Source organism: Cupressus sempervirens, chromosome 9, assembly GCF_028749045.1.
Source record: "Cupressus sempervirens isolate cs-2001-9-10 chromosome 9, ASM2874904v1, whole genome shotgun sequence".
Taxonomy (NCBI): Eukaryota; Viridiplantae; Streptophyta; class Pinopsida; order Cupressales; family Cupressaceae; genus Cupressus; species Cupressus sempervirens.
The window spans coordinates 780,643,633-780,787,811 of NC_143126.1; the positions used below are offsets into that span (position 1 = coordinate 780,643,633).

Below are 144,179 nucleotides of genomic sequence, written 5' to 3' on the forward strand. Positions count from 1 at the left end.
GGCCTTATTTTTTATAGGAAAAACAAGTATTTGGAAGATCTTCGTATATAATTTCTTGTTCCCTTTTTCCAAGTTTTGAAATTAGTTCCACCTTTTTAGGAAGGTTACTCAAGTTTTCCAATTTCACATATAATCTTGCACTCTGAAGTTTAGATTTCAAAGCCATAGCAATATCCATTGCAATTAGTTCCCCAAAGGAACCAGCTATTCCCTTAAAAATATCCTATGCTAGAATTCCAAAGGAAGGCCAGGAAGTCTAACCCAGATTGGGGTAGTTAAGAAGAAGGCATCAAATAAGTGCATGTTTGGTTCCCATTTTTTTTATAGTGAGAGTGTTTTTACCAAATGACCATGGCCCTCCACAAAGGACCATCTTCATATCTTCCTTGTAGTTAAAAATGAATGAAAGAAAACCATTCATCATAGGAGCTATATTAACTTGACCATGGATAATCCATTTCTATTTTATCATATTTTTCAAACTATCTATATATAGTCTAGCCCCTATAAATTTTTCAACTAGAGTACATTCGATAGATGAGACAAAGAAATCAATAATCGGGTCTGGAATAAAGATTTGAAACTCACCTTTATCCTAGCAAGATTTTGATGTGACTAGAGGGAAAGATGATTTTCCTCTAGGTTTCCTTCCAAATAGAGGAGACCATGCCCTTTGATCTCCTAACCCTTTCGGTGGGTTCTCTGCTTTCCTATCTTTGGTCTCCTCCACAAGTTCCTATCTAGGCAAATGATTTGCAAGTGAAGGATCCAAAGGGATTTTCCCAACCCCACATCCTATGGAGCTAGAACTCATGAAATAGTCATGTGCCACTGTAGACTTTGCCAAAAATTTTGCATTTCGATCTCTTGTCCCTCCCGCAAGATTTCCCCCTTCCAATTTCCTAGCTAACAGAGCGCTAGCCAATTCAAAAATGCTTAGATCCATCTAGTCATCACTGTGTTATGTTGGATTGAAATATATTCAAGTTACAAGGTAGAAGATTAATGTTATCACTAAGTGTAACATGTTCTTAATGTGGTCCTATAATAATTAACTAAGAAGGTGTAACTGCTGACTCAAGGAATTGTTTTATGGATTCAATATAAAGGAAGGATGTTTTCCTTTATCATGAAGGAGGAATATGTGAGATCTATGAATGATTGTAAGTAGCACAAAGAGTGGAAGGAAAAGTTGAGCAAAGCAGAGTGAAGGTGAAGGAAATCTCATTGCCAAGGTTTTATTGTGTGATCTGAAGTTAGATACTTGGATCTGAGGTTTGTGACCTAGTCTACAAGGTCTAAAAATGATTGGTCTAATTGACAAGATAGAGGAAATAAGTTAAAATTCATTACATACAATTATTTTTCAAGGAATAGTTGAGAGATCAGTTGGATAGTGAGTTCAGTGATCTTGCTCTAGAAGCTATTTGGATAGTACATCCTTCTATCTTCTACAACTCCTAACAGGGTTGGCACAACTCCTAATAGGATTGAAATATTCTAACAAGGATTCAAAGTCTCCTAACAAGGACTCATATTTACTAAATGTTGTAGTAGACTCCTAATAGGGTCCATCCTCTAATAAGGAATATTATATTAGTACATCATCTTGTGGGCATCATTCCCACTGGGGTTTTCCCTCTTATTAAGGGCTTCCCTAGTTAACATATCTAGTATAATTTTCTATGTGCATCATGTTATGGTTTTTTTTTACTTTGGTTGAATGGATAAGATTGCTTAAGTTTGATAAATATTTTAATTATTGGATAATTGATTCACACCCCCCCCCCCCCAGTTATCTTAGCGAACTATTGTTTCTAACAATTGGTATTAGAGTGTCAGGTCCTTGAAGATAAAGTTTAATAGATTTGGGGGATTAGTGGTGAGTTATTTTAGAAAATATAGTCCTGAGTCTGATGGAGGAAATTTTGACACCCAAAAGATGGAGCTTCTAATTGGTGAGAGATCAAAATTATGTACAAATTTGAGCATTGAGTTTTTGGATAGAAGCACAAAAAAGGACAGATCCATATCCAAAGAAGACATGAAGATCAAGGAAGGTATTAATCTGCTTATGAAAAGAGAACAAAAAAGTATGGAAATTTTTTCTTCTTAGACATGTAATGAGTTTGGTCATTTTTCATCTACATGCCCTAAGAGAATAAGAAAAATTAGAAAGAGTTCACTTTCTGATGAAGATGAAGAATTTAAAGTAGGCATGGAAAGATTCTTGAATGATTATGATGGTAAGAGTGAATTGAAAGAGGAAGTATTAGAAGAGATAGCTTTGGTAACTATTATTCATGAAAATTTTGGTACTAAAGAGAAGATGGTAGATTATAATTCTGATGAAGAAGAGGATAACTCTGGAATTGTTAGACAAAATGATGAAGTATTCTTTGAGACTAACAATGATTTACAAAATGAAGGAGATCAAAGACATGAACAAATCTCAAAAATTTCAAAAAATCCAAGAGTTCAGATAACAACTCCTACTTTAGGTAAGAATATGACAAAGAATCATCCACCCAAGAAGATCATCAAAAGTAGATACAAAGGAGTGATGACACGAAGTAGAATCAATGAAGACATATGTTTGATATCTCAAGTTGAACCTAAGAATGTAGATGAAGCATGCAAAGATGACTATTGGAAACAAGCTATGAAAGAGGAATTGGATCAGATAGTAAAGAATGAGACATGGGAATTGGTCATCAAACTAGCAGACAAGAATGTGATAGGAACTAAATTGGTATTCAGAAAAAAGATGAATGAACAAGGCTAAGTTGTAAGGAACAAGGAAAAATTGGTATGTAAAGGTTACTTCTGGCAAGAAGAAATATACTATGATGAAATCTATGCTCCTATGGAAAGAATAGAAGTGATAAGGTTATTCTTACCATATGTAGGATATAAGATATTCAAAGTGTATCAAATGGATGTCAAGTTAGCATTTCTAAATAGAGAACTTCAAGAAGAGGTGTACATAGAGTAGCCTAAAGGTTATCCTTTGACAGATGACAAGGACATAGTATGCAAACTGAAGAAAGCATTATATGGCTTGAAGTGAGCACCCAGAACCTGGTATGCAAGGTTGGACAAGCATTTGACAAAGCTTGGATATAGCAAATGAATGGCAAATAGTAATCTCTATTAGAAATAGGTTGATAATAGATTGATGATTTTGTTAATATTTGTTGATGATATCATATTTGGAGAAAATGATGATGAAATTAACAAGTTTTCAAAAGAAATGAAGAAGGAATTTGAAATGAGCATGATAGGAGAGATGAAATATTTTCTAGAATTACAAATTGTGCAGGACAAAGAATGAATCTTTATTTCTCAGACTAAGTATTTGAAAGATTTACTAAAAAAGTTTGGTTTATAAATTTGTAAACCCATTGGAACACCTATGGTAACTAGACACACATTATCTACAAAGGATTAGACACCTACTATTGAGTAGAAGAAGTACATATCTATGATCAGAAGCTTGCAATATCTGACTCACACAAGGCTAGATATAGCAAATGCAATTGGAATTGTCACAAGATTCCAAGCTGATCCCAAAGAAGCACATTATCCAACAATCAAAAGAATATTTAGATACCTAAAAGGAACACTAGAGTTCAGATTGTGGTATGATAGATCTAATGATTTCATTTTATATGCTTATATTGATGATGATTGGGCAGGCAATATGGATGATAGAAAGAGCACCAGTGGTGGAGCCTTCTTTCTTGGACAAAGATTGGTTTCTTGGCTAAGCAAGAAGCGAGATTGTACCTCACAAAGTATAGTGGAAGCAAAATGTGTTGTAGTAGCAAGCAATTGTAATCAAATTGTTTGGATGAAGAAGATGCTAAAGGATATAAGGATAGAATTTAGTAAACCTGTTGTCATACATTGTGACAACACAAGAACAATAAATATGTCTAAGAATCTAGTGTTGCATTCTAAGACTACGCACATTTCTATCAAGTATCACCTGTTGAGAGAAAAATTTGCAAAAAAGGAAATTAGATTGGAGCATGTGAGCACTAAAGAGAATATTGTAGATATCCTCACTAAGCCTCTTCCCAAAGAGACTTTTGAGTAATTGCAAAGTATGTTAGGGATTATGCCCCTTCCAACATTAGAGTAGATGATGCAAGGGTGCATCAATCTAGTGTAATAGAGCACTATTGTTTGTTTGGATTGAATGTTGATGCTTCCTATATGGGGGAGTATCTGTGATGGATAAAGTTATCTAGGACTCTTGTTGGATGTTTTTTTTAAACAGTGTCTTTGGACACTTGAGTTAGAAATAGTTGTTGCAAAGATTGTTGGTTATTGAAACCTTTGAAATTGATGTCAATGGGGGAGAATTTTAGCATGAAAAATAGGTTGTAGAAGTATAGCATGGAGAAAAAAGTTTCATGTAAAGCACATTGAGGTATATCAATGGAGGAGAATGATTGATGAAGAGGATTTGAAAAGAAAGATTAATAGCCTTTTGCAGTTGGTATTTATGGAACTAGATGTTTTTCATCTATGTTGCCATTAATGTCAAAGGGGGAGATTGTTGGAATCATGAATGTTGATGATATTCCTATGGGGGAGTATTGTAGAAACATGATCAGATCATTATCATGATGATTTGTTACATTCATGACTGTGTTTGTCACTGATGTCAACACAATAGTTTTCTATGGTATCTAATAGAAGAACAGTGGAAAAATCAAGTTGGTACAGACAAATTGTTGAGTACAGTTAGTAACAAGGTTAAAGGGAGATTATACTAAGTGTCTAATATATGCAGCTAACCTCAAAAGTACAAGATATTAAGTCTGGAAGAAGTTATGCAAGTTTTGGTGGATTGTTTTGAGATAGAGTTTATAGAAGCATGTTTTGGTAAACTTATTATATCTCTTAACAGAGTTTTTATTATGAGAAGTCAAAGTTGAAGATGTGAAGAAGACATGTTGGAGATGGCATGGCTAAGCTCACTCATCATAATGTTACATGTATAGAAAGATATTCAAGTAACAAGGTAGAAGATTAATGTTATCACTAAACGTAACGTGTTCTTAATGTGGTCCTATGATAATTGATTGAGAAGGTGTAACAGCTGACTCAAGGAATTATTTTATGGATTTGATATAAAGGAAGGATATTCTCCTTTATCATGAAGGGGGAATATGTGAGATGTATGAATGATTGTAAGAAGCACAAAGAGAAAAATGTGAAGTTGAGAAGAGAAGAGCAAAGGTGAAGGAAATTGCATTGCTAAGTTTTTATTATGTAATCTAAAGTTGGATACTTGGATTTGAGGTTTGTAACCTAGTCTGCAAGGTCTGACAATAATTGGTCTAGTTGACAGGACAAAGGAAAGAAGTTAAAGCTTAGTACATACAATTATTCTACAAGGAATAGTCGAGAGATCTGTTGGATAGTGAGTTCATTGATCTTGCTCCAAAATTTGTTTGTACAATGGGTCCTTCTATCTTCTACAACTCCTAATAGGGCTGGAATCTTCTAACAAGGATTCAAAGTTTCCTAACAAGGACTCATATGTACTAAATGTTGTAATAGACTCTTAACAGGGTACATCATCTTTATATTTATTTATATTTATATTAGTACATCATCTTGTAGGCATCATTCCCACTGGGGTTTGCCCTCTAGTCAAGGGTTTCCCTAGTTAAGATATCTAGTGTAATTATCTATCTACATCTTGTTATGGTTGTTGTTTACTTTGGTTGAATGGATAAGATTGTTTAAGGTTGATAAATGTTTTAATTATTGGATAATTGATTCAACCCCACTCCCCTCTCAATTATCTTGGTGGACTATTATTTCTAACACATTGCCTAAGGATTCTCATGAATACCTAAGAGGTAAACTAGGGTTGATTCACCTAGACAAGGCTACTTAAGCTAATATGGAGCTCTATATAAAATGTGTTGATCAACATATCTTATAAGTTGATGCAAAAAATCCTACTTAAGGAGTTTCCTAAATTAGTTGTGAATGAAGAAGGACAAAATTTTGTATAAGTCATAAGCAAATGGTACAGGAAAATTCAGTACTAACATGAAGATATCTACATAATCAAGATGCATGAGATAGATAAAATATCTTTGGCATTGTTATCAAAGAGGGAGAATGTTGAAGTAGTTAACTATGTAGTGATCAAAAAGATGGAGATTATATCAAGAGACAATAAGAAAGGGAGAGATTTTGCAAAGAAGGAGAATGTATACAGATGAATTTGATTGATTTCATGATCTGATATGATAGAGGGATCTTATGGTTTTCAAATCTAAACTGCATGGATGAGAATCAAAATGAAACTTAAAGAAAGAGATTGTTGGACACAGAGATAAGAATCAAAATGAAAGTAAGGATATTAATGAAGATATGATACTAAACATAGAGGGATTTTTCTTGATGTGGTACATGTTTTGAATTGCATGGTAATTAGAGGTGTTCTCATAAATGCCAAAGAGGGAGATTGTTGGAAACTACAATTGGAATAATTGTTATGCTATCATTGATGTCAAAACTTATTGGTGAGATAGCCTTCTATCTAATTTGAGTGTCATATCTAGATGATTGATGAAGAGCATTTGAAAAGTTGGACATAACAATAGCACCTAGAGGAAAGGTTGAGTTATGAGAAGAAACTACAATAGACACTTTATTAGTTAGACTTTGACAAGATGTAGTGATTCTTAAACATTATACAAGTGAAGAAGATAGTTGCATTGAAGCCTTGAAGAAGTGATCAAATATTGACCAAATGCAAAGGCTTGACTGAGCAACAGAACAGAAGATTAAGGAACTTTCAATATATGTCAAGTGATGCTAGTATCGATCGAGCCCTGGTATAAGCCAAGCATGAGTAATGTTAACCGAGCATTAGTATTGACCAAGTGTCATTATATGTGTTGAATAGAATGTTAGTAGGAAGAGAGTAACCTAGTGATGACCAAGTGTCAGAACATAGTGTTGGCTGAGGGACAACATTCTAATAGTTTATGAGAAAATCATGATTTCTAGTCAACAGAGTTGATTTCTTGGAATATGGAAATTGTGTTGAAGATAAGGATGGATGACCTAGAACATTTAAATCAATGGAAACCATGTTTGCACATCTCTATGTAAGGATTCAAGGAGAATTTTGGAGAAGTTGCTAGAATAGAAAGGAGGATACAAAATGTTGGAAGAATTCGATGAATTTGACCTAACCCTAAGATATATGGTGGTGTTTAAGTAGAAAAATGTCATTTTTACCTATTTAAGGAGGTGGAAGGGATAACTTTAGAGTAATCTGAGGTTAGTAGAGTTGGTAAAGACCTAATTAAGGTTGGAGTAGTTTTTTATGCTATTGATTGGCAAATTTAAGCAGAAGGCTGACAAAAGTTGTGAATAGGTGAAGAGTGATTTCTTGAAGGATTTCCAAGTAGATCTGAGATAGAGATGACAATGAAGGCTAGTCAGTGGATCAGTATGTGAGCCAAACTATAATTTGTGTTTGTCAGATCAAAGCTTGATGTTACTTTGTAACCATTGTATCAATATTGAAATCCTTTAATCAAGGTTGACCTAATAGTCATGTGTAAATCCATTAATCAAGCTAGCATTCTAATGGAATGTTCTAAAGTCCTCTAACAAGGACACTCCTATCAGGGTGATTAAATCCTTCAACAAGGTCACATTTAATCGTGTGTGTTGTAAATTTTAACAAGGTCGACTCCTAACAAAGCTCACTTTAGATGAGTGAAAGATTGGTGACATGTTTCTGGTGGTTCTTACCAAATTGGACTTCCACATTAAATTCTAATATCAAACTTGTATGGATGTTATATGTGATGATTTATTGTTAATGTTTACATTCTGCAAGTCTGTTATATTTAGGACAATGGACTGCTAGTTTATGTTACTAAAAGTAAACTATAGAGACCGAGTTAATGGATGTTAAGATCTATAGTTTTTTAAGTGTCTATTTGTTTAATTGGTACATTTAGACCTTGGATAACTAATTCACCCACCCCTCTTAGTTATTCCAAACATTCTAACACTATCTATTGTAAGCTTGTTAATAAAGTGTATTAAAATAACATGTCACCACCAATCTGGGATAAATAGCATACATGTTTCCTCAATCAAGACTCCATTAGCACATAGACAAGGTAACCCTACATTTTTTAGCCCCTAACATCAAATAAAAAGTGATCACGTCTCCAAAAATGTTTATCAATCGTAACTAAGCCACCATTTCATTGAAAACCTTGTGTTTAAAATGACTTCATGAAGCAACTTAATGAAGCGACTTGGTGAGATAAATTGAAGAGTTGACTTGGTTAGGTGACTTGGTGAGGAGACTTGGTGAGTTGACTTGTGGAGGTGACATGGTGAGGGAACTTGGGAAGTTGACTTGGAGAGGTGACTAGGTGAGACAACTTTGTGAGGTGAATTGGTGAGGTGACTTGGTGAGGCAAATCTATGAGGTAACTCGATGGGGAGACTTGGCGAGCTCACTTAGTGAGGTGAATTAGTGAAGCAACTTGGTGAGAAAACTTGAAGAGTAAACTTGGTCAGTTGACTTAGTGCGGTCACTCAGTGAGGCGACTTGGTGAGCCAAACTATTAAAGCGAATTGGTGAGCTAATTTAAAGAGCTCACTTGGTAAGTCGACTTGGTGACTCAATTTGGTGAGAAAACTTGGGGAGCCCAATTGGTGAGGCAAATTAGTGAGATGATATGGTGAGTAGAATTGAAGAGTTGAATTCATGAGCCAAACGAGAAAGCTAACTTGGTGAGAAGACTTAAACAGGTGGCCTAGTGAGGCGACTCAGTGAGACAACTTGGAAAGCCCACTTGATGAAGAAAATTCATGAGGCAAATTAGTAAGAAAAATTGAAGAGCCAACTTGGTGAGAAAACTTAAAGAGTCAACTTGGTGAGGTGACTTGGTAGGAAAACTTGGTGAGTTAACTTAATGAACCCCCTTGGTGAAGCAAATTTGTGAGGTGAATTAGTGAGAAAAGTTGAATAGTAAACTTGGTGAGGTGGCTTAAGGAATAAACTTGGTGAGAGGACTTCAAGAATTGACTTTTTGAGAGGACTTAAAGAATCAACTTGGTGAGGCAACTAGGTGAGATGACTCAGAAATGTTGGTGAGGTGAATTAGTGAGGCAACCTAGTGAGTGAACTTGAAGAGTCAATTTAGTGAGCTGACTTGGCACGATGACTTGGTGAGCCGACCTAGTGAACTAAATTGATTAATGGACTTAAAGAGTCTACTTGGTGAGGCAACTCAGTGGGGCAACTTGGCAAGGAAACTTGCTAAGAAAATTTAAAGAGTTGACTTGGTGAGCTGACTTGGTGAGTTGACCTAATGATGTAGAGGGCCTAGGGTCCTATCCAATAACCACTCCTAATTAAGGTTTTAACCTTGAATCATCCAATGATTTTTATTTTATTTTCTTACCACCAACCTAAGCGTCCAAGACTTCTCCAACTAACCTTCTAGGCATAGTTCATCTAGTGTAGATCTAATCTCCTTTCTAGGCACTAGTCCTACTCGTCCTTCTTTCACCTAGAAACCTAACCCTCACTTAGGATCTTGAACTTCCACTACCTTGGAGTCTATTGATGATGTAGATACCCTCCATAACCTTCCTGACCTCATTCAACCCTTTTGGTCACAAAAAAAACCCAAAGAAAGCTCAATTTCCTCACATGGGGTCAATTAAGCCTAATGGCTTCTAGGTCTAGTAACCCTATTTTGCTTCCATTCTCCAAATTCTTCTAAACAACCCCTAGAAAAAACATAGGAACCTAGTATTATCTCCTAGCATACCAAAATTCTAGATTTCAAAGCTTCAAGACACCCATAACCCTATTTTCTCTTAAGCCCTAGTTTCTAGCCTTTGTTTTAGGCCTCCAATCTAGTCAGCAATCAAAAAAATCCCAAGCTCTTCAAGATTAACATCAAACCTCCATTCCACTATAATATTCAAGTTGAAATCCTAGGACTTCTAGGAACTCCATTTGTTAGACCCATCATGATCATGGGTATGCTCTGCAACATCTTCTACAAAATAATCCAGGCTCACATACTCCTAGTAGTAAGCCTAGGGCATTACCTCATGGCTTGGAAACTAACCCTAAAAATGAATAAAAAAGAAAAAAAAATATGTACACAATCTAACCTATCACCCCGCCTAGTTTCATGCATTTTCCACCATGGGTAATTAGGTTAGAGACATTTTTATACGAATAACCCTCTAAAGGCAATGTTCAGGCCAATCAAAAAGAAAATGTTGTAACTTGACAACCTGATAACCTCAACAAAAAATTTAATATGGAAAAGAACTAGGAAAGAATAATCTATCAAAAACATAAACTTTTTCTACTGTGTCAATCCATATATTTTCGTACTACACCATAAAACCATGGAAAACTTATCAAAAATGTTTGTGCAGTAGTCTCACATGTGCATAAACTGATGGTGATTCTTCCAACCCTTCAAAATATTATCTACCATGCTCATATACCTAAGCATGGGTAGTTACAACCTCCAAAACTACTAATTGCAATTTCTTGCTAAATTTGCAAAAGTTGCTCAAGCAACTTTTGAGCAACTTTGCAACTTTTTCTTTTTGACCCTTTTGGTCAAACGGGTTCACCTAGAACCTTCCTAAGACCCTAAATAATACATCTATGACCTATTTAAACCATCCAATACCTTATTTTCCCATCCCCAATACTATTTGACCTATTGAGCAATGTTGGCTCAATGAGTAACTTGTGAGCAACCTAGGACCTAGCGAGCAACTTGGCTCTTACATTGGGATGAGTTGCACTCCAAGGACTCTTAAAATTTATTTAACATGCTCACACACATAACTAAACACTAATCACACCAAAAATAAAAATTAGGGAGGCTCTCTGCACCACACTCCCCTAGGATAAAGAACTCAAGTCCCTTGTGTTAGGAGGTCTTCAATGGTGACCCCATGCTTCAAAATGTCTGCTTCAATCTTCCAAGTGGCCTCAGCATTTTGTAGTCACTTCCATTTCACCAAGTAGGTCTTTTAGGTACCCTACCTAGTCTTCTTGATCACCTTAAAATCTACAATGATATCTAGTTGTAAAGGTTGGGGTGTTGCCAAATCTTGTACCCAGTCAACCCCTTCCAAATCTACAAGGGTGTGGTATTCAACATCAACATGAGTACCCCTATAGGGAAACAAGTCACACACATTGAAAATAGGTGATATGCCTAAGTCCAGAGGAAGTTCAACTTCATAGGTATTATTGCCATATTTGTATAGGATTTTCAGAGTTCCTGTCTTCTTCATCAATAAGTTGCTTGGATGTACTTTTGGTAGCCTCTCTTTCCTGAGATAGGCAAGTACTAGATCTCCCACTTTGAACTACAAGTCTCTCCTTGTTTTATCTGCCTTTTTCTTATACTTTTCCACTTGTCTTTGCAATATCTTCCTAACTTGCTCATGCATCTCCTTCATCTGCTCTGCAAATGACTCTCCCTGTGCACTCCTTTTGTCATGTAGGTTGAGATCCCTCAACTCTAATATCCCCCTAAGATGAGTCCCTTACACAATTTCAAATGGGCTCTTTCCAATTCTCCTATTTATGGAGTCATTATAAGAAAACTTTAATCTCATGATTGACCATGTTGCTTGGTCAAGCACCTCAATAGGTTGCCCAAAAATGTGTTCACTACCTCTATTTGTCCATCAAAATAGGGATGGTAAGCTGAAGAAAAGGACAAATTGGTTCCCAACATCTTCCAAAGGGTCCTCCAAAAATGTATTATGAATTTAGTATTCCTATTACTCACAATGTTGAGTGGAAAATCATGGATCCTCACTATATCCTTGAAGAACAAACCTATTATATGTGACGCATCATTCATTTTTTTGCATGGGATGAAGTGTGTCATCTTGTTGAAATGTTCTACAACCACAAACACATTGTCATTAGCTCTAGGTGCTTTCGGGAGTCCCAAAATAAAGTCCATACTCAAGCACTCCCATGGCCTTTATGGTATGGTGAGTGATTGTTTTAATCCTACATTAATACTATGTCCTTTAGCCCTTTGACACGCATGGCATTGCTCCAAAAACTTCCTTACATCAGTTTGCAATCTAGGCCAATGATAGTACCTAGAACCTTGCTCAAGTATTTTGTCTATCCCAGAATATCCTCCCAAGATGCCTTGATGTTTTTTCTTGATGATGTTCTCCCTCATTGAACATTGAGAAATGCACAATAGATGTCCCTTAAACAAAAAACCATCCTATAGCATATACTAAGTAAAATTAGTTTTAAAACCTTTTTGAAATTTCACACATACTTCAGAGGCTTCTTTGAAGTCTTTGTCCTACCTATAGAGGTCTCTTAGATCCTCCATCTCGACATTCTACATTTGGATCTTGTGTATGGATAGGAGTCTTCTACTCAAAGCATCAACAACCTTGTTACTCACACTTTTATTGTGTTTGATCACAAAGTTGAATGCCTACAAATATTCCACCCACTTGAGGTGTCTTTGATTTAGTTTCTCCTATGCATTCAAAAAGCTAAGGGCATGGTTGTCTGTATAAACCACAAATTATTTTGGAAGGAGGTAATGCCTTCATTTCTTCAAGGTGTGCACCATTGCATACAGCTCCAAATCATAGGTTGAGTATTTTTGTTTGGTCTCATTTAACTTCTCTAAAAAGAATGCCATTGGATGTCCTTCTTGGCTTAGTACTGCTCCAATGGTTAACTTACTAGTGTCACACTTCACCATAAATAACTAATTAAAATTGGGAAACCTAAGGTTAGGCAAATTTTTTATCCTCTTCTTCAACATTTCAAACCCCCTATCTATTGTATCTATCCATTTGAACTAGCAATTTAGCCCTCCTTTGATGGTGTTCAGTATAGGTGCACATATATGACTGGAACCTCTTACAAACTTCCTATAATAGGATTCCAACCCATGAAAACTTCTAATATCCCCTATACATTTGGGAGTTTTCAATTCTAATATAGGTTTTACTTTTTTAGGATTTATCTTGATACATCCATTGGCAACAACAAAACCAAGGTACACTAGTTCAGTTTTTAGGAACTTGCATTTTTCTTGATTAATCAGCAGCTTCTCCTAATTTAGCCTCCTCGATACCATCTCCAAGTGCTTCATATTCTCCTTTTTGGACCTACTAAAGATTAAAATGTCATACAAATACACAATAACAAACTTACCTATGAAATATGCTAACACCTCATTCATTATCTCATGAAGGTACTTGGGGCATTTGTTAAGCCAAAGGGAATTACTAGCCATTCATATAGCCCTTCATTTGTCTTGAAGGTTTTCTTCCATTCATCACCAGGCCTCACTCTAATTTGGTGATACCCTAACTTTAAATCTACCTTAGAGAAGTATCAAGAGCCTCCCAAATTATCTAGCAAATCCTCAATACTTTGCATAGGGAATCTATATCCGATGGTGATCTTATTGATTGCCCTAGAGTCTATACACATCCTCTATTTTCCATATTTCTTAGGTGCAAGTATTGTAGTGATTGCACAACGAATCAAACTTTTCCTTATGAGCCCTTTCTCCAACAAAACTCGAATCTGCTTTTCTATCTCTGCATTTTGGCTTGGTGTCATCTTGTAGGTTGCCTTATTAGGTAGGTTTTCCCCTGGTATTAGGTCTATTTGGTGGCTTACCTCCCTCATAGGGGGTAGTGTACTAGGTAACCCATTATCTACTATCTCATGGTATCTCTCTAATAACTGATGCACTTCTTAAGGAACTTAAATCTTCTCTTTGGTCTCTTCTCTAGGCCTTACCACTACTGCACAACACACACCCTTCTCCTTCTTCATAGCCTTTAGGGACTCCTTTCCACTTAACAACATCACACTTGACCCCACATGTTTCTCCTCTATAGGCTCAATCAAAGCGTCCATTTGAAATTTCTTACCTTCTTTTATTATCACATATCTATTATGCTCTCCATCATGTTATGGCCTTTACATCATATTTCCATGGATAGCCCAACAAGAGTTGGCATGCATCCATAGGCATTATGTCACCTAGGACCTTGTCCTTGTATTCCCCAATCTCAAAATCCACTAGGGCTTGTTCATCCACTGAGACCTGTTAACCCTTGCTGAACCATGACACCTTGTATGGTGTGGTGTAGGGTATTCTCCTAAGCTTCAACTTATCTTCCATTTCAGTTGAGACTATGTTTTAAGTGGAACCAAAATCCACAATCACTTTGCAAATCTTTCCATGTGACCTACAAGTAGTCCTAAATAAGGTCTTTCTCTGATGTGGTTCTACCACATTTGGAATCTTTAATAAAGTCCTTCTTAACATTAGGTTCTCACCATCTAGTACTGGCCCTACTTTAGAAATGGGTGATGTGACATTTTGAGTGTCATCTTCTTGCAGTAACTAGGTTCTCCTTTCTCCCATAGATGAAGAGGAATCCTTCTTATGACATATGCCCATAGTATGGCCCACTTGGTTCAAATTGTAACATCTTCCAGTAAAAATAGTATTGCCTCTTCGTTGTGACTGGAATTTTCCTCTAGGTGGTTCCCTTCCTCTAAATCCCCCTCTCTATGATGACCCCCTATATTGATTTTTTTCACTACCATCAGCAAATTGAGATTCATCAATCCTATTAGGACTTTTTCCTCTTCCAAAGCTACCTCTTCCTCTGAACCCTCTATTATTACCTCTTCCTCTTTGATATGACTCACTCTTCCTTTTAGTTTTGTCCTCTTCCCTCAATTCCATATGAAAGCATTTATGCATACTGTCAAGATCCATCATGGTGATCTCATCTTGGATCCCTTGTCTTAGGCCATTAAGTTACCTTTCTAGCTTTTCCACCTCTTCTTCTTTACTTCTAGCTCAACAACTCAATCAAACACTTCAGTATAGGCACTTATTGGCAGGTCTATGTGTCTTAGAGTTTGCACCTTTTGATACAATTGGATCTCATAATTAATGGGCTAGAACTATACCTTCATTTTGATTTTCATTCTCTCCCATGACACTTTCTTCTTTCTTGTTCCTACCCTTTCATCTTCCATCATGTTCCACCATACTAGTGTTGATTGCTTGAGTCTAGCTTTAGCATAGCTGACTCTCTTTTCTTCTTCTACCTCCTTGTAGTCAAACTGATTGTCTATGACTTCCAACCAATCTAGAAATTCCTCCCCATTCAAACTAGCACTATAATAAGGTATGTGCTCCATACTATCCTTATTAAGAGACTTAAAGGCATTCAAGAACACCTTTTCATCTTCATCCACCTTATTATCCTTACTATTAGATGTCTCCCCTGTGAGGCTTTCATCTTCCTCATCACTCTCATCTCCCCACTTTGTGATTATCTTCTTCCTCTTTGTGTCTACCTAATTGGCTTTGGCCAATAGATCCTTGACCAAATCCACTATGGCACCCTTTCTCATTTCCTTGGGTGGCATACTATCAGCTTCTTGGCTTCCTTCCTCATCTAACATAAACCAAACTGAAAGTAGGCTCTGATACCACTTTAATGCAGAGGACCTAGGGTCCTATCCAATAACCACTCCCAATTAAGGATTTAACCTTGAGTCATACAATGATTATTGTTTCTCGTCTTAGCACCAACCCAATCCTCCAAGACTTCTCCTCCAACTTACCTCCTAGGTATAATTGGTCTGGTGTAGACCTAATCTCCTTTCTAAGCACTAGTCCTGCTAGTCCTTCTTTCCCCTAGAACCCTAACCCTCCCTTAGGATTCTGTACTTCCACTATCTTGGAGTCTACTGATGATGTAGATACCCTCCATAACCTTTTTGACCTCATTCAACACTTCTGGTCACAACAAAACCTAAAGAAATCTTAATTTCTTCACATAGGGCCAATTACGCCTAATGGCTTCTAGGTCTAGTAACCCTATTTTTCTCCCATTCTCCAAATTCTTCTTCAAAACTCCAGGAAAAAACTACAAAATCTAGTAGCTATCTCCTAGTACACAAAGATTCTAGATTTTCAGAGCTTCAAGGCACCCATAACCCTATTTTCTCTTAAGCCCTAGTTTCTAGTCTTTGTTTTAGGCCTTCAATCTAGTCAGCAATCAAAAATCTTTGAAGCTCTTCAAGCCTCACATCAAACGTTGATTCTACTTGCATCTTCAAGCTGACATCCTAGGGATTCTAGGAAATCCATTTTTTAGACCCAACATGATCATGGGTGTGCTCTGCAACATCTTTTACAAAATAGTCCAGGCTTACATACTCATAGCAGTAAACCTAGGGCATCACCTCATGGCTTGGAAACTAACCCTAAAAATGTAGAACAAAGAAAAAACATTATGTACACAATCTAACTTATCACCCCCCCTACTTTCATGCATTTTCCACCATGGGTGATTAGGTTAGAGACATTTTTATTCAAATATCCCTGTGAAAGCAATGTTCAAGCCAGTCAACAAGAAAATGTTGTGACTTGAGAACTTGATAACTTCAAAACAAACTTGAATATGGAAAAGAACTAGGAAAGACTAATCTATGAAAACCATAGACTTTTTCTATTGTGTCAATCCATACATTGTTGTACTACACCATATATAAAACCATGGAAGACTACAAAAATGTCTATACACTAATCCCATGCATGCATAAATTGATGAAAATTCTTCCAACCCTTCAAAATATGATCTACCATGCTCATATACCTGAGCATGGGTAGTTACAACCTCCAAAACTACTAACTGCGAAAATTGCAAAAGTTGCTCAAGCAACTTTTGCTCTTTGGCCCCTTTGGTCAAATCCTTTCACCTAAAACCTTCCTAGGACCCTAGATAAGACACTTGGGACCCATTTAAACCATCCAATCCCTGTCTTTCCCATCCCCAATCCTATTTGATCTACTGAGAAACTTTTGGCTTAATAAGAAACTTGTGAGCATCCTAGGACCTGGTGAGCAACTTGGCTCTTGCACTCCAAGGAGTCTTGGAAATTATTTAACACACTCACACACCTAACTAACCCTTGATCACACCAAAAATAAAAATTAAGGAGGTGCCTTGCACCACCTAGTAGATCAACTTGGTAAGCAAACTTAAAGAGTTAACTTGGTGAGGAAACTTGGTGGGGCAACTTGGTGAGCAAGCTTGAAGAGTCAACTAGGTGAATCAACTTGGTGAGTATACTTGGAAAGGAAACCTAGTGAGCCGACTTAAAGAGCTGACTTGGTGAGGTGACTCGACAAGCTGACTTGGTGAGAGGACTTGGTGAGCCAACTTGATGAGCCAACTTGGTGAGGTGACTTTGTGAGTCAACTTGGTGAGAGGACATGGAGAATTGACTTGTTGTGGTGACTTGGAGAGCTGACTTGGTGAAAAGAGTTGAAGAATTGACTTGGTAGGAGACTAAACAAGCCCACTTGGTGAGGCAAATTGGTGAGAGAACTTAAAGAGTTGACTTGGTGAGCCAACTTGGTGAGTTTTACTAGCATATTGACTTGGTGAGTGGACTTAAAGATTTGACTCGATGAGGTGAATTGATGAAGTGACTTAATGAGGTGACTTTTTGAGGAAACTTATTGAAAAAAATTGGTAAAGTGACTTAGAGAGCTTATTTGAAGAGCTGACTTGGTTAGGAAATTTGGTGAGCCAATTTGGTGAGCCTACCTCACTAGTTGACTTGGCAAGCAGATGTGGTGAGCCAACTTGGGGAGCTAACTTGGTAAGGGAACTTGGTGAGATGACTTGGTGAGCCAAAGGTGACTTGGTGAGGCAACTTGATGAGCTAACTTAGTAAGAGGACTTGAAGAATTAACTTGGTGAGGTGACTTGGTCATACGATTTATGGGGTAACTTGGTGAACCTACTTGGTGATGTGACTTGGTGAACAAACTTGAAGAGTCGACTTGGTGAGCCAACTTGGTGAGAGGACTTGAAGAATTGACTTGGAAATTCAACTTGGTGATTCAATTTATAGAAGCAACTTGGTAAGATGATTTGAAGAGCTCACTTGGTGATTTGACTTGGTGAGCTCACTTGCTGAGGTGACTTAGTGTGTGATTTGAAGATTCAACTTGGAAAGTTGATCTCACGAGCTAATAAAAGTTAACTTAGCAAGGTGACTCACTAAGGCAACTTGGTGAGGCAACTTGGTGGAGAAACTTAGCAAGCCCACTTGGTGAGGAAAATTGGTGAGATGACTTGGTGAGTGAACTTGAAGAGTTGACTTGGTGATCTAACCTTGTGAGTTGACTTGGAGAGAAGACTTAAAGATTCATTGACTTGGTGAGGCAACTTAGTGGGACATAAAGCCAAGACAACTTAGCAAGCCCACTTGGTGAGGAAAATTAGTGAGGCAACTTGGTGAGAAAACTTGAATAGTCAACTTGGTGAGCCAACTTGGTGAGGTGACTACGTGAGCTGACTTGGTGAGACAACTTGTTGAGGCAACTTAGAAAGACAACTTGGCAAGCCCACTTAGCAAGCCCACTTGGTAAGGAAAATTAGTGAGATGACTTGGTGAATGAACTTGAAGAGTCAACTTGGTGAGCCGACTTGGTCAACTTCTTGGCTAGTCAACCTAGTCAGCCAACTTAGTGAGAAAACTTAAAGAATCGACTCAATGGGGTGACTCGATGAGGAAAATTGGTGGAGAGACTTAGTGAGCCACTCAGTGAGGCAACTTGGTGGAGAGACTTAGTGAGCCACTTGGTGAGGAAAATTGGAGAGGTGACTTGGTGAGTGAACTCAAAGATCCAACTTGGGGAGGCAACTCAGTGGACAACTTGGTGGGGTGACTTGAAGAGTCGACTTGGAAATTCAACTTAGAGAGCCCACTTGGTGAGGCGACTTGGTGAGTGAACTTGAAGAGTTGACTTGGTGAGTTGACTTGGGGAGCTAACCTAGTGAGTCAACTTGTTGAGTGGACTAAAATAGTCCACTTGGTAAGGCGACTCGACAAGGTGACCTAGTGGGGTGACATGGTGAGTTGACTTAGCGAGCCCATTTGGTGAGGCAACTTGGTGAGCTAACCTAGTGAGATAACTTGTCAAGCCAACTTGGTAAGAGGACTTGAAGAATCGACTTGGAGAGGTGATTTGATAAGGCAACTTGGTGGGATGACTTGGTGAGGCAACTTGGTGAGAAAAATTGAAGAGTCAACTTGGTGAGCAGACTTAAAGAGTCAACTTGGCAAGGTGGCTTGGTGAGGCAACTTGGTGAGCCCACTTGGTGAGGTGACTTGGTAAGTGAACTTGAAGATTTGACTTGGTAAGCCAAATTGGGCCTTGTGAGTCGACCTGGCAAGATGACTTGGTGAGAAAACTTGGTGAGTCAACTCAGTGAGGAGACTTGATGAAGAAACTTGGTGAGGAAATTTGATGGGGCAACTTAGTGAGGTGACTTGGCAAGCTGACTTTGTGAGAGGACTTGAAGAATTGACTTAGTGAAGTGATTTAATGAGGCAACTTGGTGGGTCAGCATAGAGACCCAACTTCGTGAGCTAACATAGCGAGCCTACTTGGTGAGCATACTTGGCGAGCATACTTAATGAGCCAACTTGGTTAAAGGACTTGAAGACTCAACTTGGGAAGGTGGCTTGGTAAGAAAAATTGGTGGGGCAACTTGGGAAGCTAACTTGGTGAGGAAAATTGGTGAGGTGACTTAGTGAGTGAACATGAAGAGTTAACTTGTTGAGCCAACTTGGTGATCGAACATAAAGAGTCCACTTGGTGAAGCAACTTGGTAAAACAACTTAGTGAGGTGATTTGGTGAGTGAACCTGAAGAGTCGACTTGGTGAGCCAACTTGGCAAGCTGACCTAGCGAGCTGACTTGTGAGCGGGCTTAAAGAGTTGACTTGGTGAGGGGACTTGATGAGGTAACTTGGTGAGGTAACTTGATGGGCTAACTTAGTGAAGTGACTTGGTGAGAAGACTTAAAGAATTGACTTTGTGAGGTGACTTGGTGAGTCCACTTGGTGAGACAAATTAGTGAAGGGACTTGGTGAGCAAACTTGAAGAGTCTACTTGGTGAGCCGACTTAGTGAGAGAACTTAAGGAGTTGACTTAGTGAGGAAACTCAGTGAGGTGACTTGGTGGGGCAACTTGGCTAGCCCACTTGCTAAGGTGAATTGGTGAGGTGAATTGGTGAGAAAAATTGAAGAGTTGACTTGGTGAGCCAACCTAGAAAGCTAACTTGGTGAGAAAACTTAAAGATTCAGCTCGGAAAGGTGACTCAATGAGGCAACTTGCTAATGCAACTTAGTGGGGCAACTTGGTGAGCCTACTTGGTCAAGCCACTTGGTGAGCAAACTTGAAGTGTCAACTTGGTGAGTTGACTTGTAAGAAAAATTAAAGAGCTAGCAACTTGGTGAGGCAACTTGATGAGGTGACTTAGTGACATGTCTTGGTGAGCCAACTTGGTGAGAGGACTTGAAGAATCAACTTGATGGGTGAATCGATGAGGAAACTTGGTGAACCGAATAGGGAGACCAATTGGTGAGGTGAATTAGTGAGGGAAATTGGTGAGAAGACTTCATGAGTTAACTTAGTGAGTTGACTTGGCAAGCTGACTTAGTGAGGGGACTTAAAGAGTCAACCTAGTTTGGCAACTTGATGAAGCAACTTGGTGAGGCGACTAGGTGAGGTGACTTAGTAAGGTGACTTGGTGAGGCAACTTGGTAAAGAAAATTGGTGAGTTGAAAAAATGAGGAAATACAATTTGAAGAGACAACTTGGTGAACTAATTTGAAGAGCAGACTTGGTACGGTGACTTGGTGAGACAAATTGGTGAGATGATTTGGTAAGTGAACTTGAAGAGTCAACTTGGTGACCTGACTTGGCGAGCTAACCTAGTGAATTGACTTGGTGAGAAGATTTAAAGAGTTGATTTGGTAAGGAGACTTGGTGGGGTGACTTGAAGAGCCCACTTGGTGAGGAAAATTAGAGGGGCGACTTGATGAGAAAACCTTAAGAGTCAATTGGTGAGCCAAGTTGGGGAGCCAACCTAGCAAGCTGACTTGGTGACTAGACTTAAAGAGTTGACTTGATGAGGTGACTTGGCGAATTGACTTGGGGATCCCACTTGGTGAGGCAAATTGCTGAAGTAACTTGGTGAGAAAACCTTAATAGTCAACTTGGTGAGACGACTATGTGATATAACTTGGTATGGAAACTTAGCAAGCTGACTTGGTGAGAGGAATTGAAGAATTGAGTTGGTGAGGTGACTTGGTAAGCTGAATTAGTGAGTGGACTTAGTGAGGAAACTTGGTGAATTGATTTGGTGACACAACTTGGTGAAGTAAATTGGTGACTAGATTAATATGGAAAACCTTGTTTAGGAAAAATCAAATAAAAGATTATATTTCAAGTATACACACACATGTTAGGGTAACATCATTTAAGGTCATTTTTATAAGTAATGTTCATTGCTTGATGATTCACTACTTGGAAGAAGGCTTGCTACCAAAGGGCTTTTTTTCCCAAATAAAGAATAATAAAGAAAAAAAGATCAACAATTTATTTATTCTCTTGATCTAAGAGCAGCCTTGGATCATTGGCAATCTTGCATCACCCAAACATATTTCCTCTTAGTTTTCTTCATGTTTCCTAGAATTAGTTATTTTGGCTGTGATTCTTCGAACTAGATCATCTATTGTTGCAAACCTTAGGATATAATTAGGACATCATTGTTTATTTGTATCTACGTTCACACTTTAATTAGATGCTTCCATCAAAGATATTTTAGATTCTTGTTTCCTTTTGTATGCCAAATAAAATTTTCAATCTCAAGAGGTTAATCCTTGAATAACAAAATTTAATAGCACATATCTCAATGTTTATTGGTTCTTAGTTGACATCCACCTTGGATCATTGTCCATTTTTATCAAATTGAGGAACATTCTTATGATTTGGGATTCGACCTATATTTTTTATATTATGTTTTCTTTCTAGTGATCATTTGTTATTGCAAACCTTAAAGTATAATCTGGACATCATTATTTATCTATTTCTAGGTTCACACCTTAATTGGATGCTTCCCAAAAGAGATATTTTGGATTCATGTATATTCTATATGTTCTTCATAGTTCTAATGGTCATTTGAATTTTATGATCTTGCAAGGTTTTTCCTCAAATGATGAAGCATAATTGTGCATATCTTGGTGTTCGTGGGTCCTTGGTCGACATTCGTCTTGGATCATTGTTCATATTTTATCAATTTGACATTGATTCTTATGATTTGGAACTAGACCTTTATTTCTATTATACATTTTCTTTTTCTTGGAAACTGTAATTATTTTGGGCAACCTAGATCTTTTGAAGGTTATAATTTAATGTGCCTTTGATCTTTGTTTAGTGTTAGTCATTTACAGTGATAAGAATAACCTCCCCAAGGTTAGATTTGGGTTCAGGATCTAAATTTCTCTTGTATATAGATATATTTAAGTCTTGAAAGTACTCTGCATGGTGGAGGATAATTTAATGTAAGTCTTTTATTATGTGATAACTCAAAGATCTATAATGGCATATTCATTATGTATTCTTGTGTTTGAATTTGTTATTTCTATTATGTTAACTCATGCTACATGGTTGGACCATCTCATTTTGGGGAAACTCTTGTCATGACTGTGACAAGTGGTATCAAATCATCATTGATGTTCCTATGTTAGTAGATTTGAGCTCCTAAGCTAGTGAAATCCTAGAAGTGTTAGTTGTGGGGTGGAAGATTGTAGATTTGGGCTATAATTGCATAGGAATCATGCAAGAGGGATACATAGAGGTCATTGGCTAGTTGGTGGCATGTTTTGGGTTATCTAGGAATTCTAAGGGTGAAAAAATCATCAATATGGAGGCAAGTTGTAAGTGTGGTTGATAGATTGTTGAGAAAAGGAAACTGGAACCTTGTAAATAGATTTCCAAAGTTGAGGTTTTGCATCTAGTGATTTGGGAAGATGTTTGCTAGAAGAATGAACCCTAGAAGGTTACAAAAATGATGGAAGACTTCAAGACTAAAATGAGGAATGAGATCATAAATGCATTAGCTAGAATATGAAGGAATCCTAAGATAGAGGATGAATATGATGATCCTTCCAAACATCTTGAAAATGTAGATGTTGAGATCATTTTAGATGAGGGAAGCTTGTTGAGGGTTACAAAATAAGTAGGTAAGGATCATAGGATAGATGTTTCTACATTCTCTAGTTTGTTGCATCTTTAAGATTTGACAAACTTGATGGGAGAATTAGAAGATTGTTTTGAGCTTGAGAATACCACAAATCCGCAGAGGGTTAAGTTACCATAGAGCAAGTTGGAGACCCATGTTCCCTTCTAGTGGAAAGAATTAAAGAAGAACATAGAAGTGAATGGTTAAATGAAAATCACTAGATGGGGGATGATGGTTGCTAGATTAAAAGCTAAATTTATATTTGAGGATTATGAACTAGAACTATTCAAGAAGTTACAACACTTCAACCAAGAGGACATGAGTGAATAAAACACTAAGGAGTTTGACATGATGACAATCAAATCTAAACACCAAGACCCATCAAGGGAAATGGTGGATAGATACATTAATGGTTTGAGATTCAACATTCAAGATGAGTTAAGTATGTTAAGGGATAGTACAGTTAGGATTTCTATTAGTATGCATTAAAGATGGAAGATAAGTTAAGAATGAAATAAAGTACTCCTAGAGAAAAGGAAAAGGAAAATGAGTGAAATTTGAAAAGAGGAGAAGACTATTGAGGAGGAACTTGATTAGAGAACACTTTGAAGAGGAATCGATAGCAAGGATTTCAAAGGTAATTGTTTCAAATGTGATGGCATAAAACATAGATATTTTAAATCTTCCAAGGGACTTAAAAAAGGCTCAAGTAAACATAATATAGTAGCACATGAGGGATCTTCGTGTCACCTCATGTTGCATGTTTGAACCATCTCCTTTGGGGACACTCTTGTCATGAGTATGTCAATTCTACAATTTCAATAAAATAATGTGAATACTATTGTAACTAGCAACAAGTAACTAAGAGGGAGGGTTGCTCCCAAAACACTTCACTTTAAATCCCTTTAAACCCTTAAAAAATGAGACCTTTTTTCACATTAACCTTATTTTTTATTCTTAGAAAGTAAATCCTATAAAAAAAATCAGTAAACATTAATTACCACATGACACATATTTTTATTGTGGAAACCCAAATAGGGAGGAAAACATAGAGGGGCTAATACCCACAATATTACTAATTCATTATTAAAAGTATAGTGTATTACAATATAAGGAATGCACTTGTATTCAAGTACACTACCTAGAGTACACTACTCAAGCCATTCTTGGACAAGCACTGTAAGGAAGTCACATTGACTTATGTTCACAATTCGGACTCCAATATGCTACACAAATGAACTATACAATAGCATCTCTCTATGCCTAGCTCAGTTCCATTGAAGTGTAGTCAGATCATTGCTACAATTCTTTCTGCCACAATCAAATAAGAAATTCAGCCTTCATTGGATCTACTAACAAACTCTAAAAAAAACCCTGGCATCTGCAACAAAAATATCCCTTTTGCAACACAGGAAATTTGCCTCAATCAATATATTTATCGAGAGTTAGGTCAGTAAAACCTAATCTTCAAGCATCCATCTCTTAGCACCAAAAACAATCATCGAGGTCTTTGTGTGCTTTCCAAACATATCTTAGATCCATCTCAAATACATTAAGATTGTAACCATAACCCTAAAACATTTTACCAATCTCAAAGGTCATTTTATAACCTTATTTTAGAATGTTTTCCTAGAATATTAAAAAAACTTATTCATATTCACTATACTTGATCACCTTGATCAAAGTAAATTAATGACTCATAAGAAAGATAATCCTTGATCATCCTAAGGTGTCACCAAGATCAAATGAACAATCAAATACACTACATTCATCAAATCTTCCAACATCTTCTGATAAACCATCAAGAACATTGTCGTCTCCACTAAAATACTAATAACCATCTTGTGGATTATAAAAATCACAAACCCCTTTAATGGTAGATATTTAAATGTTGTTAAAACATTTTCAATTATGCAACTATAGATCTTCTCATGTGTTCTTATTCAAACTCATAATCTACAACTCTGTCACACTATCAAACAATGAATAACAAGTCTTAATGAATAGGGCTTCTTTTGCCCCTTGCTCGGCTCTTGGGTCACCTCATTGTTCAAGGGGTAGGTCTTTTGCAGACGTGGCCGCCTTCAAAGCTGGCTTACATGACGCTCCCCCTCATGCAGTTTCATCTAAACCCCCTCTTGTGATGCCTATAAGTGCTTTAAAACCCATTTAGGTTTCTCTGGACCTAGATTTTGTTGAAGATATTTTTCATATGGTTGAAGAGCTTTCCTCTTTGGCTGCCATATTTCGCTTTCGAGGTTACTGGCCCTCTCTTGCTGATCTACATGTTTGGATCTCCAAGAACTAGATGCCACTTATAGATAATAATGTCCACATCTTCCCGTGTGCAAAAGGTTTTTTTATAGCTTAGTTTCAAAGTACCAGTGACAGGAAGATTATTTTGTGTCACAATAATTTTTCTTGGCTAGGCAGATTTCCACTTATGGCCAAACCGTGGCATATGGATTTTGATCCACTCATGGAATCCTTTAATAAGTTCCCTATCTGGGTCCGACTTCCTAATCTTCCGTTACATCTTTGGCAAGATTTGGTTTTTGAAACTATTGGAAATGTTATTGGCGATTTCTTATATGTGGATGTTGACACTTCGGATATTCTCCATTCGACCTATGCACGCTTTCTTGTTGACTTGGATGTTTCTAAGGGCCTTCCTGAGGCAATTTGATTGGATTCCCTGAGGGGTTCTTGGACACAATTGTTGGATTTTGAGGGTATCCCTTTTCATTGCAGGAATTGTCTCTGGACGAGTTGCATTGCTGCTCGTTGTGCTGCTGGGAGATCCAAATCTAGGCGACCACCTTCTTGGTGGTTAAGGGCCTCCTTTGAGCACTACACGGTAAAATAGCCCCGGGTTGCTCCTACGAATTCTGTGACTGAGGATTGCGTCCATTCTTGAGCTGGTGGTTGAGGTGGTTGCTTTGGTGGAATATTCCTTGGATGCTCCTGAAGATTTTGTGGCTGAGGATTGTGTTCATTCTAAGCCGGTGGTTGAGGTGGATGCTTTAGCCTCTTCCCCTGTTTCGGATGTTCCTCCTAGGGCCCAAAAGTTGTCTGATTCTCACAGGAAGTTTGCTACGACTTCTGCGTCCCTTGGGTTCCATGGGTCTTTGTCTTATGAGGATTGGGTTGCTGAGGCAGCGACGTTTGAGGATGGTTGGATTGCAGTTAAAAGGAAGAAGACTAAGTCTTCTGCTCCCCCTTTAGATATGATCCTTCGATCGCGAAAGGGAAACTTCAAATCAAAAGGAAAATCCCATGTTCCCTTATGCTGACTGGTTTTTTTGTGATGGTAAACTGGATGCATTTCTGGTTTGCTGGATACTAGATTGGGTGGTTTTTCAAGCTGCTTTGCTCCAGTCTATAAACTATCCAGGTTCCAATGTTTTTATGGTTGTTTTTTCTGGTCACATCTGTTGGTCACAAGTCCCTATAAAACCTAGTTTAGTTGTTTAGCTGGTTTCAGGTCCTTTTAAAAGTTGGTTGTGCTTAATGGTTTATCTTTCTCTTTGATGTAAAGGGTTTCGGGGCCTTTTCAAAACCTTCTTTTACCTTAATCTAAAACATCGTAACTTAATCGAATCACAATTTGAGCATCTAAAACTTGCATATACCATGTAAAGAAATATATATCAACCCATGAGTTGTATGACTCCTCATCTTCTATAACCTTTCTACACTGCTTATTTGACCATTCTATGTTACTATTAAAACTTCATAACAAACATTCATACTGTATGATAGACATGTAGACTATATAAATATACATCCAAACTTCATGAAAGAATGCATTGACATCAAATAATAGATATGTTGACATCAATGACAACACATTCAGCTCGCCAACTATATCCCCCTTTGGCACTAATGTCAACATGTGATGGGAAAAATAAGATGCAATGAGAAACCAACAATACTACCAACATTATCTAAAATACATTATTATCTTTTAGAGTCTCTCCTACTAAGTTACGATTCTACTCCCCCTTGGAATATGCTCTTCAATCTGATTATATAATCTTCTCCCCCTTAGATTTATATTGTTTTCTTTTTTTATGCTCTTTCTTATGTGCAAATATATAAGCATTCTCTTCCTTCTTTGATTCTCGTCAACTTTGATCCATTTGCTAGAACATATTTATCTCTTATCTTCTCACTTTCTGACTTGTTTTCAGCTTTTCTTTGATGTTTGATTCATTTTCTACTTCTTCTTTCGTTTCCTTATCAAGATCTTCTTTCCATTTTTGCACATCTTTGAAACACTTAACACATCCAACACCTTAAATCCTTTGTCAATAGTCATTGTCTCATCTCTGCAATTCCTTGTAGGTCTTCTTCGAATACACTTCTAGTTTGAATCCTTAATAACTACTCCCCATGAGTCGTAGGCCCCATATATTAATCTAGTTGCATAATATTTCTTTAAAGAACACTACATTGATGCAACCTCTTGTATCTTAGTTTTGATCAGGAGTGGTAATGACCCCTAACTTGCCTTTGAGATACTCAAAAGTGTCTTTAGGAATATTCTTTTTGGACTTGCTTCCATAATTGTCTCTTAGCCATTTTTAGATTTTTTTTCTTCTATTCTTGTTCTTCTTTCTCTTGGATTTGTTTCACCCCTTCTTTCATTTTCTCTTGTCATTTTTCTTCACTCCTCTCATCTTCAAGACAGTCCTCTTTGGATTCTCCTTCTTGCTTTGATTTGCTTCTTCACATTCTTGATCCTTCATTCTGAAATCTCTTTGTACATCATTTTGCTATTGTGGAACTTGGTAATTTGTTCAAATGCATGACATTTTACCTTATATGCACAACAATATTTTGTAATATGTCATCATCTCTCCTCATAGCATATGGGCATCCACTTATCATTATTTTGTAGTATCATCTAACCTTTTTGTATCATTGCATATGTTAGAGCTAAGAATATACCTATTGTTCTTAGAAAAAATGGCACTTCTTTCTATATGAATGGTTTTTCTTTCTGCTCTAGTGATTTTCTTTCCTACAATCTACAATTTTATGTCCATACTTTCCACAATAAAAACACTTTCCTCTAGATATATGAGATTGTATCATCTTACCAAGCTTTTCTCTATTCATGCTCTTCTTCTTTGTCTTGTTCTTTGACTTTTCTGATTCATACTTCCCTTTGATATTGTTATTTTTTCATCTTTTAACTTCATGTTTGTTTGTTCCTAACTTGTATCTTTCATCTTTCATTAATCTAACACCATTGATCTCATGAAATGTCATAAGTGTAGTTTCTCTGAGCATGAGTTTTTTGACGTGGTTATTTTTTTAACAATCTCTTCCTTGATAGTTGTGCTTCAATCTCATCATTTCAGCCAACCTCTAGTATTAGACAAAGTTGATTATTTTCAACTTGTAATAGCTTTCCTTCCATTGCTTCAACCTTGTGATCATCTTGACAACTTATATTATATTCTTAGGCTTAGTATGTGACGTTAAGCATATTTGATTGTGTGCAACCCTACTTCTTGTCTGAACTCCTTTTTTCCTACTGTTATTAATATTCCCTTCATTATAGTTCAATCTCACATATATTGGAATATTCTACCTTCTCTTAGGTTTATTAGTTTCTTCATCCTCTCCACTAAATTATGCATCATCTTATGCACTTACTATCAAGGTAGAACTTGTGTTATGAACTTGGTGTGGTTGTTCTTAATCAACACTAATCTTCTGATACCTAGTTTCATAGCATCTTGTCATATTCTCAAGAGTTTTATCTACATTAACATGTGTCATCTCTATCAACTTCTTTAATCTCCTTATATAGCACCTATAAGATTTTATTTGGGTATATTATTGAAGGAATATACCTTCATCACACCTTGCATCAAATTTACCTATATCCTTATCTCTATTCATATAAAATCTTCTACAAAAAAAAATTGAAATACTTGATAGTAGACACATAGCCATAGTAGATTTTATAGGGTGTCTCACTAATTCCATCTCTAATTTGTATGTGGTCAAACATGTAGAGTACAATACTCATAGCTTCTCTCCATTATATTTGTGGTGCATTCCTTTAAAGAATCGTGGTTCTTGTGCCTTTATAATTGTTTTGCTCGTGTACTTTGCAAAAGCATTATGTTGTAGAGTTCTAGGTGTAGACAATTGTCTTTGATTCTATGCAATTTACATAATTAGTGGAACTCACTTTATGTTAACTCTCTACCTCTGTCTGATCCCAGCTTCTTAATCTTTAGACATATCCCATTTTCAACCAATGCCTCGAAGGCCTTAAACCTATTAAAGGATCTAGACTTCTCCTTCAAAAAGGTTATCTGAACCATCTTTGACTAATCATCTATCAATAGCATGAAAATTATATCTCCTTGCAGACTTTTTGTTTTAGTGGAACCACCCAAATCAGTATAAACAAGATCAGGCAATCCATTGGAGTTCTCATTCTTAGAGTGAAAAGTAGACCTAGATTGTTTACCTAATATACATTCCTTGCAATAGCTTTTAGCAAACTTCTTCAACAAAAATAGAGGAAGTTGGACTTACAACAACTATATTGTCAAAACCCACATGAGACAATCTTTCATGTCATAACTTTCATCTATGTGAGGAATCAAACAAGTCCTCTGTCCAATATCCAAAAGAAATATTTTATCTTGGATCCTACAACAATCTCCCTTCCATAGTCATTCAATATCTTGCACATATCATCCTTGAAATGCAATGCATAGTCTTTATACATCAATTGACCAACACTTAGAAGATTATGTTTCAAACCTTCCACATACCAAATATCATAAATACTATTGTTGTTTTTTCCATCGAAAGTAATAGATCCACTACCTATGACTGTACCACCAAAGTTATCACTCATTTCACTTTGTCACCTTCATATTTCTCATAGCTTACAAATTTTCTCTTATTTCTAGTCATGTGATGAGGATATCTACTTTCAATCACCCATTTGTCTTCCTTCATAACTTGAGTGGTCAGAGCTTTCTCTTCAACTAACACCATTAGTAGATCTAGAAGTCATTACAATTAGAGATTTGGTTGAGCATGTAAGAGATTGTTGACTTGTGTTGGCATTAGTGTTTTCTCATTAATGTCGGCATACTATTTGTTGTTGCAAACAATGTATTGAGTAGTGTTCAATTTGGTGATATGATTCACTTGGATATAAATTGAAGATCTATAGTTCTCTCCATGTTGAAGCTTCTGAGATGTATGTGGTTGATTTTTGTCAACTTAAAGAAGGTTGCATGATAGTTTTGAGTAAGTTTTGGTCAAGTTGCTAGATATTGTTGTTACACTGTTACTGTGAGTAGAGGTTGAGTATTTGGTTCGATATGAGTTGGATTTGATGGTTCAAAGGTTGCAAAGATGGGATTATCATTGCGATCACAATTGATATTGTTCATGATTCAAATTACAAGCTATCTTTTGATATGTCAGAGTTCAGTAGTACAAGCTGCTTGATGATCAATGTTGAAGATGAGTTTGAATTTTGAGTGGTAATCGATGTAAAGGTTTTGGATGGTATTCATGTTTCTTGTTGGTATTCTTGGATCGTGTGATAATCATGGTGTTCATCCCCATTGATTGAGGAGATCATAATTGTTATTTTGGTAGTGTGGATGTTTCTTTGTTTAGGTTTTAGTCAACTTGATGGAGTAACGTGTTGTGATTCTTCTTGTTGCATTAGCGATGGTTTAGCATAATCACGATTGAAGATTTGGATCCCATCTAAGTCTTAACTAACTTGATTTTAATCAAATTGGTGTTTGAGCATATTGTTTATATTTTAACATAATAGGTCTTAGCTAACCTGGTGGGTGTTTATTCTTCGTAATTGATATAAATCAGAGAACATTTTGTAATTAAGTGTGGAATGATTGTGTAAGGATGGTGTGAGAACAAGAGAGAGGTGATGTAAATGTAATTGTACTTCATTCAAACTATATAGGAATAGGAGATGTTATTTGTCAGTTTAGTTGTAATAGTCTCTGATAGCCCTCATTTCATTGTGATAAAATTTTGCAAATTCATTGTGAAAATATTTTTAAATAGAGTTGTATTGTTAGGGTTTTGTGTTCCATTTATTTTCTTTTTCCAAAATAAACCCTAACCTAGTTTTTTCACCCTATCCCAGTGTTGAAAATCTTTCCCTAGTGAAATAATGTGATATCCTAAGATAATGTTTTCACCCTTGTCATGAAAATTTTCATTAAAATCCACAGTTAGTTTACCCTTACCCTTGGTTTTTATTTCAAGCAGGAGATATGTGCCATTTTCAAATGATGTGTTACGATCTTACGATCAAGGGTTTAGTTGTCTATTTGTAAGCTTAAAATATCCCTCTCTGGATGTTATGATTTAAGGGTTAGCGAAGGATCATAGGAATAAAATTTGAGTCTCCCGATCTTAAGATATGTTTTGTGTTCATAGTATCACAAGTGTTCAAGGTAGGTCTCCAATGTTATGGCTCCCTTTATGTCGTATCATCTTAAGTGTCTAATTAGAAAAGTTTTAAATTCATGTTTTGATGTTATGATACACAGTGTGTAGTGGGCTTGCAAAAGCATAAATGGAGGCTCATGATACTATGAAAGGCGGTGTTTGTAAGATTGCAAGGACCAAAAGTGCAAAGGTAATATGTTGAGTTGCGATCTTACAACAAAAGGACGATTGAGACATCATAAAGATTTTTCAGCAAGGCTACAAAGATACGAAATGTTTATGATCATAAGAGCAAAGCGGGAGGTGTTTGATGGCGTGATAAGGCAACGATCGTAATATTGTAAGGTAAAAATGATAAAGCAAGGTGGGGCCAAGCGCATCTGCACAAGTTTTAAGACACGTGGCAAATCATTGTGAAAATATTTTTAAACCAAGTTGTATTGTTAGGGTTTTGTGATCCATTTATTTTCTTTTTCCAAAATAAACCCTAACCTTGTTTTTTTGCCCTAGCCCAATGTTGAAAATCTTTCCCTAGTGAAATAATGTGATAGCCTAAGATAATGTTTTCACCCTTGTCATGAAAATTTTCATTAAAATCTGCAGTTAGTTAACCCTTACCCTTGGTTTCTATTTCAAGCGGGAGATATGTGCCATTTTCAAATTATGTGTTATGATCTTACAATCAAGGGTTTAGGTGTCTATTCGTAAGCTTAAAATATCCCTCTCCAAATGTTACGATTTAAGGGTTAGCGAAGGATCGTAGGAATAAAATTTGAGTCTCCCAATCTTAAGATATGTTTTGTGTTCGTAGTATCGCAAGTGTTCAAGGTGAGGTCTCTGATGTTACGGCTCCCTTTATGTCGTATCATCTTAAGTGTCTGATTAGAAAAGTTTTAAAGTCAAGTTCCGATGTTACAATACACAGTATGTCATGGGATTGCAAAAGCATAAATGGAGGCTCCCAATACTACAAAAGGTGGTGTTTGTAAGATTGCAAGGACAAAAAGTGAAAAGGTAATATGTTGAGTTACGATCTTATGACAGAAGGGCGGTAATGACATTGTAAAGATTTTTTAGCAAGGCTATAAAGATACAAAATGCTTATGATCGTAAGAGTAAAGCAAGAGGTGTTCGATGGCACAATAAGGCAATGATCATAAGATCGTAAGGTAAAAATGATAAAGCAAGGTGGGGCCAGGCGCACTTGCATAAGTTTTAAGACACGTGGAAAATTCATTGTGAAAATATTTTTAAACCGAGTTTTATTGTTAGGGTTTAGTGTTCCATTTATTTTCTTTTTCCAAAATAAACCCTAACCTAGTTTTTTCGCCCTAGCCCAGTGTTGAAAATCTTTCCCTAGTGAAATAATGTGATATCCTAAGATAATGTTTTCACCCTTGTCATGAAAATTTTCATTAAAATTTGCAGTAAGTTTACCCTTACCCTTGGTTTTTATTTCAAGCAAGAGATATGTTCCATTTTCAAATTATGTGTTACGATCTTATGATCAAGGGTTTAGGTGTCTATTCATAAGCTTAAAATATCCCTCTTTGGATGTTACGATTTATGGGTTAGCAAAGGATCGTAGGAATAAAATTTGAGTCTCTCGATCTTAAGATATGTTTTGTGTTCATAGTATCGCAAGTGTTCAAGGTGAGGTCTCTAATGTTATGGCTCCCTTTATGTCATATCATCTTAAGCGTATGATTAGAAAAGTTTTAAATTCAAGTTCCGATGTTACAATACGCAGTGTGTCGTCGGATTGCAAAAGCAGAAATGGAGGCTCACGATACTACGAAAGGTGGTGTTCGTAAGATCACAAGCACAAAAAGTGCAAAGGTAATATGTTGAGTTACGATCTTATGACAGAAGGGCGGTTGTGACATGGTAAAGATTTTTTAGCAAGGCTACAAAGATACAAAATGATTATGATCGTAAGAGCAAAGCGGGAGGTGTTCAATGGCACGATAAGGCAATGATCATAAGATCGTAAGGTAAAAATGATAAAGCAAGGTGGGGCCAAGCACACTTGCATAAGTTTTAAGACACGTGGCATGTTTTGTTCTCCAATGCTACAACAAGTTGTGAGTGTAAGATCTCAAGGGCAAATTCAAAGCTTTACAAAGCTACAAAGCAGTGATGTACAGTGAGATCATGAAGGTAAAAATTGATGCTTTTAATGCTACGATTAAAAAAAAGCATAATCGTCGACATGTGGTCATAGGTCAATGTTAGCTGCTAAAGGTAACCTCTGATGCTATGAAGTCAATTTTCTGACTATAGTCATAAGGTCGTAAGGAACAAAAATTAAAGGCACGATGTTATGCCAATGTTGTGCTCGTAACATTGTAAGGGTTTGAAGGGTAACTGTCGAAGCTACGAAATGGTCCATTAAGCCATGATCGTAAGATTGTAGGGCAAGTGAAGGCAAGATAAGATGCTATGCCAGTATGTATAAAACCATGTATCGCAAGATCATAAACCCTATTTTGACATGAAAAGGTGGACTTCTCTTTTCTGAGCTAGAACAATGACAAGAAACCCTGGCCAATGGAATTTGAGTAGAGTTCAAAAGTGCCTGAGTTGGAATAGTTATGTGAATGCTCCATCTGAGATGACAGACTACATTGAATTTAAAGCTCGAGCATGCAGAGAATCAATGCACAGAGAAGGTTGACGAGTGTACGCTCAGCATAAAACATTCCACAATCCAGTAATCCATTACCATTACAGAGATTGGAGATTTCGAAGTAGTTGTAGAGCTTTTAGTGCCAACAGATTATTATTTTCAAAACCATTTCCAGAAGTTTTGCAGTGTTCCCAATCAAATTCACAAGATGTTTGACAAGGAAGTAGAAGAAATCCAAGCTTCAGACATGGAAGTAGTGGAAGCTTCAGCTTCAAAGGGAGGAAAGACGCGGTAGAGGAAACCTAATTGGTTTGTTGAAGAATGGATATAGTTGTTCCTGAAATCCTCAAATGCCAATGTTGCGGATGATCATGTGTCTGTTTACCCATATGCTCTATGTAGAGATGCTACATGTCCTGGAGTTGCAAGTTATGAACTTTTTAGATATTTTTACAGCAACAGAGAAAAGAAGATCCATGTATGCAATCCATGGAAGAAGAACCTAGAAAACTTAATCTTTCTAGAGGTCTTTGTGGACATTGATTTGGTAAAGGCCCTAGTCAAAACATATAACCCAGCCACCAAGTAATTCCACAAAAGGGATGGAACTATCTTATGCACACTATATCGAGCCTCTTTGAAGCATTCAAATTGGACGATGTCATGAGTGAACCAATAGACTTGGTTGACCTATACAAAAAATTTGAGAAAAACACCAAAGCCTACACAAGGAAATCAATGTTGTAGCATATTCCCATGGGCCTAAAGTAGGTGGGTGATTACCCTAAGATGGAACTAACATGTATATGGTGTATATGTTGTCCACAAGGTAGTTGGTAAAGATGGAACTAACATTGTATATGGACCAGAATTTATCATTGTCAGAGATGTGCAAAACTCCTACCATGGTGGAGAATATGACTATGTTGAGTATATTCTGGCCAAAGTGGAGAAATGGAGAAATTCAGTTTTCACCATTACTCACTATTGATGCACATGATCCTGTATAAGAATGTAGAGTATATAAGCTTAGACTTTATTGATCACACATTTGATATCAATGGAGAGCTGCCAGTTCAACTATGGACACGGGTATGGGATACTTACTATCATTATTTTGATTTTGTCTCCTTTTTTAATAATTGCAATACTGTTATAATGAAAATGCTAGACCCAAGTTATTTTAGGGCACCAAAGGTTTTGAAGTGTCTTTTAAGACCAACCCTGCTCCCTGAAAACAAAAGATTGAACCATACTTGGGGAGTTATCTTCCTATTTCCTACCTTTTCCTTGATGAGGGTTTATGGTTATCCCCAACCCCCACATATTTTGCCAAAATTCATTCCCCCTAGATTGGCCATCATTGAATTCATGTGGCAGTTATTTATGGTTAACACAGAGCATCTTGAACCTAAAGTGCATAAAGGCACATTCTTATTTAGGTGTTTTAAGGTGGGGGACTTTTCAATTGGAAAAGAATCCATTGATCATATTCATTCTTTCCTCCACCATTACAATCTATCAACCGGTCCTTACAAGATGTATGATCTCGATAATTGGATAAGGACACCCTCAAAGAAATAAGAAACTATGTGTTGCCCAATACCAAAGAGTTGCCCCATGAAGACCTCATTCCCAGTATTGTTGTTGAGGGGGGGACAACTGATAAATTGTCCAAGTTTGATGATGTGCTGAGGGTAGAAAGGGAACTGAAGATATTAGATCCAAATTTCAAGGGGTTCTACCTAGACATCCCCTACCCACAAAGGATTAGAAAGATGGTGGTTGACTATGCAAAAATCATGGCACAAATGCCAAAGGAACCACTTGGGGAAGAAAGTGGGGTAAATCCTGATAGCCCTGAACCTAATGTGTCCTAGGAGTTGGAAGAAGATGAGCCTCCTAAGGCATCATGGATCACCAAATGGAATAAGAGGCAAAAGGTTGTCCATATCCCTGAAAAAGTTAAACAGAGGACATTGCAAATCTTGCCTGGTAGAAGTCAATACTTTGCTGACTTAAGACAAAGCTATATACAGGACAAAATCATTGTAGCTGAGAACATGTTGACTGACCTCGAGCTAGCAGCAACAAGGTTGGATGACAGGATCATCCAAGCCCAACAATTTATAGAAGATGACAAGTTCATAAAATGAGTTGAATTTAAGAGCTTCTTGTATAAAATTAAATAGAGTGAACTGGTGTGGAAGATGAAACCAAGTGAGTCAGATGAGCAGAAGCAAGAAACTAATTGAAAAGTTGTATGCCTATGATCCAAAAAGTGAAATCACGACTCTTGAGGAGGCAAGGGATCTAGTGCAAAGGAGTGGGATGCTACAAGTGCTTGGGTGGGATTTGGAACAAGCATTTATGCTTTGACCAAATCAAGAGACAAGAGAATGCCATCTCATATGAGGCATATGGTGCCAGTGGACTGTAGAGAGGATCCGGATTCAATATTGACACCAAGTCTCTAGCAGTATGGAGCATGGCTCCTACAACAAACAAGCCCAAATTGATGGATTTGCAGAGCGCAGAACAAGGCAACATGATAGTATGGACACTACAGGGTACCTTTGGTACAGAGATCTCCAAGGCCATTAAACATTTCTCATTTATGAATGAGGCAAAGGTAGAGGAGATAGAGAGAAGGTTAGATAAATCCTTTCATGATTACATTGATGTCAGGAAGCAGTATGAGGATAAGCTCAGGGAGAGCCATGTTTATAGAGAGAGAATTGAGGAGATTGAGGCTAAGGTCCAAGTGCTAGAAGCTGAAGTTGCATCTCTCAAAGAGCAACTATCCAATGCAGAGCATGGAGCCATTACATAACAGAACAAGGAACAGGATGGACAAATACAACCATCCAAGGTCACAATAGAGACCACAACACAAACTGATGAACTGGAGACAGAAGAAATAGAGCCCAAAAGGATGAGCATTGATGCTCCACCAACATAGCAAGGGGATGAGACAAAGATAATGGTCATTAGAAGTATGATTGGCCATAGAGTTGAAACTCTGAAGAGTGTATCACAATAGGCCCATACATTATATAATTCTTTGCAAAGTGTTGAGCAATTCTGCAATGAAGCATTCTCATGGCTATCACCCACATTTAATCTTTGGGGGGCATATACTCAATTCTTAGAGAGGCTTGTTATGTTGATGGCTAAAAAGCCAAATTTGTCTAATAAGATCATTACAGTGAAGGAGGGCATGGAAATGGCAAAGGAATTAATTGGTTTCTTAACTGGAAAACTACAAACAATACAAGGAAAGTTGAAAGTTCTATCTCAGGGAATTGAGCCCTGTATTCCACCAACTTTGGATAATAGCAATAAGTTTAGAGAATGGCAGGAATGGTCCGATTCATTCAGTGTAATATTAACTCAAGAGACTACAGTGACAATTTTTGCAAACAACATTGATGCCACATTCAATAATTTGATCGACTCCTTATTCAAAGCTGAAATAGATTTGAATAAATTTTTTAGTGGAGTTTAAAGCCATAACGGATGCCAGGTGGATTAAAGCCACAATGGACCTAGAAGAGGCTAAAACTAGAGAGTGGCCCACCAAAAGAGAGATCTATGTTTGGGAAGCGGTGGGAGAGATTGAGTCTCTACTGGCAAGAGGTAGTTGAGGTGTTACTTGTTGAAGACAGAAGAAGGCAAGGAATTAAAGTTAAACTTCAACAATAAATAGCCACCTGTTGAGTTTTCAACAACATCCTCTTTTTGGATCAAGCGTAGAGGGATGTCTTAATTATAACTTTTTGTACATGTCTTGTCTATTTTCTCTTCCATTAAGATTTTGACATGTGTCCTCCCATCTGAAGCTTGTTGCAATCCTTTATAAGGATTTCCAAAATGTGGAGTAGAGGATAGATTTTTCAATTTTATGTCATTTATAGTCTACCCAATTTTGTTTATTGCATGAATGTTGTCAATCTTGTAAACTTGAAGATATAGTGAATATGAATGATCTAGTTGTCAAGTTCTGAGTTATATTGTCAATCTATATCAGTATTGTATTCATTTTTCAAAGGAAAGTAATGCAAAAGGAAGTTTTGCATATTTGTGTACTCAGTTTCATCTCCTTTCTTGCATGTATGTGATCTTAAGATTGAAGTGAACAATGTTCTTTCAGTTTAATGCAATGTAGATAAATTGTATATATCTTACTGATTGCTTTTGGTTCAAAGAATTAACTGCTTTTAGTAAGTCATAGGGTTTTGGGTATATGAGAAGGATGTGATAAGAATGAGATTCAGAGTTCACTGTTGACAAATTTTATTGCAAGTCGCTTGAATAGGTCTAAAGTTGTTAGTTTTGACTCTATATAATTATGGATAAGGCACTGGTCAATTAATTTCAATTACAAGTTGATGGTTAATAGGGTTGCAAAATACATATATCAATCAAAAATCAATTTTCCATTTTCTTATTTGAAGAACTGAAGTTGTTGGTTTGACTTGTTTGTAATAGCTTTCCTTTCGGTTATAACTAACTATTGTAATCAAAAATTTCACTGCAAATCTAAGAAGCAATGGTGACCATTATCTACTATAAGGGACAAGTTTGAAAGGAGAAGTATAAGTGAGCAAGTGTTTGAATAGAGAATCAAATAACCTATGACATTCATAAGGTGCACCCGCCTTGGCCCTACAGAGCCTAGAGTGTAGATAGTTTAGTGTACTCTGTTGAAGTTGGTTCAGAGCTGAGATCAATCTTGTTGAATATAGGACCTAGCTAGTCCTTAGGTTTGTTTTCATTTTGTGCATCCTAATATTAGGTTTAGAGCAACCTAGTAGTCCCAAAAATACCAACAGCCTCCTTGTCCATCTTGTTGTAATTGATAAGAGATTAGTAAACCCAACTGAGGGCCAGATCTACAATTGTATTGTGAGCATTGTGATCTTGGCAGTGTCTGCAAATTAGGTTGTAAGCCTGTGGGTGTAAGTCAACTTTTTTTCTCCATTTTTATGCTTGTAACCAGGTAGTACTTTAGACAGAGCACGTCATCTTGTCGATTTGACTCCCACTGTGATTTTCCCTAACAAGTTCCCTGAAGAATGAATTAGTGTTCAAGTGTTGTGCGTTGTGGATCTTTCAAATGTGTATTGTGTTTGAGAGGTTTTGAATTTTAATTGTCACAGCTGATTCACACCTCATAGTATTATCAAACTAAAATCAAATCAAACATAGATGATATAAAGGCAATTTTATTTTAGCATGTTATCACAAGTAAAACTTTGAACATGTTTTCTCATCTACTTGTAATTTGGACATATCATTTAGTAATACATATTTGGGTTCATCCCTTCTAGATAAAACGTCAACAACAGCATTCTCCTTTAACTTTATAAATTGATCTCAAAGTCATATCCAAACATGTGTAACACATTTTTGGGGATCTTCAAATGACAACCTTTATTCAAAGAAGCATTTGAGACTGCTATGATCTATCTTTAAGTACCTTCCCATCAAATAAGGTTGCAATTGTTTGATTACACGCAAGATATGTTAGGAATGGAGGCAACCATTGCACATGGAATCTGAAATCAACTACAAATTTTGAACTTAATTCTTGAAATAGCATAAAAGTTTCAACTTATCTATGATGCTAAATCTGCCATTTTTAGCATGCTTAAACAAAAACCCTATATGAACTTAAAATCAATAATATAACCATATTAGGATTACCATAAGAGTACAACACAGAGGCACAAATCAATAATCATGAGAAACCATGGAACAAATTATCAAACACATAAAACATTGTTTATGAAAAAAAAATCACAAAGAATAAAGGTTTGTGCTTGTATTATCTTTATGAAATACATGTTGCATAGAATCCTTCCCTTATCCTATTTAGCCTTCAATTCAATAACTCTTGCATACAAAAAAGCTCTCTCGTGATGTCTCCATCTCAAGCCCTCAATATGTAAACTTGTGGAGTCCCAAAATACCAGTATAGAACATACCATGGGTCAAAAGAAGGTTTCAAAGTACCATGGTAAAAATTCCTACAACCCACTATTGAGATTTCCACTTACATGTTCCAAAATAGCATCATTATTGCACTTACAACTTTATGATAATTGTCATAAGATGCTCATACATGTTACAGAATATCATACCATTCATACACACCAACAATAGTTGATGCACTTACAATTACCATATACTACTAATTGATTCTTGGCATCCTATATTTAGTTGTAGTTAGTCTCATCATAATGTAAATAGTGACCACTACCCATAAATGATTTTGCCAGTGCAATATGTGTGCGCGTGTGTATGCGCCTTGTGTGCATGTGTATGTGTGCAGGGGTGTTTGTGTGTGCATACATGCGTATAAATATGTTTAAGTGTGTTTGTATATACACTTACAAGTATGTATATGTATATGTATATGCATATGCATAGGGGGGGGCGTTGAGTGTGTGTGCGCACACGTCATGTACATTACATATAGATGTATATGTACATTATGTGTGTGTGTGTGTTGGATGTATATGCATATACATCTATGCACACTGTGTGCACGTGTTCACACATGTGCGTGGTCTACACACACACACACACACACACACACACAAACTTTGGTTCTTTGCTCTACTCTATAGATATATATGTCTGTATATATGTATATACACATATATGTAAATACACGGGCACGCACACACATGATAGTTTGTACTAGGCTGGATATTGCCCAAACAATAGGAGTTTTGGATAACTATGTCTAACCCTAGTAAGCGGCATTAAGTTTTCAAAATACATTTCCCTCTCCAATGTAATCATCCAAACTAACAGAAAAACAATTGAGTTTCATATTGCATTTAGCTTGCTTCCTCGTATACAAATTCTCAAACTTGGGAGCTTCAATTACCTTTTAAAGCCATATGGTCTACTTCTACACTATCAAAGACCAACAAAAAATTCAAGTCAAATTGAAATAACCTGAAAGAGCTAAAAATATGCATTGATTCATAGAGTTTTCAGATTTAACTTGTGTTAACCAAAATGTTCATTTTGCCCCTGGTACAAAATCAAGTGGAAAGAGGGAACCCAATCGCTTTAAATGCCCAGCCTGTGTTTTTTTAATATTTTTCTGCACTTTCTAACTTTTACAAAAGCTTTTTCAATCTTAAGAAAAACATAAAATGTGAACATGAAACCTATCATTTCATTTTCTCATTCGAAGGTACATGTTTTCCTCTAAAGGGGGAGGAATGCAAAGGTGTCGAATACAATATGTAGGAACAGAAAACTAGCTTGTACAAAGAAGATTTATCAGTCAAAAGTAAGTTATTTGCAAAAATTCTTTCGTGTTTGAAGATTTTTAAAGAATTTTTCTATTTTTCCAGATAAGGATGTATTTAAAGGTGTCAATTTGTGAGGATTGCTTGGATTAATTGAATTTCTCAGAACTGGATTATATATCTAAAAGCTTCAATTGATCCAAGCAATCTTATAAATGAATGAACTTAAGCATGAAATGTCTTTTACTTGATCAACTCTTTAAATTGTTAATAGAATCATATATTAAAATAGATATATGAAGAGTTTGGGTATAGCTATCTATCTATATCTATTGATAACAAGATAGTCATTGATTGAAGAATTCCAAATTAATACTGTAACAGCCTTTAGAGCTGAGTCTTCTCATATTAGGCACGACACTCAAGACTGCCAAGAGGTGTACATGACCACCAACTCAGCCAATATTGGTGGAAGAAACCAAGTAAAATTTGAGTGGACAGGCATCAGAAGAGGATGACAAGGAGAGATCATTGTAGAAGGATTTCCTTCATGGCACATTATTAAAACCAAAAACATCTTATCAGTGCTATGAAACTCATTCAACAAGAATCTCTTCTTCTGTCATTACCTATCTTTCTTTCTTTCACACCAAGATGATTTTACTATTTTGGGTGTCTCTTCGAAGAGTTTACATGCTTCAAAAGGGAGGAAGGGAAAAGCTGTCAACAAGAGACTAGATCTCTCTCTCTTGTTGGCATGAGTATTATCTATTGTTTTTTATTAAGAATCAAACAGGTTTTGAAGGGACCTAAAACCTAACAACTGACTATTGTTATACCATTTTTCTATATCAGCAAATTAATTTTCTGCTCTCAGCTGCTATGCTCTTCAATTTTCCTCGCATAGAAGGGTTATATGTTCTACAACCTATTCATTCTTTCTAGAGAAACAAGCATGGCATCGTGCTCTGTAAATTGATTGTTGTTCCCTAAACCGCATTCACCATTGTGCTCTGCAAAACATTTATATGGTCTTACCACCTTCTCTTTCAACAATTGCTCAATTTTTGAGTTCTACAATCAAACCATTACATGTTTGTTACCATATAGCTTTTTTCTAGACAGAAGTTTGAATCAATCCTCAAGGATCCTAGCTCATTTGGTTGGCTTATAAATCTCTGATTTGAAACATCTTTGTCTTCCTTATCAAGTAGACAGATTGTTGATTGATCCATCACAGCTAAAACATTAAGCGTAGGAAATCATCTTGGTTATTTGATCAAGCAAGCTGATCCTTGCTCAATTTTAATTATATTATGAATACTTATCAAATGAAATATAAATGTCCGATTATGGATAGAAATATATATTGCATGAATCGTACCATCAATAGTCGATGCCCTTGATAGAATCTGCATATAGTAATTCTTAAGTCTGTCATCTCTAGACAATATCATTTGATTGAAACAGTATAAGAATAATGCAAAACAATGTCATCTATGGTCGGTGTCATTTGATTGAAGTATGTCATCATTAGTTAAAGACATTCGACTGAATCTGCAAAGTAATGTAAAATATGTCATTATCAGTCAATGTCTCTTTGATTGAATCTGTACATAATTAATGCACGATACTACAATCTTCACTAGTGGGAAAACAACAGTATGAGTGCCATAGGCAAATACATCCTCAAAAATCTGCTATTATTTCATGAGTCGTATGAATCAATATGAAACACTGGTTCAAACAATTAATAAGTATATATAATGAAGAAACCTAAGTGATTTGTAACTACTCTGCAGTCAAAGAATTCAGTACCATGCATGATAGGAAAAGACACTTGTCTCTATTCTATGTTTGCACTCTATTGGCACTTTTATTGAATCAAATATAAACTTCAAGGATTTAATCCAGAGCCATTGCTAAACTGTAACAAGACAGAGAGGAAAGAAAATTAAACGAAAACCAATAGATACAAGAAAGGTTAATCTATTACCATTCAATTTTAAATCTGATGAAGAGCAGCAGCTGTCTGTTGGGAGGGCTCATCCTCCAAGAGGTTGTTTCGACTGTTAAGATAGATTACTACTTAGCAGGTTACTTCTTAGGGGTCACCGTCCCTTGAAGTCAGAAGACCACTAATGTCAGCAGAGAATGCCAACTAGCCTGATGCTGGTTGTTAATACCAAGAGAGTCAATTGGACTACACAAGACAAGTACAGTGGTGAAATCTTGCAGCATAAGTTACTGCTAGCATATTTATAGCCCTTGACCAAGGTGGCACATTGCAAGATGCACATGACCATCAGATCATATGAACCAGAAATACATGACTAGTCAGAAGGGTCATACTAGTTAAGGAGGTACCTAGAATGTGTGACCAACCATGAATCATGTAAGTTCTAATTAACACTATGTTTGCACCTTTTGTGTAGGCGGGGCCACTTCCAATAGGAAGTTGAGAGAAGGACCGCTGGTCAATGGTTGAGAGGTAAAGCACCTGATAATGCTCTCCCTCTCTTAGTTATGCCAAGACTTATACATGATTTCCAGATCGGAAGAAAGAACAGTAATTCTCCTCTCTCTTGTTTAAGTATTCCTTGAAACGATAAAGTTGTTAGATCAGTTATTTGGTTGATATTCAAGTTCGTGTGAAAGCAGTAGAATCTGTTATTTACTTATATTCATTTTCATATGAAGGCAGTTACATTTGTTAAATGCTTAATCTTTCCGTTCATCTGGAAGTAGTAAATTTGTTATTGACTAGCATTTCACAGTCATGCGAAAAAGAATGCATTTCCATTCCAACCATAAATGGAAATTAGATTTTTATTTGCTAAATTACTGTATGTTACATCATTGCAATGTCCCCTACAACAGCAACATTTGTAAAGGTGGTTGTTTGTGAGGAGCGACAGATCCAGACATCATTTTCAAAATCATCATTGTATCCATAGAGATGATCAATGCTATGCCTATAAATATTGTACAAGTTGTAATGTACAATGCAAAATTGTATGGCAGAAAGCACTTTGTTTGAGGAAAGATACGAGCATGGTTTTTGTGTGAAACTAGAACTAAGCTGGCTGACCTGCTTGCTTGTGACACTGTTTTATAATACCCACTCTTTTTTGTGCTAAGTTTTCATTTAAATAAGCAATAACTTATTAATTTAATATTAAACTAAATTTATATATAAATGGAATTATTGATGAGAATTTTAATTAAGCTACTTGGGCCAACTCACACTAACCACCCTTGGGGCAAATTACCCGCAAGGCCAACTTGATCGAGTTTAATATTTATAGGGGATCGAATCAAGGTTTCTGGCATCAAAGTTCTATAGTGATTTGGCATCCAACGAATGCTCAGGATATTCAGACACAAACCTGCATCTAAGACTTGTGGTACTATGTAGCCCCTATCATTTTCAAACATTTTACTGTTTGTCATAGCACCATTATGCATCTTGCATCAGCTGCAATGTTTCTTACCTGAATCACATCACTACACAGGAGCAGTATATCAAGAGGGGCTAAGAAGGACACTGCGATTAATAGACCCAACAACACCTTGGAAGGAATCATACAGGACTGAACTCCAACTTTCACACAGAATTCAAGATCTAAAACTGAGCCAAGGGATGAGAATACATCCTATAGAGGTGAAGTCGATTCCTCCTTTGTTGTTGTCTAGCAACACAGCAAAGTGAGTTTATCAAGCAAGTAAGGAGAGCAAAACATTGTGTGAGTTAACATTAGCGACTACATCCTCTAGAGTGCTTTCGGAACGAGCAATATATGATACAGGCTCCAGTCATGTGTGTGATACTCAATTGTCATCTAAACCATAAGTGCCACTTCAAAACCCTCACAATCAGCATCCTACTCAAGCTTCCTCAAGCATTCCAATAGGTCCTTGTAAGATTTAAAAATAGATTGAGAGTTATTAGGGGTCCATTTGCAACTAGTTTAATATTGTTACTGCTGTCTAAGACCAAGTCTGTAAAACCGGTTGCTATTCTATTTGAAATATGGAATATATCTGAGTCTTGTTGATAAGAAAGTCTCTATCTAAATGTACAAAAGTTTCTGAGACAAGATGTACTATCCACTCCCTCAACAAGGTGATGCAAAAGATTGGCAGTCAGACAAAGCGGGAAAAAAAATGTATACACCAAGGGTGGGGAATTCAGAACTTCGTGAATAATCTACAAGGCTTTCTCCAAATTCGATAAATAAAAATATTAATGTCCAACAAAAGACTGCCAAAGGTCAAAAAGACTGCCATGAACAACAAAAGGGGACCAGCTCACAGCAAAGTATACCAAACAGTATCCGAAAGAAGCAACAAAGCAGAAACAAAACAAGAGGGGCCGGGGAGAGCCCCACTAAGGGTCCTAAGCAACCAAAAGAACTTCAACACTAAGCGATAGACCAGAGAGCTAAACGGGCTTTGGGCTGCCTCAAAGAAGTCTTGGAAGATAGAAATTATTACTGGTAGGAGCCCATCTTAGACTTCACAGACCTGGAACCAGGGGCAGGGACAAGTTGTCGCTTGGTACCACATGTCATGTGAGGCCAGGTGAACAAAGAGGTGTTGAGCAGAGAGGACTAAGGTATCACTGGATATCAATGCTGAAGTGTGTGGCCTAATGGCTTCCTGAAGATATAGACCAAGGCATTCTTCAAGCACCACTGATCTATGTAACTGAAGAAGGTAGAAAGAGACTGTGACTCACTGAAGAGACAATAGAACCTCCCCCTAATCTTGTAATATTAAAGGGCAGCAAAAAATAAAGTGCACCTCGGACTCAACCTCCTAAATACTGCAAAGCTAACAACTCGTGTGTTGATGTCAATTTTGTACCACTACATAACATATAGCAATTGAACACCTGATATGGAATATCAAATCCTCAATTCCTCTCTTGAAAAGTTAATACTCATGAAGACATGAGAACAATGTTCCTTACACCTGTGGATACTAACTCAGTTATCGATGTGATTTGCTAGTAATCACCTAGGCGGGCTTACGTTATTCATTCAAAGATAACTTGGTGGTACTTCGCTTGCTTGACTTGTTCTTTTCTCCTTGATCACTTTCACTTTCAACTACACCTACCACTAAATACTTATTGCTCTACTACTACTCCTATGGATGGAGAAATTAGGAAATGGACAGGGATCTAACCAAATGAAAGCTTACCAGCGGCGCTACTTTCATTGGTGCGATGATTCTAAGGGATACTCTAAGGATTTTCACACTAACACCTATCTTCCAACCCAACTTGAAGTACAAGCGGAAAGATGACATGCAAGTATAACTTAGGGGCGATTGCACTAGATTACGACACAAGGCTTCCTAACAAGCCATTAGGATGCTAGTGGCCTAGTATATATGTCCCTATCAAATATTCACTAACATCACCATACAATTAGCCATCTACTTCTACTCTAACAACATGACTTTAATTTGAGAGATGAGAAGAACCATGCAATACACCAAAATGATCATGTATATCCACCATGCAAGCCACAACAATGAATAGAGAATAATTTTGATAGTATTTTGGCAACAATTCAACAGCATAACTCCTTCACAAATGAGAGCAAAATGGCCTTATATAGAGGCTCCAAATTACAATGAATGGTCGAGATTAAGAGGAAAAATCAAGAGCCAAGATTATCTCTTACAAACCTTAATTAGGGTTAACATTATTCAACCAATTACATGAGGGCACCAACTTTGTGGGCCAATGAGAAAATTACAATAATTTGTCAACCAATGAGAACATAAGACACTTGGTATGATTCGATTGCATGCACATGAAAGTACCACCTCATCAACCTTATCTTATAAATTTATTCAATCCTTGAGATAAGGTGAAGCCTTGGATGCTTGAACTTGTCCTTAGAAACTTTTTCATCGCCACTTAAACTCGCTTGTACTTGATGTCCTGACCTTAAAAGGATGAGGTCTTCATGCACCTGGGGTAATCTTGCCTTGGCCTCGATGGCTTCCCTGGATGTGAACTTCTTTGCAACTTGAGAGCCTTGCTCTTGGCCACTACCTTGAAATCGAACTTAACCTCCCCCATTATCCTTGGCTTCCTTAACCTTCCTAGTCTTCCAACCTTCCCATTCCAATCCAACCAAGCTAGCTTGCACGAATAGCCAGGCCTTGCCTAGCCTCAAATATTTTCAAATCTCTTCTACTAATCTGCTCTTTCTTGAAATTACGGGGCTTCTTGAATTGCAATCTTCAATCAAATTCGCCCTTCACCGATTTCATTCTTCACCAAAGCTTGCACTTCAACCTTTGTCAGCTTGTAATCAAATAGAAGGGCTAGGAACCCATGTGGAATTGCTTCTAGTTTTGCACTGCCCTAAGTTGTAATTCTAGATTTTCACTTATAATTCTAGCCCAATCAAATTTGCCCTTTCCATTTACAATTTCATCAATAAAGTAATACATCCAATCCTCGAATTGCATACCTTGGGAGACGTCCATGACAAAGTTGAGCAGCACAATGAGGTCATCATACTCTGATTTGAAGTTTGATCGGGTGAACCTTGACGCCTTGGTGACTCCCTTCTTGCCTTCATGTACCCAATTCTGTTTTAGGAGAGTGAAGTAGGCATCTTGATTACCCTGGTGGAACTTGGTAGCCTGATCCATCGTTTGTCTCTCAACTATATCATGTTTATAGTGCCACTATTGGTGTCACAGACTTGCTTCAATTTCGAGAAGAAGGCAATCTTTGACATCATGTCTTCCTTGTCTTTTTTTGGTATACGTTCCTCTTGAGTTCTTGCTTGCACTAACATCTACCATCCTAAACACTTATTTTTGCCCCTTCGTTCTAAGTGATATGGACTACCCTTATCAATCTCCAACCTTCTTTCTATCGATGGATTCTAACTTATTTCTGTCTTGCCAAGTTCTATCACTACACTTATCAATCTTCAATCTTCAACCTAGGGGTGGGACTACCACTTATTTCTGCCTCTCTGTGCCTTAAGATGAACTACACTTATGACTCCCTCTCCAATACCTAGGGTGGTCTAGCTCATTTCTGCCTCTCCAAGTGACCTATCATGAAAACTACACTTATATCTCCCGACTCCAACCTATTGATGGGATGATGAAGTGGTGGATGAAAAGTACAAGCATGAGAAGAGGAACAAAACCAAGCAAGAACAAGAGTGTCTACCTTGCCCTTAAAGCGGCCTCCAAACACGGAATGAAGTTCGTCCTTCTACCAACAAAGAACACCTTTGGAAATTTGTCCAGCCTGTGAAAATTTAGTCCTCCAAACAAGAATGTGAAGTCATGACAAGTGAAATAAGACCTTGGAATTCTGTCCACCTTATGCAAATACTGAAAATGCTTATTAAAAATCCTTGTCTAGGGCAACAAAATGTATGAAAATTTGCCCTTATGTTGTCCAAATCAGACTTGATCAAATTCTGGAAATTGTCATTGAAATACTTGATCTAGGGCACAAAACAATGTCCTCAAATCTACCTTCAATATCCTTCAAAAAAGTTGCCAATAGTAGAAGATGTCATTGAAAATTGCTAGAGTTTGGTTATGACCCAGCTAGGGCATGAAGTGCTGCAATAAAACTTGTCAAATCAGGCCCTCAAATGTCATAAATGATATAAATCAAACCTCCAAAACACTATCCAAATTCTGTCCAAAATGGCCTAGAAGTTGCCGCCAATAAAACCCTAACATGCACATGCAAATTGCCCAGAATGAAGGTGCTCAAGTTGATGGATTTTGCTGCCTTATGAAGACTGGAATTGACGCCAAAGGATCAGATCTGAAAATGAATCAAATGCTGCCCAAAACAGTCCACAATGGAGGTGCCAAAACCCTAGATGCTAACACATGCCTCAAAAACCTAGCTCGCTACCCATGAACAGATCTGATATAAAATCGAAGCCCCTTTGCTAGGAAAAAAAAAATCAATCCTCCACTAAATTCACCCAAAAATTAGGCCTCCACAAAATTCGCCCAAGCAAGAAAAATTTTAATTTGCCTCAAAATCAGCTAGGGCAAAAATTCGCCCAAGATGGAAGAAGAAGAAAAAATGCCTCCAAGCAAAGAAAATCTGCTCCAAGAAGAAAATCGCCTAGGCTGGAAATTGCCTCTCCACAAATTTCTCCCAACACATGAGGAGGAGGAAGCTGGAATGAGAAATGAAAGAGGGGGGAGCCTCTCTTATACCAACATTTCACTAATCCTCCAAGCTGGCCGACTTGCCCTGGGAGAGACAAAAAATTAAATTAGGCCACCATTCATGGTTCAAATTTAAATGCATCATTAAAATTACCTCTTCCATAGTGAAATTAGCATATTTAATTGCCGGTTAGGACCAAAATTGCAAAATAAAATTAAGAAAGCCTTGGAGATGTTAAAATTTTCATTTAATGACGTTTTGGTAATTAAAATATCATTTAAAATCGGATTTAGCAAAGCTAATATTGATTTTTCAATTTTAATTTACCAATCTCTTTAAATATTTTTAAAATTTTCAAGGCAATTTTACCCAATTTAATGCAAATTTTGCAATTAAGTCCATTTCGATTTTGCAATGCAATTAAAAATTTTTACCAAAAATAAATCATTTTTCTAGCATTCAAAATCGACTTTTCCAATTTACTTTCACTATCACAAAATTTTCTTTTCACCAAAAAAATTAAAAATTTTCCAAAACAATTAAATCTAAAAAGATTTTTTATTTTGAAATAATGCTCAAGATTATACAATTACATCCAATTTTCAAAATAAATCATCTAAGTCCAAAAATTTGTAAATTTATCCTACCGAATATTGTTCCAACCATCGAAAAAATGTCGTCTTTGAAACTTGTTCGGCCTAAAGATAAAATTGTCAGTTCTGGAAAATCGAGCTAAGACCAAGTGAAAAATAAATTTAACCTCCTCCCTCTTGACCCGAAGGCATCCACGGCATAAAATTTTCTAAAATCGGAAATTTTTGGACAACTTCAAAAAATTAATTCCAAGGCGATCAAAAAAAAGGGGGTCCCCAAAAATTTTGGGGCGATGATGTGAAAACTTCACAATAATGTGCTCTCTCTCAATCTGATGGTCTATCTCAAAACAAAGTCGATGAGAGCCCACAAGGATCCTAGGGGGATTTGAAGAGAAAGAGATTAGTGGTAGATTAAGTAGAAAGGGTGGGCAATAAGTCCATCCTTCAACTCCAAAAAGTGTTCCACATAGAAAGCCATCTTAGAACAAAAGACCCTATGGGGTTTAACCTAGATGGTGTGGATGAAATGCTTGTAGATATTTTCTCTGGCACACCAATAGACCCAAGGATGGCCAAGGTCTCAGCAAACCAACCAAGAGCCCAACCAAAAGACACTAACGCGGGAATAGACTCCAATGAGCAATAAGCGAGGAAAGGATACATGTGACATCCCTTGACCAAATCGCAAAATCCCCAAAGGCAATGAAGTAACAAAACCAGATCAAATATGGCCTCAAGATTCTAAGGGAAAGCCCCAAACTCTGCAAGAATAATGTTGTGTGAGATGAACTACTTGCACCTTATGATGCGCTAGAGAAGAAGAATTTGAACCTGGCTAGCAGAAGTCCAATCAAAATCCAAAAGAGAAGACCCCCACATAACTGACCCATAGAGAATAGTGAGTCTGATAAGAGTAACCATAAGTGCCATCTTGGACAAGGTGTCCTAAAAGTGGTTTTGAAAACACTCTCTCGAGGAGAACCAAAGAACCCTACCCCAGTTGATATATGGCTTAAGGGTAGGTCTCATGCCAAAATGGGGCCTGAAGAACTTAACCCCAAGATAAGTGTAATGAGGACAAATTCTTCACCTCCAAACCTCTATAAAAGAAATGAAGGTGAGAAGTCTTAAGTGCATTAAAGATCATCACTTGGTCTTCCCCCAAATTAACTACCTCAAATTGCAAAAGGACGCGAGACCATCAAGTTGTCTCTATAAGCCCTCCAAAGGAGAGGCCAAAAGAACAGTCATATGAAAAAGTGGAAGAACCAACAGTTGTTCAAAACGTTTTGCAATCTTTGCCTCCTAGATATAATGCTAAAATATCTGCTATTGAAGAAGCTAGGGATTTGATAAAACTTACAATATATGAGATACATGGCATACTAACAGCATATGAAATGAGATTGGTAGGCGAAACAGAGATAAAAAGAAAAGTCAGTTTCAAAACTACTAAAAAGGGAAAGGTAGAAAGTTCAGAGACAAAAGACTTAGAGAAGCAATTAGCAAATCTGATAAAAAGGTTTAAAAAATTTAATAAGAAGAAATCACCTAAAAAATTTGTTTGGTTATGGTAAAAATGGTCACTTTGCTGCTGGGTGTCCTAATTCTAATAGTGATGAAGAAGTTTTTTAAAAAGAAATCATCCAATCACAAGTCAAAGAAATTTGTTAAGAAAAGAACAGTTTGGTTATTAAAAATGATAGTTTTGGCAGTTGTGATTATGATGATTATGAAACAGTGTTTATGGCTTTAGGACCTTGTTCAACGGATTCTAATGATAGTGATTAATTGATCAGCAATGCAGAAGATGAAGTTGACCTTCAGGCAGAATTAGTATGTGCTTTAAAAGAAATCAGCCGATTGAAGAAAGTTATTTAAAGTAATGAACGTTCAAAAGATAACGAAGACAAAATAGAAGTTTTTTTTTTTATTGAAAAAATGCATGTTCCAAAGTTGCAGTTAAAGACTGCTATAAGATCAGCTAGAGACACAAAACAGAGTACATGATGTAGTTGTAATACAAACAGCAGCAGCAGTACCAAATAGAGAACATGGCATAGCTGAAGCTAAAGCAACAATACAATACAAATTACAAAATCAGTCCCGTAGAAGCACTGCTATGTGATGCCATATAACAAATTTGAAAATCAAACTTGAGGAAACTAGATGTTATAAATTCTGAGCACTGTTAAAACTGAAAATTGCTTCAAGTTAGACAGTGAAATCGTTGGTCTAAGAAATGAAATTAAGAAGCTCAACTTTATACCTGATAAGCAAGTAAAGTTTGTGAAGAGTTTTGAAATGTTTAGTGATATGTTGGTTCAACAACGTAATTGTAGCATCAAAACTGGAGTTTGTTTTGAGAAAGTTGAAAGTTCAAATAATGCGGTAAATGAAATGAACTCGGAAGTAAAGAGATGGTTTTGTTGAAGAACAAACTCATTTTATGGCTATTGTAACTTCTGTAATTATTTTGGTCATAAAGGAGTGAATTGCAAGGTTGTATCAAAATGGAAAATGAGCTTTGTAAGACCGATTTTCTTTTGGTCTCTTGAAGAATTTTAACTTGGTTTGATTCAAATGTCAAAATTCAAGACACATTGCAAAGACTTGTCAATTGAATAATGTTAATTCAAGAAACAAGTTGACTAATCAGAAAGAAAAATCTGGATGAAAAAGGAATACAAATCACTTGTGATTACAGCTTTGGATGCTACCAAAGAGAACTTGTCGATTGTTAACAATGGATGCTCAAATCATATGACAGAAGACAAGAGCAAGTTCCCTACATTTGCAGATTGGAATGGTGGTCCAGTAAAGTTAGGTGACAAATCTACAGTGCCAATTCAAGGTAAAGGTTCTTTAAATATAAAAGATATGCTGGAAGTAAACAATGTCTGGTTTGTTGATGAATTTAAATAAAATATGTTAAGTGTTAGTCAGTTGTGTAACCATGGATATTCAGTAAACTTTAATGATCAAGGCTGTGAAATTAAAAAATCAAAATCAAGTGAAATAATCTACGTTAAATGTCTGGTTTGTTGATGAATTAAAATAAAATATGTTAAGTGTTAGTAAGTTATGTAACCATGGATATTCAGTAAACTTTAATGATCAAGGCTGTGAAATTAAAAAATCAAAATCAAGTGCAATAATCTACGTTACTGGGTTCGGACCCTGGAGCTTGGGTTCAGGTCTAGATTCGAGCCTGGGTCTGCTGCAGGTCCGGGCAAAGTCCCTGTTTGGGACTGTGGGTCTGCAAGCACGGACCCATGCGCACCCAGAGTCCCAAATAGGGACCCTGCCTGGACCCGCCACAGACCTGGGCGAATCCGGGAAGACCCACGGCTTGTGCGGCCATCAAGTGATCAAAAAAACAAAGAAAAATGAGTTTTTTTATTTAAAAAATTCTTCGAATCCTAAAGGAAGGCATATTAGAGACTTTTCATTCATCTAATCTCTCATTTGCTTTCTCATTTTGCTCTCTCATTTTGGCGTGGCCATTTTGCAAGTTTGAAGAGAAGGTTGTAGAGATTGTTTGTGGAGTCTCAAATCCTTCAAATAATCAGTGTTGAGTGTTCCAAGTATGCATTTGATCTTTCCTTTTGCTTCTTTCCAAGTTTGCTTTTAGTTTTTTTATTGTTCTAATTTTTTATCAAGTTCTGAAATTTTTTTATTTTATTTTTTTATAGATTGCAATAATCATAGAATGAGTAGTCAAAGTTCAATGGGTGGGTAGGGATCCCAAAGATTTAAAATTGATAAAAGCTCTCCTTTGTGGAAGTAAACAACAAGAATTGAGCAATGTGTTGGAGGGGGAGGATAAATTTGGAAATGCAATTTTTGCCAAAGCCAATATAGAAGCTCATATTACCGGGTTAAATAGCAGGTCAAGGGATTAGCATGTGTGAGGGGCCCCCAGAGGGAAGTAAAAACGGGTTGTTGTCTTCTCAAATAGCAGGCATGTTAAAAGAACAACAAAAAGCTAATAGGTTAGTGTCAAAGGGTAAAAAAGATAGATGAAAGCAAAAACCACCAACACCAACCCCTCAAACAACCACTAAACAACATCCCTTCCTACCTACCCCATCTACGGATGAAGATGAAATAGAAATACCCTCATCCCGCAAGAGAGGCCCATTAGATAATGCATTTCAAAATGAAAAGAGAGAAATTGCTAACATAAAGGTTGGGCATTGCCTCATTACAAATGGTATTTTATTCAATCTAGTGAGATCACCTTACTAGAGAGAGATGGTGCAAGCAATAAATGAAGCACCTCGTGATTACCGATCCCCTAGATATGAAAAGTTGAAAACCACCATATTGCATGCTGAGAGAAAGAATGTAGAAAACCTCCTCAAACTAATAAGAGATTCTTGGATCCAAACGGGGTTGAGCATTGTCTCTGATGGATCGAAAGATTGCAAAAACTATCCATTAACAAATGTGATTGATGTCTACCCCAAAGGAGCAATGTTTTTGAAGGTGGTTGATTGTGAAGGGCAGATAAAGGATGCAAATTTAACTGCCCAACTTCTCATTGAATCCATAGAGTCTGTGGGAGTTGACAATGTTGTCCAAGTAATAATGGACAATGCTAAAGTTTGGTGCTTTGGTAGAAGCACGAAATGATCATATATTTTGGACACCATGCACCGTCCACTCCTTGCACTTGGTGATGAAAGCAATTGGCACCCAAATTGAATGGGTGAAAAAAGTGTATTAGGAGGGTGAGGAGATCCAAATGTTTGTGACAAACCACCATATGTCACAAGCAATTTTCAAAAATTTCTCCCACTTGGAATTATTTAAGGTAAATTTTAAACTTTATTTAGCTTCATTTATCATTTTGTGTCATACTTTACATAATTGAATAAAACGTTTTTAACTTTTAACTTTTTAGTTTTTTGTGTTGTTTACATATATGAATCTTTGATAATTGAAATGTGTTATTATATTAACTTACAATTGGAATTAACATGGTAATTAGTTGTTGAAACAAGGTTTGCTTCACACACAATCGTCCTTAGACGACTTATGAGGATGAAAGAAGCATTGTCCCAAATGGTTATTAGCAACAAATAGGGTGGATGGAAGCAAGTTGATACAGAAAGCGCTAAAATTGGATATGTATTAGAACTCACCGAGACCATCATGTCTAGGCTTCGGTTTGCCAACACTAATGAGCCTTGTTTTGGGAACATATATGATGCCATGGATGCCATGCTAGAAAGAATGAAATTGGTAAGTTTAAATTTTTATACAATACTTTATCCTTGTTTATTGAGAGATTTTTATCTTTTATTTTAATTAAGTTATTAACTGTAACATACCAATTTTCCTAATCGTGTTCAATCTAGAAATAAACTGATTTCCTAATTCACATGACTAAAATTTCCAATGGTTGTTAAAACTGAATTAAAAACCCATTTACAATACTAAATTTACCAAGAATTCATAATGAGAAGATAATAATTAACTAACTTAATCAGCTGAAAGTAAATATCAGATGTAATCATTTAACTACTTCTAAATTATTCAACTAAAATTAAGTAACAAATGTTCTTGAAAAGAAATATCTAATTTAAATAAAGTTATTTGTAAAAGCTAATTAAAAACTAAGTAACTTTCATCTTGGAATAAAATAACTAAACATTCAAAGGTGAAATGATCATACGGTGAATATTGAGGAGCTTCTTTTATTGGTTGTCCAAGCCCTGGCTTTGGTGAGAGAGAAGCATTGACATGGGCTTAAGCTCCCAACTGTGGACCATTACTTATCCCCACATATTCTAATTTAATAGAACGACCCTCCCTACCCTGAGGTCGGGCTTGGGATGTTCATTAATCCAGCCATCAAAGTATCCAAGTGGGTTGAGGTCCCAACAGTTATTTGACAAAATAACTGAAGCGTCTGGACAACAACATAGATCACTTGTTCCGGCAAATCTACCTAATTCCACCCTGGCCAAGAATTTCAAATTGTGGGTTTACAACCCGATCTCCACCACTCGGCTCGACAACTTATTTCACAAGTGGAACTTGCATGAGCTAATGTAATATTTATTTTATTATTTATTTGATTCTGATATCATTCTTGTCTTACAGATACATCTACACCTCCTCACCAAATTTAGGCCATCAAGCTGGTGATTCCTTGGTGCCTTCAAATTAACTTCATACATATATTTTACACCTTTTTCACCTTATTCTGGCATTTTACCTAGTGAACTCCTTGGTGTTTTGAGTTCACCATCTCAATCTCAGCTATTAAATTTATAATAGGATGTAATTGATTTTACTTGAGAAGATAACTTTCTTAAAAGAAAAATCAGATAATTTTACACATTCGGATATATGAAGGAAAACGTCAGATTTAAATATAAGTCATTGCAACGTTACTGTAAGAGGACAATCAGCAGACTTTTCAAGAACACGAGAAACTTTAAAAGAATATGACAAGGTTCAAGCATTTATCAAGTCGTATACCACAAAGAAGACGACAAACTTTATAATGAAGTACAACATGCTTATATGCAAATCGGGTCTTACTTTCACAAACTATTCAGCCGGCTCAAGGATTAAGTTCTGCATTCATAATACCAAAGGAAAACATAAACGAATTACACAAGTTAGAATATCTTACGTGACTCTCTCTATCACCAATTTCTAAGATGAACCCGCACTTGTATTGATCCAGGTAGATCCAAAAGGCCAAAAATTCAACAGTCTCATAATCTCTCAAATTCAGCATCACTATAAAGAGCTCAGAGAATGGAACCCGATGCAACTTGAACAGGCGAAAAAGGAGCTTGTATGCAAAAGTTACACTCGGTCAAAGTTCAGGTCAACAGGCGGACTAGAGGGCTAGATAAGGGGCGAAATTAGACCATCTCAAAAATGGTCAACAATGGATTTCAAAATGAAGAGCCCGACGAAAGCTTTCCAACGGCATTCGTTTCATCAAAAACGGAGCTCGTATGAAGAAGTTATGACAATTTGAATTTTGGAGGCAAAATGTAATAGTGATGACGTCATCATGATATCAGTAGCTCAAGTGATGACACATGTCAAAGATGTGTGCAAATAAAATAGTGCCACATGGCACCTCAAGCTCCTTCATGCGAATTTGGTTGTTTAAAAATTGGTTGAGGAGGTTTGAACCTTGAACCTCACATTTCTCACTTTTTCTCTTTGCCATTAGGCCACGCATCATTCTTAATAGCTATGGGCGGCTTCTTTTATTTGAAGTTTGTTAGCTGCATTTTCTATTTTAAAAAAATGCCGCTGGCGGGGTTGGAACCCCCAACCGGCCATTTGCTAAAACGGTATGCCACCGTTGCGGCGGTTAGTGAATTTAAAATATAAATGACAAATGTTTTAATTAAGTTGAAACTACCGACCGCCCACCTATTAAAATAGGTGTTATTTTTTATTTTATTAATATTTTTACCCCCTAAAATTGTTATAATGCCAAAATTATAAAAGACAGAAGGGGTATTTCAGAAATGTTTTTGTTAAAGGGGCCTGTTTTTAATTTAATTGGTTATAGGTCATTTTTAGGCAATTTTTTTGTATAAAAGGAGGGGGGTAGGTTCATTTTGAGCATAGAGAATTTGGTGAGGAATTATTCTGAAACTAGAAGGACGAATATTGTTGAAGAGGAGAGAAGAATTTCTGGAGGACATGTTTTTAGTCCCGAACATCGGAGCAATGTTATGCTAATGTTCTGCAAGGGATTGGTCCTGTAGAACTTTGTACTTGATTGGAGTTAATCGAATCGGTCCACCAGTTGGAGTTGGACCCGGAGACGTAGTCCTGACAGGGCGAACTCCGAGATCAAATCGTGTTGTGCCTCTTTTCTCATCTCCCTTTCTATCAATTATGTGATGTTCTTTTATGCATTTTTCAATTACTTTAATTTGCTTTTGTTAAAGCATTATTTAATTGTACATAAATTGGTTAAAATTCATCTGTATTAGATTCAATAATCTTCTTCTCTGTAATTTCAACGATTTAAGAAACGTAGCCACGCATTTACTGCCTGGATCGGGACATTATATCTGATTGTTAGGATTAAGTCATAATCTTATAAGTCCTAAATCAGATCATGTATCAACCTGTCTATCTAGCTCAGTGGCTTGCAGAAGATGATAATGATTGGATTCAAGGTGAAAATACTATCTGAACTAGGTTCAGTCTTTACGAAACAGCTAACAAAGAACTCAAAATGCTGAAAGATTAGGAAAGCCGAGGAAGAATAAAAGACAGAATGCCGAAAGACCATAATAAAGGTTAAGCCTGTCTCTACGGCTACCATCGGTTACAAGATTCAAATTGAAAGCTATTCAAATTGGCTTTAAAGAAAAGAAAGGAGGGAAAAATGAGAAGGAAAAGAAGATGAATGGTTTTAAATAATCAATATTATTTTATTATTGTTTTATTTTCTCATCTATGCTTGTATGTACATAATAATAAGGTGGCATCGTTGGATTAATATTTTTAATGTAATGGTGTCATTTTATTATTATTTACATATGATCATATCTGAGAATGAAAAATAATATTTAAATCATATTAATATTTAATAATTCTTAAAGGTAAGATCTTATGTTTATTTTACACTATTCTATTATAACGTTTCACTTTATAGCTCATGTGGTTCCACCATGAAATATGTTGCCAAGTCCTAGTAACCTTGCCAAGATGGTTTTAGGTCAAACCTGCCTATTCTAATGACTGAGCTATTCAACCATCCCTTTCCGATGACCCTGTTTCACAATGCTTCCCCTCTCTGTTCAATCTTCTTCCTATAATCATTCAAAACAACATTCTCGCCAAGACATCAATTCAAGATTTATAACTTGCTAATTCAAAATCATCAAGTGACCGTTAGGGATTTCATCAATGTCAAAATAACTAACTTTAAATGCTCATCATATATGTTCAATGGCTATAATTAACTCACTCAATTTCACATAATCCTGAATACATTGATACAACGGCTATAATTTACTTACTTTCATATGATAATTAAATCGATACAACGACTAAAATTAACTAACTCAATTTCACGTGATCATGAAAATATAAACAACGGCTATAATTAACTAACTCAATTTCACATTGTTATAAAGAAATAAACAACGGCTATATTAACTAACTCATTTTCACACAATCATGAAGAAATAATTGATTCAATGGCTATAATCAGTTTAAAATTTTAGTGCAAAATTTGGGATGTAACATTAACACTGCATCAAGATAACTTACATGTACATCATTTGACATCCTAGGTCATTCAGAGGAGAGAGCGAGATCTTGAGGAAACGGAAACCTTGTACAATAAGGTGAAATTGTCCTACATCGCTGGAACAAGATGACTACACCTTTACACCTCCTGGCATATGCACTTTCTCCTAGGTATTATAGCAGTGAGATACTTTCTATTCTTGGTAGAGTGGCACCATATAGAGATCCTAAGGTTGCTAATGGGTATAAGAGGGCATTTAGCAGGCTCTTTGGTGATCCTAATGTGGCATCGAATGTTAGAAGAGAGTTTGTAGATTTTGTCTCAGGCAAAAATGCAACCCTTGATGCAATCAATGACCAAAGTAGAATGGATGCCATTGGATGGTGGTACTTACATAGGCAAAATTACATGTACCTCCAACCTCTTGCCATTAAGCTCGTCACAAGTATGTATTTAAGGTTTTTTTCCTTTTCTTATGGCCACTTAGCGTGTAGAATTAGCACTCTTAAATTCCTACTGTATTGTAAAATTACAATTTATAATTTTTTTAAATTGTGTTGGTTGTCTCTCTAGGTTGCGAGCTCTTCTGCTGCTGAGTGGAATCAAAGTACATCCTCCTTTATCCACTCAGTGAAGTGTAACCGATTGGGTTCAAAGAACGCAAAGGACTTGGTATTTATTCACAATAACTGGCGCCTCCTGTCACGCAAGGATCCAAGATATAAGGCGCTAGAGAAGTTGTGGGATGTATTACCCGAGACTCCTAACTTGGATATGACCGTCCAAGATATATCTAGAATTGTCTTGCTAGATGTTGAGGAGGACAAGGAGGAGGATGTGGTAAACTTAACTGGTGAATGTTGGATTAAAGCAATGAAAGAGGAGTTGGCACAAATTGATAAGAATCAAACTTGGGAGTTTGTTCCACGATCAATTGATAAAAATGTAATTGGTGCAAAATGACTATTTAAAAATAAGCTCAACCAGAATGGTAAAATTGCTGGTAATAAAGCTAGATTGGTTTGTAAAGGCTATGCATAGATTAAAGGAGTAGACTTTGAAGAAACATTTACTCATGTAGCCAAACTAGAAGCCATTCATATGTTTCTATCATTTTCAACATATAAAAATTTAAAGTTTGGCAAATGGATGTTAAATCAGCCATTATGAATGGTTATTTAGAGGAGGAAGTTTTTATGGAACAGTTTGCGGGTTTTGTTTGTACAAGAAAGGAAGGTTGTGTTTGCAGACTTAAAAAGAACCTATATGGCCTTAAAAAAGCACCAAGGACTTTGTATTCCAGGCTTGATCAGCATCTTCTTCAACCAGGTTTTCATAGAGGTAATGTAGGTAGTAACATATATTGCAAGACTATTAGTGATCAAATCTTTGTTGTGGTTGTCTATGTTGATGATATCATATTTGGGGGTAATGACAAAATATGTCAAGATTTTGCTAATCAAATGCAATTAGACTTTGAAATGTCAATGTTAGGAGAGCTCTCATACTTTCTTGGTTTTTTAAGTTTTCATTTCAATAATGTACTTTTCCTATCTCAAACTAAATATTCAAAAGAAATGTTTTAAGAAATTTCAAATGGATTCTAGCAAACCTATTAGTACTCCTACGATTACTGATTGTAAGCTTGGTAAAGGCGATGAATCACCACAACAGATCAGACTCAATACAAATCAATGATTGGTAGTCTACTTTATCTCACAACATCTAGACCAGATATTATCAAGGCAGTGTGTATGGTTGCAAGGTTTCAGGGCTCACCTAAAGTCTCTCATGTCAACGTTGTTAAGCAAATTTTCAAAATTTGCAGGATACTCTTGAATTTGGACTATGGTATCCACATAATGATCAATTTTCACTTGACACATATACAAATGGTGACTATACAGGTCGTTTAGATGACAAATGTAATACTAGTAGGGGAGCCTTCTTTTTGGGCAACAAATTAGTCGCATGGTTAAGCAAGAATTGGAAACCTGTTACACTTTCCAAAGCTGAAACTGAATATATTGTCGTCATTGCACATTGTACATATTACAAAGTAATTGAAAAAATTTTGCTTGATATTAACAGTGATCAAGAGATAAATTTATACAAGAGACTGAACGATGTTTCCTTAGGAAATAATCGTAAAGAATAGAAACATTCTATTCTAGAAACAAAAAACTAGATATTAGAAACATTCTAATAATTATAGGAGATTACAATAGATAACCATTAGTTACTAAACAGAAACAATATAAACTATCTATTATCGTAATACCCTCCCTTAATGGTTAATCTATCCTGAGCACAAAGATGTCAAAAGGCATAAAAGGCAAATTATGTCTGCTCTACACTGTTCGTTGTGGGCTGAGAACGAGATTGCTTAAATAGGGTAGCTAAGTGCTTCCGACATTCAACCTTCATGTGACCATACTGTTGTGAGGTTTTCACATCATCGCACCAAAACTTTTTGAGGATCCCCTTTTTCGGGCACGCCTTGGCAATTTTCGCGAATTTTTTGGGAATTTTTTTTAGTTGCCTTAGCAAGTTTGGAGTTGTCCAAAGGTTTTGAATTGATAATTTCACACCTTGGACACCTTCAGGCCAAGAGGAGGGGTTTGATTTCGTTTATTTTTCACCCAGTGAGAAACTTGATTTTTCCGAAACATGTAACTTTGTCCTTAGGCCAAACAAAATTCAATGACAACATTTTTTTGATGGTTAAAACGATATCTAGTAGGATAAATTTGCAAATTTTGGACTTAGATGGATTTTTTTGAAAATTTGAAATAATTGTATAAGCTTGAGCATTTTCAAAATGAATTTGTCTGATTTAGTCATTTTGGAAAAGCTTGAATTTTTTTATTGAAAAGGAAATTTTTGATAGTGAAATTGAAATTGGAGTTTGAATTTTGACTGCCAGGAAAAGGATTTATTTTGTTAAAAAATTGAAATTGCATTGCAAGATTGAAATTAAATTAAATTGCAAAATCGCATTAATTTGGTTGAAATTTTGCCTAGAGGATTTTAGAAATGTTAAAGGAAATTGGTAATTTGGATCTAAAAATCGATTTTGGCTTGCTAGATTTGATTTTAATGATATTTTAATTACCAAAGCATTGTTAAATGAAAATTTTGACATTTCCTAACCTTACCTTGTTTCTATTTTGCAAATTTCGATCAAACTAGCAATTAAATGGACCAATTTCACTATAGGGCTAAGTCAATTTAATGTTTCATTTAAATCTAGGCCATTAATTGCGGGACTAACTTAAATTTTGTTTCCCTCCAGGCAGGTCGGCCCTATTCAAGGAGGCAAAAGTTTGGTATAAGGAGGGTCTTCCCCCCTCTTATTTCCTCATTCATTCTTTCCACCTCCTTGGCAACGGCTTATTCCAACTATGGCGATATTGTTTAGTGAAGAGGCAAAGCGATTTAAGGTTTGAATTTTGGCAATTTTGGGCAAATTTTGAGAACCAAAATTCTGATTTAGAGCAGATTTTTTTGCTCTAGGGTAGCAATTTCCTTCATTTTGGGTGATTTTGGCAAGAAGGTCAAAATTCAATGGCATAAGCAGATTTTGCAAGCAATTCATTTGCTAGGGCATCATATTTTGGAGGATGATTGAAATTTCCGAGATCCGATCTGAATGTGAAGAGACCCAATTATTGGTAAAGGCAAATTTAAGGTAAAATTTACATTCATTTTTAAAAGTGAAGATTGGTTTTAAAGGCGGATTCTATTCCTTGTTCTCGCTTGGTTCGTTTCCCTTATCTTCTTCTTGCACTTTTCATCCCCTACTTCATCATTTCCATTGATAGGCTGAAGGTGGGAGATATAAGTGTAGATTTCATGATAGGACACTTGAAGAGGCAGAAATACACTAGACCACCCTAGGTTTGAAGTTGGGAGATATAAGTGTGGTCCATCCTAAGGTAACAAAGAGGCAAGAATAAGTGGTAGTCCCACCCCTAGGATTGAAGTTTGGAGATTGATAAGTGTAGAGATAGGATTTGAAAAGGCAGAAATAAGCTAGATTCCATCGATGCAAAGAAGGTTGGAGATTGATAAGTGTAGTCCATATCATTTAGAACGAAGGGGCGGAAACAAGTGTTTAGGATGGTAGATGTTAGTGCAAGCAAAAACCCAAAGGGAACAAATATCAAAAAAGACAAGGAAGACATGATGCCTAAGACCACCTTCTTCTCGAAAGTGAGGCGAATAAGTGATACCAATATCGGCACAGTGAACATGGTACAGTTGAAGGATAGATTGAAGGACAATCCCCCATGGCGAAGATCTACAGGAACAGAATACGCAACAGCTTTCCCTCCTACCTTGCCTTGTCCAAAATTGGTAATGAAATGTGCATTCCGATTTGATATTGTGACCAAGTCCATCATTTTTGATGCAAGCAAGAGAGTGTTGGCTAACATCAATGAACAAGTGGTCAAAGAAGTATTCAATATTCCCCAGCATAGAGGCGTGACGGTGGTAACGATGGATCAAAAAACCAAATTCTTTCAGGGTAACCAGGAGGCCTACTTCATTCATCTAAAGCAGAATTGGTTACACGAAGGCAAGAAGGGAGTCACCAAGTTGTCAAAGCTCACCAAGTCAGATTTCAAACCAAAGTACGACGATTTAATTGTGCTTCTCAACTGAATCATGGGCATGGCTCAAGGTATGCAATTCGAGAACTGGATGTACTATTTTATTAATGAAATTGAAAATGGAAAGAGAAAATTTGATTGGGCTAGAATTATAAGTGAAAATCTATAGTTGCAACTTAGGACAGTGCAAAATCAAAAGCAATTCTATATGGATCCTATCTTTTCTATCTGATTACGAGACTATATGAAAATCCCGGACTTAAGGCTTTAGGAGTAATTGGTAATGGGTCGGGACAATGTTTGGTGCATGAGTGCTATCCACCGCTTCATTTGCACAACACCAAAGATTATAAGATGTTTTATGACGCCTTTGCCATGAAGACGGTATGGATATTACAAGGGACACCTGCTAGGAGGCTCTCATTGGAAGTGGAAGCAAAGTTACGAAATATGGGAGTTGGTTCATCCAATTTCTGCAATTCACATACAGTAGAGTCGCAGGAAGTTCAATTTGTCCCAAGAGACTTCCAAGGTACCCACCCGATAAGATAGTTTTGATGGAGTTGGCTAGACAACTTGAGCATTATGACAAGATGATGAAACAGACAAGGATTATCTTCTCATTTGGAATAAGCAATGATACTTGCCCCAATCCTGTCGCCTTTGCAGCTTCAGAGAAAGAGTTAGAGAGATATCATTTAGGATGGTATAGAGCAAAACAGAAATTTGATCCTAATGGTCTTATCAAGGCGTCCCACAAAAACACATTCAAACATATTCCTACTATAGAAGATTTTTGGGCCAATGCATGGAATGACTTTCATGTGAGAAAGCTAGCTTTCTCAAGATTGTCAGTAAACATGATGAGGGCAATCAAATGGAGAGGCCTTGATATCCCGATCAGCTGGAAGATGATGAAAATGTGCTAAGAGAAGATTCTGATACAATGGATGGAACAGAATTGGGTCCAGTGGATTGGGATGATCATCAGGATCCTTTCTTAGAGGCAGTTACAAGTGTAAGAATTTGCCTTAGGGCAAGATTCACCCAAGACCAAGAAGCACAATAACTAACACAAAAGACCAACAAAGTATGATCGAAATAACAATATGATATTCAATTCCATTGTATAGTACACTAGAGGTGCCTACATATAAAGGCCTTTATGATGCATCTACAATGCCTAGGAGTTAGCAACATGATAAGTCTTAGAACCAGGCACATGTCCACCAGGTGTGGATTATCCTCCAGTAAGCACAGGAGTTAGTGAGATGATGAGAGGATAAGCCTACAAAGGTGTGTCAAGCAAAATTATGTTGTAGACACCATGTGCTAAAATAATAGTGCGAACAGTTGTGTTGTCTACATGACGATTCAGTTGTTTATGCAAACTCCAGTATTGTAGACACCATGTGCTAAATTGGAGTTGCTTACTCCTGTGTTGTCATCATGACAACTCATATGAGTACGTAAACTCCTAGGTGTCTAACCTAATAAATAATAAAATAATGCATTTATCCTAAGTAAACTTAAGTGTAAATAATTATTATTTACACTAACACCCCCCCTAAGTGCAACTTAGGGGAATGCACTTAAGCGCACAAAAGCTATGATGAAATGCATAATGGGTCCCGACTGCTAGGCCATGTTAGGTACCCAAGTACAAATGCAATGCAATGAAATCTTTCTGCAAACAGAGAAAGAGGGAAAACCTCATAAGAAAAACCCTCCCCCAAAAAGACAGATATGTATAATAAAGAAAGATGCATGTATGGATGGAGTAATCAAGACCCCCCCCCCCCCCCCCCCACCATTACGACATACATCATGCTTATAAAATAGTGAATCCCTCGATGAAATTCCCCCCTTAGTGAAGGATCTCGGAATGATAAGTGTCTAAAGACAGAAGAAAATACAATGCCGACAAACAATGTTTCTCCCTCTAGGAAGAAGATACACCAAGTATAGGTGCAAGTATGCTTCCCACTATGGATAGGAAGATGGAAGAGGAATCCAGATGTAGTATGGTGTGGATGGTGCCTCTGAAATCTGCTCAGATGTCGACAAGTCCTTGATAAATGAAGATGCCATGAACCAATCTGGTGAAAGCCCAAAATAAGTTGGCAAACAAGGTACCATGTCCATGGATGAAACTGAATCAAACTCCAAAGATGATGAAGCATTCGTATAGGAAGATGGAGGAAGGGAAGCAATGTCGCCTCCCCTCAATGATGGATGCACACCCATGATAGAAGCTCCTTGATGACTAAAGAAGTTGCACCATGAAAGCTAAATAAATGTTCCTCCTTGTGGGAAGAAATGGTGTCATAGGTGTTGTAGAGAACGCTTCCCAACTGATAGGAAGAATCTTTAAAAATATGATGTCTAAAGAAACTAGAATACAATCTCCACAGACTGATATGACTCCTCATAAGTGAAAGAGTCCTTCTCCATCTGCTGTAAAGAAACCACAAGCATGTCAAAACAATCAAGTGGTAGAGGATTAGAGTGTGCCCTCGCAACGAGTGAAGAAGTCTCCTCAACAAAGAGAAGATTGATGTCATCAATGATGTCTCCCACATCTTCAATGTGAGACTCCACGAACAGCCCTACAATGTCTAGTAGGAAGTCATCCCACGAAGCTGAAGTAGGAAGACATGGTAATACCTGTTGCATTGAATCAGGAGCATCTGTTGCTGGAATTGGATCAGTAGAATCAATAGGAGCATCAAGAGGTAGGATCTCATCTGGAGTTGGAGGAACCATTATTGAAGCGACTAAAGATAGAATGTCCTCTGGAAATGGAGGGACTCGTGGATCTCCATATGCTTCCCAAACAGCCATCCAAACGTCATGAGGAAAACTTGTTATACTAAGAGGTGCAAAAGATTCCTCAGTCATACTTCTATGCATAAAGTGAAAAAGATGAGAAAGATATCTGAAAGTAGGATTAGGTGGCAATATCTTTGAAGATAGATAAAGAAACACTTCCATATGTTCTCTTCTTAGAGGATCAATGATTAATGCACTCCATTTTTTATAGTTCCTCGATGTCAACTTAGGTCTTCTACTAGACTGACATATGTGACAAGACTCCATGAGATCAATCAATAAACCCCCCTAATGAAAGATTTTGGCACTTTTTATACTTAGTGCGATTATAATAGCCAATTTATGGCCTATTTCTAAAAGTAGTATTTTTGTCCACAGAAGCCTATAATCTGATTGCAGATCTAGAAAGTACAAAAAAAAAATGCACTTTCAAAAAAAACAGAACCTGATTAAAAGTGTCCAAATAAGCCTATACTGAGCATTTGAAGTGGCAAAAATCGGAATTAGCGACTTGTTGAAAAATTCAAGAATAGAGAGCTCAAACATCCTGCACCAATGTGTAGATCACGAAATTCTACTCCAAAACAAAAAAAATTGCTCACAAAAAAGAGTCTGTATGAGGGAGATATCACTGTTTGAAAATCACCTTTGTTATTATTTTTCCTAAATCGCCACCGTCACGCCTCCAAAAATCAAATAACTCTAAGTTTCACCTCAGAGGTCCAATTTTGGTGAAACAAAAGTCGATATGGGGGTTTTTTGACCTTCTGAATATGATGCAAATATCTGATTTGCACCAGCAAGCTCCAATCTTGTCTTGCAAAAAATCTCTCCTACTAGCCTGATAGCCAAAAAATTCCGAAAAATAATGCGAAGAAATTGCAGAGACTGAAATAATAAAATATGCAGATCTGAAAATTAAATTCAGAGATCGGAAATGATCATACCAATTCTGCAAATCAGGCCTTCGAGTGTCGGTTTGCAAAAAAATTTTGCCTCAAATTTGACTATGGCCCAACATAGACGAATTTATAGTCAATTTTCACCGAATTGACGCTCTGAATGCAATGATGAGGTCCGCTTTGGCTCTAGACGCTCCCAATATTTGCGGATACTCCGGATCTGAGTTGAGGTGTCCATAGAGAGGTGAAGCAAGATCAGTCTCCAGTGGCTATGAAATGACACCTCTATGGCTCTGATACCATGTAAGAATTTGCCTTAAGGAAAGATTCACCCAAGACTAAGAAGCACAATAACTAGCACAAAAGACCAACAAAGTATGATCAAAATAACAATGTGATATTCAATTCCATTATATAGTACACTAAAGGTGCCTTTATATAAAGGCCTCTATGATGCATCTAGAATGCCTAAGAGTTAGCAACATGATAAGTCTTACAACCAGGCACATGTCCACCAGGTGTGGATTATCCTCCATTAAGCACAAGAGTCAGTGCGCTGATGAGAGGATAAGCCTACAAAGGTGTTGATGGAGCTCAGAAAATTTGGACATTTTCTTGAGAATGCATTTGTCAATCTTTTCAAGGTTGGTTGGTGGAAAGAATACTCCCAGTTCTACAAGGGCAAATCATGTATGCTGATAATCATACTGCTAAGGAAATGTACAAGTAATGCAGCCGATAGTCAAACGAAACAAAAGATGTATACTCACCAAAGCATGTGACAGGGGGATTGTGCCAAGATATAAATAGCAAGTTGTGGAATCAGAAATGGTGCACATGAATTCTCCGTCTGAAAGTTCAAAAGATGGGTGGCCTTACAATGGAAGTACACAGGCAGAAGAATGCCTCACAATTGAGCAGCTTGCAAATTTAGGCTTTCCTGAAAACTCTTCAATACCTCTTATTATAGTAACAGCAGAAAATACAATTTTGAAGATCAGGATTATTTTGGCTTTGAAGAGGAATAGGTTTGGTTTGTAACACAAGGGAGTTTTCTTTGTGTCAGCAAATTGAGTGATAGAAAGGGATACAAAATCCTTATGGAGTCATCTTGGAAAATTATTGAGGCACCAAACGGGCATGGATCATTGTCAGAACTTCTTGGATGGTTGACAGATAAAGGCATGTAATACATACAGATATGCACCATAGATAAGCTTGCAGTGATTGGTGATCCTATATTCCTTAGGTTTTGTCTAAAGTTGGATATCAACATCCCAACATCGAGCAAGCAAGGCTCGTAGGATTCCAATCTGCGGTTTTGGGAACCAACAGATTGGCAACTCTATTGGGGAAGAGTTGTAAAATAAACCCTAAGAATTTCTGTTTTCAAGATCAGTAAGAGTTAGGTTCTATTTAAATTTGTTGAAACATTTTGATTCCAAATTGATAAGTTTTTTACATTGCATTTTAATTTCCTTAAAGATTTCAATTTCTCAGAGTTATTTTATAAATCTTAAACTGCTTTATATAGATTGGATCTTGTAGAAGCATTGTATGTTTTTCTTTAAGTTGTTCTGCAGATTCAATCTTTGGTGAGATATATTTTGCTGGAAGGAAGAACTCAAATTTTTGAAGACTGTTCATTTCCTCTATTTGGAGGTGGCGACTCTATTGTATTGTGATTGGTATTTTAACAAAAGGAGTTCCCGAATCATTAGTTACTCTGCTGAGGGAGTAGACTCAAAAGGAAATGGTAGATGGTTTTTCAAATGTATCGATCATTTGATAGAAAGCCTTTTATTCCAGATGGCATCAGGCCATTGGACTTCAGCAATTTCAATTATGAACCTAGGAAGTTATCTCCAAAGCTTTCACAGTTAGTACCAAAGTTCCATGGAGAATGGGATGAATCAGCAATTCGACATTTGGATGCATTCTATACATTTATAGAAAATTATGATATTTGTGCGGAAGATCAAGTGATGAAGTTGTTTGCCAGAACTTTAAAAGACAATGCAAGACAAGGGTATGAATCACTACCCACACAATGTATTGCATCTTGGAAACAATTTGAACGATGGTTCCTTTGTGAATTTCATGATACATGTGAGGAAGATGACTTTGTTACTAACAAGATGAAAATCAAAGCTGCAACATGGAAGAGGATCATTACATGTCTCCACTTGATGCCTTTTTCAATTTAGATAGATATGAAGGCGAAACTTCAGCACATTTGTTTTCGAGAGTGATGAACACTTATCATGAGATTCCATCAAACATAAAACCTCCTTACATGGAATTTTTGAATAAAATTGTCAAATTGAGAATCTCACCACAGGACCCGAATGTAAAACTTCTCCTTCAGATATGGGATCAAGCTATTAAAAATGAAGCAAAAGATACTAAAGTAAAACAATATAGAAGAAATTCAAGAAAAATCCGATCATGAAGATGACTCTCTTAGTGTGGATGAGATTTCGACCTTGTTAGACATGGAGTATCAAAAGTATGTTGAAAGGGGTGGTCAAATATTCCTTCTAGTGCATAAAGAAAATCAGATCAAGGATGTGTCTTATGAAACATTTAATGAACATGAAAATCTAATTTCTACAAAAGCATATCACTTTCATGAAGTGGAAACCGATGAACCAGAAGGATCATGCACTTCTCGAGAGGATGGCATATTGGTTGAAGATGTGCATTATGATCTAAGTACAGAAAGAAATTTATTTGGATGCAATTTCAAAGAATTTTCAGATCCTATATGTGATGGACTAGCGGAAGAGAATGAAGAATACAACTCTTATACATTTCTAGATTTTGAGGACAGTGTGAACATACATGAAGAAGAAGAAAAGGCATCCAAGGACTTCAAAGTCATTTCAGATTTTTTATGCAGTGAAATAATAAAGAATCCTGACAAAGTATTTTATGGAGATGAGACAGAACATCATGTGCCATATGAGCAGGATGAAATTTCATCTCACGGAGATGTGCCCAAGCATTCTATGTTCAGCCCATTGTTTGAAGATCTTTCACGCAATCAAGTATATCAGCATTATAATGGAGATAGCATGCTTGATAATAATTTTGAAATGGATAAAACTCATGATGTGCAACTAGAAGATGAAATATGTATTGACTCATCTTATGATCAGCAAGTTCAAACATATGAGAATAATTCTGAAAATTCTCCAGCTGTCATGTATGGTCAGATTTTTGATAGAAGAGGAGTAATAGTCGCTGAATATGAGCAGTCTTCAAAGCTTCTTTGTTATGAGGGACAACATCTAGTGAATGGAGATCAAGCAAGTTGTGCAGAAAAAACTAATCCAGATGCTTGTATGACTGTTCAAGAGCGTGACTTAAGGGATTCATCAAAGGCTAAACAAGAGTTAAGTGCCAAGGATTACATTCATAAAGAAGAGATAGTAAGTATTGCCCTTGAGGACGCTGCATTTGATACAGGTAAGAAGTATGAGCAATACACCGAGGTAAGTATCCCTAAGGACTCTACATTAATATTTGTTAACAATATGCTTAGGGAAATGTTCTTAAGTTTTTATCATTTTTCTTTTACATATACTAATCAAATCAATGATGTAAGAAATCACATGCTTAATTTAAATAATCAGATGGATTTTTTTTTAAAAGATCCTATTGATAAGGAAAATATTAATTCTAATCTGGAACAAGAAAAACACATATCATATGATGCTTGTTGGTTACTTACTGACAAATCAGATTTTATTATGGAACAATATGATATTATATTCAGCAGGTTCAAAGTATTGCAGGATCAGAATCGGGTATTTGATCAAGGAAAGAAGTGATGTTTAATTTTTGGGGGGCCGGGAGGCCACCCAGTTTCATGTGTATCATGCTAAAGCATGAGTGCACGGTCTAGTCCTCCAAAGATAGCTGGAATCTCACTATGCCCACAGGGAGCATATGTCCCCAGAAAGAGCCACTAATGGAGCTCAAAAAATTTGGACATTTTCTTGAGAATGCATTTGTCAATCTTTTCAGGGTTGGCTGGTGGAAAGAATACTCCCAGTTCTGCAAGGGCAAATCATGTATGCTGATAATCATACTGCTAAGGAAATGTACAAGTAATGCAGCCGATAGTCAAACGAAACAAAAGATGTATACTCGCCAAAGCATGTGACAGGGGGATTGTGCCAAGATATAAATAGCAAGTTGTGGAATCAGAAATGGTGCACATGAATTCTCTGTCTGAAAGTTCAAAAGATGGGTGGCCTTACAATGGAAGTACACAGGCAGAAGAATGCCTCACAATTGAGAAGCTTGCAAATTCAGGCTTTCCTGAAAACTCTTCAATACCTCTTATTATAGTAACAGCAGAAAATACAATTTTGAAGATCAGGATTATTTTGGCTTTGAAGAGGAATAGGTTTGGTTTGTAACACAAGGGAGTTTTCTTTGTGTCGGCAAATTGAGTGATAGAAAGGGATACAAAATCCTTATGGAGTCATCTTGGAAAATTATTGAGGCACCAAACGGGCATGGATCATTGTCAGAACTTCTTGGATGGTTGACAGATAAAGGCATGTAATACATACAGATATGCACCATAGATAAGCTTGCAGTGATTAGTGATCCTATATTCCTTAGGTTTATGCATAAACAAGGAACAGATGTAGGAGTTAAACATTTCGCTCAAGAATTTCATGGTCAATCTGAACAGGCAGCAAGCACGTATCATGGAGTGCTTAAATTATATAGTTTGCAATACTATAGCTTTCTATGACAGGATTGCAAAAGGAGAATGCCTATCTCAATACTATCTTATCCATGAATTATTTGAAGAAATTACCTAAGAAGCCGTATCAAATGGAATACGAAAACAAATGGTCTTGCCTGAAGGCATACTCAGAATCGGTGGATTGTATTTTGTCATTTGTTGATACCATAGATTTGAGTCATATGAATCACTCAACGTCTGTAGGCTGCAAATCAATAATATTTCTTTAGGTGCAATCTCTGCCCGAACATTGAAATATCTAGAGGCGTGTGGGTATTGTGGGGAGGTGGCATGTTTCAAGTTCTTCTTTTTCAGAGGATTACTCGCATAATATAGAGGCTCCCACGTTTGCTTTTCACCAACCCGCATGTACTATTTCGTATGTTTGCTGACATTTTATTTTTTGTCTTGCAGGGCCGAGTGCATAGGAAAACATCAAAACCTTCCTGCAGCAAGGATAATCATTCGAATATTGCTCTGCATTCCCGTGTCCATAAGCATATCGAACTTCTGTCTCGAGGTTTGGAGACTTATGCGATAATCAATAGGAAGAAGGAGGGGCATGTAACAGGATATAAACGCTAGGCGATATTGAAATCTACAAAAGGCAACACACACAAGAGGTCTTCAACACCAAATAAAGAGTTTGAAATCACAGGTGTATGTGAAGGCAATAGCCAGCAACCAAGACTAGTTAAGGGCAAGAAGAGAAATTTGGAGGTTGAGAAAAGTAAAGAACATCGGGAACCTCTAGCAAAGAGACGGAATGCAGCACCGTCAAGGAAGAGCATAATTGAGGCTAAAAGGCAAGGGGATAATACAAGTGGACAAAGGGTCGCGGTAGAGCTTAACTCTGATTCAGAATCAAGTGGTTATAGTGACAGCACTGTGTACTCTCCTCTCTCGAAGAACCAACATGGAGATGATGTGACAGTCACTAGTTAAGAAAAGGATAGGCCAATTGATATTGAGGAAATAAGCTAGGCGCTTGAGGCCATTGGTGATGCTTTGCTAGTCGAACCGAATTGAGATTTGGGAAAATGGTTAAGGCAAAATGCTTATGCCAAGAGGCGAGGTGGTGACTGTCCGAACAGTTGAAGATATTCAAGGGTTAGTGGAAAAGGAAGATAGTAAGAAATAGAAACAAATTGCAAAAACAGTGGCAAAGGTAATCTGGAGGAATGATGAGGGTCACGGAAAAGTTTAGATTGCTATACCAAAGGTTAGCAAGGCAGTGGATGAGATTGTAGCCTAGAAGTATGAAATAGTAGAGCATAACTTGGGAAGAATCACGGATGACATGGAGTGTGAGGAGATCCAGGAAGGCATGGTTTCAATTAGAGAAAGATTGAGGAAGGCAAATGAAAGGATTGTAAAGTTGGAGGCCAAGACCAAGTATCGGAGAGATTGTCAGCATATCCAACAGTTGCACCAAGTAGCCCTTCCGCAAGACAACATGAGCAACATAGATGAAATATTGGCTCAACTGCGCAAAGTCAAAGATTGGACCAGTGATATAATTCAAGATGGGCAAAATTTCTTGCCTTCCTTTATCTCGACATTCAAGTCATTTGTGGCTATTAGAGACAAATTCAAAACATTTGACGAGGAGTGGAAGGATTTCCTTCCAGTCAAAAACTTAGCCATTCCCAGGGTACGGGGATTTATTGAGCTACTGGAGAGATATTTGGAGAGAACCAAGTTGGTAGATGAAGAAGGAATGAGTTCGGTGGAGTCTTGGTTTGTTGCCTTGACTATCAGATTGAGGATACTTAAAGAGATACAAAATGAGATTGCACAGCACAACACAAGCATTGACACTTCCATTTCAACCATGATGAGCGATGTTGGGGCTGCACTTGATTTTGAAGATATCAAAAAGGAGAATGTCAATGAGACAGAATTTGGATCAAGATTGGATGAGTTGGGGAAGGTTGCCATCAAGAAGAAGCATTTGGGCACCCTTGCCTCTCTCAATGCCTTTATTGGATATGCGAGAGAGTATGAGAAGGATCATGAGAAGACACTGCAAGCAGCGAGCAACAATGAATTCAGCTGAGCTCAAGATGAAGCACATACCTTGCCCTCCCATAAAGGAAGTCAACGACACGCTAGCCAACTTCATTGCCTTGGCTAAAAAGATGAAAAAAAAGGGTAGAATTATATTAGAGGATCATTTGATGTAAGCCCAAGAGGCAAATTCTCCTTTCTTCTTGGGTAGGATAGGTGTCTGATTCTGATTGGCTACCATTTTGGTGCCTTCTCATTGGTTGCCACTTTTCCTTTTTTTTCTTGGTCCAATGATGAGTTGGCAGGCAACCCTAATTAGGGTTTCTGGGATTCGATCTAGATCATTGATTTTGCCTCTTAATCTCTACTGTTGGTTGTAATTTTGGCCCCTATATAAGGCCATTTGCTCTCATTTGTAAAGGGTTGAAGAAAATTGTTGCTTAAGATAATACTAAAATTGCTTCTCTTATCATTGTTGTGACTTGCATGGTGATAAGAACATTTGGTGTTATTGCATGGTTTCTACTTCCAATAGTTAGAGTTAAATTCCATTAAAGTTGTTAAAGTAGATTTCATTTCAAGAAAGTTGTTAAGCAAGAGTAAGAATAGATGGATAGTTGTATGGTGATATTAGTGGATGTTTGATAGGGATCTATAAACTAGGCCACTAGCATCCTAGCGGCTAGTTAGGAAGCCTTGCATGGTAATCTAGTCTTTTTTCCCTTGAATCATTGCATCTATGGAGGTAGAGCCACTGGTAAGCTTTCATCAGATTTGATCCCCGTCCATTTGCTAATCTTTCCATTCATAGGAGTAGAGGTAAAGCAACAAGTAGTTCAGTAATTGGAGTTCATTTAAGAAGAAGTTTAAAAAAAGAGAAGCATCATTGGCAAACATACCCTCCATCATCACCACCATCAACATCATTTGGTGCTAGTATACATTGCGAAGCTAGATTCATCACCATCACAGCAAAAATCCAAGTTATCTTCAAATGAATAACGTAAGCTTGCCTACATTATTAACCAACAAATCACATTAATATAATTGAGTTAGTATCCACAAGTGTAAGGAACCTTGGAGTTTTTCTCATGTTCTGCATGACTATTTACTTTTCAAGAGAGGAATTGAGTGTTTGATATTCCATATCAAGTATTCAATTGCTATATGTTATGTAGTGGTACAAAACTGACATCAACACATACTTGTGACAATAATTGCATTGAATTTATTTTTCCTGGAGCCTTCTGAAGTTGGAGCCGAGGACCTCTACTAAGAAGACTATTGTGAATGAGACTTGCCCTTATCTTTCTGAAAGGATTCAACAAAAAAGGCTAGCTCTGTAGAGGGGGAGCTGGAAATGCTACCAAAATGTTGTTTCCACCAATCTTGTTGAAGCAGAAGTGTGAAGAGATTTGTGAGCTTCAGATCAATACCAATAGAAGTGATATTGAGAATCTCGAAAAAATGCTCCTAGGACTTGGGTAAGTTCTTGAGGGTTATGACCACAAAGTCCTCTTCCTTCATCTTGCATCTAAAGGCAAGTAATTGATCACGGATTTCCTGAATCCTATTCAGAGGATCCTAGAGCGATTTCCGCTCATCCATGATAATAGAAAACAAAGTATTCTTGAAAAAGAAGGCCCTGCTTTTGTTCGAAATCCATGAAGTGTCTTGGAATACTCCCATATCTTGACAGTTGTCTTGTCGGATGGAATCTGAGGGAGTTGATCATCAGCCATGTATAATTTGAGAAGCATCACCGCCTCCCAATTATGCTGATCATATGTAATCTAATCAGGACCAGGTTGAGTAGGTCGAGTTGTAGTACCCAGAACCACTTGATCGTTGTTGCAATATTTGAAGATGGTTAGCATCTATTGTTTTCACATGCCATAATTGTGACCGTTGAACTTTTGATTTCCCTCAAGCAAAATATCAATCAGAGATGCCATAGCATGTTTTTCAATGAAAATTTGTGAAGGCACATACTTCGAAGCAAAAAAGATGAAGACCTAGAAAAAATGAAGAGATACTCAGAAGAGAGCTCGAAAAACCTAGAAAAAATATGTTGTCGGATGTTGGATCTGCTGGCCCAAAAATCGAGGCACCCAGAAAAAACAAACAACCCAATTGAGCTCTCAAAAAACCCCCCAAGAATCTATACAAGAATTTTGGATCCAATATAGAAAATTAAGGTTTTGACCAAAGACGGCCTGGCTGCAAAAAACCCTAAAATAGTGACGGATTTATAGAAAAAAATGTTGATTATGGGCGCAAATCAAGACTAGAGGTTTGTAAAAACCCTAGACGTCTCCAAACACTGCAAAAAAGACTACTTTTTTAAAATGGTAAAAATAGGCCAAAAAACAAACGCGTGATTTTAAAAGAAATTTGGATGCACGTGGCAAAAAAATTTGGCCATGAGTTGCACAGAAATGGCGCCCAACTGACCTCCATGTGAACAGCAAAGAATAACCCTCGATTTTCAGAGGATTCAATCGTGCCAGTTGTAGACAAAAGGGCGCAAGGTTGCACCCAGAAAAAATTGCATGAGTTAACACAAAATGGCACAATTTTTTAGCAAAAAACCCAAGACAAACCAAAGGCTTTGGAAGCAAACATGCATGAAAAATAATTTCAAAAATAAAAGTCTGATAATTTCGACCAAGAAATTATAATTATTTTTCGGAAAAATTTAGAGTATTGGCTCCGATACCATATTACAAAGCAATTGAAAAGTATTTGTTTGATATTAACAGAGATCAAGAGATCAATTTATACGAGAGATTGAATAATGTTTCCTTAGGAAACAATTGTAAAGAATAGAAACATTCTATTCTAGAAACAGGAAACTAAATATTAGAAACATTCTAATATTTACAAGAGATTACAATAGATAAACATTAGATACTAAACAGAGATAATAGAAACTATCTATTATCGTAATAGTACACCAGTTTTATGGATGAAACAAACTCTTTTGGATTTAAAGGTTATTTTTGGTAGACATATTCCTATATATTGTAAAAATACTAGCACAATCAATATTTCTAAAAACCTTGTTCAACACTCACACACCAAACACATTTCTATAAGATTTCATTTCTTGAAAGAACAGGTTGCAAAGGGTGAAGTTTGTATGGAATATGTTAATACTAAACAGCAGGTGGCAGACATCTTCCCTAAGCCTCTTCCTGCAGCTTCATTTGAATGTCTTCGAGACAAGCATGAAGTTATGGCATTGCCATGCTAAGTTCTTGCAATAGGGCATGAGCTTAAGGGGAATATTCATTGTTGTATCTGTTATATCCCAACCCCTTGCCATTGATGTCAAAAGAGGAGAACTCGTGACATTTTGGTTCAGAACAGATTTGGTGACATTTCAGTTCAGTTTTAGTTGACAAAATTTGTGTCTGCAGGGATCAGAATTGGTTGACAATGTTTTCTAATGTGAACAGGGTATTTCATGTCAATATTACAACATATAGTTTTTTGCTAATCAGCTCAAGTCAGGTTGGACTATTTGCAGTTTTGGTTGTGTTTTTTACATTAATGACAGGGGGAGATTGTTGGCCTATTAAGTCATTGATGTCAAAATGATACATAAATACAGTGAATATTATTGTTACACTAGGGATTACAATATGTTAAGGAAATTCACAGCATATATTGTATACATTTCAGAAATATGTACACACATTGTATAAAATTGATACCCACCTCTGTAGAAGCAACGATTGAAGACCAAGAAAGATGAAGCATGCGTATAATCAATTTATCATTGAAGATGAAGAAAGTATCAAACTATTGTGTCGCAGTCCATCCCTGAAATATTCAGCAGTGATGCCAAAGACAATAATGAAACAAAAATGCACATAGCAAAAAATTCGATTTCAACAGGATGTGGCTCTTTCCATAGCATTCTAATAAATTGTAATACAAACAAAGTTAGTGTATGCACCAGTTCTGTGCCACGCAATTTTATTTTATTTTGATTTTATTATGTCTGTAGTTGTCGGTTACCTTTGCAACGTGAGATGCTGATTCAGCAGTCAAAGTTGGCAACCAAGTAGGACCCAACAATTACTCTTTGAGAATTAAAGATTATTTATTATAATTGGGCATCCAAGCACTTAACAGGTCCCGATATAATCTTTTGATTTAGAATTTGTTTTCTTAATTGAAAAGACTTCGGATTCTTCAACGTGTGTGGTGACAATGGAAATTGCTTTAACCCTTGGTTGCATAAATATAGAGTTCTGAGAATACGAATGAAAATGAATTATATGACTTGAAGATCATTGCTGGAGTGTTCTGAAAGCTAAACGCTGAAAGGGAGCAGATATAACATTTTGGAGTTCAAACAGAAACAGTAGCAGAGATGGAACTGCCTGAGAAAAGTTGGAAGATATTACGAAGTAATTGGTAAATATTTGCTTGATATTAACAATGATCACGAGATCATATATACAAAAGAATGAACGATGTTTCCTTAGCAAACAATCGTAAAGAATAGAAACATTCTATTCTAGGTATAGGAAACTAAATATTAGAAACATTCTAATAGTTACAGAAGATTACAATAGATAACCATTAAATAATAAATAATAATAATAGAAACTCTCTATTATCGTAATACCCTCCCTTAATGGTTAATCTATCTACAACACCAAGCTGTCCTCTAAATTGGACAAACTTATCTGGACCAAGAGGCTTAGTGAGAATGTCTGCAGTCCGATCTGTTGTAGGAATCCACCGCAAATCAATTGTCCCGTTTTCAACCAACTGCCATATGTAGATATTTGTTATTGGTAAATATTTGCTTGATATTAACAATGATCAGGGGATCAATATATACAAAAGAATGAATGATGTTTCCTTAGGAAACAATCGTAAAGAATAGAAACATTCTATCCTAGATACATTCTAATATTTATTGGAGGTTACAATAGATAACCATTAAATAATAAATAATAATAGAAACTATCTATTATCGTAATAGAAGATTGTTCAACAAGGGAAAAAGACATTGATTCGTGCACAGCAAAAAGTAGTAAACTGGTATCAGGTTCCTGAACATTATATTCTAATTTTGATTATTATGATATGCTTCTGTTCATCAAATGTAATTCGAATATGCTGTTCTGTATTTGTTTCAGATGTGCTAGTCAGTGAATCTGCAGTCTGGTTAAACGTTGAAGAATAATACAGTATTGGAGTCTGATTTGAATAAACTCTGTTAGTCAAGTATTACAGTCAATGAATCTGGAATTATGTCTCTCAGATTAAAACAGAATTGGAAGTTCAGTTGATTCAGTTTGAAATTGTATATGTCAGATTGTGCAGATAAGTATTAAAGATCAGTTTACAATAATTATGCTTATAAAAGACATTACAGAAATGTAACTGATGAGATATATATCTTCAGATTTGTGTTGATTTGTAACTTGTTCATCAAACTATTCAAAAATCATTTCTACAATCAGAATTGTTGTTCAGATTTAGTAAGTTAGTGCTCAAATTGAAAGAGTTGTTGCTCTGACAGAGGGGTTGTAGCCCTTAACGGCTAAGTTACCAGATTCTCTCCAGCAACCCTCCAAGTCTGGTTCAATTCTGTACAAAGTCTGGTCCTTGTTTCTCTCCAAATTCTCTTGCAGAGCTACGAATTTGGTGCAAATTCTGTCAGAGGAACCCGGGCAGAATTTGCAGCAAATTTTGAAGAATTTGTTGTCTAGACCTGGGCTGAATTTGGTCTTGGAACATTTTTTTAGACTTTTTACAGTGTTTTTTTTGACCTCTCAACCCTCTTATGACCACTAAAAATACCAAAAAAGATGTTTACATGTCATTTATGCATTTGTTTATGAAAATGAAAACTCGCTTATAAAGGAAATCCAAATGGACAATATAGGTGACATCTAAATTGATGATTACACAGGAATGTCTTTAAAAGAAATGATATGTTTGAACCCAGGACTTCAAATTTGTATCTCACCCTTTGATATAGCCTGGTTAGAAATGCTCTAACCAGTACAAAATAGAAATTCAGATAACTGCACTTATCTTTTGACAATTCCTTTCATTCTCCAACTGTCCCCATGATATGAAAATATGTTCCATGCATGTGACCAAGCAAAGTGTATCAAGTGTTATGTAGTGCTGAATTATGCAATTAATGTCCTATTGAACTGAAACATAGATTTGGTGGTGTATTTTGCTATGTTCCTTTACTATTAGTAGATTCAAGTATGGATGTATTTTTTGTTCAATATATATACACATACATATTTTAAAAAAACATATGTTTTTGCATGGATGAACCCAAAACGAATCCGAACCCAAGCCCGAAAAAATATGGGCGAATTTCAAACCTGAATCTTGAACCCGCATCCATACTGGAATCCGAACCGGCAACTTAGCTTAACGGTGTTATCAGTCAAAAGAACTTGTGAGACTGGATTAGGACAATAGCTCCTAGCAGTCTTTGGATTGGTGTTTTTTTCTCGCATTGAGTTTCCACGTTACATCCTGTCATTGTCTCTTGTGCATTGTCTCCTACTTGTTTTGATGTTGACTTTATATTAATGGAATGCCTACGAAGGTAGAGAGATCGGCAAAACCCCGCCCTCTTAGTAGTGTATTTGTGTTCTACACTACAATCGCAAATTTCTGTTTAGACATGTCAGATATATTTAATGCCTCTGGGAAACTCAATTTCCCCATGGGTTTGACCCCAAAAAGGGAAGACCATGGGCAAAAAGCCTCTGCCTGGTCCCGAGGGAGGAGAGGGTCGTGAGGGGGATCCCCTTCCCTCTGAAAAGATTCAAACCTCTTTTGTAATTGGCACTTTTCCTTCCCCGGAACCTTGGGGATCCCAAGTGGATCCCTAGTGTTCAGATTCCCATCTGCATCTAGATCAGAACCTCTGTCATCTTCTGACGTTGGCTTCCCATTCGCAGAACCATCAGGCCCACAGACATTCCCACCTGCTGTCAAATTGAAATTCCCTCCCGCCTGGCATCCCATTCACCATAACCCCTATCAGTTGTTGATGATAACCCCTATCAGTTGTTGATGGTCACAAAATAGCTTTCCAAAGATTCTTCTCAGATCTAGAAATGGTGAATAACTCAAAGTAAATTTGGTAGATTTATAACAAGACAAGATCATAATATGTGTCCTCTTTGAGATAAATACAAGACAGATGCTCATACATGTTGGTATCTACATGGAAAAGCTGTATATTCCTCCAACCACTTACAAGCAAAATTCTATCATAGGTAAGTATTTCTAATTTTTCATCTAAAACATTCATATTTCTTACTATTCTTTCCCATTTCTAAGTACTATTGACTTTCCCTCCAATTTCATCAGGTTGCAAGTTAATTTTCCACTCAGCAAAATTGGAGTACATGCTCATTTATTCCTCCAACCACTTACAAGCAAAATTCTATCATAGGTAAGTATTTCTAATTTTTCATCTAAAACATTCTTATTTCTTACTATTCTTTCCCATTTCTAAGAACTATTGACTTTCCCTCCAATTTCATCAGGTTGCAAGTTAATTTTCCACTCAGCAAAATTGGAGTACATGCTCATTTATTCACTTAGCTAAGTGCAACTGTGATATCCCCAACTTTAATAGGATTAAATAATAAGTAATTATTAAAATAATATAAAAGAATAGAATATATTTATATTATGAGTGAATAATAATAACTAAAGTTATCTTGATGTAATAATAAAATATCATATAATGATAATATACTATATAATACTAATGTATTAAACATAACTAATAACAATATATTAATGAAATGTAATAGATTATTAAATTAATTATATATTATAGTTATAACATTATTATTAAAATAACTTTCAAAGGACACAACCATTGGGAATATCGGATATTTAATAAGGGAGAAGCAAGGAGAGAGAGGGGTATCCAAAAATTATTTTTAATTCTTCTCCAAAATGTAAGGGTCTGATTTGGGGATCATTACAGCAACCAATTCAATGGGAACATAAATATCTACATTCATTCCAACTTGCCTCTCCTCTCACTTAAGGAAGTTGACTACAAAGAAAGGACAAGAATCGGCACATAGCCCCTACTAGTGTCAACTTGGATGCATCTGTTTTAGAGCTTGCCAAAGTCAGCATAGATGACAAGGCAGCTTCTGCACATGATGTTAATGCAGCTAGTGGGAGTGACACTGTAGTTGCTTGAGCTTCAAATGAATGTGAAGTTCAATGAACTGATGACTTTGATCTAGATGCTTTTAATGTGGAGGAGTAAAAGGATACAATTTTTAGTGTATTTAGACTTTTACCATTTTCAAGTTTTGTGATCGTTATCTCTTTGAGTTATGCTTATCAATATGCTATATGATAATATCAAGTTATAGCCTTGAAATTCAAAATTATCAAGTATCTTTTCAATTCAGTATTTCAAAGAATGAAAACTAGATATATGATATTAACTAATATTACATGTTAATTACGCACGATTGTCATTTGAGACATAGATATATGAATGATTAATGAATTTATGAAATGTAATTTCAATTATATTATCAACTTATTTTTGCTACAAAGTATCAAATTTTATTTTTTTTATTGTGTATTTTTAAATTTTAATCTATATGGGGCTGTAGCCATACCCAAGGGGAAAAAATTCCATATTGTTCTGAGGTTTTCACGCTATTGCCCTATTGGAATTGGAGACTCCCCTTTTTTGCTTTAGCAGTAGAAGTAGTCGTCTTAGATGGTTTCAAGTGGTAACAATTTTCAGGTCTCCAAGTCCACAAGATGAGTTTGGGCATCTTTGCCTGTGGGTAGTCAAGTTTGTTAGGCTCATGTGCAAAAATGGGCTAAGCTAGTCAGGGATATGGCATTGAAACCAAAGGATTTGTGATGGAATGAGTTAAAACCTTTTGAATATCCTTGTTCCAATTTCAATTTCATCTTAGAAAGTCAAGAAAGGTTGTATGAGGGAACACTGCTAAAGGCATGTTGAATCCTGAAATTTGGCTAAGTCTGAAATTATTTGAAAACTCACAAAAATCTAAAATCTTTATTATAACTTCTATGAAGTTGAAGCCTATCTCAAACATCCTAACAATATTTATATAAGAAATAACTTAAAAGTATAATAAATGTACCTTATACTTACATGTTATATTTCATATAAATCCTCTCGCCCTCTGAGCTAGACAAATTGAATCGAGGAATTTGGGAGTTGACTTGCAAATGAAAATCCTGCCACTAGGTTGAAATCCGACAATGTCCAATGATTCATAATCCTCGCAACCCCCAAAAACCCCTTTTAAAAGAGAGTTTCATGTGTAAATTTATGAGAAAAACAAAGGAAGAGTGCAAAATGATGTGTTTTCGAGGTAAATTTGTTAGACCAAAATAATCCTCAGGAGGTGGCGGAATCCGCCTGCCTCCTAAGATTCCCGCCCCTTTGAAACATGAGCAAGCCAAGCCATAGTTCAATCAAATGCAAAGCAAGATGAAATACTTGACAAGAGAAGACCAACTGAAAAGGAAATAAGGGAAAAGCAAGACAAGTTTGATAAAGAAAATAAAGTGTGAATCCTCAACGAGGAGTGGAATCCGCTGCCCTCTTAGGATTCACAATCTCGGCCACCTCAAGATTACAAGCTTCTCAATCAAACTACCAAAGGGCGGGGATAATGCATGGCAATTTAAGGTGAACATCCAGCATGAGAGTGACAGCAGCCACCTAAAGCATGTCTGATCAAGAAAAGTGAAATCATAAGTGTGAAACCAAGTGAGCAGAGCTAAAGTGGTGAGTGAGAATCCTCAAGAGGGGGCAGAATCTGCTGACCTTCCAGGATTCCAAATCCTAGAGGAAGTGGAATTTCCACCTCCTCAAATCTGATCACCAAAACGAGAGGCACAATTTGGAATGAAAATCTGAGGTAAAGCAATCGCAATCACCTATGAGTAAGGACAGATTTACCAAGAGGGAAGTAAGAAAAGTTTGGAGTGATTGATTGAATATGAGCAAGCAAGAAGAAAATCCTTGGGAAGCAGCAGAATCTGTTGCCTTCCCCGGATTCAAATTCCTCTCCTCCCAAATTTCTGCCCTTTATCTACATGGACTTCTACGCATGAAAATGACAAGGTCAAGTGATGGTTGCAATTCAATGGGGGAGCTATGTGTTTGAAGATAATGTAGCAAGAGGTATATCTTCAAGGCAAGGAGGAATTTGCCAGCCTTAGAGGATTCTACAATCCTTTCTATCCCCTAGCTTCTGCCTTGAGGATGATAATGACAACATGGACAAGGCTCCCAAGTCATACAATAAACATAAGAATGGAGATCAAATAACATGGAAATGAGCATAAGCAAAGAATTAAAGGATAGAAGAGGTGAGGAATTTAAGTTCTGGACACAAATTAAAAATCCTCACACCTCTAAATTTCTGCCTCCCTTTGAAGATTTCAGAATTCTCTCCTCCCCCTCACTTTTGCATTTAAATTTATGGCACTTCAAACTCGAATAATGCCCCTCAACATGCTTGTTAACAGCGAAAATGGAAGGATAAAAGGAGATAAAGGGATGAACATTGACTTTGATAAAGTGAAGGTGGCGATTCAAAATCCTCTAAAGGTTAGAATTTCCACCTTCTAATCTCCACACATGCTTGATAAGGAGAAGAAGATGAAAGAAAATGAGGGTTTCCTTGAGGAATGAGAATGCAGTTTAAAAGTAATAAAAGTGAAATTCCTTGAGGGATGGAAGATTCTGCCATCACCCGAGGATACATTATCCTCTTGACCACGTAAATTCCACCTTGCTCTAAACCTGTCTAAAGCCTTCAAATTTACAATGAAATACGGGAAAAAGTCAGCAAAGGCATGTGGGGGACATTGGGATGATAAGACAAACCATGTTCAGAGATGGTGGAAATCCACCCATGATTTCTGCCTTAGTTTGTTAAGGCTAAAACTTGTTTGTAAACCTCCAAATCACACAAAAATGGGAGATAACAATGAGAGAGAGAGAGGGAGAGAGAGAGAGAATAAAAATCAAGATTGGAGTCTGAGTTAACGCAAGGAAATTCCTTGACAGATGGTAGATTCTGCCATCCCCAATGGATTAATAATCCTCTAATACATGGGCTTTTCACCTTATGGTAGACTAAGCCCAAAAATAGATAGAGGGTAATGAACTAAACATGCTTTTAATCCCCAAGCAAGTCAGCCTACAGTGAAGAAGAAAAGAGGGATTAAATGAACTCTTTTAATGGGCCAAGAACATGTCAGCCTTCTCATAGAAACCATGTCCTTCAAGATGTTGGTTGCCTATGTAAAGAGGGTGATGAGAAATCATTTTGCTACCAAATCAAAGCAAATACGCCTCTGCTCTGAAACAGAGAACTCCTCTTGAGTTAGCAGCAATTTCTCCTCATAGAAGCAGCAAACTATCATAAGGGGATGTGAGTTATCAAAACAGAGGAAGCAAACTGAATTCAAGAGGCCAGCAGGCCATCTTGGGAGAACAATTACATCCTTGCCAACAACTTTGAAACTCCGTAAGGCAGCAATCTCAGACAATTATAGCAGGATGCTTTCAAAAGATAAGAAATGAGGAGGGTGAGAACAATAAAATCAGGGTATATTATGTATCGAAAAACTCACTTATTTTCCAGATTTTAAGTAAATTCATAATAAGTTGCAGGATTAGGATTGTTTTGTCAATAAAATCAGAACTTGGGAATTGCAATAAGATAGAGAAATTTGGTTTTGAACTTGAAAGAATCCATGTTTAAATGCCTTTGTTTCTTTGTTTTGATGTTGATGCAATCTTATTTCATTAAAAAATCAGATTTCCTTCATGTTTTCTTATCATTTTACAATCTTACTGCCGCTTCCTTTGTTTTGCAAGATAAATCATTTAAGGAGAAGCTAAGAGGGCAAGGAGATGATGGCAGGTCAAGTCCAAAACTTCAAGCAAGAGGATGCTCGAGGACTTCAAATGAGGAGGAGGAGGTTCCAAAAGAAGACCATCAAAGTGCAAATTCAAGATCGAGGTCAGTGTAGTCGAAATAAAGTAACTATTGTACTACTTGTTAAAGCATAATCAGGCTGGGTAGTTAGGAGGTGAGGGAATGCGTCAATTGGTTTGCCCAACCGACTGACCCTTCTATAAGTACTTGGAATGTTGTCAATGTACTCACGAAGTTTTTGGTATGAATAAATAAACCATTTCCTCGCCCATTGTTATTGTGGTATTAAGGTACATTCTATGTTTTGCTTTATGTGTATATCAATTGCAGCATTCTATATCATTTGCATTACTTTGTGAATGTGATTTGTATTTCCATTCTACATTTTTTGCGTCGTTGCCTTAGTCCGAACTTGGGGGTCGACAAGATGGAGTAATGGGAAGGCCCTTTCTACCACTTACACAAGAAACAAATAGTGACGAAGAAGAAGAGAAAATAACCAGGGAAGATCAATTGACACGTGATTTGGTGATGGCCTGAGAAGTTGCGGTCGATCAGTACGTACAAAGGGAAGCCCGTGAGAGACCTGTCCCTGAAGGTACGGTACGCGACAAACTTTTGGTGCCACCAACGGTGTACGATCTCCTGCGACAAATTCCTCGCCTATTGGCACACAATTTGTTACAGGTGGAAGAGGAAAGAACCAAGACACAAAGGGAATAGAGGAGACAACAAGTACTCCAACAGTTTGCTGAAAGGACCAAGGAACATGACTTGCAGCAACATGAAATTTCCAAAAAGGGAAACAGACACTAAATTGATTCATGCCCCTGATTCCAAACATATATTCGAGGCCGATACCAGGAGAAGAAACTGAGGAGGAAGTAGCCTTGAGGACACTATGTCTCCAACAGCAGTAAGAGAGATGTCGTAACTTGAAGGAAGGACAAGAGGATTCCACCAAAATCCAAGAGGGGTTGATTGAGCATACAATCGAAGGTATAACCAATTTGGTCATCTCAGAGACACCAAGAAGTTAGGGTACAGAAATCCAAAGACACCTACACGAAGAGGCCTCCGATAGAAGCAAATTTCCAGAGAAGAGGATACTTCCAGTAATCAAGAATCAAGTTCGTTGAAAGGAATTGTTCCATTAGTAGGAAGTGTTCAATCAGGAGGGAGTGTTCCATCAGGAAGAAGAGTTCCATCGGGAGGAAGTGTTCCATTTGGAGGAAGAGTTCCACCAAGAATTTTAGGAGGAAGTATTCTGCCAAGAGGAAGCATTCCACCAGGAGGGAAAAAGGCCAACATAATGGCAATAGACAAACAAAAATTTCCCAAGTTCACGGGGGACAACTCGAAGGACCCCACACGCCACTGTAAAATATGCATAACCATATGGCAAGCCAACGGAGAAAATGATGCAACGGAGTGGCTAAAAGCCTTCCCTACCACACTAAGGGCTATAGCCATTGACTGATATACCGATCTAGAGGCAAGAAAGAAAAATGCATGGAATAATATCCGTATAACCTTTCAGGAAGAATTCAGACTCCTGAGGGGCGATGATGAAATAGTAATGGAAATTTATAACACAAGGCAAGGGAAAAGTGAATTCGTTACAACCTACAGTAGAAGACTAAAAGACCTGATAGGAAAACTTGACAACAAGCCTGTGGATGGACTAAAGATAAAATGGTTCATTGAAAGATTAACACCGTCCCCTAGGAAAAAGATGAAGATAGTCCCACCATCAACCTTTGGGGATGCATGTACTCGCGCGATGGACATAGAAAGCAAGAGAAAAACTTCCAAGGTGAGAAGGCATGGAAGCGCCAGAGAAAGTTCAGAAGAAAGTGAAGATGAATCCAAAACCATCCAAGCCCTGAGAAAAGACCTGAGGCAATTAATGAAGCAAGTGGCAAGGAGTATGGAAGAAAAAAAAAGGGAGGGAGCTTTGGTGCACCGACTATGAAAAAGAAGGCCATACAAAAGGAGCATGTCCAAAGAAAGCATTTTGTGAGATTTGTCAAGTACTGGGGCACGCAATTAAAGATTGTCCCTACAATTTAAAAACACGGAGCACTCAAGTATTCCTTACCCAAGGAGAGAAATCTACACCACCCTCCACCCCTCCTAAGAATAAACAAATACGGAAGCCTCACCAGGAGGATACAGAAATAAAAAAAGAGGAAGTAATAATAATAGCAACAGCAACAACAATAACAACACACTTCGGCGTGCAATCTAGTATGATTGTAAGGGGAGACCTATGATCCTATGTAGGAGGTGCAATGAATGAGGACATTTTGCACGAGATTGCCAAAATGGAGAAAGGTAGAACGGAGGAATGTTGTGTAAATGGTGTGGGCCAGACAATCATGAGGATGCGAATTGTCCCAGATAGAAGGGGGTGAATATGTTAGAAATTGAAGAACTGGAAAGTGAAATCCTTGCCATCACAAGGATGTGAGCCAGGAAACTGGCCTACCCGGATGCTACTATGGAGAAGGAACGATTTCAGGAAGCAAAGCAAGACATTCAAGATAACATGGGAGGGAAAGGGAAGGCAAGACCACATAACTTGTCTACGGACAAGGGTGTACTAAATATTGTGAGGCAAGTACTGGAGACCACCATCTTGGTGAAAATTGTTGATTTATTCGAAACATCACCTCAGCTACAGGTAGCATTAACACAAGGGGCAAGCCTGAGAGGGATACCCTCTAAGGGAGAGAAGAAAGGAGAAGTACAGATCCAAACAAAAAACAATACCATATTCGCTATAGGAAAAGGGAGAACACCAGCAACAGTAGAAATGGAGTTATTAGGGTACAAACTTTCGAATACTATTGCTGATAGAGGTTTTGGGGTAAATGTCTTATTTGAAGCAACATGGAAGGCAATAGGGAAACCCACACTTTGGCCACCTACATTTCAACTAGTGGGAGTGGACTAGCACGAAATCAAAACAATAAGGACCTTGATGGGAAAAAAAGGCATTGTCGGTACACAACAATTTTTTCTTGATTTTGTGGTTATTACTTTAGAAAAGAAAGGGTACGATGCTTTATTAGGAAGAGAATGGCTAGTTACAACAAAAGCCACCCATAATTGGAAATGGAACACTCTATCTATTGAATCAGAAGGAAGAAAGTACATCATAGACCTAAAGAACCAATCAATCAGTCAAGACATGGCATCAGATTTAGAAGGGGAAGACCGTAAAGGGATGGAACTGGACGAGGAAGGAGTGCTCAAGCTGGGAGAATGCTCAGACAATGAAACAAGTTCCCTTATGGATTATTCAACTAGAAAATGGGAGACTGAAGTTTTCCACATAGAATGTAATATGTTGCAAATATAAGAATCTGAGTTGGAACAAAGATACCCGAAGGGGTACACGGAGTATAAAGAAAATGGGGCAATAAAGTTATCTTCTCTAGATAATAAACCTATCGAAGACCTAGTAAATGGGTCTAAGTTAAAAGTACATGAAGAAAGGAATAAACAGGTAACCAACTATTTAATAAGTACGAAAGGAGGAAATGAGCAAACAAGAAAAGCAAAAAGCAGCCTAACAAAAAACTTTCTCCCTAACTCATATAAAGGGGTTACCGTACAAACTATCACCTTCACTGGAATACCTCCAGAAACAGCCACAACTAAAGACAAGAAGAACATAGAGGTCGTACGAGAGCATTCACATGAAGAACGGTGTATGGACGTTGTCATACGAAGGGGAACAATAGTCGTACAACCTAAAGACAAGGAGAACATAGCGGTAATATGAGAACACTCGAGGAAAGTACAATGTACGGACGCTACCATACGAAGGGGAACAGTAGTCATACGAGGGGAAATAGGATTGGTAGAGGTCGTCGTATGGAGGGAAGCAACAATACGAGTGGTCGTATCAAAGAAGACACCAAGCAAGGAGGGCTACATGTAGTCCGTACGGAAACAACACTCCATACTAGGTCCATATGAGGGAGTCGTACTCACCATCTTTGTCGCACGAGATCATACTCAGTTGGTACACAGAAAACTCTCCAAATTAGGTCGTAAGGAGGAAGCTACTCATAGACCGTATGAGTATATACTACGTCTGTACGAAGCCAATATCTAATCCATTCCACACTGTCGTACATGGAGGAGGTCCATACAGAGGATTGCAGGAAACCACACCACAGGAACGGTTGATACAGTTGGCATATCCAAACAATTAAGGAAATTTTGGAATTGAGGCATCAACACACAATGGTGAAATTAAGCATAAGAAACCCGAGCAAAGGGAACATTATTGATTCCAAAAAGAAGAAACCAACGACACTGAAAGCAAAGAAGGAGATAAGGAAGATGGCAAAGTGCAAGGGTAAAATGGCACAAAAGATCACTGCTAAGAATATCACATTTAAAAGTGTGATGGGAAGCGAATGCAAGACCTGGTGGGAGAAAGCGGAAGAAGATCATCCTCTGAAGAAGGCATTGTGCACAGCCAAGGTAGATAAAATAATTTTCATGCCAATCTTTGAATTAAAGGAGTTTGAACCTATATTATGGAATTTGGTCACAAGTTATCATAGATCATGCCATAAATCTATAGTCCAGTATTTCCAGCAGCCAATGACAGTTACTTATTCAGTCGAGGAAATAAATAAGGTTTTCGGAATTCCCAATAAAGGGAAGGAACTAGAAAAAAACCTAATGTCTGTAGAGGAAAATAAGTGGTTGAAACTAATGTACAGAAAAGATCTTACAAATCTAGAATGGGAAGGAATTCTGAAGAATAGTAGGGGTCTCAAGAAAATTTTCATTGTAAATGATGAATGGCGATGCATTGTAGATTGGTGAAAAGTAAGCTCACAGTCAGCAGCCACACTTCAAACATTGCCCTTTGGATGTTGCTCGCGATTGATGGATTATATAAGGGACTAACGTATAACTAGGCCCAATTTCTTTCTGACAGACTTCGGGAATTCATGGAGTTAAAACACAAAGCCTTTTACATGCCCCATCATGTTGTGGCTTCATTTTTAGAAGCAGTACGAACTCAGGTGAGCAACAAGCATCGAGGGACATTGATACCAGCTAATAGGGTGGAACCCTACAAGCCAACTATGACATAATGGCTCCATATGGACACCATGAGTGTAGGATCTCACAACAGCGAACCACGAAAAAAGAAACCAAAACAGGCAGTTGTGATGGAGACACTAGAAGAGGATGAGGAGAACGAAGAGAGTTCCGAAGAGGAGGTGAACGATACAGATTCATCTTCCTCAAAATCCCAGGAGGCAAAAATCCACCTAATTCACCTACAAGGAACTCCACAGGAAGTTGCTTTCTTACCACCTGCGGAGGGGCCAGTTCCAACATGAATATCAAAATCTCCAGAGATTTACCATGACCAAAGCATGACTGGTGGGCCCAAAGGAACTACTACAGGAAGTGCTACAAAAGTAACACCTACAGATGTTCCCAACCCAAACCTAGAGAGAGTCGAAAAGCAGTGGGCGACAAGCAACAACTTCCGCAATGGGGAGCTTCCAGATTATCACTTCTAGGGAGGGTGCAACTAATCCCCCCAGAACAGCACACCCATACTAAAGTAATAGATTTGAGATGCCAGACAAAGTGTGCACAGAGGTGAGGTTGCAAACAACTATAGGCCCAGAAGTAGTGCACCTAGTTGCCCTTGTAGTTCAGTCAACAGAGGCAGTGGATAACCAACAGGGAGGCAGTGGATAACCAGCAGGGAGAGATTCTCACTAAGCAGTGTATGACAACTATGGCAGATATAGTCTTGGAGGAGGCTGACCGAATACTTGAGGAAGAAGGGATGGTGTCTTCTCCTTTACCGATAATTGATGAGGACCCGGTAGAGATACAAAGCGAGCGCAGGGAACCTCCTAACACAGTTTCTTTCGTAGCCAAGGCAGAGTTATTTCTCACCAAGTTGCACGTCATGGAGCATTCTACAAGGGAGCTCATGCAACATGCTAGGTCTCAGAATCTAGAAGTTGTCATAACAGCAGCAGAAGCATTGGCCACATTTATGCAGACGGGTTGGAATATAGACTGGTGACTATTAAATCAGAGTGGATATTCAAAGGACACAACAACTACATGGACAAGCAGAGCTATTATTCTCGGTGGTCAAGAACAACCGCCACCTCTCATGGAGATCCTTACAACTATGGAAGTTGCCTTTCGAAGGACCTTCTTGGAACTCTAGCAGGGAAAAAGCTTGGCTAAGGAATGAGAGCTGGAAAGGCAAACTCTTCAAGATCAATAGCAAGCAGAAAAAGTTGCCATGGAGGAGACTTGGAGGGTCGACAAAACTGACTTGGAAAGCAAGATAGCCACAACAGAAGCAAAGAAGATGGGCGCCCTAAGAGTACTACAAGGTGTTCGAACAAAACAGAAGACAGTTGAACGTGACCTACAACGGCTATGGGGAGCTCTGAGTACAGGGATGTCTTCCCATCCCTCTTCTTAAAATCACAATTTTTTCAATATTCAGCAGTCGTCTGGAAGATGACTTCTCTTTTTGGAGGGGGGGGTGGGGGGGTGTGATAAATGTAGTCGGAATAAAGTAACTATTGTACTACTTGTTAAAGCTTAATCGGGCTAGGTAGTCAGGAGGTGAGGGTTTGCCCAACCAACCGACCCTTCTATAAGTACTTGGAATGTTGTTAATGTACTCACAATGTTTTTGGTACAAATATATAAACCATTTCCTCGCCCATTGGTATTGTGGTATTAAGGTACATTCTATGTTTTGCTTTATGTGTATATCAATTGCAGTATTCTATACCATTTGCATTACTCCGTGAACATGAGTTGTATTTCCATTCTACAGTCAGGATAGAGTTCATGAAAACAAAGAACAAGAGAGAAAACCAAAGAAATTTATCACCAACTTGAATTACCTCCGGATATCCATGTTCATTATGAAGGAAGGGCATGAGAATTTCCTTACTTTAAGAAATTCAAGATTCAAGTAAAAGCAATTTCAAAATCATGGCAATGAGAAAATTTGTGAAGATGGAAAAAATTTGTGAAGATGAAACATTTGGGAATATGCCATCAAAATTGAAGGCTTGATAATGTTGAGTATCAAGAGATATTTTCTCATTACCAAAAGATTGATCGAATCTACAAGATAAGGATGTTCAGGTGGCACCCACTTCTACCAATCAGAAATGTTCAGTTACATGTGTCCAAACAAATTCAATCATATCATGCCAAGTGTACAATTTTCTCCTTAGCTCTTAAAAGCATTGTAACTTTCTCATTGGCCCACAAGGTGGTGGCTCTTAAAAGCATTGTAACTTTCTCATTGGCCCACAAGGTGGTGCCTTCATGCAATTGGTTGGTAGTGTGGAAACTCTATTGTAATAAGTAAAGTGTGGCCCTTGATCTTGAATCAAATTTGGCCCTTCATTGTAACAAACAACTCTAAAAGGCCAAGACCTTCTCATTTGTAAAGGGTTAGACATTAGAGAAGTCAGCTAGTAGAAGAAGAGACTTGTCGAAATTGTATGTCATGTCCCCTTTTCAAATAATTAAAAAATAATAATCTTTGCTAAGACAAGCAGGCCCAAGAAAGTGAAGTTTCGGAAAAAGGGAGTTAATCTTTGGAAACCGTTGGACTAATAAATGATAATTATTATTAAAATATGTTTCATTAACCTCTTTTGGACGTGAGTTACAGTTATGCCCTTTTTAAAAGAGGTTTGGAGGCATTTTGGGAGAGAACTTGATTTTTGCTCATTCTTTGTTATTCTTCAAAGGCTGCCAAACCTGTGGAGAAGGAGACCCAAGAACGGGAGTTTGCAGGCTTCCAGGGAGACCCAAGAACGGGAGTTTGCAGGTTTCCAGGAAGGCTAAGGACGGGAGTTTGAAGCCATTCCATGTGCATGCTCATACAGAGTTTGCCTTTGTGCTGAACAGTGTAGATTTGTGGGTTTTTGGGTGTGTTTTTTGCATGAGTTTGGTGTTTTCAGTTGAGCATTTCATATCAGTTTTGGTTGCTGCTGTATTTCAGACTTTAAGCTATTAAAATAGAGCTGAATATATGTATTGGGACATGATTAAACTTCTGAGATAGTTTATTAGTGTTGTGTGGTGTTTTCGGGCATTTTTGTGTTAATTTCGGGAGGCCGATGAGCATAGTTTTTGTCCTACATTTGAGAACTGTTGTGTAAAGGTTATACGGATTTGGAAATGTCATTTTGTAGGCTGTTATGCTGCTGAAATTTCTATAAAAATTTCCACTTTCAGATTTATTAATAATTGGTGAAGCTGTGAAGCTTTTGGCACAATTTCTGGCATACCCAATTTGGGGTTTCTTGAGAAATTTGGAGGATCTTTGTGATATTAGTTGTTTGATCTTAAAGATCTGATTAAAGGTTGGAAATATCATAAAAAAATCAGAAAAGGGACATTTCAGTGGTATCAGAGCCATGATCTTGCCAGCCTGAGGGTTTGTAGAAGTTTGCAAGTCAGCTTTGACAACTACCCAGATCTTGCATTTCAGTTTTGAGAACTACCCAAATCTTGCATGTCATAATTTATGATTGCATGTTGCTTCTAATCAGCTGCATGTCAAAATTTATGGTTGCATGCTACTTCTAATCATTTTCATGTTAGTTCTTGGTGAATTTGGTGGTTGTAGAAGTTTGCATTTCAGTTTTGACAAGTACCTAGATCTTGCATGTCAGTTTTGACAACTACCCAGATCTTGCATGTCATAATTTGGTGGTTGCATGTTGCTTCTAATCAGTTGCATGTCCAAATCTATAGTTTCATGCTACTTCTAATCATTTGCATGTTAGTTCTTGGTGAATTTGGTGGTTGTAGAAGTTTGCATGTCAGTTTTGACAACTACCCAGATCTTGCATGCCAGTTTTGACAACTACCCAGAGCTTGCATGTCATAATTTGGTGGTTGCATGTTGCTTCTAATCAGTTCCATGTCCAAATATATGGTTGCATGCTACTTCTAATCATTTGCATGTTAGTTCTTGGTGTTTGAAGAAGTTATATCCTATTGGGGTTACACTATACTTTATCCAGAATGGACAGGTATAGTACAGAGTCTCAGAGGGAACGATCTTGGACAATTGATAGCCAGAGTGAAAATAGTAGAAAGGATGGTTATTTAGACATTCGAGATAAACTTATGAAAATAAGCCATGACATGTCTAAACAGTTGGTTGAGCACCACCGTATAATGAATGACATATTATCTGACCCAGCTAAGGTGGATAAGTTGACTGGATTTCTATTTGGCAGATTTTCTCACAGGACAGATGACACAATTCCCAAGAACTTGCATGAGGAGTTTGAGAAACTAGCTGATAGCCAGGTAGAGGTCTCAGATTCTACTCTGCCACAGGAGGTGGTGGGAAAGGATATTACACAAATTGATAGTAACGGTCAACTTGATACTCAAATTGAGACAATTGTTTACAGGTTGACAAAGAGTGATGCCACAGGTATTCAGGATGGTATAGTTACAACAGGCAGTGACTACAGTGTAGTGGGTTCAGATGATGATTATGAGGATGTTGTTGTGCAGGATGGTGAGATACCTGGTAGAGATGAGCAAACATTGAGCATTCATGACTTTGCTGAGAAAGAGTACCAGGCACAGTTAGATGCTTCATCACATGAGGTTGAGGCAGGTAGTACTTCACATGATTTATCCCGCCAGCTGAAGGTGAGTGAAGATAGTATTTTGACTTCATTATCTCATCATGATAGGTATGTGGAGTTAGTTGGTATTGGTCATATTACTCAAGTGAGGATTTTGCTTGAGTTACCAGCTGATTCTAGTTTACAGATATGGACTCAAGATTGTCATATTGGCATTTGGGATTCAGTTGACAGGAGATCTTTAACACTTTTTGGTAGCAGTGTTTGTTTGGGTGCTATCATGGATTTGATTAGCAGATTGCACGGTGTTGTCTTTTCTTGTGCTAGCAGCTTGTCCAATGTTGGTATTAGTTTTTATACACCGATGTTGCGCTTTGTTCATATATCCAGTCGACCATACTTGGTAGAATGTGTTGATGATATTTCATATTTGGCAGTGTGTATAGATGAGTCCCAGGATCATATTGGCATTGATGACATCCAGGAGGATGCAGTGGGCAATTTTGAAGACTTAGTTTCCTTGGGTATAGAGGAGTTGGACAGCAATGCTAATGTTTTTGATACTCCGTATGTTGATATGAGTTTTAGATTTGATTCACAGGATATGGATGGTAATACTCTAGAGACTAGTAACTTTGAGGATACTCCTTTAGACAGTGCATCAGAGGAGGTTTGTAGGAGACAGTCAAGCCAGTGCCATCATGTGTCTAATCAGTTGAGAGTTAGTGACCAAGACATTGCTATCACTTGCCAGCATTTCGATGCTGCTCGTCAGTTGTTAGCAGTTTATGGATGGGGTTCTCCTACTAGTGATGAGCAGGAAGGAAGTTATCTTTCCTTGACAGAGATCCACTCTTTATGGGAGGCTATTCGGATTTTGAGACAGAATTATATGCAGTTGGTAGCTGACAGTGATTATCTTATGGAGTGGGGTAGTACAGCATATGATGCATTGTTGGCCAAGGAAGATGAGGTGAGTGAGCTTACTGAGCAGCTTGTGGTGACTTCTGAGATTCTTGAGAGTACACAGTTGGCTTTCAAGGAGTCAGTTTCATTTGGCTAAGGTGACCATGGAGTTAGAGCGACTACAGTCTTCACCTGATTCTATATAGTCACAAGCAGTGGTGTTTGGTGATCCGAGGATGTCCATGGCTGAGATTGTCAGCGACAGTGGAGATGGGGATGCATCCATTCTTGATACTAACATTGGAATATCAGGTTCATTCCCACTAGAGTTAGGTTCAGTTGAGTTGGGTGTTGTAGCAGATTGTTGTATGCCTGACATGGTGGTGGCCTCTAATATTGATGGCACAGAGACTAGAGATTTATCAAAGATCATGTGTGATGTTGGTGAGTCGGCAGTTGGCATGGTTCCTACTAGTAACACTACTCCCTTGGTGATATCTTCGGAGGTAGTAGTTAGTTCTAACATGGTTAATGATCAACTGCAGTTAGTTTCATTTGGATTACAGTCTGAGCCACTGACTGAGATTGGTGCATTCTATCGGCATTACACTGTGAGGTATGCTCATCAATTTACCTTTGATGACCATGTTGATGAGATAATGATACAGAGATGTACTTTGGTTCCTAGTGCTTACCATCAGTTATGGGACAATTTGATGCCTCAAGATGAGAGTTGTGATGGGCATGACATGGTGATAGGTTCTACAGTTGACAGCTTCATAATACATGACTTAGAGCAGGAGTTTCAGAGTGATGCTTCAGCGGGTGTTGTTATTGATTCTACTCCTTTGGCTATGACATCTCCTGACTTAGCTGGTGATCAGTCACAGTGGGTTGTATCACTTGTTCATGGTGAGTTGTTGACTAAGGTTGGTTTTTTTTATCAACATTATATTGCAAGGTATGTACATCAGTTAGCATTTGATCCTTGTGTTGAGGAGTTGATGGCAGGAAGATTTGGTTTGGGTTCCAATTCTTGCTATTTATCTTGTGATGGCTTTTCACCATCAGGGGTGCATGGTAGTTATGGTTATGAGATAGTGGCCGATGATTTGCAAAGTTGTGTTGACTGCAGGAGTTGTGCAGTGTGTGGATTCTCCATACTTGGTACAGTTTCATTCGAGAGCATTCACCATTGTTGCAGAGTTGGATTGTGCATTCCGTATAGGCCAGTGGGATGCGTTGATGGTATTTACTGTGTTGGTAGTTTGATTTGTCCACTTTGCTTGGGTTCTGATGTTCTAAGAGTTTGTGCCTCATGGGTTTTTGATTGTGGTAGTGGTGATTTCAGAGTTTGGTTGAGCTATAATTGTCAGTTTGATTATGGATTCCTCTTGGTCATATTGCAGAGGATATTGCAGGAGCCTGTGTTAATTGGTAGTAGTATAGTTCATGACTACATTTGGGATCCAGGTGGATTGATTGGTTTATTGTTCAACCATTGCTTGAGGACAAGCAATGTTTGGGAGGGGAGGACTTGTCATGTCCCCTTTTCAAATAATTAAAAAATAATAATCTTTGCTAAGACAGGCAGGCCCAAGAAAGTGAAGTTTCGAAAAAAGGGAGTTAATTTTTGGAAACCGTTGGACTAATAAATGATAATTATTATTAAAATATGTTTCATTAACCTCTCTTGGACGTGAGTTACAGTTATGCCCTTTTTAAAAGAGGTTTGGAGGCATTTTGGGGGAGAACTTGATTTTTGCTCATTCTTTGTTATTCTTCAGAGGCTGCCAAACCTGTGGAGAAGGAGACCCAAGAACGGGAGTTTGCAAGTTTCCAGGGAGACCCAAGAACGGGAGTTTGCAGGTTTCCAGGAAGGCTAAGGACGAGAGTTTGAAGCCATTCCATGTGCATGCTCATACAGAGTTTGCCTTTATGCTGAACAGTGTAGATTTGTGGGTTTTTGGGTGTGTTTTTTGCATGAGTTTGGTGTTTTCAGTTGAGCATTTCATATCAGTTTTGGTTGCTGCTGTATTTCAGACTTTAAGCTGTTAAAATAGAGCTGAATATATGTATTGGGACATGATTAAACTTCAGAGATAGTTTATTAGTGTTGTGTGGTGTTTTCGGGCATTTTTGTGTTAATTTCGGGAGGCCGATGAGCATAGTTTTTGTCCTACATTTGAGAACTGTTGTGTAAAGGTTATACGGATCTGGAAATGTCATTTTGTAGGCTGTTATGCTGCTGAAATTTCTATAAAAATTTCCACTTTCAGATTTATTAATAATTGGTGAAGCTGTGAAGCTTTTGGCACAATTTCTGGCATACCCGATTTGGGGTTTCTTGAGAAATTTGGAGGATCTTTGTGATATTAGTTGTTTGATCTTAAAGATCTGATTAAAGGTTGGAAATATCATAAAAAAATCAGAAAAGGGACATTTCATTGTTGCCATAATGCTACCAATGTAATTGATGATTAATTGTTGGTCTTCATGGTGGATTACTTCATGTTGCTTTGAAGTGTTGCATAATTTCTTCAATTTCTCGCTTAGATTAAATTTTATTCTATGTTAAGTAGAGAAAAAAGTAAATGAATGGAAGATATTGGTGAATGGTGATTAGTGGCGGACCTAGTATCCATACCTTTTGGTGCTTGTTGATTGCAAGAAATAGTGCAAGGTTAGGTTTGGGACTATATTACAAGTGTTTAACTTCGATTGGAGATGTTCATTTAGAATGCACCTTCAAAGGGCATTTGGATGAGCATTAACAATGTGAAAATCATTCTTGCATCCATAGAAGATAGCAACCTCCTACACCTAGTTGATTTGGTGAAGCAAGGATTGGTTAAAGACTCACCCCATCATCAACATTGTCTTACATTCTTAGAGTAAGATAGAATTTCTAAATCCCTCCCTTTACAAGTTATTTGGTTGGAAGTGATTGAAGAAGTTAAAAGTCAAGTTCGTACTCATTGAATGATTAGTGTAAGTCTCTTTGTGATAACTAGCATATCACATCATCTGAGTGAAAGTTCACCATTAAGAAGGAACCTTGAGGTTGTCTCATTTGATCACACAATTCATCTACATTGTTTAGCATATGAGCATCTCTACACTGTTTAGCATATGAGATCCTTATTCAAGAGAGATTTGGAGATTTGGTGTTTCATCTTGAAATACTACATATTTGATTCTATATGTTGTAGTGGAACAAAACTGACTTCAACACATACCAGCATACTCAAATTGGAATCACAAGCCCATATCCATTGCCATACACGCAACTTAGGATTTATTAAATATACAACTCAATAAATACACTATCAAAGTTAAATGATAATCATATATCGTAATAATTGTTGATCTCCATGTTGTGTTGACTATCAATGTCAAACACTTAGTCATTTCTTAGGCAAAGTTGGTCGGTCATCACTGCGATCGAGCCACCCGATGAAGGCCGAGAGATCTAAGACTTGCTCACATTTCAGTTTGCGCTAAGCAATTCTTTGGTTGTCAAGCACCCCAGTATGGACTAAGCAACAATTTATGCCGAGTAAAGATAATAGATGTTGAGCGAAGCAAAATTAGTTTATACTAATTGAGACAGTCACTACCGAGCATACAAAAGCCAAGGGACAAATGAATATCAATTGTGACCAAGCATCAGAGTATTCAAGTGCCGAGTAAACTAGTTTTGACATATGAGTTTGTGATGGCACAAACACTTATGTAAATCATTTTTGTGGACTTCTACACTTAATTTACAAATTGTAGAGACAACTAAGCTGAGGACATCAATCCTTAGGAAGGCAGAGAGTAACCAATCAGAAAATTGGAAGGACTAAGCGGAAAAAGGGAGAGCTTTGAATTGTTAATCATAATCTAGAAGCTTCTCCAGTTGTTTATTTAAGAAGGATACTAACCCTAAATCTAAAGAGAATGATCATGTGTGTGTGAGAAGGATCAAGAGAGAGCGAAGAGACAAGTATATGAGCAAAGGAAGGCTATGTTTGATGATCAGAAGTAGAGATCAGAGAGAGCAACCTAGCAATGAAGGGCAGAACAGAATATATATGATAAGTAGATCAAAACAAAATGGCATAGAGGAGATCTATGATCCAACTTCAGAGTGCTAACCGAAGGATCAGGCACTGAGACATTCTTAAAAATGAATCAGGGTAAATCTCTTAACAGAGTGGCCCTAATAGGCCTATTCAAATCTCCTAATAGAGTGCTTACTTAGTTGTGAGTTTAAATCCTTTAATCAAGGTAGACTAAATAAGTCTTGTAAGCTCCTAACAGAGCAAACCCCTCACAAGGTAGATCACCAAAAGTGGTCGAACATTGTACCCTTAACAGGCCAACTTTATTGCTATAGTAGTGAAGATTTGTGGGTGTCATCTCCACCCCAGTGTTAACTTCACCTTGGAGGGTTTCTGGGTAACCAAATCTTGTGTGTTATGTGTTTTTCGTTTACTTGCATGTATAGGGATGTGATGGATACTTAGATCTATTTCAGTATTACAGTTTATGGTTATATGATTCATGATCTAAGATATGAAATGGATTACAGGTGAATACATTTGATCTGTTAGTTGTTTCAAGAAGTAAAAGTTTTTGTAGATCCTGATTCACCCCCCTCTCAATATCTTAGTTTCCCATTAAGACTTCCAACAAATAACATGGTTGAAATTTGAGACCCTCTAGCCACCAATCAAAACCATATGATCTGATATATCAAAAGATCAAATATATGGACTGAATGCTAGAACTTCAGAACTAATCTATAATACTAGAAAACAATTAAATTATTAATCCTCCCCAGAATGATATAGCCTTATATGATGGTACAAGAGAGCCAAAACACAAAAAATTATGAAAGAGGAGAAAAAAATTCAATATATGTTATCAACGGTAAAGCTGTAAATCTGATCTAAAAAATTACAAGAATTTCAGAAATACCTATAATATTACAAAACAATTCATCCTTATCAGATTGAAACGAATGTACCTAAAAGCGAGCGATAGCCGAAACACAAAATAATATAATTAAGATAAAGAGGCCTCAAAGTATGCCGTTAATGGTAAAGCTGTAAATCTATTCTACAGAATTACAATACAGCTCATCCAAATTCTCTATAAAAGTGAAGCTTCCCTCATCAAATGTAGAACATGCTCAAGGACTTAAGTTTACATCACTCACAGCAGAACCTATCCTCTACTTCATGCAAGTAAAGAGAAAACCAGATCACATTATGGCATATGAAACATGTACGTATCACAACCACTGCAGCAGTCATTTCAGATTTTCAGCAAAAAGTTATAATTTGACCAGTTACCAACTATTTTACCAGTCAATTTCATGAATAGATCATCTTGATTCACGGTAAGAAACCAGAACATCACATTTTCGGTACAGATTACATATGTAACTTATCTGGAAATGAATGAAGCTTCTTCATCTTTTGAAGGAACTTTAAGCCAAAGATATTTGGCTTGCAATTTTTTGAAACATCTGAAAAAATCAATATCTTTGATTGCTTGAAGTTCATTTATTGAACACAAATTGTACAACAGTATGAAAATGTATTAAATGAATATAAGTAAGAAACTGAAGAAGTTGAAGGCATTTCCCTATCCTACCTTCGTTGAAGTTCAACCGATGAGAAATGTCCTTCAGTGAACAATAGAGATGTCTGGAAGTGGGTATCCGCTCCCGAAGAATGTGGCCAGCCAAGTAGCATTTTTGACATGAGAGTGGAATCAATTGATGGATTCCACCCAGACTGCAGCAATGTGGCCAGGAACCTTTCAATTTTATGTTACACTTAGCAGGGCAAGCGTCCCCTCTCAAGTCGATAATGAATCATATCCCATGCAAGGTAATTGTATTTTTTGGCAGAAGCTATCTCCTAATGCATAGCAATATGCAAGTCTGTATGTCTAGCTTGACATACCATATAGCGCCAATTACCCGATAAGAAAATGCAACCTTACATTATCCATCCACAATGTACTGGCTACCATTAGTTTCCTCTCTCCTGTCACTGGTAGGAACAAGACCAACTGCTGGTTGTTGGACACTCTGTAAAATCTGCGATATGATAGGATTAAGAGAGACCCCTTGACCAGTTATGTCACTCCCCTGACCAGATAATTGTCCAAAAAAGGCAGAGAAAAGAGTTGAAATTTGCTGTTGACCTTGAGCTAACTGTGCTTGTAAATGCATAATTTGTGTCTGGTGTTCCATTTGCAAGTTCATCATATTCTCCATCCATTGCATTTCTACTCTGTCCCTCTTTTCTTCAAGACATCTCCATCGATGTCTTTCTTGGTCTCTCTGTTCCTGCTCTCTCATTTTTTTTTCCCACTCTTGCTCTGAAATCACTCTTTCCATTTCTTCTCTCTCCTTTTCTCGTATTTTTTCCCTTTCCTCCCTCTCCCTCTGGCGGTCTTCTCTCTCTCGTTCTCTCTCCCGTTCTACTTCCTCCTTCAATGCTATCCTCTCTTCCATCTCAATCTCCCTTCGCCTCTCCCTTTCATCTCTTCTCATCTCGATATCCTTCAATTCTGCAAATTGAGCTCCCAAAAAGCCCAAAATTTTGGCATCGTAGATAAAAGTCTTGTCTACTTTCTTCCTCCTTTTCCTATTCCTCTGAATCAAGCTATCATCCTCTTCCTTTTCTCCATCCTCCTCGCCACTTTCTCCTTCACTATCTCCTTCACCTTCACCTCCATCATAGTCGAGACCCCCAAAACCCAACGCTAGCATGCCAGACCCGTTCTCTCCCCCTTCCTGTCCAACTCTTCCTCCACCGTAAGAGCATACGCCGAATGGTAAGTCTGTATCTCCTTCAATCATACCATCAATACCACCATCTCTTTGATAGTTCTGACTTCTGCTCTTTACCCCGAGCCAAATCCTTCCCTTTCCAACACCATTTCTCATGTTGCTACCCACATGAACACTCCCTCTAGGAACCATGTCATTCAGGTCCAGCTCAACATCTCCAAACACTTCCTTGTATTTGAGAAAATTAAGCCAGTGGGTAACACCTTCCTCCCAATCATACTCCTCCTGGTCTCCACTATTTCCCAGATGTTCCACATTAGTTTTTCTGATTTTCTGTTTAACACCCAGATATTGGTGCCTCATATTCTGCACTTTCGTTGACGCATCCCTCCATGTCCACTCCCAAGGAAAGGCAACAGGGTCTTGTGCATGGTGCATGGCATTTACATAATCTGCAATGGGCTCAAATTTCCTTTCCCTAGTCTTAAGCTTGCCCAAAACACCGGATCTAACAAGCTCCCCGTATTTATTAATAAGTGTCTCTTCCTCCTCTTCGGTCCACTTCTTCCTCTTCATATGGGCAGCAGAAATTAGCTTTTTGTGGCGCTTTGCAGCTAGGCTTGAAACCAGAGAGGGCTCTGAAGGTTCTCCATGGTCTGTGAATATCACAGGTATCCTGTCATCCATGTTCATCTTCACTTGAAATGGCCAGCGTCAAATCTCACTTGGTCAAACAGGAATTCACGAACTTGAGCCCTAGAGGGAAAAGTTAGCCAAATCAAAGAACCCAGACGATCTGAGTTCAATTCCAAAGGTATGAACCACTTTCATTCAAGTTACGTCTTTTAGATTAAATTCAGTACCAAAGAACCACACTTAAATCAGACCCAGATTACATCTCTTCTACCGCAATTTAGTTCCATGAAAGCACGTTTGAGTAAAAACCAAATCACAACTTTCTTATCCAAATCCGGCGCCAAATCCGACTGTCGAACAAAACCCAAACAGATAACTATGATGGAAGCCCTACAGATGTTCAGAATTCAATGTAAAAATAACAACTGAGAATTCAAATTCAATCCCAAGCTTCAAGCCAGCTTTTTAGTTGTTTGTACTCACTGAAAGAATATGACCCTCTTCAATGGCACAGTCTCAAGCCTCGTAGAGGTGCCTCTAGTATTCAAGTGCAAGGCCGGCTTTTTGGGAAATTCTTCCATACTGAAACACACCAATCCAGCCCAATCCGAGATACCGCAGTTAACATTACCTTTTAATGGTCGGGGGTGAAAAGCGGCCTTCTCGCCTTTTAGAGCGGCCTTCTCGCCTTTTAAGCTTTGGTCTCGCACTGCTTGTCCGTCCTACGGTATACATGATAGAGAGATAGATAAAATTTTAACGTCCACGAGGCTAAAAATAGTCTATGGGACAGCAAGACAACTCAAACAGAGTTAAGTAACAATGTTCATTGCTTGTGTAAGATGATGATGAGTCCACCCAATTGCTCAATGTACTTTTCGTTGAATAGGTTATGCCAAGAACTGTCACATATAATGTTCGCAAATTTATCTCTACTACTCTTGTAGGCTTCACATTCTAAAATAAAGTGATGTTCAGTTTCCACTTTTCCAGAATTGCAAAATCTGCAAATTCTTTCTTCCCAAGCCTCCTTTGGTCTCTTCCAACGTTCAGTCTCACAACGAAGTTGATGAGAGTTGGTTCTCAGCTGAGCAATAAGAATTTTAGCCCTCCAAGAAATGTTGGCTCCTATGTATGCTTTTTGGAGTTGATCACAAACGGGGTTGAACTCATTTATATAATATAATTTCTTCCTTCTGATCTCGCTTCTCCAATTTCTCTTGTAGAATTTTTCCATGACAAAGACCTTTATTTCTTTATTATTTGTGGAGCACATATTGAATTGAATATTCCATTTACTCATCCATTTGATGTTTTGTTGCATCCATGTCCTTTTTCGCTGACATAGTGTGTCACTAAAGACCACTTTAGGCCATCTATCATCTTCCATTTTTTCGATTCTTTTTAGATAACTTAGAAGGCAAACCATAGCAAGTGCATCAATAGGAGCAGCCCCCATTTCACTTAGCATGATATCATATGGAACAGTGATTTTGATTTTAAACTTGCTTGTGATTAAGCGTTTTTAGATTCCTTCGATTTGTTTCCATTGTGCTATAGTAGTGTTGTTGGCCCATAATTCACACCCGTAAAGAACAACTGACAGCACAAGAAGACCGAACAAAGTTTGAATAGTTTTCCAATCCCACAACTCTGCTTCACGGCACCTATCAAGTGTAGTAGATATGGCTAGTGTGTAATTTGTGTTTTTTTTGTAGGGGAGATTTGGTTTTTTTTTTAATTCGTGTGGTTTTGTGGAGAGGTGTGGCATTTTTAGTTCTTGCCTACGGCAGGTAACTTATGTTTTCGCTTAGTCCATTGTATTAATAGTTGCACCAATCAGATTTTAGATTTCATTCATATAGTAATGTTTGCAAAAGGTTTTGTAATTTGTATAATTTTTTGGAATTGAAAAATACAATTTTTTGAAAATCTTATTGACTCATGAGAAAAAAGGCCATGAAAAAATTTAATTTTCCTCAACAAAAATACAACTATTTTTTTCCAACACTTCTATTAATGCAAGCATTAATTGCAACTTTATTTTTTCTTTTCTTGTAACAAGTGGATAAATTTTATTAAAAAATAATCATTTTCCTAACACCTCATGAATGCATTAATTTCAATTTTACCTTTTCCACATTTGTGACTAGTGGACAAACTTTTTTTTAAAAAGACAATCATTTTTAATTTTAATTGATGTTTATTTTTGTAATTTGTGAAATGCTATTAAATATAGACATTTTAATCAAGTATAGGTATTTTAATCAAATATAGACATTTTAACTCTTTTAAATTGTCAATTTCCAAAAATTATTTTTTATATAGCTTAATTTCATATTTATCTTAATTTTAATTTATATATAAGTTTAAATTAGAATTTAGTTTCTTTTATTTTGACATATCTAAACCAATGCTTTTAATAGATTTATTGTTTATTTTTTATTTTTATATATAATTTTTATTATATTGATATTTTTAATTTATACTTTAAAATACATAATACTAATTTTGTATCAATTTTAATAAAGTTCAAATTGTTTAGCTTTGTATATTATCAACTTTATTTATGATAAGTGTGTTTGGTTTTTTTAAAGCATAAATGTTATTTTTAAATTAATTTATGTTTATTTGTTTTTATGCATTAGATTTGAGCTTAAGAATATTGTCCACCTTCTTCAATTAGATGAATTTATCGCTTAAACAAGATATATCAAACAATTTCATCATTAAAATTAATCAATTTAACTCTTTTTTTAAAAAATTATATAATTTTATCTATATCTTATATATAATTAGTTCATAAATATCTTTGGTTTCATAAATGTTCTTTACGATGTCATCTAATTTTGATTTACCATGATACTATAATATTTATTTATATATTCTTTTACTATTTTAATTAATATATATCATTGCAGTTATATAATTTAATAATATACTGACTATACTCTTTAATTTAATTTAGCTTACCACTATAATGTTCTATTTGTCATTACTATTTATTTGTTATTTTATTAAACTAAATACATTATATTTTAACCAAAACCTACTTCAATCAACCATAAAATCATGAAGGCGAGAACTTTGGCGCTTGCGCCCCTTGTACTTTAAGTTTTTGTTCAATCTAATTTTATAAGAGCTTGACTCCTTCCTTTTGCTTAAAAATTAAAATTAAAAATGAAAGATAGATTTGTGGGATGGTTAAATTATAGGTATTAAATAGTTTAAAAGTATAAAAGCATTAGTATGTTTTTGTAAGTAATGGAGTGATTTGTCTATTTCAATGCAAGTCAAGTAAAAGAGATTATGTTTGATTTAATTAGCTATTTGCATATAATGGATGTATAATATCTTACAATAAGCATGAATTTTTAAAGAGTACTTTGTCAATACATAATAAAATATTTATTTTTCATTTACATTCAAATTAAAAGTGTGTAATTGAATTACAAACATGTATCTTTTCAATGAATCTCATGCAAGTAAAAGAAATTATGTTTGATATAATTAGCTATTTGCATATGATAGATGTATAATATCTTGCAATATGCATGAACTTTAAACATTACTTTGACAATGCATAATAACATATTTATTTTTCCTTTATATCAAATTAAAAGTGTATAATTGAATTATAAACCTTTATCTTTACAATGAATCTCATGTGCTCCTTTTTATTGACATAAAAATAAAACAAATGAAAATGAACATATGCACCTCTTCTACAACAATAAAACTTGTAAATGAACTTTTTGCATTTTTAACAATGTGGCAAGACAAATTATGTGAACACAATAACCAAAATAAAATAATTATAGATTTATAGGTGGTACTTTTTAGTTAAAGGAACTATTACTTGAATTTTATTATTTTTGAAAATGTCACAAGACTTTTTGGCATAGTTATGCATTTCACATAGTTTATCAACAATACAATTACTTTCCCAATTTTAAAATAACCTGTTTTATTAAAAAAAATTGTTATGTGTTGTAAATTTGGGTGCAATATAATCTCATTACATGGAACTATAGACAGTACAATGTAATTATTAATTATATTTTGTATCAATAAGATTTATAGATCTTGTTATCTAGATTACTTATAGTTATGTTTATCTATCATTTTGTAAAAATAATATGCATATATATATATATATATATATATATATATATATATATATTACTACCTAAATTTTGACCAATATAGCCAGATTTTTCGAAATCAATTTCAAAAAATATATTAACTTTTTTTCATTTATATTATGAAGCATCCTTTTTAAGTATTGATTATGTGGAACGGCCTAAGAACAAGGGTTCGGATAAGGACAACTTGATAAGTAGGAGATAATTTCCACAGCAAGTCAAATTGTGATATTGCTATCCAGATTTAACTATGTAATCTTTGAGTCAAACTCATTGACCCATGTTTCATGAGTAGTGATTCAACATGAATCCATCTCTCATGAGAATAAATAGAACACTTAGCACTCATTGGATCTAAGTGATGCTCACATGGGTGAAGCATCGGGACTTCCCAGGAGGTCACCCATCCTTGATAGCAATATCACAATTTGACTTGCTATGGAAACTATCTCCTACTTATCAATTGATGAGCTTAAGGGGCTTTCTAATGAATGGTTCATAAGGCACAACACTTGGTGAAGGTTTTTCAAATGGGTTGCAAGCTTTGGGTTTAACCATGGAGGAAACTTCATAGTTAAGCGCGCTCTAGCTAGAGTAGTACTAAGATGGGTGACCTCCTGGGAAGTCCCAGGTGCTTCACCCCTATGAGCATCACCTAGATCCAATGAGTGCTAAGTGTTCCATTTATTCTCATGAGAGATAGATTCATGTTGAATCACCACTCATGAAGCATGGGTTAATGAGTTTGACTCAAAAATCATACAGTTAAATCCTAGTAGCAATATCACACTAAGGACAACTTTCTGAGAAATAATTAACAAGGAAGTTTTTATATTTAATAATGGATGTATACAAAAACATAATCAAGGCATTGAAAGAGATAAAGAAGCAACATAATATTTCCTTTCAATGTTCCTCATCAATTAGTGTGAACGTATGATACAAACAAAATTCACCGAGTGACATATAGAGTACTTAATTTAAGTAAAAGCACTATCATCCACCTGGTACAATATAGAGTGTTTCAAGATGTGTAAAGAGTATGGATTAAGTTTTTTATTTGGAGGGCATTGATTGTCAATCCAATCATTGACATAATGAGATACTCTAGAAACACAATCATCTATCTAATCCTAACAATCATGTTTACTTAAACACTAATACACCATTCTCATTTATTTTTTACTTTTAAATCTAGCAAATGATTTGCTAATCATTAAGAATACTTGGTTGGTTTATGATTTTGATCATTCACAACATTTCTAAATTGATTCTAATGCCAACATGTTTAAATGCTTCACCAAATCCTCAAAATTATTTGTTCCAAGTTTTCCTTTCAAATTCCTTATTCAACCATTTTAATGAAAGCATACAATGCTCAGACAATTCACATAAAATAAAAATTAAAAAAAGTTGAGCAACCAATTTTGATAAGCAAGTGATTTGTTTCCCACACTTTGATTTGCACATAAATTGAAAAAACATTTTAAGATTTTCAACAAGTAACAATCACTCTTTACATTACCAGATGGAAAACAAAACAAAATCAATGGCATTCACATATTAGTTGAAGCCTCTAAAACATCTTCAATATTAGATCACCATCATTATTAGCATCACTGTAAAAACATTTGTTTGTTGATTTTGTGGTTGTTATTTTTGTAGAAATATTAAGTAATGGTTATGGTATCCTTTGTATTTTAGCTCTTTAAAATATATTCAATATGGATGAAATTGCAAGCACAATCAAAATTGCTATAAAAGTGGTGTTGCCTAGGTTTATTAGAAACTTATCACATTAAGAAAATTTTAGGCACAATCAAAATCTCTATAAAAGTGGGGGTGCCTTAGTTTATTAGAAACTTGTGACATTAAGAAAATTTTAATTTTTAGAAATTGTTAAAAATGAGCTTCTACACATCATTAGAAAATACTTTGGAAACTTAAAAAATCGACGAGGTCTTACAAAATTTCCATCAAAAATGTAATTTTTGGGAGCAGAGCTCCCACAATAAGCCTTTCTAGTTAATAATTCTAAGCATTAAAATTTGATTTTATGGTTTAGTTAATTAGATAAGGTTGAGGTTAATTACTAACTTTTATACTAAAACTTGTCACATGTAAATTATTAATTGCAGTTGAGGCAACAATTTTAATGGTATTATCTCAACTAACAATGCAAAAAGTTCACTTAGATTTGTCTATTGCTAATACTTTTGAATTAGCTTATTTGTACAAGTTAATGAACATAGTTTCAACACTCTCTTCAAACGTGATAGAACATTTTGATATCAAACTTTTAATTTTCTTCATGAATTTCATAACTAGACATTTTTTAGTTTGAGAAAAAATAACTTTGACATGATTTTAACTTTTTAATATGAATTTGCATGTAAAACATTAAATTTAGCTATACCCATAATTCAAAAAGTATACAATATTTGTGAAAAACCTTATTCAACCATTACAACATACCCATAATTCATAATAAACTTTTTTTTCTTTTCTAATTAATTGATAATTGTAATAAATGACACATTTTGACTGATGCTTAGATGTTGCGTTGTTATTCTATTCAATCAACTAAATATGTTTCTCATTTATTTTATTATGATATATTCTAACTTCTTTATCAACTATAAAATGTGAAATATCAAGATTAATATAATATATTCTTATAAAATACAGTAAATAAGATGGAAAATAAATAAATATTTTCCATCTATTAAATTAAATTATACTCAATTTTAATACTCCTATTATAATTTTTATCAAATATGCTTTAATCCAACATAGAATGAGATATCTCGTATTTCCATGCTCTGAGACATGTTCTGGAAGCATCTATATTTAATAAATTTTTTATACATATTAGTTGTAAAATATGAAATAATTCTTTTGGGAAACTAAAACACTCACAATAAACAAGGTGCATTTGTTTTACCAAGAAGGTAAAAAAGGACTTCACATTTTGACAATGTTTTTAATTTTGAAATGGGAAATTATGATCTGCTTTTGCACATTTGAAACACATCAACTCTTTGTCAAATTCATGCTAAGGTATTCATACGATTGTCATTCTTTTGCCTTAGACTAGCCTCGATCTTTCATGATTAGTTCAACGCTTTCTGACTGTCTCTTTTCTCAGGTTAAGATCAGCATTATGCTACCATTGTTTTGTTTGGTATACTCTAAAGACAAGGTGTGGCAAGGCCCTTCGTGAATGACATTCTTGCTTAGTCAAATATCTTGCAGTCTATAAAAAAAGAAGCTTTTGAACTAAAATTAGGAGAGATTTGTGAGTAGAATACATTTGACCAAGAGTTGTTTCAAAATGATTGCATCTAAGAGTTGATGTATGTTTAGCTTACATACAACAATTGCTTCATCAATTATCTACATAACATTTACACATGTGATTCACACAACATCTCTAGTCATCTTCATTTGGTAATCTATGAACTGTTATTTTAAGCACCAGTGCCCATTGTTGGTGTTAAGTTTCAATTATCACCATAACTTATGGATCTGATCTCACCATAATGGATTATTATCTCTTTGTCACACATCAAAAAAAAAAAGGAGAATTGTTATTTATTTTTTATGCTCATTACTTTCTCATGTAAACTCTCTATAAATATTGCTTTATCCAATAGTTTTACATTTTATAAATCATGCACTGGTTACATAATGTAATAATCATTATTGAATACAATGTGATCAATACATTTTTTATCCTTGGTTGCTTTGTATTTCTAGAGTACTTTTTCCCTACATGTTCATTTCAATCTCTAGCTAGATCTATTGCATAAATTTTACATGGTATTAGAGCTAAAACTATTAGGAAAATAAATGTATATTTTGTTTGCAAGTACTGAAGATCATATTTCTCGAAGATGGAATTTTCAGCTTCTTTCTTTCTCATGTCATTCAATTATTTCAAGTGAAAGCCATCTATTCTTCTTAGGCCCACAGGTAGAGGCTCGCATCAAAATGTCATGACATTAGAGGTTGGACTGGATTTTGCATCAGAGATAGGTCAAGGTCATGCTCTCTTCGCATGGATTTTGCCTTTCTTGTCTCTCTCGTGACACACTTTTTCAATGGACCTTTCATGCTTCTTTGCTTCTATAGTTGATCAGATTTATAGACAATTGACACTTGCATTTTCAATCATCAATTTATTCGTGCATGGTTGAGTAGTATCATTAGGGTCACTCAGATAGACTCATGTGTCATTTGTATCCTTGAATGATAGATGTTTTGCCTCAGTTTCCATCTATTCTTTGTTTGGGGGAGCTATGTAGATTACTGTCTACTCAATCTTCAATTTGATTAGCAAATATTTTGCCTTTGTTTTCCATTTGCTCATTGTTCAAGTAGTGTCATTGGAGGCACTCATGTGGACTAATCCTGATCATCGTGTTGGTTTGAAAGAAGAATCTTCATTCATCAATATGGTGGTATCATTTGACAAATGTTCACATTTTTTTCCTTCTCCCATAAGATTTTCAGCTAGATATTTTCTTTCATTAGCATTTTGTTCTCCTCAAATAGCCTTATGTGGGGGTGTTGGTGTTATGTTTCAGTTATTACCATAACTTATGGATCTGATCTCACCGTAATAGACTATTAATTCTTTGTCACACATCAAGGCAAATAAGGAGAATTGTTGTTTATTTTTTATGCCCATTATTTTCTCATGTAAACTCCTCGTAATTATTTCTTTATGTGGTAGTTTTTACTTTGTATAAATCATGCACTAGTTACATAATGTAATAATCATTATTAAATACAATGTGATCGATACCTTTTTTTATTCTTGGCAACTTTGTATTTCTTCAGTATTTTTTCTCGACACATTTATTTCAATTTCTAGCTAGATATATAGCAAACATTTTACATCCACAATCTGCAGCTCATGACTAGCACCCATTTTCTTCCCTTTGGTTTCAATGGTTCCAGGTCAAAAGAAACATCAATAAATATGTCCAGTTTTGATGGATGCAAAGCCATTTTTTTTGGGCTGATTTTTCATGGGTTTAAGATTAGGAAGAAAATGGAGAAAACTGGGCGACTATGTTTTTTTTTTGCATGTGCATTGGATATTCTAAAAAAAAAGTCAATTGCATATAGTTGCAAAAAATTGGGGTAGGGCACATGTGGGGTTAAGTGGGAGGAATTGTTCAACTATAGAAAGTAATTCAAATCTCGACATCCCAACCAAGATTTGATTCCTACTATGATGCCCACACTCAAATCCTCATTGTGAAGCTTATAATCAAAGTCTTAAGTGGGTTTTACGATTTCATTAAGTGAATGGATTTGATGTTGATGAGTTCTTGAACAGATTGTGGCTTGTCTATTGGGAAGAAATCTTGGTTACAAGTTTTAGGAATGACACTGACACTAAGTGCTAAGTTTCCATAAAATTAGAAGAAGTGGTGTTTAAATTTTTATAATTTCTTTGACAATTTTGGAACATTCTAAAACTTTTTCTCTAATTTTGGAGTAATAAATTTATTTTGGCAGATAAAAATTAGGAATTGCTGATAGAAAACTTATTTAAAAATAAAATGACTTTTAACCTTTACAAATTCACTAATTGATAAATTAATTATGACCACCATTGGAAATATTAAGGGACTAATAATTATTTAGATTTGATCGTCATCATTGTCTTCATTTTTTATTTTTTTTCTTGTTTTGGGTGTAATGTATATATATTTATGGATTTGTTTTAAAATGATGTGTTTTTGGATTATCAATTTTGTAAACTAAAAATCAATTCTAAACTTTAATTATCCATTTTAATTAGTCATTATCTTTTTATTTTAAATTAGAAAATTTAAAATGTTATGTTGTGTATAAAATCAAAATTATATGTTGTGTATAAAATCAAATTTATATAATAAAATTTAAAAGTATATGTTGTGTATAAAATCAAAGCCATATAATAATGCAAATCGATAATCATCATTAGAATATTAAAATTAACTTAACATTAACATTTACATGCACAATAATAGATATAGGCATTATATCTTGTATATGCAAAACGTAATTGATTTGAAGGTTTGTCTAAAGTTAAAAGTGGGAAGTTGTCAACTCTCCCTCTAACATAGACTTTATTCATGCTCATTGGTACTATTTGATCTTGCAAGTGAATAATTTTTTGAACAAAAAAAAAATATGTTTCAAGTTTAAAATTGTAACAAAAAATAAAATACACACATTGCCAAGTGTAACGCCCCGCTCGGGAACCCAAGAGAAATAAACCTAACATGTTATAATGTTTACTGAACTTTTTTTTTTTTTGAAGTTTAAACAACATCAAGATAACATTAATGCGGAAGCAATATGAACATACACATCAAATACACATATGTAAATATAGATACAGTTTCAATTCCTCAAGAATTCCTTTACGTTGAGTCACATTTAATAATTTTAAGTTAATTAGTTTAAGTTTCAAGTACAATGTCTCAAGATCATAAAGAAATAATAGATACATAATCGCATAAGCAAATGCATAAGTATATCTAACACAATGAAAGTACATCCAATAAATAACATCCACTGCACATGTCGCAGGGTATGTGAGAATAGATACAATAAATCAGAATACATGATAACATATATACATCATCTGAAAAGAAGTCTCTGAGATAAGAAATAAGAATGATAAAGGTACATCTTCTGCAATGAACATCCAACAGCTAGCAATGTGAAGGGGAACCCAAATGGTAAGAAGGCACTACCTCCCGACCACGTGGTTACCTAGTCAGGCTTCCACTCCCACCGTGCAGGGAAGATAATGAATGATCCACAAACGGCTATCAAACATAAAACATTCCTAGGCATGGAATACCTACTAGCCAAAACTATCTCAAAGGTAACACATACTACTCAAGAAGATAAAATAATCCAAAAGTAAGAACACTCAATCCAATACTGACACCACATAACCAAACATCATACACGAACCAAGTATAAACCAAATACCAAGATCATAAGATAAAGTCAACGAAAGATAATCATCTCAAGTCAAAAGCCACATGTCAAAAGTACAACATCATGAATCACCAATCATCATCAATGAAAGTAAGTAACCACAATAAACACAATCAATAAGTACACCACCAGAGATACACAAAATCTACAGAGAAGACTCAGGCTACATACTAGGGAGTGTCATCACATGGCTGCTTGAGTTACCCTGGACTGATCTCGTAAGAGACCCCGGACCCTCAAGCGTTGAGTTACCCAGGACTGGTTACTCTGAACCCCGGACCCTCAACATCACACATATGGAAACTAGAAAGCCCTCTCAAGAAGATGAGGCACTCATCTCATTCCCATCCTTAGTCTATACAAGCACTAAAGGCATGGGTAGATCAAAAATCTCTAACTTATCTTTTTAGTGTGTTTTCCCCCCAAAAGTTTTAATTACTAGGTTATCACTTATTACATAACTTGCATTAGGTTACCCTGGTACTGACCACTTTGGGTCCCGGACCCCTATGCAAGCCACTCCCAAGTCATGTACCTAGACAACCTCTCCTAAGCACATAAAAGCACAGTTGTGTCCCATACCACAACACCCATAAAGATCAAACTTGGTTCCTTAATAGGCAACCTGATAACAAGATGGTTCTCCTATCCAAGAACACATAAAAGCTCCACAAGATAAACCTCATAGACATAATTTCCAATATGAATCACAAAACACATCATAACATCCAACCACATAAAAAAGTATCAAAGAAATCTCACACGGCCTCTGATGTACATCCTAGACTGGTCAACACCTACTCGACTCCAAAATCCGAATGCATAGATATTACAAACAAATAATACAGTTCATAGTTTGGTTTGTTTTGAAACATATAGTTGAGTTAAATGTAAGGTTATAGTTTCAGTTCAACATTTGTTTCAAGTTATAAGATTCTTAGTTTATTCCATCCAATAACTCATCTGTTATGCAATTCAAAATATATATAAAGTTATCCTCATTATAAAAATCAATTTCTAAAAAGAATAATCAAAGGATAGTCATTTATTTAAAATAATCTTTAATTATCGTCAATCAAAACCATTAATAATTCAATAACTATATAATCCATTAATTAATTAATCTTAATTAAAATTATATTTAATTAAATAATTAAAAATTATTTAATTAATCTTCCTAATAAATCCATAATTTCTATTTCACCCAATTCACCATTAATTAAATTTAATCAAACTGCTTTTTTGATTAAAAATTAATTAAATAAATTTCGACTAAATATTTATATCAATCTCTCAAGTTGTAAATAAAAATGGTCATTAATATTATTAATTAAAAGTTAATCATACTAAATGCATTATTATTTAAATTAATAATGATTATTAATATTCATAAATATAATACTGAAATCTTATTAATAACTATTATTAATTGAAAAAAAATATTAATTAAAACAATAATTAAAAATTAATATTATAAAACATTAATAAAGATAATCTTTCAAAACCTCGAATAATTCTTTGAACATTGAAGAACTGTTTCTTCTCCACAGATTGCTCGCTAAATTGCCAAATTATTCTTGCCAAAGGATGAGACCAAATCTGTCTGCCAAGGGAAAAGTCACCTGAATTTGCGATATGGGTATGGGGCAGTTCGTGAAATTTTGAAATCGCGCGATCAAAATACAAAACCCTTACGCGCCCCAAATCTTCCTGCGCGACCTGCAACTTCCACCCACAATTTCATTTATGGCATCTCCCCGTGCAGATTGAAAAGCTCGATTACAGTAGTTGAACCATAAGTAGCGTCGATTAAATTACGCCTGTCGCAAAGACGAGAAGCGTGCGCATAAATGCATAGGGGCAAAGCTTAAACCCCCAGGGCCAACTACAAGCAGGCAATTTGGCCAAACAGGCCGCGTGGTTATCGCATTGAAAACATCATACACCTGGATAGAGTGGGCACGGACAATTCGGGCTACCAAATTCATTACAAGAAGGATTTTTCCCCTTTTTCTTGCAGCGTATAAATTGTATTGTAAAGCATATATTTGCAGGCGGAATTGGGCCCGAATGTGCCACTTTGTCGCGAATGAGGAGATGGGGAGGACTTGATCGAGGTGGGGTATACGCTCTTCCTCTGCTCTACAATGCCCTTTCCTCCCTCTCTTCGGCTAAAATATAAAATATATGATCTCTTCTTGGCATAAATTCACAATCTTCTTTTTATTTCAAACTAGTCCTCAAATTAATTTCCCTTCTTAAAATCTATTGAAAAAGGACAACGTGTATCTTTTGAAACTCAAGCTTGATTTCAATGTCCAATAGATTCTCGTATTTAACTAATTTCTTATTCAAATACAATCTTCTAAAATAAACTCAACGAAGCCATGTACAGATATTTCTCAAACAAGAACAATATCGCATACCATAAAAACAACACATGCAAAAGACACAGAGCAAACAGAAACTTGAAGAATGCAAACCACTATACAATCAAGCCACGAGATCCTACCTGGATCTGATGCTAACCTCCGACAACTAGATGCAAAATTCCTACCACAAGAAAAATCTTTCAAGCCACGTAAAATTCTTTTCTTTCCAAACCCTTCGAATTGCTCTCCATAAACCTGTGTGTGTCCTGAAACCTGTGTTTGAAAAACTCTCCCTTGAAAAATGAACCCTCAAATTTTGATAAGGATTTCTTCTTCCTACAATCAGGGCACTAATTGTGCATTTACCCAAGAGGTCTCTTGATCAATTTCATTAACTCTAAAATCAACCTTAATTTATCTTATCTTTCATATTTTCATGCACGTTAAATGGATTATTAAATCTCTTTATTTAATTTCCACTCAACTTCTATTTTAATCAATTTATAACTTATAAATCTCATGCGCACTTAATGTGATTAAATATCTTTATTAATTTCACATGTTTAATCTTTTCAATTAATTTCTTTTATTTTCAACTCACGCATAAATCATGCGAACTATAATCTTTATGATAATTAAATATCTTTTCACTTTTAATTTCATTTTTTTAGAAACTTAATTGATAAAATATTTATTAACTTAAATAACAATAATATTTAGCATTTATTTAAAAATGCATTCTAAATATATTATTATTAAATTAAATAAATATAATCACGTTCTAAATGTAGACACCTAAATTTGATTACACTATTTTAGTAATCCTATTTAGTTATCTAAAAAGGCATTATTAATTAAATTTCTATTTAATTAATCCTTTGTCATCCCCTAGTTGATTAATTTAATTAATCATCTATAGTCCTAATTGATAAATCAAATAATCTATTATTTATCAATTAAATCCTTTTCTCCTATCTAATTCCAAAAATCCCCATTTATTAAATAAATCTATTTGATAAATGAAATCCTCAAATTCAAAAACCCCTAACCTATCTCTAATCCTCCATTTAGCCTAATCCACCCCATCCACCCATACTAACCAAGCTTAGCCACTAACTCACCCACCCTCATTAATGCCATCCACTTGCACATCTCTAACATCCCTAATCTAATCCTAAACCCAAGCCTAATCCACCCCCTAATGTTGTCACATTCCTTAAACAAGTTTAAGACTTTCCTAATCCAAACCAAAGTCTCCCCTCAAAAAGCCCAACCACTAAGTCATGAGTGCTCTTACAAAACATAAAAGACTCTTACAAGCCCACTCATGACTCTTACACCCATCTTCCACACTCTTCCCTCTTCCACACTCATTCCTCTTACATCCCTCTTACATACTCAACCCCACTCATCATGCCTTTAACCAACCCTTTACCCTACCCTCTCACACTCATCCTCCTTGTGACAAGTGTCACCTTCCCATTGGTGCTAAACAAGCACAATCCATGTGCTCCCCTTTGAGTGCATCTTAGCCCTCCTTAAGCCTTCATCCATCCTTGCATCTAAGCCCTCCATCCCTCTACCCCTTAGCCTATAAATTGAATCCCATCCCAAGCCATTTCATCAACAATCTTTGAGCTAAAGTTACCATGCTATTTTGAGAACCAAAGCCATCAATCTTACCCTTATAATGCCAAATTGAGAGCTCACAAAGCTACCAATTTGCCATTACCCATCTCCATTGAAGCAGCTTTTGAGCATCTTGAGCATACATCCACAGCAAAAGGACACATCTACAGAATCTAGAAAGCATGGAGTGTTTTCTCTTGTGAGGTTTGCACTTCTTGTTTGCTTTCTTTGTCTAAGCATATATGTGAATTTAGTTTTTGGTTTGTGAATGTTTACTTTATTTGTTAATGTTCTTTGCACACTAAAATTCTTGTTCTACATTTTGGCACGCCCGGTGGGACCCCACTATGGGTCATTTAATCATCTATTTTCATCTATATGTCATTTTTTCTAACCATCTAATGTTTGTTGTTGTTTGAGTGTGTTGTGAGGGTGTTTTGCTTGTTTTTGCAGGTTAAAGAACGCACTTAGGAAGAAGAAATACCATCTATAAAAAAATTCGCGTTTTTCAACTTTTTTCGCGCAGTTTTGGCGTCTGCAACCTGTTCTGTCTGTGAAAATCCGCGTCTGCGCAAATCAACGTCTGCGAAAATTTGCGTCTGCGAAAATTGACGTCTACAAAAATCCGCGTTTGCGCAAATCGACGTCTCCGCCACCGCCAATCCAAATCGTCGTCTGCGAAAATCTGCATCTGCGCAAATCGACGTCTCTGCTTGTCACCTGTTTTCTGTGCCGCAAATCTGTTCTGTCGTCTCCGAATACTAGCGTCTCTGTATTTTCGCATCTTTGTATTTTGGCGTCTCCGCTTGATAGACTGTCATCTCTGCCTACTTATGTTGTATTTCTGTTTTAAAATCTTTATTTCTGCACCATTTAGTGGTTTCGTAGGATTTAGACCATTTTAAGCATTTTTACGCGTAGAAAAAACAGCAAAAAAAGTTAAAATTTTTTTTCCCATAGTTAAGCTCTCATTTTTGAAGATTTTGGCTAACTAACTAAATTGCTTTTTTTTGTCTCATTGCAGGTTGGAGCACATATGGAACCACTAACCATGTTTCTTGCAGGTTTTCATGTTGCTAAAAAATGAACTTGAATGTTTAACCATTTGTCTTTGAATGCATGTTGCTAAAAAAATGAACTTGAATGGTTAAACACATTTTCCATTGAATGAATGTTGCTCAAAACACACTCTTGAATGTCATGGATTAAAATCAACTTTCCTTGGAATGCATGCTTAAAACAACAAATCCAATCTTGAATGTCAAGGATCAATTAACCATTGCAATATCAAACACTTCATTTGGGGCTTCTAAAATTGAACAAAACAAATCTCTTTTCCATATGCAATCTAGGTAAAGTTTGATTTTTAGACATTTAAAAAACTTTGTTAAGTTAAAATACAAATTTAAAAAAATCAATTTGAGTAGTTCCTTGGACTCACCTCTTTTCTAATCACCCATCAAATATTAACCATTGGTTGCAATCTCAGCGCCATTTATGGGGATGGGTCTACTTGAAAAAGGTGTTAAATGTTCCACAATCTAACTCACTCACTTGGTCTTTGAACGTTTGCTTTAACTTTATCAAAATTCTTAAATGGCCAAAACTCTAGATTAAATCGATCACACTTCAAGTTTGGGCACTAAAATTGAACAACAACTGACGTGGAGAGCCTCCGAGCGCGTGCTTGAAATCGAATCTCACACACTTTTGTTTTGGGCTTAAAACAAACTCACACTCAATCTTGAATGCCTTAAAGAAAATTAATCGATGCTTAACGTGGAGGGCCTCTGGGTGCGCAAGTTTACTTTTGTTGACCCTAACTCTTCTTATTGTTTGCATTCTTCGATCGATTTACTTTTGTTGGCGCTTCAAGTTGGAATTGAACATTGTCTCTTAAACATGAGTGCTTGCAAAGTCTAGATTAACACACATAAGAGTCAGTTGGTAAAAGAACAAGCATGTTTTTTAGCCCAAGGTCATCCAAGTCTTCTCTCCCCTTGTCGTCTTTCGAGGCCATCTTGGGTGCATAAGATTAGGATCCAAAACCTTGTTTCTTTTTAGGAGGCCTGCTTGGGGATTTCATCACCCCTTGGACGACCTCAACTCCAGCGTTCCGGCGAAGTATAAGAATCGGGAGGTGAATCAAAAGACACCTCTCTTGGGATCAAGATTTTGTCATTCGGGCTAAGCCTCAAGGAACTTTATACCCTTGAGAAGTGAAAGAGGAGAAGTGGGTTACCGCTCCTCTCGGCTGTGTGACATCCTTTTGGTCTCATCTATGGATTTGGGCCTCACATACCTTGCGTATATCGAGGACTCCCTAGCTAAACCAATTTTCAGCCTTGCAGAAAACCATCTAGGATGTTAATGTGTTTGGAGTGACTGATCGAAACATTTGTAGAACATACACACTCCTTGGCACAAGTATCGCATTCTGAGAACCACAAACTTCTATCTAGGTGTTCCTATCTATTGCTTGTTTTTATTTTACTTGTTGAATGAATGTTTGCCAAACTTGGTCAATCTTAGCTTAAGGCACACTTAGCGTAGTCACTGCCTATTTTAGAAGTTGAACAAGTTGAAGCAAAACAACTGAGATTTTTTCCAAAGTCAAGCAAATTCAAGAATTTATGTCGAAACAACCCAAACCCAAACAGAAGTTTCACAAGGTCAAACTCAAGCCATCTCTAGCATACCAAGAACTTTCAGCCAAGAGAAAAGAAATAACACCAAGCCCACGAATTGCCAAACTCCACAAAGAAGAGGACAAAGCTACCGACGAAGCACTTCAAGAGGCCTGGTTAGAGCGCACCATCAAATTTAGCCAACATCCAAGAGTTAATCCTGCTTATGCCTTACCAACTAGGCATGATTTCTATGACCAGACACCCTTGTTTCTCCACATCTTCTTGGATAAGCTTCACTTTAGAGTCATATTTGTAGAAAAGCCAGCCATCTTAGGTTATCCCCTTAAGCATTATTAGCTCATCCATCTCATTTATAATCATACCATCTAGCCAGTAATCGAAAATCTGCACATCTAAGCTTTCAAAATTGTTGTCACCTTGCTAAAAGTTTGCCATTTCTAAAATCTTCCAAATCCACCAATCTCACCAAGGTTATCCCTTTAACAGAGCTTTGTCTAGGGTAATCTAGCTTTGTCACTTGTTATCCCTCATCACCTTGAGCTAAAGGTTGGGATTCGCAAGTGGTCAATCTCGTGTTCTTCCTAAAGGATCATCAGTCTATCCTTAAGTTGACACAATCACCACCAAGCTTGCACATAGGAAAGCAGACCTTTTGTGCTTTGACAACATATCTTTGAAGTTAGAATCCCCAACCCAATCCTCCTTAGGTTTTTTCATATAGCTTTGCCTCAACCTAGGAAATCATTTGCATAGAAAAGCCTTCCCCCTTTTGCATCCATCAGCATTATTGCATCTCATCCCTAGGAGCATTTTTCATGCCACCCGTCACTCGCTTAGCCAAGAAGAAAGAAACAATGGAGCCCTATCATTTGGATCGAACAGCCTCACCCCCCTTGAGCACTTAGCCATCCTTCAGCCCAGAGCAAGCTATGCCATCACCTACTGACATTGAAGCTTTCATGAACCAACCAGGAAATGCAGTATTGGTAAACGCCATTATAGACAAAAACAAAGAGACAATCATGGCTAATTTTCGAAGGGACAATGTAGGAACCTTTGACTTTGGAAGACCCCCTCCATTATCAGATCCATCTCACCCGTTGTTTGGGCAGCTGCCACCACCCATAGGCTCTTATGATCCAAATTATCCTCAATATATTCCAAAAGAAGAGCCTCCAGCCAATCCATATGACCCAACAGACCCAAACATACCATCATCCACCCAAGTTGAAATCTCCATGCCGCAAGCCAACCCAGCCACCACCACTCCATCCTTGGTTCATACCTCTCCGCTCTAAACCCCCTTTACCCAAAACAACTCACCATTCACCCCCTTCACTATTGCTGCTGCTGCTCCCCAACCCAGCCTTCAAATCCACCCATCTCCCAAATCAGTGCTAGCATCTTTGGCCAACCTCAATAATATACAACAGGGATGTCACCCATGGGGCCAAGTAATCAACCTTTCATCACCCCCAGCTTGTTCACTGCAGCCAAGAACACAATCCCATCATTTCCATTAGGTCTTGGGAGCTCAATACCATTAGCCACAAATCTACAAGCTACTACCCTCACTCCACAAAGCTATCAAATCCCACAAGCTACTAACAATTTTCTACCAAGCTCCCAAATGACCCCAACTCCCGCCACCACTCTACCAAGCTTCCAAATCCAGCCAACAAGCTATCAAACCTCATCAGTTCCATTCCCAAGCTTTCAATTCCCACCACCTCCACCACCAACTAATCCATTACCTCCAATTACCAACTACTTTTCAATGCCACTTCTAGGAGGTAATCCACCACCCCAGCCAACCACCAATTATTTGCAGATACCATCCCAAATGGGGGCACAACCCACATATATTGGTTAAACCCCACAAGCCCTCCAATCCTTTCCCCAAGCCTCACAACCATCTTATACCTTACCTCCACAAAGCAATCCATTTATCCCACAGCCAGCTTATGTTCCTCAATCCCAACCTCAAATCCCATATCAACAGCAAGCCTCACAGCACATGTAGCAATATGCGCCACCTCCCCCTCAACAACCCGTCATCCACCATGCAGCTGCCCAAACAATGTACAATCCCTATCAGCAAATCCCTCACAGCCATCCATATTCAGTGGCCCCATCCAGCACATACCTACCTCAAGGCACTCCTACATTGGGGGCACCCCAACCATCACCTATCAATTCAGAGTGGGAGCAAATGAAGACAGCTCTGAAAGCCATCCAAGAAGGGAATGATCCAAAGACATTCAAGTTTGAGAATGTGTGTCCTTACCCATTTGACAGAGCCATTACCATGACACCATTTCCCAAACACTTTGAGGTACCTAAATTTGACAAATTCAGAGGAAAAGGAGACCCTGTCACACATATCAAAGAATTTTACATGCATTGCCAGGACGTGGCATACAATTATGTCTTCCTCTTGCGCCTTTTTCCCAAAAGCTTGGCTGGACCAGCTCTTGAATGGTTTTATAGAATCCCCTATGGCACAATTAAAAACTTTGCTGAATTATCTGAGGCATTTGTAGCCCAATATGCCCATCTTGTTGAAACAGAGCTATCAATAGTTGATCTTGTCCACACCAAGCAAAAAGGTGGAGAAAGCCTTGCCGAATACCTGCAAAGATGGCAAACCCTTACCACCCGCATATCCTGCACCTTGCCAGAACGCCATGTGGTGAAAATGTTTATTGATAATGCACATCCCAGCTTGGCTCACCACATGACCATGAACTGTTTGCAGACCTATAAGGATATCAAAGAGAAAGGAATGATCCTTGAGCAAGGAATCATCAAAGATGGTGTGGTAAAGATTTACAAAGAGGCCAACCAAAATCAATCACATTCCAATGACAAGTCTAGGTATTGGAACAAAAACAAGCATGTTGCAACAGATGGGGTTACTGACACCAGACATGTGAATATCGTTGGTCCTTCTCAAAACCAGTCTAACCCACCATATCAAACAAACAACCAACAAGCTATCAATTACCAACAACGAAATAACCAAAGCTATCAAAACCACAATACAAGACCCAACTTTCAAGGGTCTAACAATCAAGCTAATGCCATCAATGTAGCTGCAAGGCAAAAGCCCAGATTCCAACCTACACCTAGAAACTATACACCCCTTGGTGAGCCATTGGATGTTATTTTTGAGAAATTGGCTAAAGAAAACCTCATCAAATTTCCTCCTACCCAGCAAATTGATCCAAGCCAATCCAAAGCTGCATGGTACAAGGACAATGAGTATTGCAAGTTCCATAGGGTAAACGGTCACACCACCCTCAGATGCATGAAACTGAAAGACTATGTACAGGACCTTATTGATTGGAAGGAAATCACTGTTGGTGCCCAAACCTCTCCCAATGCAGGCTTACAGATTTATCAAAATGCTTTTCCTCCACACAACAACCAAAATCCTGGAAAAACACCTATCCAAAACAACACCAACAACCGCCAGCCAAACCAACAGCATGGGAAGAACAATGACCACACTTCATCCTATATAGACTATGGTAGCCTTATAGGTTGTATATCTGAGAAAGAGCCTTCTGTCAATGTTATCAATATCCGAGGACCAGACAATGAGTGTGCGGTCACCACTCGAAGAGCACGATTTAACATCGCAGGCCCACCAGTTTCATCAGCACCATCAGCTCCATCAAAAAGCCGGTACAATATCTTGGAACACCTTGGGAACATGCCAGCCCAAATATCCATTTTAGACCTTCTCCGCACTAGTCCTGTGTACAAAGACATCCTTGACAGTGCTCTCATAGAATCCCGTGTCCCTTCTAATATCAATGCTACTGATTTTCGTAATCTTGTTGGACACCTTTCATCCTCATGTGCCCTATCTTTCAAACCCACCGACATACCCACGGTTGAGCCAGATCACACCCTTCCACTTCGCATAGCCATCATGTTATCCAATTTTGCCATAAAAAGAGTAATGATAGATAATGGATCAGCCTTGAACATTTGCACCCTGAAATTCATGAAACAAGCTGGGTATACTGAGGCAGATATGATCAGTGAGGTTATCACCATCAAAGCTTATGACAACTTGGAAAGGACTACAGAAGGGACTATTTTGCTACCAATCAAGGTTGGGCCAGTCATCCAAGAGATAGTTTTCCATGTTGTTGATCTAAACCTACCATTTAACATCCTCCTCGGTCGCCCATGGATTCATTCTATGAAGGCCGTTCCATCCACCTACCATCAGTGCATCAAATTTCTGCATCAGGGCACTGAGGTAACCATCCATGCCAATCCAAAACCCTTTGCTTACTGCAATGCGGTTGAAGCTTCATATACAAACCATTGCCCTGGAATAGACATCGGCACATCCATCGCCAGCTCATCCCACACTTGTAATGACGCAGAAACCATCCTCGCCTCCACCCTATCTACCGTAAAGATCAACGACAAAGGTTGTGGAGAATATAGTCTATCAGATGCATTTGTTGTCGGAGCAATCCCACTTGATCCACATACCCATGGACGACCGACATATCACAAAGCTAGGGAGATTCCACCTCTTCGATACAAACAGTTTGGCCCAACCACCTTTGTGTCCTCAAAAACCCCTCTTCATGAAGAGCTCACTCCAGATATCAACAATTGGTTACATAAGGATGCACCTCCAAAAAATCAAGCACGCCTTGATCACTTCAGCCAAAAGTATCCCCAACAACATAAGCTCATCACTGAAAAATGGAACTATCAAGGAGGTGGACTAGGACCAGAAGAAAGGGGCATGCAATGCCCCATTGAAGCACATAATTGGGAAACAAAGTCAGGACTTGGCTTTGGCATACCCACAACTGGGGGCACCAACGAGAACGGTCACGCTTTTTCAAACATCCACCGCGACCTTGTCGAAATCGAAGACATTCCTGAGGAAGTTGAAAAGAGAGCCTACGACGATATCCCAGACCAAATCTTCCTAGGAGACTCTGTTCTCCGAGAACTATCCATCCATCTCATTGACCTACCACTTGTTCATCCACAACTCATAGATTGGGACCGACCAAGTGTCATACATATTGATGAGTTTGCATCAGAGGAAGCACTTCTAAGATTCATGGGAGCCGAAACTCCTCATAAGAAGAAAAAGCCAGATTCTGCCTACATCTACAAGCTAGATCCCAAGGGGTATTTTGGAGAAAATCCCCAACCTAGTTTCGATACACCCAAAACTGGAACTAAGGTAAATCTGGGACTAGCTAAGGCAGCGAAGAGAACTCCTCAGCAAGAAAATCCAGAGCCACAAGCAGAACATGAGGATTTAGTATTGCCTCCTCAAGATAATCGACCAGAGGTGTCTTCTATTCTAATAGAGGATACTAGAGAAGTCAACATTGGTTCTTCAGAGATCCCTAGAATTGTTCACATTGCTGCATCCCTATCACAAGACCAAGCTGACCTCCTCTTTGAGGTTTTATGAGAGAACATTGGCCGATTTGCATGGTCATATCAGGACATGCCAGGACTTGATCCAAAGCTTGTAGTTCATCATCTTGCAGTCGATCCAAAAATCAAGCCCGTAAGACAAAAGCTTAGAAAAATGCACCCCAAGGTGGCCTTACTAGTCAAAGCTGAACTAGAAAGAATGTTAGCTGCTAAGGTTATCCGACCTATCGAATACTCAAAATGGATCTCCAACATGGTCCCTGTCTCTAAGCCTTCCGGTGACATCAGAATCTGCACTAATGTTAGATATCTTAACAATGCTTGTCCAAAGGATGATTTTCCCTTGCCCAACATAGATATGATTGTAGATCTTACAGCTGGACATGAAATTCTGTCCCTTATGGATGGATTTTTCGGGTATAATCAGATCAAGATTGCAGAAGAGGACCAGCATAAGACAGCATTCACTACCCCTTGGGGAACCTTTTTCTACACCATGATGCCTTTTGGCCTAAAGAATGCTGGGGCTACCTATCAAAGAGCTATGGCAGCCATTTTCCATGATCTTATCCATAGCATTTTGGAAGATTATGTGGACGATATCCTAGTCAAATCTCACACCTTCATGGATCATCTTGCTGACCTGGAAAAAGTCTTTGATAGGTTGGCCCAATACCATCTCATGCTAAATCCCAAGAAGTGTGTCTTTGGGGTCACATCTGGCAAGCTTCTAGGCTTCATAGTTTCTAAACGAGGTATAGAGATCGACCCCAAAAAGGTCAAGGCTATCTTAGACATGCCTCCTCCCCAGACACTGCGACAGCTTCGCTCTCTTTAGGGAAAACTTCAATCTGTCCGGCGCTTCATCTCCCAACTTGCAGATAAGTGTACACCATTTTCACACTTGCTAAAGAAGAATGAGAACTTCAAGTGGGATCTTTTATGTCAGCGCAGCTTCGATCAGCTCAAGCAGTAGCTCACCAATCCCCCTATCTTGGTTCCACCAGTTCCTGGTCGTCCCTTGATCTTGTATATATCAGCAACACCTACTACTCTAGGGGCACTTCTAGCACAACATGATGATTATAGCAGAGAGAGAGCCATCTACTATATCAGTAGAACCCTAGTTGGTTATGAACTCAATTACACTCCTATGGAAAAAGCTTGTTTGGCAGTTGTTTTCTCAACTCAAAAGCTTCGCCACTACATGCTAAGTCATACCATCCAACTAGTCTCTAAAATTGATCCTCTCAAGTATATGCTCTCTAGAACAGCACTCACAGGTCGGCTAGCAAAGTGGGTTATGCTACTAAGTGAGTTTGACATCCAGTATGTGGACAGAAAGGCAATCAAAGGGCAAGCTATAGCAGATCACCTAGCTGATGCACCTCTAGTAGATGCATATCCTTTGCTCACAGAATTTCCAGATGAGCATATCTACCTAATTGAAGAACAGCCCCCATGGAAGCTTTATTTTGATGGCTCATACACCTCTCATGGATCAGGGGCAGGAATATTATTAGTTACACCTCAAGGAGATTACATTCCAAAAGCCTTCAAGCTACAATTCCCTAGCACCAATAATATAGCAGAATATGAAGCTCTTGTAGCAGGATTAAAGATAGCTGCAGAATGGAATATCACTGAGTTAGAAATCTTTGGCGATTCCCAGCTCATCATCAAACAAGTCTTAAATGAATATCAAACCAAAGATGACAAGCTATTACCCTACAAAGAGCTAGTTGATCAGCTGACCCAGCATTTTACAAAGCTTCAGTTTACACAAGTGCCTCGAATGCAGAATAAGGCAGCAGATGCCATGGCCACTATTGGCTCGCTCTTGGAAATTCTCCAAGAAGCTACATAGTATGAATTTTTAGTTGAGCAGCGCCTCACACTCGCTTATGCGAATGAGGATTCAAACCGTGTTTGTATCTTGGTTGGTCCCCAATCCCCTTGGTACCATGAAATTCATGCTTACCTTAATGATGGTATCATATCCCCTCACCTCACACGTACCCAACGCCAGAACCTTATTCAAAAATCATCCCGCTATGTTATCATAGCCAATACCCTATATCGTCGGGGTTATCATGATACCCTCTCTCGATGTTTAGATGAAAATGAGGCCGCGATGGCATTAAAAGAAGTACATTTAGGACTTTGCGGTGCCCACACGAGTGGTATTGTCCTAGCATGACAAATCCTTAGAGCAGGCTACTATTGGCCTACCATTGAAGAAGACTCTTGTGACTTTGTCAGAAAGTGTCTCCCATGTCAGCAGCATGCAAATCTTGTGCACGCTCCAGCACAGGATCTACAGCCTATTGCACCACCTTGGCCTTTTTCTTGTTGGGGCCTTGATCTAGTTGGAACTATCACACCTCTCTCATCTGATGGACATAAATGGATAATAATAGCTACAGACTATTTCACTAAGTGGGTGGAAGCAGTCCCCCTAGTCTCAGCTACAGGAGTTCAAGTCTCCAAGTTCATCTTGTACCACATTGTTTGCCGCTTCGGCATCCCATCCACCATCTTCACTGACCACGGAGGTAATTTTGAAAATCTCAACATGGAAGAATTATGCACTTCCCTCCGCATCCATCACCGCTTTTCTAGCCCATATTTCCCACAAGGTAACGGCCAGGCAAAGGCAACTAATAAAACCCTCCTCAAAATCCTAAAGAAAGTTGTCAATGATTTCGGCCGTGATTGGCACCTTCAAATAAATCTGGCTCTATGGGCCTATCGAACTTCCTTCCATACATCCACAGGCACAACTCCATACTCCCTAGTCTATGGTGCCAAAGCGGTATTACCTATAGAAGTTGAACTTCCCTCACTAAACATATCTTTGCGAGGGCGAATCTCAGATGAAGAATACAGAGTAGCTCGACTCACCCAGCTAGATCTCTTAGACGAGAAGAGACAACAAGCCTATGACCATCTCACAGTCTATCAAACTCGTCTCAAAAGGAATTTCAACAAGAAGGTGCTCCCACAACACTTTCAGCTAGGTGACATGGTCCTCAAAGAAAATATGAAAGTCCAAGCAGATCGAGAAAAGAAAGGCAAGTTTGAACCTACATGGCTTGGTCCCTATGTGGTTACTGCCTCCTTTGGCTCCGGAGCCTATCAATTATCTACACCAGAAGGAGAACTCTTGAAAGATCCCACTAACATCATTCATCTCAAGAAGTTCTATGCTTGAAGATCCTTGGTATACCCAGCTTTTGAAAAATACAAAAAAAAAATAGTAAAGAGAAATAGGCGTCCAATGGTGAAAACTTGGCAATTCAAGTGCCTTGGATAGGTACCTTGGTGAAAACCTGGTAATTCAGGCGCATTGTGCACCAAAGACTAATCCATTATCTATCACTATCCTATCCCTCATCCATCCACCCACCATCCCATAAAACGCCTGCTTGTTCCCTTGGTGTTCCAATCAAATATCCAAAATCTGATGCAGCTTGTCAATACCTCCTGTACAGCTTGTAAATCTTGTACCAAAGCTTGTATTATACCTTGTAAATCTTGTACCATACCTTGTATATATCTGAATCTTGTCCGAAGCTTGTACCATATTCTAGCTTGTAAATAATCTTGTATCCTAGCTTGTATCCTATCACATGCACACACAGAATCCCATTTTCCTTAAGCTTTTCACAAACCATCTACCTATCAACCTATCAACTATTATAGACATCCCATCCTTCACAAACATTTCCATCTCACAAAAAACCAAAACATAAACAAACTTATACATTTGTAACATATCTTGGTCTGTTAGCTTGTACATCCTCTTTAGCTTAGTACCATTGTATCTATCTAGCGGTCGTGTCAGTTTGTCCTTGATCAACATCTTGCACACATCGCACACCTTGGTTAGCTATTCCAATGCATCCTTTAGCTAGATCTCCTATCACCAAAGTGTTATCCTTCTTAGTTCAGCTTGCCAGACGCATCACTCATCCAGATCCATCAGCTTAGGTGCTCTCTGATAGATCCTTGCAGGATATAGCTTTCCTCATGTCTGATCTTGGTCCGTTAATACCTCGTCCTACCCATCTCGTTGGCAAACAGTTCTCTTTTGGATTTTCGCTTTCTTTTGATTTGGGATCTTCCTTGTTGGGTCTTGAAATATCTTTTCCAAGCAATCTCCTTGTTCGCTCCTCAAGGTTGCCACGATCTTCCATATCATGGTATGCTGTGAATGGGGCAATTAGAGCGTAAGGTCTTGATCAGGTCTTTTGCTTGTTTTCTTTTTCTACTTGTGGGTTACCTAGTGTCGTTTCCACGCTGCTTCCTCTGGGATTCATGTGTGATACTGGGGCAATCCTTGTGTGTTTGTTTTGAGTCAGTTCGTCAGTCCTCTGGACAGTTGGTAAAAAGGCCTTGATGTTCTTGGTAACCTTGGCAATTAACCAACAGTCCTATAGCAAATCTAGTGCTCAATTACATGGTGGTACTTCTCTTTGAAGTATCTCCCCGCTCACAAAGCTTCAATGGATTCCCTTCATCTCCATTATCCCCCATCTATATCCTGCATCTCTCGCTCCTACCCCAGCTTATGCATCAGTATCTCTTTGAATCACTCCTCACGCTTAGCTTTAGGAATCCACAATCCTAGTCTTAGGGATCCACCAATCAAATCAATCCACCAAGCCTCATCTTTCGAGATCCACAATCCTAGTCCTAGGGATCTCCAAAACCCATCTTCCGCCAATCTGACTCTTTGAAATCCTGTTGCATCAGCTATATCAATCTATCATCCATCTCCCTACCATGGATTCCTTTTATAGCGCTCCGCTCCTCCATCTCCCCCCCCCCAATCCTGGAAAGTCTTAAGCTTGCTTTACTTTGTGCCTCTGATTTCCCTTTATCATTCTCCCATAGTGAGAGTTTGAGCTAATTCAGCCCCTTCTTTTTGCCAACCTGTGTCTTAGCTCATCTCAATTTCTTGTAATTTTCAAGAAGTCTCGAGCCTCATTTCTCTCCCCGTCGCCTTCTTGAGGGTGCATCAGCTAAGTCTAGTCTCTCCTCTTCTTATCCGAGACTGGGGCAACCTTGTTGCTAAAACATCTTCCTCGTGTCGTCTTCATTCAAACTTCTTTGAAATAGTGTTGTCTCAACACTATGTCAAAGAGGGGCAAAATGTAGACACCTAAATTTGATTACACTATTTTAGTAATCCTATTTAGTTATCTAAAAAGACATTATTAATTAAATTTCTATTTAATTAATCCTTTTTCATCCCCTAGTTGATTAATTTAATTAATCATCTATAGTCCTAATTGATAAATCAAATAATCTATTATTTATCAATTAAATCCTTTTCTCCTATCTAATTCCAAAAATCCCCATTTATTAAATAAATCTATTTGATAAATGAAATCCTCAAATTCAAAAACCCCTAACCTATCTCTAATCCTTCATTTAACCTAATCCACCCCATCCACCCATACTAACCAAGCTTAGCCACTAACTCACCCACCCTCATTAATGCCATCCACTTGCACATCTCTAACATCCCTAATCTAATCCTAAACCCAAGCCTAATCCACCCCCTAATGTTGTCACATTCCTTAAACAAGTTTAAGACTTTCCTAATCCAAACCAAAGTCTCCCCTCAAAAAGCCCAACCACTAAGTCATGAGTGCTCTTACAAAACATAAAAGACTCTTACAAGCCCACTCATGACTCTTACACCCATCTTCCACACTCTTCCCTCTTCCACACTCATTCCTCTTACATCCCTCTTACATACTCAACCCCACTCATCATGCCTTTAACCAACCCTTTACCCTACCCTCTCACACTCATCCTCCTTGTGACAAGTGTCACCTTCCCATTGGTGCTAAACAAGCACAATCCATGTGCTCCCCTTTGAGTGCATCTTAGCCCTCCTTAAGCCTTTATCCATCCTTGCATCTAATCCCTCCATCCCTCTACCCCTTAGCCTATAAATTGAATCCCATCCCAAGCCATTTCATCAACAATCTTTGAGCTAAAGTTACCATGCTATTTTGAGAACCAAAGCCATCAATCTTACCCTTATAATGCCAAATTGAGAGCTCACAAAGCTACCAATTTGCCATTACCCATCTCCATTGAAGTAGCTTTTGAGCATACATCCACAGCAAAAGGACACATCTACAGAATCTAGAAAGCATGGAGTGTTTTCTCTTGTGAGGTTTGCACTTCTTGTTTGCTTTCTTTGTCTAAGCATATATGTGAATTTAGTTTTTGGTTTGTGAATGTTTACTTTATTTGTTAATGTTCTTTGCACACTAAAATTCTTGTTCTACACTAAATTTAAACTTTATTTAACTTTTTAATATATTTAGAACGTTTAATTTGATAAATATTTATTAACTTAAATAACAATAATATTTAGAATTTATTTAAAAATGAACTCTAAATATATTATTATTAAATTAAATAAATATTATCATGTTCTAAATTTAATCTTAAAACTTTTATCTTCAATTTAATTCTTTATATTTAATTAATTTCTCAATTAATTAAATATAATTAAATATTCATAATATCATAATAATTCTCCATTAAATTAAATTATTAATTTAATCTATTAATTAGACTTAATTAATAGAAATTCATCAAAGACTCACGAAACAACATACGCACAAAACACTCACGGGTTTAAAAAGGGTAGACAGTTTGTTATGAGTCCTCCTTGCAGGACAAGTATTATAGGCTTATGGCTAGGATTGGACCTGATCATTATCTTCCCATTCTCACCATTTGAGTATTTGTAATAGGGCACGCTCATCCTGGAAATTCAGGGAAGTCGATGCCCGATACCTACATCCTGCATAAAAGACGAGCATGTACATGTATATAATATATCTAAACTAAACATACAATGGCGGGGAGTGGTTCATCGTGTAGATCCTGAATAGCAGGTGACTACGACTCCCTCCCTGAACCACATCAAACACTTCAGACAAAAAGATAAAATAAACACGCGCACCATACACATGCAAGTATGGGGTAAGTATCGTAAAAATCACAAGTCTAACATCAAATGCGTACATATAACAATGCATCTCTATCAATACAAAATAATCATCATTAAAGACATCATGTTAACATTTTTATGAAAGAAACCACATTCACTAACTAGGATCATCTAAATACCATTAACAACACATGAATGAAATCAACTAAGCAATAATAACCGATACATTTGTAATTCAAGACATGAAATAATATCATAATATTGTAAATCCAATATCTCTAAACTAATCAATGCATAAAATCAACCTAAAAGAATTTGACAAAGATAACAGAAATGTGAACTAGGGGCAGGCACTACACCAAGACCAAAATTGTAGGTGCATAATTAACCCAAAGCCAAAAGGATGATTTCACAATCTCTATGAACTTAAAGATTCCTCTAACATATTGTCATTCTTGGCCCCTTTTATAACACTTGTAATGAAACAACTTGCATAGTAGAAGAACACGGTAGGAAATATGTTGCAATTTTTTGATAATAAGTCACTTCAAGGATGCTTCCAACTCTCTTTAATAAGAATATAATAGGACCAACATGATGATAATTACTAACCACTTAAATGGAATAATATCTAATTAGGTAAGGGTCATCATGCATTACCCAAAAATATTGCATTTATTTTTTCTTTTAAAGTTTTCTCTAGTTGATTTTGAGTCCATGATGACCAAAATAACCTCCAATATATACAACACATTGTGAAGCACAACATGCCATGGTAGGACAAGTATTAATATCTTTATTATTCCTCCAATACATATCCAAATCAATAAATCATAAATAAAATCACCACAATCAATTAAGCCACACAAAAACCAACACAAGAAACAATGTTGCACATAGAACAATATAATTTCAATTGTGGGGCAAAACAACACAAGATATATATATATATATATATATAGAATTTTTAAACAAATATTAGGAACATTTCCACCAAATTTCACATCCTAAATTATTAATGTGGAGAAATGTAGAGCATTCTCCAAAACAATCCTGACTATTCTTTGTCATCCAACCTTCTTGTTGGTAAATAGCAAAAAGCAACTTCTACCTGTAAATTTTTGTGGACCCAAAAATATGATATTGCAATATTTACTTGAAACATACATTACAACATCAAAACTCCAACTCATCAACATATTAATTCAAAAGAATGTAATACATTCTCCCATAAGGACTTCAAATACTCATTCTTGCATATTTTAGCTTCTCCTACTTTTATCTTTTAGATATGTCTCATACTAATGTGTTGTCACCACCAGACAACAAAATATCATGGGAATGTACAATACAACACTTCAAGTACTTTTTCTTACATGTCATACTTCATATATTATTTCTTACATGTCATACTTCATATATTATTTCTTACATGGAAACCATCAAATTCTCTTACTACATATTATTATTCCACTATTAGTCCCCAAGTTTAAAGTTTTAAGTCAAATTCCCTCCACTTGCACGTTGTGCTTTGGAAAGCATTTCCTTTCCAATTTGCATTTTGAATTCAAATAAGGAAAAAAACTTTAAACTTATTTTAGCTTGCTTTAAACCTATTTAGAATGGTTTAGAAAGGTTCACGGGTTCAACAAGCTCAAAAGTTCAAGGTTCAGGTTCCAAGGCTTGACTCATTAGTTCAGGGGCATAGTTTCATGGTTCAAATAGGTTCACATGGGTTCAAACCAATTCAAAACAAGATTATACACACTACAACATTTGGGGTCGGCAATTTGTGACAACAGTGTAATTTGTATTGATATTTCATGTTTTTTTTTTGCAATTATCCCTGACGTTGTCACAATACCAATGTTGGCATCATAATTGCGATGCACTGTGACTATAAGAAAAAAATAAAATAAAGCATGACATAAATCATTCCCCATTTATTTTGATTGTGAAGAGTTGTATGGGAAAGAGGGTTGAGAGCTCCGAAAAAGGGTGGAGAGCTATGAACGTTATCATACCCTTCATTGTTGTGATCTCTACATTCCATTGTTGTGATCTCTACATTTCATTGGCATGGCCTTGGTCTACAATTTTGTTCTTGTGATCTTTGTAATTAATTGTCATGCCTTTTCTCTACAATTTGGTTGTCATGCCCTTGTGATCTCTATATTTCATTATCATGCCCTTGCTCTACGATTTGGTTATCGTGTCCTTGTGATCTTTGCTAGTTTCACAATGCACACCCCATTTTGCTTGGAAACAGGGAACCCCTACTTTATTTTTTTAGTTTTCTAGATCCCTAGTTCAGGGTCTTTTTTTTTTAGGGTTTTTAATGGTGTTTTTACCTAGTCTAGGTCTTTGACTGAAAACAATTGCTAGGAAATGGAGATTTTTGGGAAAAAATCTTTTTTTTAGAAGGGGCGCACTAGCGCACCCCTAAAGGTGCACCAGTGCGCTAGTCACTTCAAGAAAGAAAACACGTTCCTCTTGGAAGTGCGCCCAAACCCTACCCCTCTCCTCACTCCACTTCTTTCCTCCAGCTCCTAGCTACCGCACCTCAGCACCCCACTAGGTGTGCCACTCTGCTTCACCACCTGCACACACAACACAAAAATGTTTAAAAACATTAATAGGTAATGGTGCACACCTTGCACACCTCCCAAGGTGCACTAGGTGCGCACCATTTTTTTACATTAACTAAAGAAAAAAACATTTAAAAGAACTTAAAAATAAGCTTCACCTAAGTGAAAGGTGCGCATGTACACACCTATCTAAGGTGCGCATATGTGCACCTTTCAATAAGCTAAAAACATTACTTAAGTAGTGAAAGGGTGCACATATAGTGCACCTCACAAGGTGCACTACACCCTTCCTTTCACACTAAACATGGGGCTTTGCACTATAACGGTGCACACCTAGCGCATCGCACAAGGTGTGCTAGGTGCGCACCCTTAGTGTTAAGGGTTTTATATAGGGGAAGGTGCACCTAGCACACCTCTGAGGTGTGCAAGGTGCACCATTTTTTGTTCACTAGAGATGTTTTAAGGGTTTTTAGGTGTTTTTTAATAGTTTCTATAGGATTAGGGTTTATGGGTTATATTTTTTAGTAATTAGGGTTTATGTAAGTTGATTTTTCTTCGCCTCCAAACTAATGGATATTGGTTTTGGGCAGATTTAATGGCTTCCTCCTGGTCCTCCCTTGCACAAAGATGGCTCTGAAACTAGTAGTCTTCAAATTTCAAGGTGTTCCAACAAAGTCACGCTTCCAGGATGAATATTCAGAGATCTGAGATACTGAACTAGGTCATATCAACTGGAATATGTTCATGATGATATGAAACAAGCCAAATGAAAGGCCCTCTATGGTATCCACACTTATTAGATCAGGGCTAGTTAACGCAGCGTCACACTTGGTGTCAATACAGTCTTTAGAGTTGATTATGGATTTAGTAGAGAACAATGTTTCAGAGGAAAGGGTTGTGAAAAGTATAACTGAAGAGATCATCCTAGAGTTGAGACCTAAGAATATAGAGAAGGTATTCCATCTTCTGAGAGCATATCAATACATCAGGTTAATGTATCATCAAGCAAAAAGGTAGTATAGAGAGCATGGAGAGGAAGCATCTAAAATCATCCAATCTTCATATCTCATTGACAAGACTCCTCTTGGACAAAAAGAAGGCAAAGTAGACATGAAAAGGGGCTATATGAAAGATGATATCAGGCATTCTATATTGCTCCTGAGTAGAGTTATGGGATTACCAGTAGCCAGACACCTAAATATATGGATGGTACACTTCATTTAGACCATCAAAACAACAAAGATGCCAATTGATTGGGCTTTAATTGGTGGTAGTCAAGAACAACCAAAAGTTCTATATGAGATCTTATTTGGTGTACCTATTAGTTGTAAGAGCAATAGATTATCCAGGATTGTTCAAAAGGGGCAACTTGCAAGATCCAAATGCATGTCCTTATGTAGCATACCCCCAACCAGTAAGGAAAAAGCTTTTAGAGCATAGTAAGGAGTACAAAATAGTGAATGATGCCTTCATTTTTGCAATCATTTGGACCATTGAGGGGTGATTATGTGAAAAAGATGTCAAATGAGGTAGCAACAAAGATTACAAAAATTGACGCCTATTACATCCAATTTAAAACATTCACCTATTTGAGGGTAGCAGGTACAATTGTGAATTAAAAGAAACTCCCTAGGTATCTGTGTGATAGACTCATACCTGGGTATGGCCCATTACTATAGGTATGTTTAGTGTTGTCCAGAAATAGGATACTGTGACTTTTGATTCTAAGTGGTATCAATATCCCTTAGAGGATTATAACTCTCCTCATCCCTATTTTGATAACATTGGCAGAGTGCAGTACTTGGTGGGGAAACAATTCCAACATGAAGATGCCATAGAGGACCATTGGATGAATGCAGTAGATGACTACAAAATCCGAATAAGGAATTATTGTAAGATGACTCTCTATTTGGCAGGTAGTGCCTTGAAACTAAAGGTCCCATTAAAAATCGTGCAGCAAGATACTAAAGAGGTCCTAGATCCCTTGTATAATATAGATAAGATATTTGATTGAGCTATCATGAATGCGAAGATTGATCGAGAAGAAAACATAGATATTAATCATAGGGAGAGGCATGTCATCCAATTAACCAAGGATTAGTTCAAGAGACCATTCAAGCTAGATCCAATTCCACAAACCATAGTTTTCCAAGCTACAGCCTGCCTAGTGAAAGGGAGAGGAACAAAGATGACAGTGCACACATTCACATCTTAGTCTCCAATGAGACCAGAAATAGTGCATCAACTTGATAAAGAAGTTGGATACTTCAGGGCATAGAAGGGTAAAGGTAAGAGGAAAAGAACTTCCCCCAGCAAGCTGAGCCTGGAGAAGAGGCAATTCAAGCATCATAACACCAAGGGGTAGACAATGTACAAGGGGCATAAAATGTAGAAGTTATCCAGACTCGAGATAATCCTCTAGTGTCACTACCATAACAAGGGCAAGGAGTTCAAATAGAAGCACATGAAGTGTCTCCACCTGTACAAGAGGATTAAGCATCTACATCGGCTCCCAAGAGAAGAAAGATGAAAACTCTAGTTAAAAGGAGACAAAAGGTGATAAGAAAGGTTATTCCTTTTTCCATCAATCCCAAAAGTTATTCCAGAAGAGGAAGAAGAGGATGATGAAGATCAAGAAGATAACATTACCTTAAGTCAAGGGACTCATCTTTCTAGGGCTATAGAGGTAGAACGGAGAAGAAGCTCCACTATTACACCACCATCCATAAGGGATATGCTGACAAATCAACCTCCACAAGAGGATTGGAGTCAATTGCCACCTCAGTCATGAGGATCTTCAAGTGATCCACCATCACCAAGCCAAGCTTTATTGTTCTTGGATAAAGGTTCAACTACTCCTCTCTCTAGGTAATGAAGAACGGGTGCAAGCTGAACAAGAAGAAGAGTCACAACAAATACCCACCGATGAAGTGTCAGAGGAAAGGCAAAAATATGAGGAACCTCAATAGACTTCCCAAGATACAAAGGTGAGGATTGTAGACTCAATAGATATAGAGATGCCCGATGTGGATCTCTCACAAAAGGAGAAGACTCCAGAGAGGAGTGATAAGGGAAAAGACATAGCGGTACAAGCTCCTTCTCCATCTAAGGAGAAATCTCCGATGGAAGATGCTCCAATATGGTTGAGAAAAGAGGTGATGGTTAGCCACAAAAGGTAGTTGTATAGTACTAAGGAAGAGGGAATGGGAGAATTAATTGAAGCTCTCACGAAATCTAAGCCACCCATAGGTGATGCATGAACATTGGCCTTTGTCATGAGTGATCAAAATCAGGACTTGTTCACCCACTTTGCTATCCCTCCTCTGCATATAGATATTGAGGATTTGACTCCAAAAGATTATCAAATCAGGGAGGTCATGCTTGGAAAACCCACTGTGGATACTACCAAATAAATGGTTACCATAAGAATCTAATAAGTGTTTAGGCACTTGGAATAGGATGAGACTGAATTGTTAAGCCTTTGAAAGCCAAATGAAATCCTAAGAAGATATTTGAATGAAGTAGTTGGTCCATTGGGTCCTAAAAATCCTAAGGAGACTCTAAATGTGACACTTGATAAAAGGGATAAGGAGACTGCATAATTAGATCCATTTTTTTAAGGCTTGTCAGCAATAACAGGAAAGTTTTGAAGAGAAAGGTGTGCATATCATACAAGGAAATCTTAAACTGCTACATCACATGCAAAACAATGCAAATAAGTTGGTTTCTATATTGAACCAGGATTTTGGGTTAATGGACAAAGTAAATACCTGGGGTAAAGATTTGCAAGCGTTGCAATCGATAAAGGGTCAGAGGTATCAGATGTTGATGGATGTATATATGGTAGATGAGTTAGATAAGATAGATGATTAGATAGAGAAGATTGTGGATGACAATAAAGTAATGGAAATATTACATGCGGATATTCATAAGCTAAAGGATCAAACCCAAGAGCAAATTGTGGAGGTAGAGAGACATTACAGTGATGCTTGCTTAGACATTTTTGAAGATGATCCAAGAGATAAATTAATGACTATACAAGTAGTTGTTGAACAATTTTGGAAGACTTTTGAAGAAGCTTTCATTGATGAGGATATTAGACAGGAATTTAAGACTGAAGAGACATTGGTAGATCTGGATGTGAAATTGGGAGATTTTGTAGAGACTCACATAGAGGTGGGCAACTATAGGCAAAAAGTAAAGGATAAATATGATGCTTTGGAATTTTTTGGAGGCAACCCAAGTGATGGATATTATAGAGAAATTCAAGAGCAAATACCCAAACATAACTCTGGTATGAAGGGGAACCAAACCTAGAAGCTAGAATTTTAGTTTTGACACTTGGTAAATTTTTGCATTTTTTGGACCTATCTTTTGAGATGTGCTAGCTTTCAAGGTTCGCAAGCTTCTGAGGTGCACTAGGTGCACAAGGTGTGCTTCTTTCGAGGTACACTTCTTTCAAAGGTGCATTGAAAGTTTTTGAAGAATTCAGAGGTGCAACAATAGTTAACTGCTAGTTCCAAATTTAGAGTTTTCCATGCACTGAAAATGCATTCTAACGACAGTTTAACTCCTACAAACATCCAATGAAGATTGAGCTTCTATTTCTGGCATCTCTAGAGACTCCTACATCATCTAATGGCTTTTGTCTTATTATTTTCTCATGCTTTCTTTGTTTTAAAGACATGTAAAGGCTCATGCATCCATTAAATGATATAAATAAGAATGAAGTCCTACTTAGCACCAATTAGAGAGTCAGTTTGTACATAAATAGATTTGTTTTATTAGTTTAGAAGCATATGTTTGCATAAAGAGATCTCTCACTCTCAACACAAACTGAGGAGATGATTTCTTATAAATTCAAGAATGTAACATGTATTTCAGGCTATTATTTTGATGCAATAATATATGCTATTAGTGCTCTCATTTGGAGTGTAGTTATTCTTGCCTAAATGTGTTATATTTTGTGAATGTATGTTCATGGAATGTAATGGAACCAATAGTTTTATTGCATTATTTTGATTGAATGATCTTTTAATTCTAGTGTTTACCATAGGTTTACAAGTTCCACTGATGTACTTAGTTTGAGAAGAGATTACCTTATTGTTCTTGCATAAATTTTTGTCTCGCATGAGCACACTTTTTGTGGCCTTTTGATTTGATGAAAAGTGAAACATCTTATGGTTACCGAATTCCCATCAAAGATTGCATCAATGGAATTAAGGAAGCACTACTCCTATTTTCATTGGTTACCTACCAATCTTTTCAAAGGCTTAACTTGCAGACGAGTTGTTTCTGTAGCTTATGTCTGTTAGGGATTTATTTTTCAAGTCATTTTCTTAAACTTTGTGTTACCTTATCTTCACTATTTTCTTTTACAAATACATGTTAATTTAGGAATTCATATAGTTGCATTGTTAGATTGCATTCATTAAAATATAGAAAAATAGAAAAATATATTTCTTTTTGTGTGGTTTTTTCTTTTGAGATAGCAAGTAGATTCAAAATCTTATCCAAAATTGATTAGAACTAGCAAAGGCCTCCTCGTGAACACTCACATTTATCTTCTACTAAGCATATTCCAGTAGGTCACAAGATCATCCGAAACCTTGGAGTTGATCCCATATTAGCTTTTCAAGAGAGGAGTTTGAAATGATTCCTATCGTTAAGCATCATGCAAAATGATAGCTCAACACCCTTGCTCTGTGATTTCATTGTTTTTCCCTTGCTCTACAATTTTGTTGCCATGCCGTGCCCTTTCTCTGTGCTTTCATTGCCATGCCCTAGCTCTGCCAATTTCTTCAAGGGCTATGTAAATTTTTGTTTCTTTTCCTTCTAAACATGTATATTTAGAGATCTTTTTTAAGGTGTTTATTACATCTTAGCACAATAGAAAAATTGATCCAGCTACACACATATTCTAGAATCCAAATAGTAAAACAATAAAACTCACTCAACCTGTGTTAAGTGACTTACCTTAAGATCCTCCACAAAAATAATGCAGACCAGGAGAAAAAACGTAGAGTTCACAAGAAATTTTACAAAAAACACATCATAGCAAATATTTGTAGAAAGAAACTAGCCATAACCTAGTAAATTGGGTTTAGTTGCTGATCAACTAGGTTGATTACAAATTCCTATAGAATTGTCATCAAATTAGGTACAATAAATGAACAATTAGGTGTTCCCATCTAGCAGGATCAAATATAGTTTTCCAAAGCCACATTACAATATGGTATTTTTGCAAACCACATTTTGTATGAATATTACTCATTAACCCAATCAATTCCGAAAAAAATAGTCTCTTGGGGCCTCTTGCCCAATTGTTCATGTGCTTGTCTATGCTTCCATATTGTGCATATTTTGCGACCATTGTATTCTATGTAATTATCACTCCACTTTTTTATCCATTTCATGGGATGACCTCTCTATTGACACATTGCAACAAATGATTCATGCCTCCCTTCACTATGGTGCCTCTACAAGATTTCTCCATTCCATGTGAGCATGATGTCCTCTAGTTCCAATGTGATGCCTACCAATGTTTGACTTTTGAATGAAAGTTTAGACAATCTTTTTAACAAATATTATGGTAGCAT

At 36.9% G+C, this 144,179-nt stretch overlaps 1 protein-coding gene across 5 annotated transcripts; it reads right to left on the reverse strand.

Annotated features, from left to right (window-relative positions):
• Window positions 1–42,864: 42,864 nt before the first annotated feature.
• On the reverse strand, window positions 42,865–105,460 carry LOC149541044 (uncharacterized). Of its 5 annotated transcripts, none has more exons than XR_016356461.1 (2): window positions 102,975–105,427; window positions 42,865–43,150 (listed from the first exon to the last, which is right to left on the reverse strand). XR_016356461.1 is itself a non-coding variant. In XM_089802036.1 (2 exons), exon 2 carries the CDS (start codon window positions 104,815–104,817, stop codon window positions 103,330–103,332), a length of 1,488 nt encoding a protein of 495 aa, XP_089658162.1. In that variant the 5' UTR covers window positions 104,818–105,110; window positions 105,244–105,460; the 3' UTR covers window positions 102,378–103,329. The 5 variants fall into 5 exon arrangements, 1 of the variants encoding a protein (XP_089658162.1); XR_016356463.1 differs by lacking the exon at window positions 42,865–43,150 and adding an exon at window positions 49,385–49,868; XR_016356462.1 differs by lacking the exon at window positions 42,865–43,150 and adding an exon at window positions 79,414–79,555.
• Between the last annotated feature and the right edge of the window lie 38,719 nt (window positions 105,461–144,179).

Bases quoted from the DNA above. Each gene is read 5' to 3' on its own strand.
- LOC149541044 (XM_089802036.1), bottom strand. From the start codon at position 104,817: ATGAACATGGATGACAGGATACCTGTGATATTCACAGACCATGGAGAA.